Source organism: Scedosporium apiospermum (genome assembly GCF_000732125.1).
Source record: "Scedosporium apiospermum strain IHEM 14462 chromosome Unknown SEQ_SAPIO_0087, whole genome shotgun sequence".
NCBI lineage: Eukaryota > Fungi > Ascomycota > Sordariomycetes > Microascales > Microascaceae > Scedosporium > Scedosporium apiospermum.
Window position 1 is genome coordinate 361,547 of NW_015971788.1, and position 121,896 is coordinate 483,442.

At 52.1% G+C, this 121,896-nt stretch overlaps 27 protein-coding genes and 8 pseudogenes across 27 annotated transcripts; 16 read left to right on the forward strand and 19 right to left on the reverse strand.

Moving 5' to 3' along the window:
* Positions 1 to 4,656: 4,656 nt before the first annotated feature.
* Positions 4,657 to 6,837, reverse strand: SAPIO_CDS2817 (annotated as a pseudogene; the record flags this gene model as incomplete).
* Positions 6,838 to 9,586: 2,749 nt separating this feature from the next.
* SAPIO_CDS2818 (uncharacterized protein) lies at positions 9,587 to 12,037 on the forward strand (the record flags this gene model as incomplete). The annotated part of the gene is made up of 3 exons (XM_016785744.1): positions 9,587 to 11,068; positions 11,228 to 11,785; positions 11,903 to 12,037. 3 exons carry the CDS (start codon positions 9,587 to 9,589, stop codon positions 12,035 to 12,037), a joined length of 2,175 nt encoding a protein of 724 aa, XP_016644526.1.
* A 3,939-nt stretch (positions 12,038 to 15,976) lies between these two features.
* SAPIO_CDS2819 lies at positions 15,977 to 17,818 on the reverse strand (annotated as a pseudogene; the record flags this gene model as incomplete).
* A 1,366-nt stretch (positions 17,819 to 19,184) lies between these two features.
* SAPIO_CDS2820 (Uncharacterized protein) lies at positions 19,185 to 20,906 on the forward strand (the record flags this gene model as incomplete). Its single annotated transcript, XM_016785745.1, has 2 exons — positions 19,185 to 19,541; positions 19,623 to 20,906. 2 exons carry the CDS (start codon positions 19,185 to 19,187, stop codon positions 20,904 to 20,906), a joined length of 1,641 nt encoding a protein of 546 aa, XP_016644527.1.
* A 1,089-nt stretch (positions 20,907 to 21,995) lies between these two features.
* SAPIO_CDS2821 (Uncharacterized protein) lies at positions 21,996 to 23,650 on the reverse strand (the record flags this gene model as incomplete). Its single annotated transcript, XM_016785746.1, has 3 exons — positions 21,996 to 22,952; positions 23,081 to 23,467; positions 23,546 to 23,650. The coding sequence occupies 3 exons, from the start codon at positions 23,648 to 23,650 to the stop codon at positions 21,996 to 21,998; spliced, it is 1,449 nt and encodes a 482-aa protein (XP_016644528.1).
* Positions 23,651 to 24,378: 728 nt separating this feature from the next.
* Positions 24,379 to 25,833, forward strand: SAPIO_CDS2822 (annotated as a pseudogene; the record flags this gene model as incomplete).
* A 359-nt stretch (positions 25,834 to 26,192) lies between these two features.
* SAPIO_CDS2823 (Acetylxylan esterase A) lies at positions 26,193 to 27,274 on the reverse strand (the record flags this gene model as incomplete). Its single annotated transcript, XM_016785747.1, has 3 exons — positions 26,193 to 26,650; positions 26,737 to 27,044; positions 27,171 to 27,274. The coding sequence occupies 3 exons, from the start codon at positions 27,272 to 27,274 to the stop codon at positions 26,193 to 26,195; spliced, it is 870 nt and encodes a 289-aa protein (XP_016644529.1).
* Positions 27,275 to 28,709: 1,435 nt separating this feature from the next.
* Positions 28,710 to 30,902, reverse strand: SAPIO_CDS2824 (Sodium-transporting two-sector ATPase; the record flags this gene model as incomplete). Its single annotated transcript, XM_016785748.1, has 7 exons — positions 28,710 to 29,401; positions 29,581 to 30,135; positions 30,254 to 30,296; positions 30,365 to 30,450; positions 30,519 to 30,540; positions 30,662 to 30,797; positions 30,892 to 30,902. The coding sequence occupies 7 exons, from the start codon at positions 30,900 to 30,902 to the stop codon at positions 28,710 to 28,712; spliced, it is 1,545 nt and encodes a 514-aa protein (XP_016644530.1).
* Positions 30,903 to 31,531: 629 nt separating this feature from the next.
* Positions 31,532 to 34,176, reverse strand: SAPIO_CDS2825 (uncharacterized protein; the record flags this gene model as incomplete). The annotated part of the gene is made up of 8 exons (XM_016785749.1): positions 31,532 to 31,549; positions 31,632 to 32,262; positions 32,344 to 32,679; positions 32,748 to 33,439; positions 33,535 to 33,647; positions 33,728 to 33,827; positions 33,913 to 34,037; positions 34,125 to 34,176. The coding sequence occupies 8 exons, from the start codon at positions 34,174 to 34,176 to the stop codon at positions 31,532 to 31,534; spliced, it is 2,067 nt and encodes a 688-aa protein (XP_016644531.1).
* A 2,471-nt stretch (positions 34,177 to 36,647) lies between these two features.
* On the forward strand, positions 36,648 to 38,444 carry SAPIO_CDS2826 (uncharacterized protein; the record flags this gene model as incomplete). The annotated part of the gene is made up of 2 exons (XM_016785750.1): positions 36,648 to 37,261; positions 37,331 to 38,444. The coding sequence occupies 2 exons, from the start codon at positions 36,648 to 36,650 to the stop codon at positions 38,442 to 38,444; spliced, it is 1,728 nt and encodes a 575-aa protein (XP_016644532.1).
* Positions 38,445 to 38,969: 525 nt separating this feature from the next.
* Positions 38,970 to 39,904, reverse strand: SAPIO_CDS2827 (uncharacterized protein; the record flags this gene model as incomplete). Its single annotated transcript, XM_016785751.1, has 3 exons — positions 38,970 to 39,056; positions 39,168 to 39,361; positions 39,664 to 39,904. The coding sequence occupies 3 exons, from the start codon at positions 39,902 to 39,904 to the stop codon at positions 38,970 to 38,972; spliced, it is 522 nt and encodes a 173-aa protein (XP_016644533.1).
* A 1,463-nt stretch (positions 39,905 to 41,367) lies between these two features.
* Positions 41,368 to 48,103, forward strand: SAPIO_CDS2828 (uncharacterized protein; the record flags this gene model as incomplete). Its single annotated transcript, XM_016785752.1, has 2 exons — positions 41,368 to 46,807; positions 46,887 to 48,103. 2 exons carry the CDS (start codon positions 41,368 to 41,370, stop codon positions 48,101 to 48,103), a joined length of 6,657 nt encoding a protein of 2,218 aa, XP_016644534.1.
* A 709-nt stretch (positions 48,104 to 48,812) lies between these two features.
* On the forward strand, positions 48,813 to 51,992 carry SAPIO_CDS2829 (annotated as a pseudogene; the record flags this gene model as incomplete).
* A 364-nt stretch (positions 51,993 to 52,356) lies between these two features.
* SAPIO_CDS2830 (putative RNA polymerase II transcription factor B subunit 1) lies at positions 52,357 to 54,393 on the reverse strand (the record flags this gene model as incomplete). Its single annotated transcript, XM_016785753.1, has 2 exons — positions 52,357 to 54,164; positions 54,240 to 54,393. The coding sequence occupies 2 exons, from the start codon at positions 54,391 to 54,393 to the stop codon at positions 52,357 to 52,359; spliced, it is 1,962 nt and encodes a 653-aa protein (XP_016644535.1).
* Positions 54,394 to 56,829: 2,436 nt separating this feature from the next.
* Positions 56,830 to 58,030, forward strand: SAPIO_CDS2831 (uncharacterized protein; the record flags this gene model as incomplete). The annotated part of the gene is made up of 3 exons (XM_016785754.1): positions 56,830 to 56,866; positions 56,934 to 57,175; positions 57,245 to 58,030. The coding sequence occupies 3 exons, from the start codon at positions 56,830 to 56,832 to the stop codon at positions 58,028 to 58,030; spliced, it is 1,065 nt and encodes a 354-aa protein (XP_016644536.1).
* A 1,655-nt stretch (positions 58,031 to 59,685) lies between these two features.
* On the forward strand, positions 59,686 to 62,875 carry SAPIO_CDS2832 (2-oxoglutarate dehydrogenase, mitochondrial; the record flags this gene model as incomplete). The annotated part of the gene is made up of 2 exons (XM_016785755.1): positions 59,686 to 62,254; positions 62,331 to 62,875. The coding sequence occupies 2 exons, from the start codon at positions 59,686 to 59,688 to the stop codon at positions 62,873 to 62,875; spliced, it is 3,114 nt and encodes a 1,037-aa protein (XP_016644537.1).
* An 805-nt stretch (positions 62,876 to 63,680) lies between these two features.
* On the reverse strand, positions 63,681 to 64,970 carry SAPIO_CDS2833 (annotated as a pseudogene; the record flags this gene model as incomplete).
* Positions 64,971 to 65,435: 465 nt separating this feature from the next.
* SAPIO_CDS2834 (uncharacterized protein) lies at positions 65,436 to 67,628 on the reverse strand (the record flags this gene model as incomplete). The annotated part of the gene is made up of 5 exons (XM_016785756.1): positions 65,436 to 66,547; positions 66,814 to 66,887; positions 66,947 to 67,094; positions 67,162 to 67,383; positions 67,442 to 67,628. 5 exons carry the CDS (start codon positions 67,626 to 67,628, stop codon positions 65,436 to 65,438), a joined length of 1,743 nt encoding a protein of 580 aa, XP_016644538.1.
* A 1,466-nt stretch (positions 67,629 to 69,094) lies between these two features.
* On the forward strand, positions 69,095 to 71,155 carry SAPIO_CDS2835 (Uncharacterized protein; the record flags this gene model as incomplete). Its single annotated transcript, XM_016785757.1, has 2 exons — positions 69,095 to 69,911; positions 69,981 to 71,155. 2 exons carry the CDS (start codon positions 69,095 to 69,097, stop codon positions 71,153 to 71,155), a joined length of 1,992 nt encoding a protein of 663 aa, XP_016644539.1.
* Positions 71,156 to 71,572: 417 nt separating this feature from the next.
* On the reverse strand, positions 71,573 to 73,354 carry SAPIO_CDS2836 (uncharacterized protein; the record flags this gene model as incomplete). The annotated part of the gene is made up of 2 exons (XM_016785758.1): positions 71,573 to 73,040; positions 73,116 to 73,354. The coding sequence occupies 2 exons, from the start codon at positions 73,352 to 73,354 to the stop codon at positions 71,573 to 71,575; spliced, it is 1,707 nt and encodes a 568-aa protein (XP_016644540.1).
* A 1,553-nt stretch (positions 73,355 to 74,907) lies between these two features.
* Positions 74,908 to 77,855, reverse strand: SAPIO_CDS2837 (Pre-rRNA processing protein; the record flags this gene model as incomplete). Its single annotated transcript, XM_016785759.1, has 3 exons — positions 74,908 to 75,728; positions 75,886 to 76,848; positions 77,045 to 77,855. 3 exons carry the CDS (start codon positions 77,853 to 77,855, stop codon positions 74,908 to 74,910), a joined length of 2,595 nt encoding a protein of 864 aa, XP_016644541.1.
* Positions 77,856 to 79,492: 1,637 nt separating this feature from the next.
* SAPIO_CDS2838 (uncharacterized protein) lies at positions 79,493 to 81,530 on the reverse strand (the record flags this gene model as incomplete). Its single annotated transcript, XM_016785760.1, has 8 exons — positions 79,493 to 79,516; positions 79,584 to 79,809; positions 79,884 to 80,318; positions 80,378 to 80,586; positions 80,668 to 80,832; positions 80,885 to 80,937; positions 80,995 to 81,261; positions 81,332 to 81,530. 8 exons carry the CDS (start codon positions 81,528 to 81,530, stop codon positions 79,493 to 79,495), a joined length of 1,578 nt encoding a protein of 525 aa, XP_016644542.1.
* Positions 81,531 to 82,233: 703 nt separating this feature from the next.
* Positions 82,234 to 83,255, forward strand: SAPIO_CDS2839 (Acetolactate synthase small subunit, mitochondrial; the record flags this gene model as incomplete). Its single annotated transcript, XM_016785761.1, has 2 exons — positions 82,234 to 83,006; positions 83,075 to 83,255. The coding sequence occupies 2 exons, from the start codon at positions 82,234 to 82,236 to the stop codon at positions 83,253 to 83,255; spliced, it is 954 nt and encodes a 317-aa protein (XP_016644543.1).
* Positions 83,256 to 83,891: 636 nt separating this feature from the next.
* On the forward strand, positions 83,892 to 85,009 carry SAPIO_CDS2840 (Uncharacterized protein; the record flags this gene model as incomplete). The annotated part of the gene is made up of 2 exons (XM_016785762.1): positions 83,892 to 83,962; positions 84,052 to 85,009. The coding sequence occupies 2 exons, from the start codon at positions 83,892 to 83,894 to the stop codon at positions 85,007 to 85,009; spliced, it is 1,029 nt and encodes a 342-aa protein (XP_016644544.1).
* A 157-nt stretch (positions 85,010 to 85,166) lies between these two features.
* On the reverse strand, positions 85,167 to 86,994 carry SAPIO_CDS2841 (Uncharacterized protein; the record flags this gene model as incomplete). Its single annotated transcript, XM_016785763.1, has 4 exons — positions 85,167 to 85,174; positions 85,241 to 86,488; positions 86,541 to 86,838; positions 86,935 to 86,994. 4 exons carry the CDS (start codon positions 86,992 to 86,994, stop codon positions 85,167 to 85,169), a joined length of 1,614 nt encoding a protein of 537 aa, XP_016644545.1.
* A 3,637-nt stretch (positions 86,995 to 90,631) lies between these two features.
* Positions 90,632 to 92,086, forward strand: SAPIO_CDS2842 (annotated as a pseudogene; the record flags this gene model as incomplete).
* Positions 92,087 to 92,838: 752 nt separating this feature from the next.
* On the forward strand, positions 92,839 to 96,681 carry SAPIO_CDS2843 (annotated as a pseudogene; the record flags this gene model as incomplete).
* Positions 96,682 to 97,844: 1,163 nt separating this feature from the next.
* SAPIO_CDS2844 (uncharacterized protein) lies at positions 97,845 to 98,387 on the reverse strand (the record flags this gene model as incomplete). The annotated part of the gene is made up of 3 exons (XM_016785764.1): positions 97,845 to 98,114; positions 98,189 to 98,301; positions 98,378 to 98,387. The coding sequence occupies 3 exons, from the start codon at positions 98,385 to 98,387 to the stop codon at positions 97,845 to 97,847; spliced, it is 393 nt and encodes a 130-aa protein (XP_016644546.1).
* A 2,065-nt stretch (positions 98,388 to 100,452) lies between these two features.
* On the reverse strand, positions 100,453 to 101,508 carry SAPIO_CDS2845 (uncharacterized protein; the record flags this gene model as incomplete). Its single annotated transcript, XM_016785765.1, has 4 exons — positions 100,453 to 100,505; positions 100,574 to 101,021; positions 101,119 to 101,188; positions 101,279 to 101,508. 4 exons carry the CDS (start codon positions 101,506 to 101,508, stop codon positions 100,453 to 100,455), a joined length of 801 nt encoding a protein of 266 aa, XP_016644547.1.
* A 669-nt stretch (positions 101,509 to 102,177) lies between these two features.
* On the forward strand, positions 102,178 to 103,919 carry SAPIO_CDS2846 (uncharacterized protein; the record flags this gene model as incomplete). The annotated part of the gene is made up of 3 exons (XM_016785766.1): positions 102,178 to 102,206; positions 102,316 to 102,512; positions 102,595 to 103,919. 3 exons carry the CDS (start codon positions 102,178 to 102,180, stop codon positions 103,917 to 103,919), a joined length of 1,551 nt encoding a protein of 516 aa, XP_016644548.1.
* Positions 103,920 to 104,196: 277 nt separating this feature from the next.
* SAPIO_CDS2847 (Ornithine carbamoyltransferase, mitochondrial) lies at positions 104,197 to 105,453 on the reverse strand (the record flags this gene model as incomplete). Its single annotated transcript, XM_016785767.1, has 3 exons — positions 104,197 to 104,237; positions 104,302 to 104,983; positions 105,103 to 105,453. The coding sequence occupies 3 exons, from the start codon at positions 105,451 to 105,453 to the stop codon at positions 104,197 to 104,199; spliced, it is 1,074 nt and encodes a 357-aa protein (XP_016644549.1).
* A 1,703-nt stretch (positions 105,454 to 107,156) lies between these two features.
* SAPIO_CDS2848 (uncharacterized protein) lies at positions 107,157 to 108,040 on the forward strand (the record flags this gene model as incomplete). The annotated part of the gene is made up of 3 exons (XM_016785768.1): positions 107,157 to 107,336; positions 107,444 to 107,874; positions 107,953 to 108,040. The coding sequence occupies 3 exons, from the start codon at positions 107,157 to 107,159 to the stop codon at positions 108,038 to 108,040; spliced, it is 699 nt and encodes a 232-aa protein (XP_016644550.1).
* Positions 108,041 to 108,692: 652 nt separating this feature from the next.
* SAPIO_CDS2849 (uncharacterized protein) lies at positions 108,693 to 111,352 on the reverse strand (the record flags this gene model as incomplete). Its single annotated transcript, XM_016785769.1, has 4 exons — positions 108,693 to 108,996; positions 109,073 to 109,125; positions 109,188 to 111,184; positions 111,247 to 111,352. 4 exons carry the CDS (start codon positions 111,350 to 111,352, stop codon positions 108,693 to 108,695), a joined length of 2,460 nt encoding a protein of 819 aa, XP_016644551.1.
* A 6,313-nt stretch (positions 111,353 to 117,665) lies between these two features.
* On the forward strand, positions 117,666 to 119,168 carry SAPIO_CDS2850 (uncharacterized protein; the record flags this gene model as incomplete). The annotated part of the gene is made up of 3 exons (XM_016785770.1): positions 117,666 to 117,923; positions 118,337 to 118,405; positions 118,596 to 119,168. The coding sequence occupies 3 exons, from the start codon at positions 117,666 to 117,668 to the stop codon at positions 119,166 to 119,168; spliced, it is 900 nt and encodes a 299-aa protein (XP_016644552.1).
* A 616-nt stretch (positions 119,169 to 119,784) lies between these two features.
* Positions 119,785 to 121,662, reverse strand: SAPIO_CDS2851 (annotated as a pseudogene; the record flags this gene model as incomplete).
* Between the last annotated feature and the right edge of the window lie 234 nt (positions 121,663 to 121,896).

The window sequence follows — 121,896 nt, forward strand, 5'->3', positions numbered from 1 at the left end:
TCGTCTTTCTTTCTTTCACTCCAAGTCAGTAGAGTATGACTTAGCTGCCAGCCTCGGGTCTCGATACTATTAATCGAAGCGGTGCTGCGTCTCTTCTTGGATCAGTTTCTATTATCTTCCTCGAGGCATGTGTAGAACATCTTCCCGAGAGGCTGGAACTAGAGGTAGTCCTTCCAGGGCCGCTTTTTTTTTTCTTCTTCAATATGGCTTTCTTAATATTGAAGGGCAACTTCACCTTAAAGTTAGCATCAATATCTCAACTCATTTGTGGGTGGTGCGAGTGCCTGAATCACCTTGAAATTGTGCTGCTTCAGAAGGGCGGCAGTGCCATCCTATCAGCTATGTTTTTAAGTACCGAGAAAACACGTTGCTAGTAGAGAACAGCCTCGTAAGAATCGATCAACGTTGTTGATGCTACTCATGGATACATTTGATACATTTGACCCAGGTTTGCCAATCAACTAGGACAGGTGGACACATGTGGACACAGGTGTGCCCCACCCGCAACAACCCTAACCCGAAAAACCGGGCCGGACCATAAGGTCCGTGAGACATGTTCCCCGGCTCGCCTCCCGGAAGGTCCGGGATAACCTTCAATCCCCTTCATCCCAAAGCCGTCAAGTGGATGGAAAAGAATGAGAGACGGAAATATGAAGGATTCAATTTTGTCTTGCGGGGTTATTCTCAAAGTGTGCCAATAATCATGGCTTCCATGTATCAGGCAAAATAGCCAAAACTAAAAACAGAGGAAGAACATCCAGTTCATCTCATCAATCTGGGTGTGATATTTGGCCCGGCTAAGCATAATGAAAGCTTTCCCGTACCTCCGAATCGTTCTCGATGAGCCCTGAGAACTATAGAGGCGTTAATGAAGAAATGAGCTAGATGGGGCCGAGCATGTAAAATTCTACCTGTATTACATTACCACGTCACCTTGGGGAGGGCGTTTGAATCTGATGAAAGTAGACGCACCGCAAGGATTTAGAACGATGCTTTCCCTACTTTCATCTCAATGTTTTCAAAACCACCGATGGCCACCGCCGAGGGGGCGCTATGGCACTATTCCGTTCCCGCGACAAGTTTCTCTAGTTCTAAAGCAATATAGCAAAGAGTAAAAGAGGCTATATTAGCTAGCCTCGGTAGCTCTCACCGGTGAACGATGGCTATCGATCACTCCTCCTTGTTCCGGAATCGATGTGCTAGGGGACAGTGATATATGAGGACGGACCGAAGGATCTTGATGATTAAATACCTCGCTGGGCGTGTCTAGATGTACGTGTAATCACTGTATCACTGTCTCGTGTCGCTATTCAGGATAGAAGATGCCCATGAAGAGCCTTGAGTAATCTTGAACTTTCCTAAAGATATCCTTTGAGAAGTGGATAAAGGACTTCCTCGACGAGAATATCCCAAAGAGTGTACCAGCTCGAATCATGAATGCTACACGTACGTACACCATACGGAAAATGTCATTGCGTTATCCTGAGGCGAAATCGTTAAGGATGGTTCCTCGATCCCGCCATTTCCCTTAACATGTTCTTACTTGGCCTTTTCGAGCCCTTCAAGCGTCCATGTGCATTCCGGAGGAAGAGATGAGAATGGCTTAAGGTTAACCAGCTCGAACATACTTCTAGAAGTTTGGGACCGTATCGCCGAGTTTTGCTTGTCTGGCATTCAACATCTGATTAAGTGGAGCCGAATGATATGGTTGTCGGAGTCAGACCGCATTCGAAACTGGCGCGTTTTTTTCCCTTCTTATTTTCTCGGCACATTCGTTTCGTTATTTTATTAGCTTCAAGGTTTGAATATGGGAGCCTCCCATTCTCCTTGCTTAGGAAACGAGATGATGATGGCATACCTAATTTGCGAGAGCTAGGGGATACTTCCCAAGGCTGAGCTGCAGGTCGCATAAAAATTCGTGGTGATGAGATCTTGCATGGATGATTGTATACTCACTAATAATATTATGTCGCAGGCCGTCTCATAGAGCATCTTCACGTATCACTGATCGCAAGATTCAGTCCTCTCTCATCGAAGCATTTGGTATATTTGTGTCGTATATTCGGTTGGGCCATGGTTTGATCGGTTCATCGAGATTATCTAACGATCTCAAGGATAACGCATACAGGAAGGGACTCATCAATCTGAGAGCCCTGATCAATAGAAAAGCGGAGCTCGCTCTCCACAGCTTCGAATTGGACGATTCATGGGACTTTTAGGGACAGCTGGTGCAGTGGCTAGATAAGAGTGCTTACAGCCAAGTGATGCTGGTCGCGACACTTGGTCCTTGGAGCATCTTTTTGTTGTCATATAGCTCAGCAGTAAGTGAGTCAAACATGACAGGACTGGAATCTGTCAAGTGGCTTCTATTTATCGTGTTCGTGTCCTGCGAGCTGAAACTCGCTTACTCCCTGCCTCAGCCACGCTTCGATGAGGATAGGCTCCCGCGAGGGCGAGAATCATGGTGGAGACTGGAGTCCGGAGTCTATCCGAGATAATAAGGATTCGTTCCTGATCAAATATCAATCCGATCTCAGCGATTACTTGTAGATTCCAAGAAGAGGTTTCGAATGGTCGGCGCTTTCAATATCCAATATCCTCCCCCGTCTCTCCTGATGTATCGTGAGGAAACGGGGCCACCACTTCGATACTCTCCAGCCATCATTAGGGTCTAGTCCGAGCTGATACAAACCAAGCCGCATTCATCTACCAAGCCACACGTCGCAGCATTCACTCATCTCCATTCAAATAAATTCCATCGTGCCATGAATCTGTTCTGTTACTAGTTCGCCGCCTTCAACGCCTTGTCCTTTTCAAAAAAAGAAAGAATACAGATTTTGGGTGGCCGCACCACTCCTCCTGAAGGATTCAATGTTGCTGATAGAATTCTCCCAAGTCGACGTCTCTGGCATCCATATGGCGGTCTCTGTGTAAGTTTGTTTGCTTCTTTGTTTGGCCAGGCCAGTCAGGTTAATTGATCTTCATCTTGAAGAGTAACAAATCCTCCACCTCCAGGCTTACACGTCTGTCTCATTCCCGTCAATCATTTGATACGAACATTCCACTTCCTTGACGGTGAGCTGCTGAGCTGCCTTCAGAAATGAGTCTGCTTCAAAGTGCGCAGGGTAAAAAGGGGGTGCCTGCACACCTTCCGCCGTCGCCGTCAAGAACAGGAAGGAACTGTCCGACATCATGGATCATGGAATGTTCAAGGGGGGAGGTTAGATGAAAATTTCCAGTGGAAATAGAATGACCACCGCAGAACCCGAGATGCTCCCATGTAACACCCGAATCTCGAGTTCCAACGGCACCTGCATCCGTCCACGAAAGATACTCTGATAATACAGGTTTGAAATGGCCAATCGCGTCCACGTCCGATTTTTCTCTGGAGAGGTTCATGGAGACGCCACATTGCAATTTCGTACCCCAAGCTCAGGGAGGGATACATGTACCCGAATCCGTACACAAGAAGCACGCCGCCATCTCTGGAATGAATTTCATCATCTTTTTCTGGGCAGCGAAGCCTACCAGGGACTGTCACCGCCGACTCAGCCCTGAACACGAACTGCAACATTGACGTATAGTATCGCGTTCCCCAACCCGGGTCCAATGGGTCCAATGGTACATGTGTGAGGCATTCCAGCTGTACTTCGTGCCTCATTTTCGCGCCAATCCCTCGTCTTAGTGTCTCATAATCTCCCGAAAACAAAATTAATAGTATTTAAAATGGAGTTCGCCGTTGCGTGATACCAACTTCCGACATCCGCAACAAATTGCAAGGCCCCCAATCCAGTCTCGTGTTTCTCGCCCGCTTGAGAATCTGCAACGTCGCGAGACTCTCATTCCAGCTTTTCGGCCCCATTCTTATTTCTTAGCCCAGGGCCAGGAGCTCAAAACCCAGCAATCGCAGATCCGACAGCACTGAAATTATGCTGCACTTCTCAGTCTGTACTTCGGGACTTTGATGGTCTCGTACACTACTTGTACCGCAAATATGCATACATCCCGAAGTCCAGCCCAAAGCCGAGCGTTGGTTTGAGACGCTCACGTTCTTGCAGAATAAATTTCACACAACAGCTCGAAGAAGAAAATGGCAATAGCATTATAGGAAAGACAGATATCATGATAATTTCTCACCGGACGGCATACAGGACAAAACGGAAAGGCTCAGATTAAACGTTATTGTACTGAGGTACATGTACAATGATGCAAAGGTCTCGCGACCGATTCCGCCGCTGATTCTAAGATTGAAACAAAGGAAATCTGTACCATAATAGTCCACTGATTCCATTCCTGAATCCTTCCTATTAACGCAATGCAATTATCGAGGCAGTAATACCCTGGACTATCCTCCATGTATTTCGAACTTTTGAAACCCTGGACCTCGGAAAATCAAAATACCATGACGGTATGGAAGATACAACACCTGCGCCCTTTTTTTTTTCTTTTTCCTTTTTAATACCTAGAACGCGGAATGCCGCCGGCCTTTATAGCGAATATTTATCGTTTTCCTTAACATGAGTCTCTGCTTTGAAATTTGGTGATGTAAACGCCACCGGGGTATATGAGGAGGATGAAGAGAAATTGGAATGATCGGGACCGCAGAAGAGAGAAACCGCGCGGAGAGTGTTTTGGGGGGTTTCGAACGAGGCAGTGCTAGACAAAATCGGAGTCGCTCGACGATGAATCTTCACTACCGCCATCGACGAAATCATCCATGTCGTACTGCATCTCGGCGAGTTTATGGTTCTCAATCGTCAGCTCGACATATCGGCATAGTCCCTGGATGAAGTCGCCGCCGTCAACATCCGGAGACTGTTCGACCGGTGCATCCGACATTGGAACATCGCCATCATCATCGTCTTCCGAACTTGAGTCATCTTCAATATCGCTGGGGGGCTCGGCATAGTTCCGCTTAGTCCTCCACACACTAGACGTAGGCGAGGGGTAGGGATTGACATCTCGAGCAGAGATCCGACTACTTCGACGTCGCGAAATCCCAGATCCTGTGCCCTTATCCTCCTGAAGAGCAGTCTTATCCTCGGTGCGAGTGCTGGGTCTGCGAGGCGGCTGCAGCGAAATCAGCGGCTCTGGCGGCTTGCCTGCGGGCTGAAGAAACACGGCCTCGAGGCGTGCAAGCCACTCACTCCGCATCGTCGCCCGCTTTCGCCAGTCCAGATCAAGCATTGATTTTATGACCAGATATCGCAGATTTAGCAGATTCTTGGCGTCATTAATCAAAGACTGCAAAAACATGACGGCTGCATCATAAGTCCAGGGCCGTATGTGCAGGAGCTCAATATGGCGGATCGAGCGTGGCCAGCGGGGCACCTGGTCCTCCGAGAGCGCAAAGTCGAAAAATGGGTTCGAGCTGTTCGTCTCGGGGTCCTTGAAGTACCCCATGTTAACTTCGAGTTCTTCGAGATTGGGGCAAACATCACGAAGCATGGTCAAGAAGCTGAGGTCCAAGGATTGGTTGTTCCTTAGAGTCAGGCTTCGGAGATTCTTGCCGTGAGTGAGAAGAAACTCGGTGAGATGCGCGGCCTGGAGATTCCAGCAATGGATGATTTCCAAGTGCTTCAAACCGGGCGGCAGATACGAGAGAAACTCTCCATCAACGGCAAAGCATGCTTCGAGTACCAAGTGCTCAAGATTTTTCAAAGGTGTAATAACCTTTGCGCATTCTTGGGCAGACCTCGACCGGGGGTTAGGGCTAGCAAGTTCAAACCCGGTCAGCGGCATGTCATCTGCCGGGTTAGTATATCCTAGAGACGGAAAGTTGACCAAGTGTAGACTCTTCAGGTGTCGCAGCGGGCCTGTTGTGTGCAGTTGTATCAAGGAATCTGGCGTGAGGCTACCCAAGAGCCTCCAGGACCATTTCCAGGACAGCAGCTTGCTCGGTTTCTGAATCATTCCGGGTCGCGTGTCAACGCGGTTCTCCAAGAGATTCCAAAAATCTGGATAATTTCGCCTCGGCATTGACGTGAGGTCACGGTAGGGCGGCTCATCAAGCTCATGGTCGATTGAGAAGTGTCGCAGTCGAGGAAGGTAAATTAACAAGGTTTCAATCATGTAATTGGTGGGGATGAATCGCGGACCAAGATGGAGACTGTGAACCTTGCTGGGATAGTTGAACATGTTGCTGGGTCGGCATAAAGTGGCAACGAATTTCTGCAACTTCGCCTCGGTTGTTATTACCGGGTTGGAATATAGGACCGTGAGCGCCGGTTCGGCGAAGGCCTTGCAGACAGTGGCGGTTTCCAGAAGCCAGCTTCGATTCAGATACCCGGCTTCCGTAGCCGCGTAGCCTAGGACAGCTGCCCAGTGTGGCTGCATGGCTGGTACAATCCAGTTGGGAACAATTTCGTGCTCCTTTGGGACCTCATGGGCGGGCTTGTCAAGAAGGACAAGACTCACATTCCGCTGCGGCCTTTTCGGGGGATTTCGGCGTTTCGCTGTGCGGGTAGACCTACGCAGTCGTCGGCTAGAAGTGGGGTGTTTCGGAGCCGGGGCATTGAAATCGGAATCGGCAGAGTCGTCTCCGTCATCCGAAAGATCTGTGATGTCTGTGGTGTCTAGTGCCGAATCAATCACGTTGGTGGGGTTCTTGCCTCTTCTGGCCCCCGGCTTGCTGATGAGAAAGTGATCATATATCGTTCCAGTGGAACGATTAGAACGTCGACGCCCCATAGCTCCTGCGAGCACTGCTTTCTGGGCACGAGTTCGGGGCCGGCCACTAGTCGGGGAGTCTAACAGTCTCTGCTTCAAGTCACGGCGCGCGATATTACGAATGCGCGACGAGGAGCGAGTCGCCCCGCTTGATGGAGCGCGTGCCATTCTGACCTATCAAGACCAGTGTGCGCATGGGTGAGGCACGTCGTAAACGGGTACGCGCGATGTTGCACTGCAAGACTAGTTAGGACAAGTAGAAAGATGGGTAGGGATGAGTGGGTGGCGGCTGATTGTGGATAAGGATGGCCAGGGCTGACGCATCGTCCTGTACCGTACCTTCAGACTGGTCTTAAGGAACCGGATGGGGACCTCGAGATAAAGAACTGCAGCCTCGGGGGAGAAAATAAAACGAGACAGAAGAAAAGAAGAGAATCGAGTGCAGTCGAGCCGAGAAGGAAAAAAAAAAAAAAAGTTTAAACTAAAAGGGCGCGTGGGTGGATTGAAAAAGATAAAAGTCAAGGCGGTGTTGTGAATGGGATATAGAAGCGAAGCTCAAGGTGCCTTAACCGGGTCACAGCTGAGGACTTGAGGACTTGCACCAGGAACTCGGGTCAGACGAACTTGACTGGAGGAGCTTGACGTGAAGGATGTCGGAGGGAGCTGAGGGGCAACAAATTGCGGGATGGGGGACGAAGTGGGGGGTAGGTATGATGCCTGCTTACAGTTGTTTGCTCTTGCCACCAACCAAGTATCCTCGATTGTGTACTTCTAGCCACGTGACATAGGCGATTTGTCACCAGTCGGGGTACATTCGACATTTGGCAGGTGAGCATTCGATGCTTGGGACAATTTTGTAAGTACTCTAGTTTCATCGATCGCGGTATCAAATGACAATACAAGCAGGCGTACCTGCCTTCCGCTCTTGTCGCAGTTAAGTAGAATTACATGTGTAAACAAATCTGGAGGGTTCATTGATACTACGTCAGTAGACCAGACCAGACTCGAACACCCTTTCTTCTATTCGGGGAATCGGTTACTGCGGGACTGTGCCGTTTATTTCAGGCCGTCTCAAGCAGGTAAACTACAAGGCTGCCAAAATGCTAGCCCCATATTCATCAAGCGTTTTGAATAAGTTTGTTCAATGTCCTGAATTAGACAGATATCAACACGCACTAGAACAAGGAGCCCGGCGTGCATGCCTTTACCACGGTTATGACACTTAGTGCGAACAGGCTCCTCACCTAATATGAGCTCTTGATGTACGAAGTACTTTGCAGACACTTGATCAGCCACAATTCTATGTCGGCAAGGTTAACGCGTAGGATGGGCGTAACCCGACAGAGATTACTTCGGGTATTGTAGAACATTCTGCCTCCTGCCAGGATCCAAAGACTATCGGCGGCGACTACAATCGAAAGAAGGAATACAAAGATATTGCTCCCTTCATGTGGCCATGCCTCGCCAAGATATGCATTAATGCCAAATGAGATCGCCCGTTTAAAGCCATTCCCATACACTTCGTGCGACATTAGGAAGGTACATATATCCTTGTACCCCAGCAGGGTCTGGACCCACCCAGACTATCCTATTTGGGAAAGCCCACGGAGGTACGAAGGTACATGACGAAGTACAAGAATCTGGGCCAGTTCAGCGGCGCGTGCTCGTGCTTGCCAGAGAGAAGGAAGCAGCGGGTGGGTGGGCAGCAAAAACTGGTCTGGCCTCTTGTTGATTTTCGAGAATAGGAGCGACTTCATACGCGTTCTATCTCTCTATTCCTCAGATCAACCTCTTCCAGTTCCAACATCAGCCAACATCTCGCACAACGCCGCGTTCATCTCCGCGGCATATCAACTCAGTCTGCTGAGTCTATAGCCATCAGGAATGTCTGTTCTATGAAATTTTCGTGTTCAAATTATCCTCGCGGGCTTTGCCGTTTACAATTTGACACCTCCCATCCGTGTCGCGCGGCTTTAAGTTTCCGCCATACGCAATCTGCCTTGCGCCTCTCTCGTCCAGTCTCGCTCACACTCGACTGGCTCGCATTGTGAGAGGTTGCAATCTCTATTCTCTCGCTCCATCTCTCTCTCGCGCTCAACGCATATTCCATTCCATCCCATCCTCTTCACCCTCCCTTCGGTCCCCGACTCTGCGAAACTCTTGGAGGATCGAATTATCCAGCAACCACACACACATCTTGGCCATCTTCATCACCAGCTCAGACTCTCTTATTTTTCTTCTCTCTTTCACCTTCGTGCCCTGCAGCAACAGCGGCGAGACAACGACAACAGCAACAAAAACGTGGCTATTTGTTCATTTCCCCTCTCACATAAACTATTACCCCTTTTCTGCTCATGCGATTCATTCAGCTTCATCTTTAAATCCTTCTTTCACGTCTTTTGCCTTTTTTTTTTTTTTTCTCTCTTTTTTATTTCACACCCCTGACTCTCAGTCTCACATTTTCCTGGAACGGAGCCTCGCGAAAGAGAGAGCATTCAGCTATAGTTGCAGTTCTTCTTCTGCCCTTGTGCTGTCACCTTTACTTTCGCTGTTTTCAACTTCGACAATCTCGTGCTCTGTTTCGCCCCCTTATACTTGTCCGTGTCAGCAACTGGATCTACTACCCGCAACTACGGCGTGCGCGTTTATTTCAGCCGAGGAAATCTGGCAAGGCTAAAATCTCAATCTCTTCCACAACACTCCCTCTCTTCGGCCATCCCTCCCCATTCTCATCATCGCATTCCGCTCGACTCGGCCAATCTTTTCTCCCTGGTCCCCCAGACTATGCGTGTCATCAAATCCTATTTGGACTTCGCATCTCATCAAGACTCCCCCGTTTCACACCACGCCACACGTTAATTACCTAGTGTAATCAGTCTGGTGCTTTGTCTTGCGCCTCTCATGCGTCATCTCAAGGATGACATTGGCCAATATCCCCCGGCGCCAGCTGCCCTATCTGCAGCGGAATTGGAACCAAGGCGCCAACGACTGGTCGAGTCCTACCAAACTCAGCAATGGATATGATGGCCATAATGGAGCTGAGCCTGAGAATCGGCCCTCCAAGCGCCCAAGGCTTGCGGAAGATGCGACGCCCGAACTGACGGACACTCCATCGTTGGATGAGGTTCTATTGCCCAAGGTTCCCAGCTCGGCACCTAGGTTCTTACGAGTCGATGTTTTGAAAATTGTTCACAAGGACTTCGAGCGCCGGGTAAAACCTAGTGTCAGCCTTAGCAATCTAGACACGCCGCCGCAGCCCTTGTCCAATTTACTCACGATCAGGGCCTCCTGCAAGATCACCATCCTAGATAACTCGCCGTTGTGCAAGCATGCTCCGCCCGTTCTCTATTGTAATAGCCAGCCCTGCACGATCAAGACTTTCAAGAACCCCGTCGGGAGTTCTCCCATGGCCAGGGTGTACTTGGAACGGCCCTTCTTCGTCCCTGACACGATCCTCAAAATCGTCAAGGAGGATGGCTCATATGATTTGGCCGACAATTACCGACTAGACGTCGAGCTGAGTGCCGCCGATGGAAAGGAGTGGCCGCCACTGGATCTCACGATCCCCCCGGAACGTAACAGCCAGGGTGCGCGGAGATGGGTACTTCTTGCCTGTTTGGTTGACTTGTTCAAGAGATCACGCATGTCTGTGGATCTTTACATGCATCAGTATACACGGGAATGCATTCTCCGCACCAGCTATATCGTCGACATTGATGCACGCTGGTCAGTCGGTTGCGAGCGGCGACCCTCGACTCCTGAGAAGGGTGTTATGTCCTCCATCACTGTAAGCGTTGCTGACTCAAATAACGGCGTTGTCGCAAACGGGACAGACTTGAATGGCGTCCCGACCCCAGAAACTCTGGTGAACGGGGCCTCTAATGCGTCCGTCAACGGATACGCCGGGGAGGGCAGCGAAGAGCCCGAAGGAGACACAACGCCGAACCGAGCCCTACGTACCCGGGAGAATAAGGTCTACAACCTCAAGCTTCTTAGCGATAAAGCCCAAGGAAAAAGCAAGGACAAGGACCGGAGACGCCGAAAACGGGATGATGGTCAGGTCACATATCTCCTTGGTACTGATCAGGCCCCTCTTCAGGTTCCTCTGGACTCGTACGGCTGCCTCGCATGCGGAGTCACACATCAATCGCTTCAAATCTTGCAAATGCATCTCAGTTCGGCTCATCCCGGGTTCGTGTGCGATCTCCGATACTCAAAGGGTGCCTGCCAGTTCCGCGTAACGGATCGAAATGATTGGCTCGCGTCTGACTCCAAGGAGTTCCAGTTCACCAGCGCCACGAAGACTCTGGGCTTCGATACTGCACCGGAGGCCAAAGAAAGGCGGCAACCCGGCGCGCCTCAACCGGCCCCAAACGTTGCGCAAAGACCAACTCAACCCGTAAGTTACACGTCATTTAACCGTTTTCTACATTTTTATTCTGCCTCAATTTTTGGCGGGGACGGAGTGGAGAGGGGGCGTCGGGCAAGGCTTACCCAATGCTCGCCGAGCCTTGGGCCGCATCATGGATCAGCCTACTAAACTCAACCAAATTTACAGAAGCCAGTCGTGAAGAAGCCGAAGAAGAAGGTTCTAGTTCCTCAGACCAAGCAGCCCCTATATGACTCTGTCAGTAGAGCGCTTCTTGAACCTGGAACCGAACTTGTTCCGCCAAAAAGCGACGATAGATGGTGGATCCAGAAACATCGCGACGTTATTTCAGATTTTGTCGATATTGAGCTTCCTGAGAGGGAGTACATCCTCGCTTGGGATAAGTTTGTGCTCCCCAAGCGACTCTCTTCGGAAGGCTTTGTCCCTAAGATTCTACTGGAATTCTTGAGTGCGAAAGCCGCCTGGATCGTGTCCTCGGAGCAACGGGAAGAGGAGTTCTTTAAGCACTTGGCATATTTGCAACTCCGGGACGTTTTGGATCAAAAAACTCTTGACGCAGTAAATCTCATATTGGGTGACGCCCGAGCAGCGAAGGCGGCCAAGGACGCCGAAACGGAATCCCAGGACGACACATCTAGTGACACCTGGAAACGGGAGGAACCATCCTGTGTGATCTGTAAATTACCACCAGTCGGGGTTATTTGCACCCTCGTCTGCTCCAATGCTGTAAGTTTCCGCCCAACCCAGCCCAGCTGTTTTCGGAGCCACCATTCATTCTTTTCCACTGAGCTCAAACGTAATGTGATCATTATGGAGAAGATTCAATACTGAGAAGATATCTAGGATTGCGGCAAATATTTCCACCTTACCTGCATTCAGGATGCGATCAAGATGAAGCCCACAGAAGAAAAGTGGCTCTGCAACGACTGCGTTGACAATGCTCCGGAGACTAGAGATGTTCCAGCACAGGGTGCATAGAGTGCACGGTTGAGAATAGCTCGCCCTCCAAAAGGGCGATATTCGAGGTTCGGATGATACAACGCCGGCGAGACGTTTCATTAGATGTTCATTAGATCTGACTCTTCAACAACAGGATGGGGGAGCAGCGGCGGTGTAGGGCAAAGCCGCGCAAGCAAAACTAACAACAAGAAGGGTGCAAGAAGACCTTGCTTGATGGGTATATAATGCCAGGATTTTTTGTACACTACATCACCAACCTAATTATGGCATGGCACGGCGTTTTACTGCAGACGGGCTCACTTTCTTTTCTCTTCATGGCTTTCAGTCTCAAGAAGGTGGTGGCATCTCCGGTTTACGTTTACATACAAAGCTGAGCGGTATGGGAATCATCGAAGTCCATTGTATACACAGGACCCGGCAACAGCCTTGCGTTCGGGGAGTATATCTGGGGTTTTTTCTTTCACCTTTCTTACCTTTTTTTTTTTTTTTCTTTTTCTCTTCCTTTTGTTCCATTGACATTGTTTTTTCAGTCTCTTTTCCTTTGTACGATTCGACAAACATTTCAGTTCCTTGTTGGATGCGTTTACAATTGTAATGGCGATGAAGGTTGACGTTTTGAAATGCTCTGGGTGTCCTTTGAGCCTTGAGACTCGACTTCACGACGATTCAATTTTTAGAGAACAAAACACGTTGAAGGCCTTTTAATACTGTCAATCGGAATGCGAATCGATGAGTCCGAAACTCCCAATCCAGCCTGGTCTTTCTCCTGGCAATGCAATGTTGTACAATGTTGTACTTAGGAGAACATTGGATCAAGAGCGTTTTGAGGGTGACTGACTAATGAAATTCACTCGGTCCATCCTTGCCACATGTACAATTGTACTTCGGTTGGATGATGCACATGTGTGTGTTTGAAGAGTCTTTTGAGTTAACCCTCTTGTCTTTTGACTAGTTTAATCGGTTTCTGAACTCTCTAGTAACAGAACACGTTTGATAATATAGACGTAAAGAAACGAGGAATACACATAACCTCAATGTTCCCCGTCTATCACGCTCGACAGGCTTGAATGTTGTGTTCTTCATAAATCAGATAACACGCAAAAATTGTATAATCTTGTATTAAGATGTGATAAAAAGGCTGTGAAACGCGAAACAGACGTTCCACACATAGAGTTGAAGCGTCTATATGTAATCCTGTCAAGAATACGTTGAATAGCTCTTGTTCTTCAACTCGGGACTAAGCACGTACGCATTTTCACATGACGAGACTGAGAAGTTTATTCTTGCTTTATTACTATTTACAACTTGGACGTCTTGATAGCCGTTAAACATGTAACATGCGTGCAAAACCACGGAACACCGGGGAGTATGTGTCTAGCCTTATTACTAAAATACACGGATAACCCACCTTTTACTCATTTGATCTTGCAAACGTAGCCCGTGACTACCTAACTGTCCAGGGCGTGTATGCTCTCTACACAACGTGGGTTAAGTATTGTAAGGACAGCTGGGGCAGTGGCTATATAAGACTACTTCCAGTCAAGTGGCGCTGGTCGCGACACGTGGAGCATCTTTGTCGTCATATATCTCAGTTGTAAGTCAAACGTGACAAGTATATATGAGATCAATGCAGAATGATGATATAGAATGCCACTCGTTAGCAATATGTCTCCTCGTTGAGACCACCGGTCATCAGCGAGCCACACATATCCCCATAAATCAGGAACCTAAACACAAACAAGCCAGTGTTGAGAGAGGATTATCGTTTTCAGTTAAACGCCAAATCAAGGAAGTCCATCTTCATAGGTACGTTTTGATATGGCGGGCTACCTGCAATGCTTCACTTAGGCATTGTTGCCCCCGTCTTCTTCATATCTATGCTCGAGGGCTCAGATCGCCCGGAATGTAGCGTGTGAGAATCTTGCTTGCCGTCCTAGCCGCCGTATAGTCGAGAGACTCGATGCATACTGTACATATATAATTCTCAATCGAATTACAGCATCTTTACTCGGCTCGAGCTATTCTCTCCAATATCAGAGAGATAGGTAGGTTACGGGGTGGTTGTGTAGAAAATAACCATTGATATCACTTCCCCCAGCTGAGAATTGGAACGCCCATAGTTCGGCGGGCGGGGAGAAGTTTTTGATGGTTTTATTTTCACGAATATCATATCTCAATATCTATCCTCCGGCGCTATGCTTGCGGTAGGGTAGACCAAATGCATATCCTCACCACTCTCCGCTGGACCCCCCCGGGGTGTTTTGAAGATGTCGACACGCCTCCCCAAGCATGCCGCTACACGTCCGAGTGGTCAAGATGTATTATAGCATGGAAGCGAGAGATCGCCTCCCAGTCTAACATCTAGCCACGAGGGACAAAGTTTCCTTCCCATTACGTCTAACGTTCCGTACTCCTTTGGGACATAGAGCCCTAGGGACGGGGCAGAACTCATCCAAGCAGTGTCCTAGTGCAAGTATCAAGCCATTCCGGAGCACGCGTGTTCTCTATCTCTACATACATACGGTACCAAAGGAGACATGACCATACTGACGAAAATAGTGGTGGGGTTGGAAGAGATGGGACCAGGCATCTAGAATATGATGCGAGACTGCCTGCGCTATATAATATACGGGTGGGGTCTTTTTGGATATTTAAAATTTACCTCGACTCCTCTTTGGGTGTACTCCCAGGCATGGATACATTGAATGAGGTCAGTGGGTTGTCTCTAGGAGCTTATGCTTATATAATTAGTGAGTAGTATTCGAGAAGTTGAAAGTAAACCCCATATCTACGGGGCTGAAATAATGCCCAGTATATTGAGGCATCAGGTTGCCTGTCTTGGGCATGCGGTAAAAGCATGGGATCACGACTGTGGTGAGCCCTGAATGTATCCAGACGACGCCGAGCAAGACATGCCATCCTAATCTCAGGCGACTTGTGATGGCTTGAGTCCGAATGGTGAAAAGGGACAAAGAAAAAGAAAATCCTTCGGGTACTATGGGAGAGGGAATCAAACCGATACGCCAGAGATAGTCATTTCGATATGCTTAGTGGTCAAGTGGCTCGATGTCTCGCTGCTGAATTTCCGGTCATCCTGCCCAGTGATCGATTGATTCGGCCTTGCGTGCTTCAGGGCTAATATATAAATATAATACCGAAATAGTCTCTAACCTCATTCTATGGATGCTGTCCCGCCGCACCTATCCCATGAAATAAAACCATGACAATTCCCACATCTCACAGGGGACGAGCTGAGCCCTGCATAAGTATGCGTCGCGCTGTAGGATAATGAGATATTCTATCAATATTTTTAAGGATGTGTGTGTGTGTGTGTGTGTGCGTGTGTGTGTGTGTGTGTGTGTGCATGTGTGCGTGCGTGCGTGCGTGCGTGTGTGTAGTGGAACATCGGATCATGGCATGGTTGAGGTGGGCTGCCGTACTCTTCTGTCTCTTTGCCTCCATTCCATTTCTCCCCTTCAGTGCACACTTCATCAAGCAGCGTGAAATATAGAAAAGAGTCGAGATCATTTCTTATTTCTATATGAAAGAAAACAACCTATTCCGTCCGTGGTTGACGACGCGGTGGCCTGCCTTGACGCCACGTCCTAGATGATCCCAGAGTGTGGGTGGGAATGATGATGAATACATGGCTCGTAAGTAATTCATTCCAGATGAAAACTGTGGATGGAAAGAGTAAATCCCCAGCTTCGTCACACGGGCATCTAAGAAGCCAGAGGAGATTTAAAGAGTTCATGAGGGAAGGTCAAGCAATCTGTCTCTATGAATGCTGTGCTATAATAACGCCCACAGTCCCTAAAGTACAAATAAAGACAGCATGGAGAGATTGATGCTTCCATATTTTCACCCACACGCCTCAAGTTAACGTAACTCCCCTCATCACCAAGCCAATATGAAAATCCCATCCATCCAGGCGTGGCACACTGAGCTTCTCTCCTCTCAGAACTTATACTTGGTCTCTCTCTTCTTCTCATACCTCTTCTCATCCATCTTTTGCCTCTTCCTCGACTCCTGAGCAATCATATCCTGCAAGTCCTCTTCATAGGACCACTTAGCGCCAATGCCCTCTTCCTTCCTCCCTTCCTCGTACCGCCTCTTCACCTCGTCCTTACTAACACCGCCATGCTGAAGAAGCGCGTCGGGATCCAGTGCCACGTCAATGTCGCCAGGCTTCTTCCTCTTGCGCGTATCGTCTTCCTGTCCGAGCACGGGCATGTGGGCCCGCGCCGCGTTGAGGTCATACGTACGCTCGCTGCCGAAGAAGCCCTCGACGCCACGAGCCGCAGCTTCGGGGATGACGGTGTAGGCGGAGCGCGGGTGCGTCGATTCTTCCGTGTCGATGCCGCGGCGGGATTTGCGAAGATCGAGCTCTCCGGCGATGGAGGTCTCCACCCCGGTGGGTGGATATTCCGTCGGTACGGAGCTGACGAAGCCGCTGGGGGTTTCGAGACCGCTTGGCGTCTCGAGGCCGCCGCCGGGAAGCTCTTCTTCTTCGGATCCCTCCTCCTCGGACTCCTCCTCTGATTCTTCCTCTTCGGACTCTTCGCGTGGTTGAAGTTCGCCCCACAGCGTCCTGTCTATGGGTTCTTCGGCGGTGTATTGGGGCTGTGCCACTGCTTGCGAGGGTTGTACGCCGCCAGGGGCAGCAGCACCATTAGGAGCCGCAAGACCGAACACGTCGCCACCGAATAGAGGTCGGTTGAACTCGTCGACGGGAGGCTTGCCCCATCCACCGGGATGGAAGCCCCATGATCCGCCTGGCGGTGGCGGCGCGTTGAGCCCGGGAATCTTGAGGGTAGGATAGGATGGGGGAGGTCCGAATCGTTGTTGGTTAATTAGCCAGGGTGGCGGCGCGCCTGGAGGCATCCCCAACGCCTCCTTTGTCGCGTCGGTAAGCTCACCGGCCCTAAAGTTCTTATAATCTACCTCGCATTCCTTGCCTTCGTAATATACTTCGCCGAACCTCGTGAGCTCAGGCTTGGTCTGGAAGCGGAAGAAGGCATCGTATAGCTTTTGGTAATCGATATCGAGTTTTCCCATCTTAGGTTGCACCCGTTCTCGCTGCTTCTGCTTGAGGGTTTGTTGGTCTTGCTTCTCCAGCACCGCGTCTCGCATCTCGGTGATGCCGGTCTCGGAAATAAATTGTGGCAGCTTGAAGGGCGGCTTCTCAATACCGCGCTTTGATGAAAGGTATTCTCGTTTGAGGGACCAATGCGTCGGTACAGGCACGACGTTACGCTGGGCCTTGATCTGAACGAGCAAGCGGGGATCTGATGACGACGTATCGTGCCACTCGACGACTTCGGGATTCGGGACGAGGGCCTTGAGTTCCGCGATGGAAAGTTTGGTCAGTTGTTTCCTCTTCTTTTTAGAAAGCTTGGGCGCCGCCTCTTCGTCTTCGCTTGGTATTTCGTCGTCGTCGCCGAAGAACACTTCGCCCTTGTTTCCTGCATTCGCCTCCCTCGTAGCTTCATCTTCACCATCGGCCGTAGCGCCAAATTTCTTGAATATATCCTTGAAGTATGAGATGGACGGATCGTCTATCTCGTCGAGGCTGTCGGGCTCGGGCCCATCTACGACGGTTTGACTGGGCCTCTTGACCTCGACATCGGCGTCCGCCTTCTCTCCCTCCTTGATGGCCTTGGATATCGCGTCCTCGCCATCAGTCGGTATGGCAGGCTTGGTTTCATCGGGAATAGGCTTCTCATCGGCGGCTTTGGCTTTCTTCTGTTCCTTCTTCTTCGCTCGCCGCATCTGGTTCTTCGTCATTTTTTGGGCCATGGCGCCGATGTTGACGTCGGTGACGCGACGCTCTGGAGGTGAAGCTTGGGAGGGGCGGTGATCTGGAGGAGGGTGAAGGCGATAATGACGCGCCGCACAAATCGTTTGGGATCCGGTACTTTCGGTGGCATAACGCGCCTCGGCGGGAAAGGAAAAAGAAACGACGGAGGGGGCAAAAAGAAAGAGGAAAAGCGATCTATCAGTATCAGTCGAGTATCTAGCTGAGGAACTAAACGGCGCGGCTGACGGGTATTCCGATTAGCAAGACGGTTGGTTGGATTGTGTTGGTGATATCGTTGCTTAATTCGGAAGAAGAAGGCTTCTTCCTGGGAACAGTGTTCCCAAACTATCTACTGTTTCGGTAGAGGTTCGGTAGAATCAACCAGGGTCAACCAGCCAATCAGAGCTTGGTTCCCACAGATTGAATTACTTTTTGGTTGGAAATAGCTATTCGAACGGAGCTTGTCGACCTGAAATAAATCGGTCCTTTGCAATTCCAAAATCGCGGGTGCGGGTTTAGCCTTATCGCCTCCGACGCACGAGTTTCCAGCCTGCTCAGCAAATTTGAATGTACCGGGGACGGCGAATAGTTAATCCGCAAGAACTCCCAGTTGGTCTCTGTCATCCCACTTCTCACTCAGCCTTGGCTTCCGCTTCTGCATGTGTCATGCAACTGTACGTACCAAACTCAGCACCGTAGCACAGTGCCGGACTACGGGATGAGTGCTCCGGCGGCACAGTGCCAATCTCTCGACCCACCAATCTGCAGCGTGTCGCAGGCCAGGTTTCTTGTTGGTTGCGCTAAAAATATTGGAAAACCCCACTAATACGAGCCACCCCGGCCCACCCTTCCCACCTTCCCCCCCTGTAGCGTTGCGTGCTTGTGCCTGGGCGTGGTGTTTCGAAGAAGGAAAAGGAGATCGTCACTGTGCTAGCGGGGGGTACGAATCTCGAGGTACTTTACTCGCGTCCAATGTCCTCCCTTGGCCCACCATAAATGTTCAATGCTCACAGCGATCATCAACGTATGCCACATTTATCTATCTCCATTCCCTGATAACGGGCAATTTATCTCTCCTCTTCATCCGATGCGACTATAGACGCTGCAAGAAATAAGGCGATAAGACTGCGTACTATCGCCGTTCACTCGTTCTCTTTGCAGTTCTGCGATTCTTCCCCCAACTTCTTGCCTTCCGTACTATCACGCATTCGTTTCGCCAATTCTCTCTCTTCTTGTCTCAGGCCAATTGGCACCATGCAGCTATAACGAGACCGGCGACATTCCCCATCACTTAACCACCCACCCCCCGACAAAGACATTCCTCCCTCCCCGCTCGCTTGGCTAGTAATTGGAAAAGACGACAAGATGCCTCATTCGACTCTCGACGAAGACCGACAAGTGCCCCTTGGCCGCGTCAAGCAGCCATACAACGATGCAGCCCCTGTCCAAAACGGACTTGAAAAGTTCCCAGATATGGATGCCAGCGATAACTCTACCTTTGAGCCGCTTAACTCGAAGTGGAATCCGCGTCGCGACCCTACGTTTGCCAACGCACCGATGCTCCGCGGCTCTACTCCATCTCATCAAAGGACGAACGGCCACTCTCGTCAAAAGAGCTTGAGCGAGGCCATCCGGACTATTAGAACACGCGGCGGCAGTGTCAGCCAGAATGTCCACGAGATCACAGATGCGTTGAAAGCGCCGGTATCCCCCAAGCTCATTGTATGCGCTTCCCCAAAACAAACAACCGAATGGGCCCTGAGAGACTGCAGAGTGTAGACGCTAACTCCGATCGCGCGATAGTTCTTATGTATCCTCTGGTATACCTCGTCTGTCCTCACAAATACCTCCTCCAAGTCTATTCTCATGAGCTTCGACAAGCCCGCGACCCTAACCATCGTACAATTCGCCTTTGTCTCCTCATATTGCATGTTGTCCTCCGCCCTAGCGTCAACCTTTCCCAAGATAAGAACAGCGATCCCTGCGCTCAAGTATCCCATTCGCCCACCCTCGAGAGATGTTATTAAGACGACCTTGCCTTTGGCGCTCTTCCAGATTGGAGGCCATCTGTTAAGCTCGAACGCGACGTCAAAGATCCCCGTGTCCCTGGTCCATACCATTAAGGGCTTGTCGCCGCTCTTTACGGTCCTTGCCTACCGATTCATCTTCGACATTCGCTACCCGGTTGCCACCTATGTTTCTCTCGTCCCTCTGACTCTAGGTGTTATGCTTGCCTGCTCCGGAAACCGCACGTTCGGCGGCCAGCTCGTCGGCGTTCTCTACGCCCTCCTCGCCGCCCTCATTTTCGTTACCCAGAACATCTTCTCCAAGCGGCTGTTCAACGAAGCAGCCAAGGCTGAGGCCCAAGGGCTCGGTGTCAAGTCCCGCAAACTCGACAAGCTCAATCTCCTTTGCTACTCTTCGGGTCTCGCGTTTATTCTTACGTCACCCATCTGGTTCTGGACTGATGGGATTGTTCTCATCAAAGATTTCCTCCACGACGGCTCGATCGACTTGACTGAGAAGCCCCACAGTTTTGACCATGGCCGTTTATTCCTCGAATTCATCTTCAATGGAACGTTCCACTTTGGCCAGAACATCATTGCCTTCACCCTACTCTCCATGGTCTCCCCTGTGACCTACTCGGTTGCTAGCCTGCTCAAGCGCGTGTTTGTCATCACCGTAACTCTCCTATGGTTCCGAAATCCCACCACATGGATTCAAGGACTCGGTATTGCGCTTACCTTCCTCGGGCTCTACATGTATGACCGCTCGAGCGCTAGCAACAAGGCTGACCGCAAGGCACGAATGATGGCCGATTCTCCTAAGAACGGGCCTATACTGCCTTTGACTGATCGGAAGACTATGTCACCAATCAACGGCGGTCTGCGAGCCCCTTTCTACGGCAATGGCCATACTAACGGGAATCACCTCTACACAAATGGACATTCTAATGGTGACACCTCCAAGAAGTCCGACGATGGGCGAGGTTCTCGACCTAGGGGTCTGAGTAACACGCCGCTTCCTCCGAGGACGAAACAGGAAGATACGTGGCTGGCTGCTGACAGGGCTATTGGCGTTCAATGATTTGATTTCATTGCCGTTGTCATCTTCTATCATATTTTCTTTTCTTCTTCGTACACTTTTTTTGTTTCCCTCTTTTCGTTACGCGCAGAGATTTCTCTGATGTTCGGTTATCTGGGAATCGGGCTATAGGTCCATCTCTCTTTTCTTTTCGCTATCATTACTTTTTCTGCTTCTTTCACTCCTCTTTCCGCCTCTCCCCGGGCCGCTAGCCCCCTTTCAGCCGTGCCGTGCAGCGAGACCTGAGCTTGAGCACGCAGGAACCGATGGTTCAAAGCCACTTCCCACCCAATCCCCCGGAACCGTCCCAAGGGAGCTGGACACATCGGGCAACGGGGCCGGAGCCGGGACGGCGAGAAAAAGAAAGGAGAGAAGGAAAAAGCAAATGAAACCACACTAAAACTAAAGACAAAAGAGGGATTACATTGTATAGATATAGAGACGGTTATCATTATCATCATCAATCATGGCGGTTGGAACTCGGCGTTATAAAATCTTTTCTATCACATTTTTTTTTTTTTTTTTCGTTTCCTTTCTTCTTTATTCTGTTTTTGACAGAGGAATCGGCTGTTTTATACTCTTTGAATCTTGGGATTCCGAGTTTGCTTTGTTCGTCATTGTCGGAGGACCTCCGGAACCAGAGCTCTTGCGTTTTCATGTTTGGTTTGGTGGAATAGTTGTACGCGTTTGAAGTCAACGAACGAATATTTTGGGATTTGCTTTCTTTTCTTCAGCTGGGAAGATTGATGAGTGCTTTTTTTTTTTTCGAAATGGTGTTCATCAAGGCATTTATCATGTATGACTTGGCTAGGAAAAGCCAAGAGCAAGCTTCAAGCTTTCTTCTCAGCTCTGTGAATAGATGCTGGAATTCTTCGGGCTGATTGTGACCTGAAATAGAAGTGCTTTTTTTTGCCCCGTTGCTTCGGGTGTCGCTTGCTATCGTATATGTTTCCTTCGTGATGTTTGTGGTGTACGATGAATATCTCGCTGGCATCTAGGTGAGATGGTAGGATGGGTACAAATGATTACGCAGGTTATTACGTGGCACAACAGATACTTCATCCCGTCCGTCGAATGCAGTATCCCCTTCTTCTATTCCACAAGCCAATCCTCCACCTCAATACCCACACTCCTCCCCAAGGCCCTCACAGCTTCCCACGAAACGTTAATCCTCCACCTCGCCCCCCTATCCATCATATCCCCCCCAATACCAACCCTAATAAGCAACCTCAAACTCGCCAAGGTTGCAAGTGCAACGCCCACGTCCGCGTCAATAGGCAATGCAGAAGTCCCATCGGCCCCAACAGCGCCGCCCTCGCTAGCGGCCCACTCGGAGCTTAGAGCCACGAAGATGGCCATCATGCGCTCTACGACGAACGAGTGCGCGCCGAGGAGCTTCCGCGCAATCTTGCGGTGTCTTCCGCGTCCTGCGCCGGCCGAGCGGGGGCCGGTGGATGCGACACCACCTCTACGCCGGCGTTTTCCGTAGTTGTGGGTCGAGAACACAGTTATGTCGTGGCGGGCCGGGTTATGAGATGCGAGGTAGGCGGCGAGGAGAAGCAGACGGGCGACGGTGGGTAGTAAGGTAGCTAGGTCCGTAGAAGAGTCTCTTTCTTTGGATAGCGGTAGAGAAGGAGGCGCCGACTTAGAGGCGATGCTAGATACGATGCTCGGATTGAGCAGGGATTCGTCCTGGAAATGAACGCGCGAGGCGATGAGGAGCTTGGAGAACTCCTTGGGTGAGTGCGTCCCCGCTTGTACCGGGGCGATGAATCGCGGCCACAGAGCGTGGCAGCTGTGTCGGAAGGAAGGGAGGGTGCGGGAGGCAGCTTTCGTGAGGGAGTCATGGACGGCTCCGCAGAGGCGGCGCCAGAGTTCAGTGGTTTCTTGGGCGGTTGCGTTGGGGATCGGGGGAGGGGTTTCGAGGGAGAGGATTTTTACGAATTCATGTTTTTTGTAGTTGGGGAACTCGAGGAAAGATCCGATGACCGTGCGGAGGTAGGCAGGTGGGGGGGAGGTGACGATGAAAACGCATGTTAGACATGGTATCTAGACCACGGGAGCGTTGTGTTAGCAGCGCACGTCATGCAAAGGAGAAGAAAAAAAAAAAAAAAAAAAAAAAAAAAAAAAAAAAGAAAAAAAAAAAAAAAAAAAAAAAAAAAAAAAGAAGACCTCACTATCTCGCTCAATCTGGCCAGAGCAGGCAGTAGTGTAGGCGGTGCCTCCCTCTGGTCATCAATGCCGTCGAACACGAGCGCGAAACGCCATCTCTCCTCTCGGGGAGGGTCCTTGAGCATCTTCGACAGCTCAATGACGAGCTGCGAAAGATTTTCGCATCTCTTCGGTGTATCTGGCCAGTTTATCGCCTGCGCCACGGCGTCTACGGTAGTTTCGAAGAGGTGCCGTCCCGTTATGCATCGTGCAGATTTCACGACGGCGTAGTGGATCGTCGAGTCGTCGTGGTTGGTGTTGGAGAGTTTCTCGAGGAGGGATTCCGCTATGGCCGACTTTCCGGTCGCTTTTGTTCCGTATAACACTAAGTTCTTACACGGGGCGCAATTGGGCTGCGGAGGAAACTCTATCAGCTTGTGTTCGAAGGGGAGTGCGAAGGGCGTCCAAGGGGAGAAAGAGCTCTACCATACACTTAAAAGTGTGGTGAGGGCGCGGATTTGTGGCTCTCGACACGGGAAGTGGTTGGTGAGGGTAGATATCACCAGCTCCTCCGGTAATTCGAATATTGACGCCATTTCCGGAGGGATGGCTCTAGGGAATATAGCTTGAAATGGGTGTATTCAGACCTTATCGAGACCCTCGTCTTCGCGAATCTGACGCGCCGTCAAGTGACGATGAAGCTGAGGTTGCCATTGATTAGGTAATCTCACCTCCCGCAACGGTCAGAAGGTGCGATGCAGTTGTCCTCTGTCCCGCGCTATCTTGCCTGGCTCTGAAAATCGCCGAAAATCAATTTACCGACTCCGCCCGCCGCATCGGTCTCCGTCTAAACCGCCTCGTCCTCGGGCCCAGAGAAGATCGATTGAGGGGCTGCGTCAGCGTCAGAATGCCCTCGTATTGCGTCGTATTCAGTGAGCACCGTGTTGTCCCAGACCTTTGCCCACGCATCTGATGCCATTTGATGCCGGACCCATGTTTAAGCTTCAATCATGTCCCAGGAGCTAAATCTTGGTGTCTTGGCCGACTCTAGGAGCCCTAAAATATAATCCATCAAATCCTGAAGTAACCCGAACTCGATTCATTGCCCCAACTGATACCCTCGATCCGTTCCTGATATCTTCCGCGTATACCTCCATTTTCAGCGTGTTCCCCTCACCGGTTTTCCTTTTTTTTTTCCCCCCATCTTCGCATTCGCATTCGCAAGTTATGCGATCTCCCATTTCTCCTGCATGAGCGGTGCCACCAACACAAACAAAAGAACCCCGCCATCGTCTAACCGAAACCGAAAACAATAACTACAAATATGGACCCGAACGACATGATCTCCCCCGACGAGTCGAACGATAACCCCCAGATACCCAAACCATACCATTCCAAGCGACCTCATCGCAAGTCCCGGACGGGATGCAGGACCTGCAAGGCACGCAAGGTCAAATGCGATGAAGGCCGCCCCTCCTGCCGCAACTGCACCCTCCGTCGAACCATCTGTGTATACACCAAAGCTCCTCCCACGCCGCCCACCTCGTCTCCTTCTCAAACTTCTCCTACTCCGTCCGTCGCCGCGGGGACATCGCGAAGTGAATCTCCCACCACATTACCGCACGACAATGGCGTTCTTCCCTTGGCGCTATCCGTGCCGCAGAGTCCGCAGTTCCGGCCAAACGCATTCGATAATGAAGACATGAAGCTACTCTGGTGGTACTCGACTTTTGCCTTCTCGAGCTTCTCGATCGGTTCGCCCGGGCAACCTAGTTCAGTGAGCAGAATCCTGCAGGTCAATATACCGCAACTGGCACTCCAGAACCGCTTCCTCATGGATATCGTCCTGAGCCTGTCGGCGTGCCACATGCAGACGACCAACCAGGATATATCCCCGTCGAGAGCTGCTGCGTACCGCGCGAGAGCCTTGGAAGGATATCGACGTGCGGTTACGGAAATGAAGCCAGAGTCACGTCCGGGAATACTCGCAGGCTCCCTTCTCTTGACGGCCGTTGCGTCCCAATCGTTTCGGGAAGAGGATACGAAAGAGCTATACATACTCGACTGGATAACAGTATGGAGAGGAATTGGCATCTTTCTTCAGATGTCAGCCGGGGATAAATCCTCTCACGGCGGGGTGAGAGACGTGTTCTTCCGCCCAGTTTTAGACCTGGCGGTGGCAGCCAATTATATACCCCACGAGTTGACGGAGTTGATAGCCTCCATTCCCGAAGACGACGACGAGTATCCTCTCATCGAATATCACGAGCTCACACTCAAATTCCTCGGTGCCCTTTACGCCGAGCTACTGAACGGCCTAACGCCCATAACGATACTCCTGATCACAACATGGGTCACATACCTCCCACAGCCCACAGTCATCGCCATGAGGGCAAAGAAACCACGCGCACTAATCCTCCTCGCGCACTACCTCGCCTTCGTCAAGCTCCTCCGTATCTGGTGGTTAGAGGGCATCACGGACCGTGAGATCCCAGGGATTGTAAGGGCCGTGGGGCCCGAGTGGGCGGATGCCGAGGCACTCCGTGTTCCGCGTCTAGCTACGAAATTGACGGACAAGCTCGAGCTCGCTAGGTTGCTACTAAACGATCCCGAATGGGAGTTTCCGTCGGTATCGATGGAGGCTGTCCATCGAGATGGTGAGATTTTTGGATATCCGTCGTTGATGAGCATGAAGTCGCTCCCGCTTCCGCAGAGGCCGCGGGTCGCGTTGCCGGAGAATGACTGTGCCGATGAGTTTGCGGACTGCCCACCCTTGTGATGGATAGGCGTCTTTTGGTCTGATGTTCCTATATCGAAAGGGAGGGAAACGCAAAAGAGGTCCGGCAAGATGCTTAGGAAGGGTTCTGGGAGTCGTAATCAACGATGACATGGAGTCCTCGAGTTTAATATTGTTTCTTTGTCCAGGCCAAAGTGCCTCGGGGGGGGAGGGGGAGTTCTTTGCGTCACGGGTGCCAAAATAGTATTGTCGAAGATGGAAGACCAGCCCCAAGGCTTTGCTTGTATGTAATATATATTGGATACTACACGAACGAATACCCAGCTTGATATTTCACACTTACAACCACCTTCTCTCCCTCAGCACACACTCCTCATCATCGGGCCTACTCATACTGTTTCTTACAACCCAAACCACTCCTCACTGGCCGTCAAGTTCGACGGCACTGAATGCCCCACACCAACCGCCCAAATCCCCTGCACGCCCTCCCCAAAATTCTGCGTCACATAGTTCGCCTGCGGATAATTCTGAATCTCCTCTACAGGCTTCTCGGGCAGCCCGAAGACGTTGGTCCACTGCTTGATGGTCTCTTGGTAGTTGTTAGAGCTGAGGGTGGTGTCGACGCTGCCGTGCCAGATCTGCATGCGCGGGCGAGGGCCGTCGTAGTCCGGGTACATGGCGCGGACGACGTCGCCCCACTGCTCGGCGGAGGCGTGGGATTGGCCGCCGGAGCAGGTGTTGTTCCATTGGGCGACGCCGCCGGAGGCGGAGACGAAGCAGCCGGCTGGGACGCCGGAGTAGAGGGATACGGCTTTGATGATGTCTGGGTAGGTTGCGGCGAGGACGTTGGACATCATAGCTGGAAGGTGGGTTGGTTGTTAGGACTGTCTGAGGAAGAAAAAAAAGAGAGAGGGAGAGTGAGAGAAAGAAAAGAAGGGCTCTCACCTCCAGAGCTACCACCCGTAACGAAAACACGATCCTTGTCGATCTTGTACGTCTCGATAGCATGCTTGATCATGTTGCCGATGGCAGTGGAATCACCCCCGCCGTCGCGCACGAGAGATTGCCGGCTCGACACGTCCCAGCATTCGGTGGAGCTGCTGGGCCAGACGGTGATGTAGCCCTTACGGTCCGAGCCCTGGTGCCAGGGAATTTTGGCATTTTGGAAGTAGTTCTGGGCGGAGGATTGGCAGGAGTGGATGGCGACGACGAGGGGAGGGTTCTCGACGACGTTGTCCGGGACGTAGACCCACCTGTTCGACAACAAGCTTAGGTTAGCAATTGATACTAATCCAGTTTCGTAGGTTAAGTAGAATAGAGAAGAAGGATAGCGAGGTGAAACGAATCGCCGAGAGAGAAAAGGGCCATTCATCACTTACATAGTAGCCCGAGACTGAGGAGCAGCAGGATAAGTGACCTGCTGCAACTGGGCGGCCATGGCCACGGAGGCCAGAAGACCAGCAACAATAGTATGGAACAGCATTTGAAGCGGCCAAGGGTACTCGAATCCTCACAATAGTATAAGTGACGAAGCTGTTAAGCCCAGGAACGTGTGTGTATATGAGCACAGGATGCCAAGACGAAGGGCTCAAGCTCGCCTACTTATACGCCAACCCAAATATCTTCCCAATATATAAACCCTTCGCCAGCCCAAACTCCTTGTTTCCTCCGTCTCTCTCCCCTTTCATGTCGCCTCATATAGCTTTTCCGCTAAAGGTAAGATTGTTCTTCCCAAGGCTCACCCCCGCATATATCAACCCGAGACTCGGAGAATTCATCTATTCACAATATATCCAGCCATTGCCCCCTTCGGCATTCTACCGCCGCATGGAGAAAGACGTCCAGTTCCTCTCCGAACCCTAATAAGTTTATTCCACCTCTCACCGTCGCTCCCGCTCCCGCTTTGATCGTTTATTTTCACCTTGAGCCCTTTTTTACTCGTTTTCAGTCTCCCTTGCTCATAGGCTTAGAGGAGGGTTTTCTTCGGCAGCCCTATTGAACCAGGTTCGAGGAGAACTTTCACCCATCGGTAGGGCTAAGACTAATTTGCAGCCATTGAGGGTAATAGCAGTGACCAAGATGTGAACAGGAAGAAAATAGGAACAGACGGCCAAAAGGGTGTAAAACGTACAGGTTCCCGGCTAAGTCAATTACTCGTCAACAAAGTAATCAACGAGAGGGGAACACATCATATCGGGATCTTCTCTGCGTATATATGCGATCCAGTGAGGTGTTTAGGCGAGCTGGAAATTGGAATCACTAGATCGCCGGGACACTGCCGTTATATCCGAATAGGACATCGACGGGAAACTGCGAATGTGTATACGAGAATCCTCATTTCGAATAACAATGACCGGTGTTCAACCGGGCTACGATAGCGGAATTGGCGTAATGAGATGTTGTGTGCAGACTTGGCTCTCAAAGATGCCAAATCCCATCCATCAACAGTCGAAGGCTGGTCACCGATACTCACGGATAGAGAGTTCGGATGAGAGATCATAATCGAATAAGGGTCGACCTGGGAAAATCCCTAGACTTGTTATTTACTTTGACGCCATCTTTCACAACCCCAGGGGAAGAGGTATATAAAATGAAATGGGAGCATCACTCTCCACTCAGTTGAGCGACGTCATCACTTCGGTCACCAACTTACCGGAGAACTTGGCTACTACGAATCAGTCATGGAGAAGAAAAAAATTTACAGAGGAAATACGATGGAACAATTGTAGAGCAAATATTCATTGATATCTTTGGTACACAGCTCTCACAAATGAAAGGCTTGATTGAGCTTAGAACCCACACCCGGGAACCTCGGTCTTTAAATACTTCTATACACAGGTCCTTCGTAAAAAACAAACCCGACGTCCGTCCCCAGATGCGTCTTCCTTTTTCACCTATTTACCATCTCCCCGCACCCTTTAGTTCTTCTCCAGCTCCGCAAGAATCTTCGCGGCCTTCTCCTTGACGGACGCGAAGTCGCCAACCATGTAGAAGGCGTTCTCGGGAAGGGCGTCACCCTCACCGTTAAGGATGGCTTTGAAGGACGCGATGGTGTCCTTAAGGTCGACGAGCTTACCCTCGATACCAGTGAAGACCTCGGCGACAGTGAAGGGCTGGCTAAGGAAACGCTGGATCTTACGGGCACGCTCGACGGTGAGCTTGTCGGCTTCGGAAAGTTCGTCCATACCAAGAATGGCAATGATATCCTGGAGAGACTTGTACTCCTGGAGAATCTGCTGGACACGGGTGGCAATCTCGTAGTGCTCGTCACCGACGATACGGGGGTCGAGCATACGGGACTTGGAATCAAGAGGGTCGACGGCGGGGTAGATACCCAACTCGGAGATACCACGAGACAACACAGTGGTGGCGTCCAAGTGAGCGAAGGTAGTGGCGGGGGCGGGATCAGTCAAGTCGTCAGCGGGCACGTACACGGCCTGGACGGAGGTAATCGAACCCTTCTTGGTGGTGGTAATACGTTCCTGCATGGCACCCATGTCTACGGCGAGAGTGGGCTGGTAACCGACGGCAGAGGGAATACGACCGAGAAGGGCAGACACCTCGGAACCGGCCTGAGTGAATCGGAAAATGTTGTCAATGAAGAGAAGCACTATTGTCATTGTTGTTAGCATCGATACGCGTCAAACATCGGACATCCGCGGCTTCAAGTCGACGGCAGAAATTGCCGCAAACTTTGACCCCGGCCCTACAAACGGTGTCTCTACCAACGGAGGCGTGGATTTGTAGGGGGTTGGTGGCAAAGAAGATAATAAAAACGATATAACTTACCATCCTGACCCTCCTCATCACGGAAGTACTCGGCAACGGTAAGACCAGTAAGAGCGACACGGGCACGGGCACCAGGGGGCTCGTTCATCTGACCGAAGACAAGCGCGACCTTGGACTCGCCATCAAGCTGAATGACGGAGGTTTCCTGCATTTCGTGGTACAGATCGTTACCCTCACGGGTACGCTCACCGACACCAGTGAAGACAGAGTAACCACCGTGGGCCTTGGCAATGTTGTTGATAAGCTCCTGAATGAACACAGTCTTACCGACACCAGCACCACCGAAGAGACCAATCTTTCCACCACGAGCGTAGGGGGCGAGGAGATCGACGACCTTGATACCAGTGACGAGAATCTCGGCGGTGGTGGACTGGTCGGTGAACTCGGGAGCCTCGGCGTGAATGGGACGCCTCTTCTCAGACTTGATGGGGCCACGCTCGTCAATCGGGTCACCGGTGACGTTCATGATACGGCCAAGAGTGGCAGGGCCGACGGGAATGGTGATGGGAGCACCAGTGTCGAGAGCGCTGGCGCCTCGGACAAGACCCTCGGTACCTGAGACGGATCAGTTTATGTCGCGCGAATTTTTTTTCCCGATTCGCGATAGCGTATCCGAGATCCATCGTCATCTTTGAGATGAAAAAAATTAGGCTGAGGGATTAGAAGAACTTACCGTCCATGGCAATGCAGCGGACAACATTCTCGCCAAGATGTTGCTGTGGGAAAATTGTTAGTTGAATGAGTCCATTGAGCGAATTGGTAGTCGTGGCTGGTTGGCACGTACCGACACCTCAAGAACTAGCTTCTGGCCATTGTTGTCGGTCTCGAGGGCATTAAGAATGGGGGGGAGCTTGGCAGTGTCGAACTTGACTGTTCACAATCAATTAGATTCGCTTCTTTGATGGTTATTCAATTGAATTGGATGTTCTGAGACGAACCATCGACGACGGCACCGATGACCTGAAAGATTTGTTGTTGTCAGCAAATTTGTCCCGAGAGCCCGAGGTCGGGGTAACGGCAAAGGGAGCAACCAAAAAATGATGAGAAAAAGAGTCAGGAAAAAAGACGACGCGAAACTCACCTGGTGAATCTTGCCATTGCCAACGCTGGCAGTGCTGGCCCACCTGTTGGTAACAGGATATCGAAGATGTGATGGCCTGAGGGCGCTGCGAGGAGTGAGGGCAGGCCGAGCTGCGCGGGCAAAGGAGGAAAGGCCGCTGCAAAGACGACGGGAAAATTGCGAGTCAGCCTCAATTGGGTGCAATCGACACGTAGAAGCATCGAGAAATGCATCTAGATGTTGCTACTTACCTCTTGAACATCTTGACAGATGACCGAGAGCGATTGCGGATGGGAGCGGAGAGGTGAAGGTTTGATGTTGACGGAGGACTTGAGGGATTGAGCAGATTCTTTGCTTCAGATTTCACGGGCGCTTCAAGTTAGGAAGCTTTCCGACTTCATCACGTGATTGAATAGCCGAGATTTGCTAGCCGTTGCCTGTTTGGGTGGAAAGTTTTTTGCCGACTATTCGCCGGTCTCCGGGACATCCTTGGCTGTTGAGATACAGTGCTAATGCGAGGGATATACATACTGTTTTTATTTCAAAAGGGGGATCGACCAAAACCTGAGCCGAGCTTCAGTGAGACTCCATGGCTCTCTTGTTCAAACATAACGTTCAGCGACTTGTACTCCGTACTGAGATTAGCTTGTGCTCTCACACGGAGCTTGCGATGCGCTGTAACATAATTTTATTCCACTTGATTTTCAACCTTGATTTCCCTATGCTCTTGAACTTCCATGTATAATAAATAATAGCTTCACCTGAGCTAGCTACGTATATGAGCTTTTCTTCTTCTTTTTTGTCTTCCCGCTTCTTGAAAATTCCCTGCCTTCCGCCCCCTTTTAAACCCGGATCAGTGGAGCCAACCGAGGACTCGAGCCATGCCAAATCTTACTCAAGAGCCAGAACCTGAAGTGAAGGAAAAGTTAGCTCTCGTTTCTCAGGAAACCGTACGAAGCTCGGAAAGAAAGGAAAAACCGAATCTACTTACCAAAGCGGTCCGGCAAGGAACGTAGACGTGAGTCCAGTTCTTCCGGCCGTTCCACTCCATTGCCGTCGTGTGGTATCTAGTATTGCTGTCGATACGGTCATGTCCACCAACCTCCTTAGAATCGGTGTTGAGGACACATTTATACATGCCAGGCACGTCAACACCGACCCGGTAATCTGCGTAACTCTGGCTGGGGTGGAAGTTGAAGATGAAGAGGGCTCCGCCCCTCTCGAAGACAATGACCTTGTCGCCCTCGTGCTTGAGCGAGATGTACGCCTGAGGAGCATGTAGCCATCCATACTTGTCCTCCGTCAAGTTCATCAAACGATCAAACTGATTTAAGTACTGGTAGCGGAGTAGATGGTCCTCGGTGAGGTTGAGCTGCCGCCTGGCGTACCAGAATGAATTCTGGTTCCCCTCACGAGGGAAATCAAGCCACTCGGGATGACCAAACTCGTTCCCCTCAAAGTTCAAGTAGCCTTCGCCGCCAAGACCGTGCGTGAGAAGCCGGATCATCTTGTGAAGAGCCATTCCGCGGTCGATGACCGGGGTGAGTGGAGTCAAATTAGACATGTTCGTATATAATTCGGCATCGCAAAGGTGCATCATTATAGTCTTGTCCCCCACCAAGCTAGAATCAAAGTCAGTAACAACACTTCCGCCCAGACGGAAAGGCCTCAAATATGGGGAACTGTAAATCTCGATGACTTACGCTTGATCGTGGCTTTCGCAGTAGGCAATCGTCTTCTCTCCGTGACGTCGGTTCGTTAGTGTCCAGCAAATATTGGCCATGTCCCAGTCCTCATCTTTCTTTTCCTTGAGGATCTTGATCCACATATCCGGAATAGCCATGGCCAGTCTGTAATCGAACCCGACACCTCCGAGTTTGAGAGGTAGGCATAACGCAGGCATGCCGGATACGTCCTCGGCGACAGTAATGACTTCAGGGTATAGCTGGTGAAGCATCTCATTCGCCAACATCAAATACACAACACCTTCTTCGTCGACCTCTGCACCAAAGTATTCATGATATCCTCCGGAAAATCCACTGTAAAAAGGAGGGAAAGAAGTGAGCCGTGAGTTCTGATTCCGCTGAAAGGCACCTCAGAGACTTACGTTCCAATGCCGTGATGAATATAAAGCATGCTTGTTACACCATCAAAGCGGAAACCATCAAATTGGTACTCGTCCATCCAGAAGCGCAGGTTGCTCAGCAGGAAACGAAGTACTTCGTGGTGTCCGTAATTGAAAAGCCTGCTGTCCCACAAGTCATGACGGCCCTTTCCGCCCTCGTGGAAGTATTGATGATCAGATCCATCAAAGTGATTCAAGCCGTCAAGAACATTCTTGGAAGCGTGGCTGTGGACTATATCGAGGAGGACCACAAGCCCCAGGCTATGGGCTGTATCTACAAGCTCTTTAAGGTCCTCGGGAGGACCGTATCGACTGCTCGCCGCGAAAAAGTTGTTCACTTGGTAGCCGAAACTCGCGTAGTAAGCATGCTCCATGATTGCCATGAGTTGAATGGCATTGTATCCGAGATTTTTAATTCGCGGAAGCATGTTCTTGGTGAACTCCTTGTAAGTGGCTACGCGAAGCTCGGGTGACGAGATGCCGACGTGTGCTTCGTAGATCCGGAGACTCTCAGGCTGCTTCGGCCTCGTGTGCTTGAACTTATATCGCTCTGACTCGGGGGGATTCCAGAATCGAGCATCGTATGCAGGAGATACCGCCAATTCTTGAGTGACGTACTTGATCCAGGCCGGTAGTCGATCCGCGCGTTCGCCGTTGGGAAGGGTAAGAGAGATCTTGATATCATCACGTTAATTCAGTCCGAATGGATAAGAAAAGGACCCATCGCGGGCCTGTGAGCAATAGCAGTAACAAGAAATAAGATTCTTACTTTAATCTTGGAGTTATGGGGGATAGCAACCTTGCCATCCTTTGCTGGGACTGTGATCTCGAAAACACCAAACTCGTTCTTTTTCATGGGGTGAGTCCCCCGTTCCCAATTGTCTAGATATGTCGTTAATTCATGCCCATAGCCTTGCTGTGGCCAGGCCTTTATCACTGTAAGGTGTTGGTCGGGATCTTACTGAAATCGCCAATGAGGAAGGCTTCGGTCGCATTCGGCGCCCACTCCCGATAAACGACATTATTATTCTTGTCAACGTTGAGACCGAACTTCTCTGAGCCCTAGATTATTTTGAACAAGTGTTAGGGAGAACCCCCCCCCTCGACCTTCATTTTTTACGTTGAGATTAATCGCAATTGAACGAACCTTGGAGAATACGTCAAGACCACCCTCGGTCTTGTTTAAGCGGTCGATCCATTCGTGGGCTTTGGCATAGCGACGTTGCAATACTTGCTCAAATGGCGACAGCCAGGGGTCGAGCTTCACGACGCCTAGGATTGAAAGTTAGGGGATGGGCTGCAAGTTGCGACGGCTCCGTGATGCAAAAACCCGGCAATTAAGAATGCTCAGAAACCTACCGACGCTATCTTTCGGCGCACCGTTGGCAGGCTTCTCAACGAGGGAAGTCATGCTTGTTATCTTTTGGACTACTCCAAGGCGAACGATTGGGATGTAGAAGGCGTAAACGACGGAGATGGTGAGGGGTTCGTTCTGGTTTTTGGACTTCCGTGAGGAGGGATCAATCGATATCAGATCATGGGAAAAATGGGTCGGGGGTCCCGTATTAGTATCGCTTGCAGCAAGACGCAGAGCTGAGAGGAAGCTGGAGAAACAAGCTCCAAGCTCCCCTGACGATGAGACTGGGAGCTTCAGAGGCGGGGTGATAAGGGGCAGAACCACAAGACAAGTCTCAAATGGGACCAATTGAAGTCGAGAAAGTGGCGGATTGCCTCGTGCGACGGCTAAGACTTGGGTCAGGATTCTCGAAGACAAACAATGAACAATGAACAATGAAGGAGCTTGAGATGTTGAGAGGCAGAAGGAAGCAGTTGCTTTTTCAATCTGCAGATAAATGACGTCTACATGCGCGGGGCAACAAAACGTGCAACATGTGGTGGGCTTGACCAGGATATCGCAAGGGTCAGACAGGACAGGACAGGACAGTGATATCAACGTCAACAGGGGATATGCGATTGAGAGATCAATTATTCGACCCCGAATTAGTTTAAAATAAGAGAAAATGAAAAGAGAAATCGATTTGGCCGAGATAGTAGGTAGTACACTAAGAATCCGGACCGACATTGGCGTGCGTGTTTCTCGAAGTAAGTCTCGTCCCTCTCTGGTTGGCAGTCTAGATACATCATGTTTCCGAGAATTGTGCCACATGGGTGGTTCAAGCTCGTATCATTGATCCAGAGCTTTGTATGCCGGAAATCTCTGCATCAACAAATCAATCCTCAACAGCTTTGCCCACCAGGTTGTGCCACACATCTCACATATTCGCCACCACGCCTGTAATATCCAAACGGGCCGGGTACATAACATAATAGTACGACCTTGGGTGCATGGAATTGAATTAAGCTACAAAGTAGATCGATAGGCCTACTTCGTACCTCGCACACTCGAGAGCTATAAGCGCTCAAGGACCAAATCGGACAAGCTTTATCAGTTGCAGAAATAGTATGAAGTACTTCGCAGATCAAGGGCGAATCAAGGGGGTGGGGCAAGAAGAGCGCAATAATAGTTTAGATTTATGTTTGACAAGCTAACAATGAGCCAATTGGTATGGATACCAAGTCAGACCTCAAGGCACTGGAACTCGTGTGCAGTGTAGAATGGATCTCCTTCATAGATATGAATGCTTCGCCTGGCATTACGAAGTATGATTGCCGAGTATAAGTAAAACAGGACCAAAAAGCAGACAATCTCTTTGAGGCTTGCTCGAAAAGGCCTAGGTTTCGCCTATGATCCAAGAGCGTTGAATGAAGCCTGCTGTTAAAGAAATCGCCGATATCAAGCTTCGGGCAAGTCCAGAGGGCGGTACCGGAAAGCGCTTGACGGGGGATTGATCCATTGATCAATGATCAGATTTGTTGGGAGACTGGACGGCAGGGTATTCTCGGCTGCAGCGTTGACCGGATTCGGCTTTATCAGCGACTGATACCGAGTTCGTGCTTTCCAATTGTCGTTGTAGCCTGTCTACAGCCTGGCCTTAAAAACTGTTGCATGAACTATTCAAGTTGCCTTGGCCGGACTCTCTTTCCTGCTAGAAGATGCGCGGCGCTGTACGAAGTACTTCATACTGAGGTCTCAAAACACTGTCCTTCTCGGAGTCTTCCTGTCGTGTAGCTGCAGTAAGAATGAGTCATTCCCAGCACGATGTCGGAGTCGATCAACCTTGCCAAAGAACATTGGAGGCAACTGAGGGCTGTCATCTGCAGCTCGCCGACCGCCATGTTGGAGCGCAGACTTGGTTAACATGGTCAATTGATATTTCTCTGATCTGGGAATATCCGCCAAGGTAACAACAAGAGTGCTTCATCTGTGCATTTGATTGATAGGCTGACATGTACTCAATAATCGGCGTTGCATCATCCACTGTACTCTGCAGACAATGGAATTAATCTTTGGAAGCGCTTCGTCAACCGACCATCAATTGATGGATGTACCAATCAGTGTCAATCACAACAAGAAGGCAGACTCCAGCCACGCAGATCAGATGGCGCAAATGGAAGGTCCAATTGTCAACTCCACTCCCTGCAGTTCCGTTATCGCACCATTAGGAGCCTGACGCATCCACCACCAAGTTCTATGACACAGTGAAACGGGTTTAGCTGCAAACGCTATCTGGGGAAAGCATCATCTGAACCAGCAACTTGCTCATCCCACTACCGACACCTTGATGCCATCACACACCCCGCATCGCCACTTCTGCTCGGCTCGTCTCGTCTTGCAGTGAGGTGGTTTCGTTGATCTCGCTTTTTTTGGAATCTACCACATTCTTGGGGGATTCCAATGGACTCTCACCAGACTCGCCAATGAAATAATAAGCATCACAGCTTCCTTTTGCTTCATCGCTCCCCGCTCCACTCGCCACCGAAATGGCCCCGCTCACCAGACCGCTCGCCGCTTCTTCTCCCACCCTCTTCAAGACTCGTCCTCGAAATCGCTGCCTCTCCTTCTCCGCATGCCAGGCATCTCATCGTCGCAGCCAGGACTTCACGTCTGGCTTTACCTCTAGCTATGACCCAACCCAAGAGTCCGGCCGCGGGCCCATGTTCAACAAGAAGGTCAACTGCGGCGTGCCCGAGTTTTACCCGCGTGACCTCAAGAAGCGAGTCGACGACTTCGTAGTCGGCCAGCACCGCGCGAAGAAGACTATATGCTCGACTATATTCAACCACTACCAGGCTGTGAAACGCCGCGAGTGCCAAGAAATTGCCGATAGGAACTACCGCGAGAAGCTCCACAGGCAACGCGCGAAGGAGCAATCCGAGGAGTCGACGTATGATGCGATTTACCAAACATATCGCCATGAGTTCAATGATCCCCAGTCTGCCACGCAGTCACCACGCCAAAGCGTGGATAACAGCGTTTTGGAAAATCTCTTCGGCAACGAGGCCTTAGACACCAACATGCCGGAGCATGTCAAGATAGACAAGAGCAACCTCTTACTCCTGGGGCCGACTGGTGTCGGCAAGACGTATATATTAGAGTTAGTAGTGTCTTTCGGATCTTAGTTTCCTTCATCACTCGTCGTTTCTAACATGCGGAACCCCCTTAGGACATTGAGCAAGATGCTAAACGTACCGTTTACAATATCCGACTGCAATTCGTTTACTCAAGCTGGATACGTCGGACAAGACGTAGAGACTTGCATAGAGAGGTTGCTGATAGAGGCAAACTACGATGTTGACGTTACCCAACGAGGAATTGTCGTCTTGGACGAATTTGATAAGATTGCGAGGAAGGATATAGCGAATGGAAGAGATGTCGGTGGTGAAGGTGTCCAGCAGGCCCTCTTAAAGCTGGTCGAGGGTACTAAGGTCACCATCACTATTAAAGACGGCAAATTAACTCGCGCGACTCCTCCGCCCACCGCAAATTATAACAGCGCTGGTGCTGCAACACCCGGCCAGACGTCCCAGCCGCCTCATCCCCCGGCTGGTGGCCGATCGGAGCAGTTCATCATTGATACTAGTAACATTCTTTTTGTCTTCTGCGGAGCATTTGTTGGCCTCGACAAGATTATTCTCCGCAGAGTGTCCAAGCCCTCCATGGGCTTCGGCGCCCAACTGACCCCCCGGTACTCTCTATCGACGAGCCAGAACGTCCTGCCGCACAAGGCATACTCACACCTCCCCCACCAGAGCACGCCCGACGGCGTCCCATCCACCTTCACTCCCCTCGACCTAACCTCCCCCGCTGACCTCCAGGCCATGGGCTTCATCCCCGAGCTCATCGGCCGCCTCCACAACATCTGCGCCCTCAGCCCCCTCTCCCTCGACGATCTCTACCGAATCCTCACCGAACCGCGCAACAGCCTCGTCGCGCAATACACGGCCCTCTTCGAGACCTACCCCTCCAAGCTCTTCTTCACGCGCAAGGCCCTCTACGCCATCGCCGAGCGAGCCGCCAAGTCCGAGACCGGCGCTCGCGGCCTTAAGATGGAGATGGAGAGGGTTCTTGCCGAGCCCATCTTCGATGCCCCCATGCCTTACGTCCTCATCACCGAGGCGTGCGTGAGGGGAGATGGGAAGGCGGAGTATTGGGGTAAGGATGGGAAGTTTGAGGTTGAGAGGCGCATTCGGGAGGAGGATCTGGATGAAGGTTCTGAGGCGGGGGGGCATGTTTCTACGTTTGAGCAGTTTAGGGAAGCTGGGGAGAGTGGTGCTTGAATGGAAATTGTGTGGATATGAATATCATTCTTGTTCTGGGGGGGGGGGAGAGAATGCTAGAAGTTACATGATTATGTAGTATATGAATTGATGCCTGGTTTTGTTCTGTCCTGTGGTAATTCCGCTTTATGGGATTTTCTGGGTGAACCGTCTGAAGATGTACTTTCCATGTCAATTGGTCGACAGCTCATGAGAGCCCAATGACTTCGACGTGTCGTATCGTCCATTGGTTGTTGGCTAGGTTTGGCGTAGTACCGCGTGGGATATATTGTCGTGGGCTAATACAGCGAAGCACGTAGGTTACATTCCACATGAGTCAAGTGGGAACATTAGGACCGCTGCTACATCGACAATTGATGAAAAGGATAGTATCTTGGGTTGGTTTTTTTTACAAAATGGCAGTCCGGAGGTACCACCGAGCCCGCCAAATGCTCCTCTTATTCTATCGACAAAGGAAAAAGAAAAGCAGGAAACTAATACGCTTGATAGGTTTGTTGGTTGTTGGAGACCGGTTTTGTCACAAGTTTAAGCACCCTTGGGAGGGGACTGGATCATGCCCTTGCCCTTGTAGCCCTCAGAGGTGAAGCCGGTGATGGGGTCGGATTTTTGCTCCTAAAATTGGGGGGTTCATCACGTTAGCATATCGCGAAAATTTGGTAGAAGAGTTGGGACCGATATGTGGAACAGGAAGGCTCGGAGATTAACAGATGATCGGAGGCGTACCTTGAGGAGCTCGTTGGAGGCTTCTTGCCACTCCTTGGTCATAGACTCCGGAGGCTGGCCACCGAAGGCACGGATGGCGACGAAGATGGCGAGGCAGCCGGCGAGGATGAGGGTGGTGTGGAAGAAGAGGTTCTTGCCCTCACCGGGAGGGTCGAGGGCACGGGGGCCGTGGGGACCGAAAGCAATCCAGTAGGCTATACAGGTAGTCAAGTCAGTAAACGTCCTAACGACATGTCGTGATGCGGAGAGCAGAATTGATCCCATGTGGAATCACGCGGTTTCGAGACGAGGTCGGTGGTGACCGATGACAGCGAGTCAATTGAGGCCCCAATTCGTGTTTAACGGCCTCAATTGATGTTGACATGCTAGATTACCGAACCCAATGGCCCCTTGAACCGAATCGTGATGTTTTTCAGGGTCGTGTGTAGTCGTGGTGTGATGCGAGTTGATGGAATCCGAAATTTTGGAAAAACAGAGAAAGGGAAAAAAGACGCACCAGCCTTCTTCTCCTGGACCGACAGCTCCTTCCAAGAACCCTTCATCCTATCCCTCAAGGCCATCCAGAGCTCGGCCTGCTCCTGGAGAGGCATCGACTCCCACCTCTTCTCGATGTTGTTGAGCTGGGGGTTGGAGAGCGCACGGGTGGCGTTACCCCGAGTCGCGGCAGGGACCGAGGCGAACTGGCTGCGAACCAGCGCCTGGCGAACGACTTTCGTGGCAGAGTGTGTTCGAAGCATCGTGACAGCAAGGATTTGTCTAGTTCGGCTCGTTTCCTGTTCGACGAAAGAAAAAAGAAAGGAAGGGGAGAGCGGAGATTTTTTGGGGAGGGAGGGAGAGGAGTCCAATTGAGATGTAGCTGAGAATAGGTCGTCTCGGCTGTCTAGGTTAACGACGAGGTTTTTTCCGTGGAGCAGCTCCAAGTCATCGTATGATTTGTTTGTGTTCTGATTGGCGTCCTTCTGGCTGCCGAAAACTCCTCGGAGATGACCTAATGGTGTTCGGGGACCTCACGTGATTTGACTTGGTCCCGTCGCATTCCGGGTGCGCGTCCCAATTCAGGGCCGGATCTGCAGGCAAGTCGCTGGATCTGGAAGCCTCAGACCACCACCAACCTGCACGAACTGTGACACCTACTCCGTACAGAACGGTCTCGCTGCAAGCAGCATGATAGAGTATGGGAAGTGGATGCATCCATCCAATGATTCCAGCTTTATTTGCAGATTATGATTATACTACATTATACTACAAAAGACTTGTGACTTTCAATAGTGGAAGGATCCTCTTGTCTGATAGTGATAGTCGAGGACTCCTCTCAAGGGCACGCGATGCGATGAGATTAGTTTACTTATCGTTATTCATTAACTTTAGTTACTTCGCATGTAAAGTACAGTGAGGGTTCTAGTGATTTGATATATGATGCTCGGCACTTAGTGACGAATTGACCAAACAGATGAATCCTAGCCTCGCTCGGCATGCAATGGGCGTATCGCTGGGGTTATGCTAAAGGGTGGCTGACACCTGAGCTTGGAACACAACTATTTCGAGTCCTTCGAGGGTTCTTCTTTTGGTTGGGATTGTTCTTTCTTAAGGGTTTCCTCCTTCCGCCGAGCCGCGTTTTCAACCAAGAGCGGCTTGAAAGTGTAGTTGCCTATGTTGTGTCAGCAGACTCAAGTCGAGTACATAATTACAATGGGTCCCCGATTCTAACTGATTGCTACGCCTGCTGCGACTGTAAGAAGCAGTGGTATGTATCGCCCGATTTCCATGGTTTAACGAGGAATTTCAGATAAGCTCGGATAACGGCCAATGGTGTGAAAAGTTGATTGAAGAGTTCCAGCTCAGGCGGTCGGAAAATATTGGGTAGGAGTTTGCCGGAGATTTTAACAAACTATACTGAGTCCATAAAATGAGAGCGCTTCGTTGATTTTGATATTTCTGGTGTCTCAGAGATTGAGCTTTTCGAAGGTGGTACGTGAGTACGAAGTACTTCAAGGCTTCGGAAGGGGTCACGTGGAGGCGTGAACCACTTCAAATCCAGAACCCGCGACGCGTCTTCGCCCCGCGACGAACATGGTGGAAGGCCCGAAGATATTCCTCCTCGCCACAAATTTTCGGATTTAGCAACCCAGACAGGGGAGGGAACTTGAATGCAAGATGGAAGTCCGAAAAGCGAAAAACCTTCAATGATCATAAAGCTTCAATGGCCACCTGGAAGGAGAGGGGGATAGTACCAGACTCGGAGGACGAGTTTGGCTCCGACAGCGATGACGATGTCCTTCTCCCACCGCCCGTGCCCGTTCCACGAACCGTCCTTCAAGAGAAGTCCAGTAGCAATAGCCTGCCTCCAGATGCAAACTCGCCAGTTCCTGTCGAGACTAGCGACATATGGGATCTACCATTCTCATCTCAAAAAGAGAACCAGCCACCTCAATCTCAATTGGCACGACCGAAGACACCAACGGAGCCATATTTCCAGCTTGTTTCCTCGCCACTTTCCGAGCCACCATCGGATCTAGGGATTGACGCCGATGAGTCGCAATCACCCAAGAGGAGAGCACCGATTCAACCAAGAAATTATGCTCGGGTATTCTCACCGGACCCTCTTGCGTTCTCACCAGCGAATGTTACCGATATCCGACCCCCTTCATCGAAACCAACTCGTCAGCCACCGGAGAACGAGACGCCGAATGAAAGCAATACCAGCCATGGTGTAGTGGATCATGAAGTAGATGGCGCTGAAAATAATGATGAAAATGGAGAATCCAGTGCGCAAGCTGAGGATATATCTGATCTTAGCCAGATGGAAGAACCCCTCTCCGTTTCAAACACCGAGACTGGAATCGACTACCCTACCGAAGACCTCGAATCTAGTGAGCTACATATAGGGAGGCGAACCTTTCGGCCACGGAAGCCAATACAAAAGCACCCATATGCACTGGAAAACGCGCTGTACTCGAAAATCTTCAAGTCCCACGGCTTGAAGCCGGTGAGACTCCAGACGCAAGAAAGCAGCCAGCAGAGAAAGGGAACGGAGGACGACTCACAAGAAAAAGATTTCGAAGAGGACACTCAAGAAACTACTAATGAGAGCCTTGAAACCTCTGACGAGAGTCAGGAACGTCCTGCGATCGAGGAGGCGAACCTTCTAGATGATCTTGGTTCTTCATCGCCGATTACACCGACCACATCACTACCACGACACCAAGGCGGCCCTAGTAGCCAGCCGAGCGCTGATGGCACTGAGAATACCAGTGTTGATGGGGATGCTGATCTGGATGAGTTCCCGCCCCTGGAGGAACTTGTCAACGCCCCCCCGCAGCACTCCTCATCCACTCGATCGAAAAAGCGAAAGAGCCTGTCATATTCGTCAATTTCAGCGAAGCGGTCAAGGTTAAGCGCTAGGAATGAACGACCAGGAAATGAGCGAGACGACATATATGCCCTCACTCCGTCTCGCCCGTACTCAATTGAGCAGCGCCGTTCTCAAACAACCCTAATTCCAAAGTTGAAAATTCCGGACGACTTCTCTCTTTCTCCTCCCTCGCCGAAACATAACCAGCGCCCACAAGATACCCGACCCTCGCCGCCTCCTACCGAACCGCTCAGATTAGAAACGCCCAGAAATCGTCCAATCGACCTCACTGCCGAAACGGATGACGAATCTGCGGACGAGTCCTCTGATTCCTCCGCGTCAGGTAGTGAATCCGAGGTCATTCGTGAGGTCGGAAAACGACTCCGTGGTGTTCTTCCCCCTTCATATTTGCGACTGAACGAGACCAAGGAGGCTAAATATCAACGCTCGAACCAGCCTAACCGCCCAGCTATCACATCACCCGGAAAGCTACCTCGTCGGGGCGTTGCGCAGCGGAGGACGCCAGGCCCCGAGACTCCAATCACTCCGAGACCCATATTTGATGTATTTGATGATGATGACGAAGACAATGCTGTCCCTCTCGGCGCTGAGGAAAGCCCTATCCCCATGGTCCAAACTACCTTGGTTCTCGAGCCCGATGAAGGGGAGACAGACGACAATGACTTATCGGCTATGGAAGACAACCAAATCGATGTTATGCTTCCCGTGAGAAAGCGCTCGAGCGCGGTATTACCCAAAGCATACGGCACAAAGCCAGCCAAGCGTCCGAAGCTCAACATCTCCCGAACCACTCAGTCTAGAATCACCTCCCACTTCGGAGGATCCGATATGAAAGGGCCTAGTAAGGCTAACCCACCGAAATTAAAATCTCAACGACGCACACGCCGTGTGATGCCTACCTCGAGGCGGCATCCTCCCCAAAATCGCAACACGGGTCCCGCTCCAAAGTTGGGTATTCTGGATGTCATTGAGCCCGACGCACCTCGGTTTCTCAAGATTGCCGCGCGTACTGCCAGGCGAAGCGACAATCTAGGGAGATCCAGCCCTACCCGCAAGGTCTTACAAATGGCAACCCGTTGGGACCATCTCGATGTTAATAGCGTGATGCAAAAATGGCGAGGCGGCCACCTGAAGCCTCGCCCACTTACTAAAAACCACCCACAGCCGAGACCTAAACCCAATCCGCAGCTGAATATCTCACACCATGTACGACCAAGGCCAATGTTCCGAAACAAGAAACTTATTACACAACTTGATACCGACGGCAATTTCACATACACCCAATCTACTATAAATCCGACTTCGACAGCGCACAATGCTCCTCGCCCGGAAGGCCAGACAACGAGTGGTGCGTACCTGTCTTCGAGGCCATTATATCGGCCTGCCCAGCTTGAGACGACTGTCGAGCAGAACAAATACACTTTCCATGCTAAGAAGAAGGCATTGGACGACCTCTGGAGGAGGACCAGGGGCAATTCACCATCGGTTGGGCCATTCTCAATCACGGGGAGTATCCTGCAAGATGATGTTGGGCGGGTGCTCTCCACTGGCCCTGCAGAGACGACAGATGCCCCTGGTTCTGTAAGGTCAATAACTCCAACTTCTTCGACGTCTCGGGCGGGTAATCGCTCAAAGTTCCGAAAGCGGTTCATTCCCAAGGAGATCGATACCACCGCTCCCCAGTTCTCGTATGCGAATGAGCCTTCTCCGCAACCTCTCCTTGAGCTCTCCTCGAACCCCATAGATGGACTTGGAAACTCTGATAAGCTAAACGGCCTGGGTCCTTTCGGAACTCAATATACGCACCATTTCGAAATATTCCCCTTAGACAGCGATGTCTTCTTTCATGAGACCACCCTCATCGGCCAGGGGCGGATCGACAAAGCGACTGACGGCTATGATCAGGAGAGGCTCGAGCAAAACCGTGGACGTACTACCTTTGAATTGGACGGCAAGACTCTTCGCTGGGGTTCCTGGAATGAGCAGGTATCGTCTGAGGTGGGAATTCTCATGGATTGGATGGTGGATCATTTTCACACTCCTTCACAAGAGTTTGATTTGTCCCGGAATGCAACTGCTCTCCAGGCGGCGGATTTCATGTTAAACTACATTCAGGACTCTATGAGCTTGCCTGATCCTGCAGCGGAGCAGTCATTCGCCTATCGCATTCTCGAACTGCTCAAGGGATTTCAGGAGAGAATCGAGGCTGATAGACCGTATTCCAAACCTCAGTGTCGAACGGTTGTCCTGGATGTCCTTTCGAGGATGCTGACCTTAGCGTTCACCTGCACGCATATCTGCCGCAAGTCCCCATCGCTAATAGATACGCGCATTCCAATGGAGGATCTCCTAGTTCGGATATCAAAAACAACCGCCGGGGCGCTCCTCGACCAAGGAATAGACGCTGTGCTGAAGTTCTTGGAGGATTCTCGGCAGCAGTCATCTCGGCAGAGAGGCGTACGGCGGAGGGATGTTATCATACAAAGCTGGGTGGTTCTGATGAGAACTCTGGAAGTGGCGCGGATTCCCCGATCAGGCTTTTGGGACGTCCTTTATTCCGTCATGATCACGAATGATATTAATACCGAGACGGATTGTGGGAAGCTCGAGGCTCTTTGGAAAACTATGTTCTCCCTTCTCCCGTTGCGCGAATTCGACAGCCACGGAGCGATTGTGGTCGGCATTAGGAGGAAAGTCTCCATGGATGGGTGGGCTCTGCCACAAAGGTTGATTAAGAGAGTACTCGATCTGTACAAGCAGAATCGCCGACAGGCCGCGAGCTTCAACGACTACTGTCGTGCGCTCATCAGCCGGTGTCATTACCTCGCTCAAGAATGGGGCTGGTCTAGGTGTGGAGGCATTGTCGGAAGCATATTCGACTTTTTCGGCTCCCAGGATCTCTCTCACCTTCGAAACGAGGAGGCTTTCAAATCACCACGATTCCTTGATGAGCTAGCAGGCAACCCATCTCTTGCCATTGAGCGGGAGGACAGGTGTTTCCACATATTTCTCAAGTTTGTGGCCGTCGTCATCAAGCGGCTACGGGACCGTGGCGCCACGAATGAGATACGCAACTTGGTTGCCCGACTCATGCCAAACCATAGTCGAGTGTATCTCAAAGACCAGCCTCTCCACTCCCATGACTTGGCTTCTCTACGGAACCACCACGACCTTCTTTGCACACTATTCTGGCCCGCGCCCCCGCAGCTCCGCCCAGGCGCTCATATCTTGGAGACACTCATCAAGCCCGGCGATTCCCACAAAGATGCGTGCCTCGTGAATTTGAAGGCCTGGAACCAATTGGCCAGATATATTGTGGCAACTGAGGAAGATGCCGAAGTCTTCAAGGTCTTTCGCCGCTGGCAGTTCGGCATGTTCCAGCAACTCCTTGACCAATTCAAGATGGCAGAGTCTGATGCCCAGGAGCAATACCTTGCTCTCTCGAAGGATGATAGCCAAGCCATCACTCAAGCCCGCATCGAGTTAGTCGTGAGCATGAACCGAGCGGTTGCGAAGGAGATCATTCACGCTTGTCTAAAAGCTTCCTTAGACACGATGTCATACGCACGAAGCCTTAAGGCTGCGGCGTTTGCGCTCAACTCGCTTCAGTTGGAAGAGATTTTCAATCACTTCTCCCTTATGCCAGTCACCCTGGACTGGGCAATCCTGCGAAGGGCTTTGGAGACGGTATCCAGCTATCTGACCAAGGTCGATGCCCTTTGCAACATGTCAGATTGCAGCGCGGGAGTACCAGCCGGTTTCTCCCAGGCGATGACAGCTCTTCATCGTGAACTATCACCATCCTTTTTCTCCATGGCACGATGCGTTTTGGGATCTCACGAGATCCAGCCCAAGTCTACCGTCGCTAAGGTCGACAAAGATGTATGCATCGAGCTTGCCGTTGTCCTCTCTGCAAAGCTGCTTTCTGGCTTTGCTAGAGTAGGGCTTGTCGCCATCTCCCAAGCGTTTGGGCGTGGAAAGTGTAGCCTCTTCCAGGTGGATGCCCACAGACTGTCTCTTAGCCACCGGAGATATCTCCCCCTTTTCGTGGCTATTCTTCTCAAGCAAGGCCCGTCCGACGCCACAGGCCTCGGCTCGAGTTTGCTTAATCTTTGGTTGCTGGCTATCGTGAAGCCTCGACGCTTCCTCGCGTATGAAAATCAACTCGCCGAAGAACTAAAACGGCGACATGAGCCTTTTGTCCCTGAAGCCGTTGTGGGACTCTCGATTGATCCCGACTACGGCTCAAACCACGAGCTCTTTGCCTGTAAGCTGCCGGCCTCCCCGTGCCACACCATTCGTGCTTGAAGACTTCCGAAACAAAAGTTGCTAATTTGACTATCCAGATGCTGTTTCCTGGATGCGCCGAGCGTTGCGTCAAGCGCCCCCGTCTTCAACAAAAGCCCTTAGCGCGGAGTTTGCTGCTGCGTTGCGGACAGTTATGGATCAAATCAAGTTTGATCTTAAGGCCATCTCGATGGACGCTGCCGACCACCCTATCTACGTCGTCTTTATCCGGGACATCGTATCACTCATTCGGTCTCACTGCACTGGCATGTGCACCATTGACGAATTTTTCTACCAGATCAACAAGGAGTATTCGCCGTCCCTCCAGGACCCCCAGCTGCATGTTGCAGGGATCATCTCTTACGGACTCCGGCTTGGCGAAGGCGATGCGAGAGTTGTCCCGCAGCTTTTCTACTACTTATACAACAACTTCAAGGTTGCTCTGATAAACAACAAACTTGGAAACGAGGCTCGGATGTTGCGAAAGGGGATGAAGAACAATCAGATCCTCGGCTTTGTATTCAGCAAGATGTTGCCAGCAGTCGCCACAGCGGCCGTGCGTGTACGCGGAGCATTCACCGTCTTAGATGTGTACTGTGAGGGGATGGCGCAACTGTTTGCCCGGTATCCAGCAAGTCATGAGCTCCCAAAGGAAATGCTCCCTGATGCGATTCATCTGTTGAGAACTGTTGTACGGTGTCTCTACGAGCTTTCTCGAGGGGGCGAGAGTCTTATCTCTGCTGAGAAACTACATGTTGCATGCCGACTGTGCTCGATCGCAAACGTTCTTTGGCCTTCATTAGGGACTCTGTCCTACACGGACACACCATCGCCATCGCTAGATGAGCTCAAGATCCTCTATCGGCGGTTACACGGGTGGTTGGACGGCTCAATATCATACCTTGAGGACGTTCTGATCCTACGGGAGACGTCCCCACGAGCTACCGATCTTTTCGGCGGGTTGAGAGCCGTGGCAGAGTCCCTACCGCCCGCGGATTCCTCAGCGGCATCCTTTGTCGAGTCCATTGTCACCGATGTGCAGAGAAACTGGATTATTACGGAGGAGAACATCACAATTCAAGCGCCGGGAAGGGTTCCAGGTTCAACCTCGACCCAGTCCGGCCAGGGGACGAGGAAACCACTGTGGGATGTTTTCGAACTGACCGAGAGTCTAAAAAACGAGTTGGAATTTTGGAATATGATGCAGGAACGGACTTTTCCACTTGGGGACGAGTGTAGGAAGCAGGACAGAGGCACTGGCGGTTTGTTTTTCTAAAAATGGACCTTGTTTTGAGGCGTTTTGGAAGCATTACGGGCTTTTCATGATCCGAAGCCCCGGAGTTGAGAGAAGGTGTTTCTTGTAGGCATTTATCATGAGGACTCATAATGAATATCATTTTGTTTCATCTAAACAATAAAACATCAATCCATACTTTCATGATGAGTGTAAAAGAGCATTGTCCTGAATGACAGTTGATGATGTGCTGTTTGTTGAGGTTCCAAGATGCACGCTGGCTACTTGTAAAGCCGTACCGACTATGTGAGTCAACGAGCAAGAACCCAAAGCATTGTAGCTCAGGGGTAGAGCACTGGGCTCATAACCCAGGGGACCTAGGATCGAAACCTAGCAATGCTACGAGATTTTTTTTTCTCTTCTTTTTTTCCACATTCAACAACTGCCTCTTTTATTCTCTCTCCTTTCTTTCCCATTCTTCACCTCTTACTGTTTTCCAATTTCCTTCCGCCCTTTCCTTTTTTTCTTTCTTTTATTTTCTTTTCCCTATTTTCTTGCCTATCTAAAGTGAAGCTGCTATAAGTCTGGCCTCAGGCTTGTTGACAAGTGACGCTATTTACCCGATATTTAGCCCGGATAAGTCTCCTGCCCGGGGAAAAAAGTTCGGCCAGCAGACGTCAATTTCGCAGGGAAAGGCAACTTCTCCACGGTATTCCCTCAATTGCAGTTTTCTGCATGCCAGATCGTCCGAATGCATGCTACACGGTCACGCGCTCTCGGCGTCGGACCTAGCATCAGGCAGTCGCGCCGAGCGCTGTCCCGAATACCGCAACGAACGCGGCCCTTCCACTTTGCCGCGTGTCTCCGGACAGCCAACGATCGACCGGTCGGCGAAACACCAGCGCCGGAGCAGCCCAGTGACAATGCGTCGCGTGAGAATACGAAAGAAGATGTCGATAGTGGCACGACTAGCGATCTAGGGGCTTCCGCGCAGGCTTCTTCGAGACGACCGAGGGTTAGCCACCGCGCGGCGCTACGAGCGCGGCAGGCGAAGAAGCAACCCGCGGTAGAATTGCCCAACTTCAAGATACCGCAAGAATTTCTCGACGACAATTTGTACATACACGACCCAAAGGGCCGGAATCACCCCACGCTTTTCGATGCTGTAGCTCTGAAGGAGGTCGTGGATACTTGGACGCAGCTGCTGAAGAAGAGTGGAAGGACATCGAACTGGAAGTTTCACAAACTAGAGGAGGACCCCCGATACTTTATAGATCCGAAAGGAGAGTACCACGATGCTTTTGCGCTGGTGCTCCAGCACTCCGGGTGGAGTGCGGAGGATGTGAGGGAGACGATGAAGAACGGCTTAGAGGGGGCGGAGGAGCGGTCGAGTCTAATTACCTTGAGCGCCGCACTGGCGCTGCACGGGTGGATTATGGATAACCCGACAACCAAACCACCAGCGGATTTTGCGGCACTATTAGAACGAATTCGTGCATCGGCACCGGCTATCAAACCTGAAACCGGACTTGCTGAAGACCTGGAAGACACGGCTATCGGCTACCCAGACGCGGAACAACTTCTACCTGAACTTAAACAGAACCCTTTATTCTATAAAGACCTTATGCAAGCGGTTGGTGCAGACCTCGAAGCCCGACCGCCGAAACGTCTCTCCTCGAGCGATGTAAAACGGCCTATAAACGTCATGAGCATAGCCGGGTTCTCCGGAAAGCGCATATCTACTCTCTTAACAAGATACATCGCTTCTGCCACCGGCGCGGATCTGATCCGGGTCGGAGCCTTCGAGCTCTCGAGACTAGTGGGAGGTTATCTGGGGCAGGACTGGGCCTACTCCAAGGGTCCCATGTCCATGATGGCATTTCGAGTTGCCGAATTCAACGATGTTCTTGGAGAGCCCATCCAGTGGCCTGTCAAGCGAGATGAGGATGACTCAGATGCAGATGCCACTGTTGTCCACCTCGGTACCGATGAGTCTGACGGAGAGTACAAGGATCCCATGGATAGGGAACTCACCAAGATCCGCGATAACGCAAAGGACTACCTTCTCCCGTCGGTCGATAGGTGGGAGAACCTCAAGATCAACGGTGCCTTGGAAGGAATTATCCGTGCCGCCGAGGCTAAGTCTGCGGACCCTCGCAACCAGAAGCTCATCGTCCAGATTGATGACTTCGTCGAGCTCGGCATGACTCTCGAGGGTGCGCTTCTCATCGGAAGGCTACGGAATATCGTGGACAACATGTGGCTCGACGGAAAGAAGATCGCAATCGTCGGAACATCGTCGTCCATGGAACTTTCCGAGAAGTACCTGACCTCACTGCGAGAAATCGCGTTGGAGGACTGCGTGACCATCTGCAATGCATCCCGCGACGCCCTAGGGTTCAACTTGGATCTGTACGAACAGCTCGACTGCCTGACAATCAACATGGACAATGCTTTCCACATGTGGAGCACCATGGTTGGCCATTCGAAGTCCTCGCCGAGTTTCCTTGGCATGCGTCTCCACCTGCACTTCTACCACACCATGCTTCACTATCTCAGCACGACGGGTGTTGTGTCGGCCAAGACATTCGCTGTGGGCGGGGATGAATTCCTCACGTCCCATAACGAGGTCATGGAAAAGGTTCTGCGGAAGCTTCTGGAGATGTTTGCCGAGCCTCTGCGGACTTCCATTTTACCTGCGACCGAGCTGTACCACTGTGTCCGCCAGGTTCTGCACCAGAAGCCAAAGCCAACCGAGGTGTGGCAGGCTTTCAATATGGCTCAGTGGCAGAGGGATATGACCATCGCTAGCACCAATGAAGGTCTCCGGGCTCGGGCTTGGGAGCCTCCAATCAACTCGAGGTCTACACCCTCTTCCTCAGATGCGCCGGGCAGTTCGGATCAACCCCGCCGGGTAGCCGAGACACTCGGAATTACAAACGACTACGAGAAGAAGCTCCTTGCCGGTCTCATTGACAAGGACCAGATCAAAACTACATTTTCTGACGTCCACGCACCCGAAGAGACCATCCAGGCCCTCAAGCTCCTGACCTCTCTTTCCTTGAAGCGGCCAGAGGCCTTCACGTATGGTGTCCTCGCCCGCGACAGGATTCCTGGCTGTCTCCTCTACGGACCCCCCGGCACTGGAAAGACCCTCCTCGCCAAGGCCGTCGCCAAGGAGAGCGGGGCCAGCATGCTCGAGGTCAGCGCCGCCAGCATCAACGAGATGTGGGTCGGCCAAGGAGAAAAGAACGTCCAGGCCCTCTTCTCGCTCGCCAAGAAGCTCGAGCCCCTCGTCATCTTCATCGACGAGGCCGACGCCCTCCTCGCCAGCCGCGCCGACAACGACCGCCGCACCCACCGCGAGACCATCAACCAGTTCCTCCGCGAGTGGGACGGCATGAACGACACCAATGCCTTCATCATGGTCGCCACGAACCGGCCCTTCGACCTCGACGAGGCCGTCCTTCGCCGTCTGCCCCGGCGCATCCTCGTCGACCTCCCTCAACAGGAAGATCGCCTCGCTATCCTCAAGATCCTCCTCCGCGGGGAGCACCTCGAGCCCAGTGTTGATCTTGACGCCCTGTCGCGCCGCACCATCCTCTATTCTGGCTCCGACCTCAAGAATCTCTGCGTGGCGGCTGCCATGGCCGCCGTTCGCGAGGAGACCGAACTCGCTGATAAGCTCATCGCCGATGGGAGCGGCGCCCAACCCGTCTATCCTGAGAGGAGGACGCTGAGGGCTGATCACTTTGAGCACGCGCTCAAGGAGATTGGTGCGAGCATTAGCGATGACATGAAGACTATGCGCGAGATTAGGCGGTTTGATGAGACCTATGGAAAGCCGAACAAGAAGAAGAAGTCGGGTATGGGCTTCGGGGTGGCCAAGGATAAGGAGGTGGTGAAGGAGGCGAGGGTACGTGCTGCATAGAAGGTTATATGGGATATGTGTGAAAATTCGGAAAGAGGATGAGGGCTTGGTACATATGCAGGAATGTATCTCTTTCGAGGCGGAATATTTGTATTATTACGATGCATGCTGGCTCTTGGCTTATTTTGCGGTGAGCTGGCTGGTATTTTAAAAACGATAGACTGTAAGACTATGATAAATTTTTGATTGAAGGTCCTCTATAATAATCACCGTGAAATGTTCAGCAAATGGTCATCAGTAAGATGTGTAGAAATTGGTATTCAAGGTTGTCATCCTCCTCCGTCCAGACTTTTCTGACTCGGGCAAAATGGTCACTCTCGTCAACACCTCCGGTCTCTATCCCCAACCCATCATATGGCCTCCCCTATCCTTCTGTAGTAGGCCGAAGACCCTCGGCTTCCAACGCCTTCCTATACTCCTCCTGGGCCTTGGACAAGGCAAAGAGAGTCGACTCCATCAACGCAAGGACAGCCTGTTTTCCACCCCCAACAGAATCAGCCTTCCATCTAATCTTCTTCTTCGTCCGTTCATAATACTCCCTAATCTCCCTCTTCTTCTGCGCGATAATCTCATCGCGGTGTTTCTCTGCCTCCTCCGCCACAGCATTAATGCGTCCGACGCTACGCTGCAGAGCCTCGTTGAGGTACTGCAACTCGAGGGCGCGGTCCGGATCACCCGAGAGGAACGCAGCCCAGAACTGCCGCAAGAACTCCGTCGTCGTGCTATTCGTAATAGTGCACTGGTGCGCTATCGCCGGCGGCAACCCCATGGGCGAGTCCTCGGCCCAGTCACCGCCGTACTTCTCCGACCGATGACGGCGGATGCCCTGGAGGATGTCTTCCTGGGCAGCGGCGCGGGTGGCGCGAGACCCGACGCGGGGAGGGCGAGGAGGCGCGTCGTCCTCCATGTCGCTGTCGCTGTCGTCTTCGATGCCTGTTAGGGCGTGCAGGTCGATGCCGTTGGGGGAGCTGGTGTTGAGCTTCTCGACGTTGGCTTTGAAGAGCTGGAGGACTTCGTCGGGGTTCTGCTTTGCGAAGATTTCGGCGTTGGAGGATGAGATGTCTCCGGCGTTGGAGAAGAAGGCTTGCTCTTCGTTGATCTTGAGAGGGATTCTATTCGCCTTTTCCTCGTCTCTAAGATCGCGGAGGATGAGTTCGTTGAAGGTCTTCTCGTCTACGCCCTTTGGTGCATGAGGGTCACCGTCAGAGGGTGCCACGTTGGCCATGATCTTGGCGCTTATACTATTCAGGGTTTTTAGGATAGGCACGTCCTTTCGGGGACGCATCTCGACATCTTTTCTGTTTCCACTTTTAAGGCCACCTTCATTGGCCTCGTTCGCTTCGACGTTGATAATTTGAGGGATGGTCTCCGGTGTGATTTTGGAGTAGATGCCCAAAAGGTTCTCATTGGGATCATATCGATCAAAAATCGGGTCGTGGGCATCGCTCGGCCCAATTCGCTCGCCGCGTAATCTCTTTGACAGCTTGCTAAGGAAAAACCGAGACCAGAATTCAGGTTCGGATAGCTTTGGGACTTGTTCATTGTATATCCTCATGACAAGAGGGTGCTGCTTAAAGATGAGGCTAATCTGTTTCTCGGTGATGTTGAGTTTGAGATCGCCGTCGACGGTCTTGGGCTTGATTGTGGCTAGGACATTGTAGTCTGCCTTTTGTTGGTTCTTGTCTATTAAGAACGCTCGTAGAATGTGAAGTCTCGAAGACCAGAACTGCAAATTGAAGGCGCCCAGGGAGATGGAGTCGGGTTTCGTCGCCCTGGCCTCCATGTAGGTTTGGTTGAGGGTACTATCAGTTTTCAGATACTCCAGCTGCAAGGAGATGTCGTTGAGGAGCTGCGAATCATCGAACCACTTTGAGGTTGCAGGCGTAGCATTCACGGCCGCGGCAAACGTCATCGAACCGGATGCTCTACCAGCAGCCGAAGGGGTGGCAGACCCGTTCGCGGCCGCTGCCTGTGCGGGTTTTGGTAGATTGGGATTGGTGCTTTGGAGAGCGCCAATAACTTTTGAGAGCGCATCTCTCATAGAATCAGCCTCGGGCTTCGCAGACGCCGTGTTGAAGTGGAAGAGGTACGTGACCGGATCTCCGCCATCTGGGTTCTTCTCGAAGATCTTTAGCATCACCTTGGGCGAGCTATCAGGCGTCTTTTGCAGGTCTGGTCATGATAGAGTCAGCGCAAACGAGCGTCTCCTAACTTAGAAACGAGTTGTATGATGAGATCAAAGCCTACTTGTGATGTTCTCTATGGGAAGGGTGATGGTAGGCGGTCCGGTGCCCGGCGCTGGCGTCCAGAGAACAGTCTTCTGGTCCGGCGAGAGTGATAATATTCCATCCTTCTTCTTGAACGCAGCGCGTCCCGAAGGAGGCTGGCCAGGACTGGACATCGTGGTGGAGAAGACGCAAATGAAAATGGTTTAGTGATTGTTTGAGGGAAGTGTCTCGTTTATCGGAGGACAATGCGAAGGAGTTCGATCATTGAGGCTACGCCTTCGAGAGAGTATCCGTTTTTCATATACCCTAAGCGAAAATAAAAGAGAGTCTTTTTTTTATGGTGAACTGGTCACAGATACGTAGAGGGAGTGAATTCCTCAGCCATAGCTCATACGCCAACACTCCGTATGGCTTCCTTCACTTCCTTCACTTCCCGTCCAAAGAAACACTACTCTCTTTCGACCCTGCTTCCCATTTGTCTCCCAACTAACCAGACCGGGCGTGGTTGAGCAAATGGGCGCAGCAGAGGAGCTAGAAATGGGTCAAGTTCAGCGCTCGCGTTTCGATGCCGAGATTAAAAGCTGTCTTGAGAGCAGGAAGTACTTTTATCTAGCTGCCCTGGGGCCTCGGGATAGTCGGCAGCTGGGTCCAAATGTCTCAGAAGGAAGCCTCCGTAGATTAGAATTACCGGTCGAAGGTTCGTTCGCCTTTCAATAAGAAGACTTGAGGTAAAGCCGGTTTCAACAATGCTCTGTTTGGAGATGACAAGGGAGATGTGCAAACCTGCACCATCATGCCTGGTGGGGTTAGGATATTTGTTCACGTGACTTTGGTTGCGTCATGCCCACCAATCAGACGCCTCCAGGCTTGTGATCATTTATCTCTGCCAACCTCACCCCTCAAGTTTCATATTGTGGATGAAATGGCTCTATTCCCGCTTACCCTTTTGATGCTTACTCCGGGATCCCATCTCTCAGGGCTCTCGAAGCGGGAAGAAGAGGCCTAGTCTTACTTGCCATCAGATTGACTGAAGTGATTGATTTGTCAAGGCGGAGGCAGGGACACGCTGGTGACACGCACGGGCACACTAAATTGACTATCTGAAAACAGGAATTCGAATTCGGTCTGTCATCTCGGAGAGATCACCAATGATCGAGCTCGCAAACACGGAGCCAAGATCAACCAAGATAACTAAAAGAGAGAAAAAAACAATGAGCACAGATATACCACGGCTCCCTTACAGGTACCGGGCGCCATCAGACTCCTTTCTTTTCTCCGGTGAGTAAATATATATTATCACCTTCAAATCAATAAGGCATGATCGATCCTCCCGGCGGTGGCGGAGGAATCGGCGGGGCCCGGCGCCGTCTGCGGGGCGTGCGCAAGTAGGTCGTCTCTACACACCCAGCCCTTATCAGGTCGTCCCGCGTAACCGCAGCCTAGGGCTCGCTAGATAGGCGTACCGGGAAAGTCACCACTGGATCTGTGTGGCTATGTATTGGATAGGGAGAGACACAGGATTCGGGAGACTCATTATTATTCGAAGCACACCAGTGAAGTGAGTGAGCCCACCGGCGCGTTCCTAGATTAGAGATCAGGCGCGTCAAGCACTACTTCGCACTCTATTTCATGTTTGGGAGTAGCCTCAGATTCTATAAACACAACCACAACACGACCAAAACGCAGGCAAACCCACACTATAAATTCACGGCTTCAATTATCTAGAAAGATGGCTTGGGCTTGGTCGCATGGACTCGCGGTGACACATTTCCTCTTTTGGGATTCAAGTAATAGAATTACACCTGAAAGGGGATAAAAGGGAAGTGAGTCGGATTTGAAGTCGTATAAGGAGTGTGTCAGACTGTCAGCCCATCAGACCTCGGTGAGTGCCTCAGTGCGTCGTCGCAAATATTAATCAATTGTTTGCGCCTCTCCCCTTCATCAGTCAAAGCAGGCCAGGCCGGGCTGGCATCACGGTTTTTCCAGGACCCATTCATCTGCACCCGCCTTCACCCTTGACCAGTTGATCCCCAGACTCACCCCAAGGCCAAACTCTGACTTCGCTTTCGCGCTGTTGCCAAATTCGATTTGGACGACGACCCTGATACGCCAAACAACAGAAAGTGCCCCACATTCAAAGCTACCAAGCGCGGAAGCCGAACGGCTTTGAGCCTCCGGTCTTCCGGCCTTCAGGATCGGGCCAACCCCCCCTCTTAGGTTCAACGGGCGTCTCAGTCATTGTCACTTGCAACTACCCCAATATATTTGACGTCATACCCTAAACACAATCACGACATTGAACGATCCGAAACCTCGCATTTGAAACAAGTATTTTACAGTGCCTCATCAGTCACCTTGTTATTGGCGGAGTTGTCAACTCAGGACAAACCGATCTACGCTACACTCACATTGAGGGTGTCTCACTCGTGGCAACAGCTTCCTGAACAGTGGCCGTGGATCATCTCCCGCACTTCGACCCTTCTTCCACTCAACTTTTCCGCTCTACGATCAATATCCCAAGTCCATTTGCAGTGGGAAATTCACCACGTCTGTTATCATTACTGGCCATTTTCGCATCGCCTCTCACAAGATTTCATCATTCAGCCACAATGTCATCGACGCAATCAAACGGCTCGCCCGTCGTGGGTCCATCCGTGGATTCTACAGAGAGCACCAAGTTCCAGCAACTTTTCTATTGATATCCTCGATGAAGATCATCGCGAACTCTTTACGCGTGCTGTGACTAGGATCCTGTCCACTGACATTGCGGAGACTACCTACGCACAAATCATCGACGGGCTACCGCTCTTCGACGTTCTTCTGGACAGCAGAGATGGATTGTTTCCTAAAGGCCATCCTATCCGGAACCACACTCAGCTTTGCCCAGGCATACTCGACAAGACCCGAGAGTTTCGTGACAAGTTCCGCCCCCAAACACTACAATTCGACTCCAGAGTAAGAGCGACACATATTATAACTGTCCCCAAACCGTGATCCCCCACCACTAATTTCTGTGATGAGCAGCTTCTTTCTGCATACAAGGCCGCTGGCCCAGGCTCAAAAGCATTCAACACACGTCTGATTGAAATGACCGCCGTCGCTGTCCACGAAATCGCTGTACTCCTTTTTAACCGCAACACGAGCCTGCATAAGGATGACGGGATCACAGAGTGGACACCACCAAAGTCCGACACGTGGTTCTGGGAATGGAATCCAGACGGGCCCCTTCCCACCCTCTTCAAGCACCCGTGGTTCATAGACTTTGAACAATACCCTAATGGAGTCGCTGACATGGTCGGCTACTGGGCCGAGGCGCGTATCCTAGGTGGCGTAGTCCTGTTTGATCGGCGCACGCCAGACGACAAACCCGCATCCAGCCTTGACCTAGATGATGAGGAGCTCTCCTATCTCTTGCCACCCAAACTGGACCCGGATGCCATCTACTTCCACTCTGACCGAGAACACGTGACGTATAGGATCTATCAACTCCTGCCCGAACAAAAACAAGCTCTAGTTGACTTTCTTACCGCCGATCCTCGACCGTTGACTTGCCCTCTTCCAATCTTGGGAGATGACAACAATCTACCTCGCGTTGATCCAGAGGAGCCGCTTAAGGCGACTGGGATTTATCGGGACATTTGGGAACGTAAAGACCGCCCTTTCGAGCGGTCTGATGCCCGGTTGAGGGATGTGTGGGATACCAACGACTTCCCAACAAGAGATGACAAGGGGGCAGCAGCGAACCGCGCGATGGAGATGCGGTTCCAAGCTGAATACGGTGACGACTTCGATATCGATCCCGAACTCTAGAGGTACCGTGGATATGCAGGCACGTCCCTATTGTGTGGGGGAGATAAGGTCTTAAACCAAGCGTTGCGGGAACAGAGGTTAGGAGGGTCTTGGTACTCTTTCCATATTCTAACATCGCGTTTGTACGAAGTATGAAATAGCTACCAGCTACATTAGTATGATAGGCGTTATTCATCCATTTCTTCTACTTCGTAGCATCATCGGATCAACTTTAGCATCCGAGCCAGCTGCCGAATGTCCTCAAAATTGGACCCGCAGTAACCATGTCACATCACATCGAATTCATGCTAGTTTCGAATTCAAAGCTAAGAATGGTTAGGAAAATAATGCCTATGCATCCATACCCCAGGTCCAAGTCTCAATAAAATGACTGGTAGATGTGGGTATAAGCATGCGTGTATTCTCTTGTTGGGAAAGATGCTGAGTCTGGAATCAAAGTTCGTATGTTGTATGTTGATGCCCCCGGAGGACCGGGCCCAGGGTTAGTCTGAATATTCTCTCGTTTTCATTTTGCAGCTCTCGCTCTTCCTGCCGGTCGTCCGAGCACTTGGAGCTTGCAGTTGACGTACGAAGTACTTGATACTTTCCAGTGGGGCGTTTGGACCTACCGAAAATGGTATCCCCATCCAGCAACAGACAGCGCACATGCGTAATTATCTCATTGCTGACTTTGCTAGTCTCGAAGCTACTTTGATGGTCAGGCACCAGACACCGCGCACACACACCGATTGTTTCTGCAGACGCATGCCCTCGAGGATGAGTGCCTGCATATCCTATGTTGTACTGAGGTATTATGCCCACTTAATGGCTCAAACATGACATTGTTATTCGCTGCTGCACAACCTCAAGTCAAAAGAACCCCATTTCCGATGGAATACCAGCCACAGCGGAACCACCTGTGGCGGCCCTTCCGGAAATTTCTGTGGCGACGGCTATTCCTGACACGAGTTCCCTGCAAGCTCTTGCCGAGACTTCCTTGCAGCTTCCTTGATTGGACAGGCATTACATAATCCGGGCTCTCCTTGGCCCAACCGGGTTTTTGTGGGGCGCCAAGTCCACCTGACCTTCGGATTTCAGCCAGTCAGAGCTCCTCTCCAATCACAGCCGGGCCCGTTGCCGTTTCACTGACATTGCCGTCGTTACTCCGAGCATTCCTGCGAGTCCAGCTTTGTCAAGTTTTGGTGTGTAGTGTACGAATTGGAAGGTACTGAGGTAGTGTACACATTACATATCAATGCTTCATCGTCATTTTTTTTTTCACTCCAACTTCCCCTTTGCTTGAATCCGTTTTCGCTAAACACAGCTTGTGCCACATTTCAGGCTTTGCAATTGACCTTGCTTAAGCTTTTGCTTCCATGTACTAATCTGTGCGGCGTTGTCTTTTCTTCTTTTTCCTTTTTTCTTCCCCCAAAGACTTACTCCGCCGCTCATTCAGCTTCGATTTGCTTGGCCAGCCTGGTGCTTCCCGCTCGCCGAGTCCTCCCATTTTTCCGGTCGAGAGAAGCATTGCGACGAGAAGCTTGCCCCTACGAGACACACCGAAGTTGCCGTCAGCCGAAACTATCACGTTAGACTATATACGCGACTTTTTTTTCTGTTGCCGCAATCCCCTCATACATATCAATCGCAAGCTTAGAGCTCCAAAACCTCTCAGCATGCTGAGGAATATCGCCTGCAGGGCCGGAGGTCGCCTCCTGAGCCCATCGACTTCTTCGCCGGCATGGCGATCTGTTTCTACCCGCAGAGCCATGGCCGTGGCCAGCCAAAAAACAAGATACACCACGAGCGCGACTTCCGTTCCCCCGGACACAAGTGACAACTTCCTTTCGGGAAGCGCGGCGAGCTATATCGATGAGATGTATATGCAATGGAAAGAAGACCCTTCGAGCGTCCACGTGTCGTGGCAGGTCTACTTCCGAAACATGGAGAGCGGCGATATGCCCATCTCCCAGGCTTTCATCCCTCCGCCCAACCTGGTCCCCAGCGCTACTGGAGGTGTCCCCAGCTTGACCCCTGGTCAGGGCATGGGACACAGCGAGAACAGCGATCTTATGAAGCACCTCAAGGTCCAGCTTCTGTGTCGCGCGTACCAGGCTCGTGGTCACCACAAGGCTAACGTTGATCCTCTCGGTATTCGAAACTCTTCCAAGGGCTTTGGTAACGTCAGGCCCCGGGAACTGACCCTCGAGTTCTACAACTTCACCGAGAAGGACCTTGATGCCGAGTTCGAGCTTGGCCCTGGTATCTTGCCCCGCTTCAAGACCCCTGAACGCCAGAAGATGACTCTCCGCGAAATCATCTCCACCCTTGAGCACATCTACTCGGGATCCTTTGGTGTCGAGTTCATCCACATTCCCAACCGCACTCGCTGTGATTGGCTTCGGGAGCGCCTTGAGGTCCCCACGCCCTTCAAGTACTCCATCGACGAAAAGCGCCGCATTCTCGACCGCTTGATCTGGAGTTCTAGCTTCGAGGCGTTCCTTGCCAGCAAGTACCCCAACGATAAGCGATTCGGTCTCGAAGGTTGCGAAACCCTTGTTCCCGGTATGAAGGCCCTCATCGACCGTAGCGTTGACTATGGCGTCAAGGACATTGTCATTGGTATGCCCCATCGTGGTCGTCTCAACGTCCTGTCCAACGTCGTCCGAAAGCCCAACGAGTCCATCTTCAGCGAATTCGCCGGTACCCAGAGCCCCGACGAGGGATCTGGTGACGTCAAGTACCATCTTGGTATGAACTTCGAGCGCCCTACCCCCTCTGGCAAGCGTGTCCAGCTCTCTCTCGTCGCGAACCCGTCCCATTTGGAGGCCGAGGACCCTGTTGTCCTGGGTAAGACGCGTGCTATCCAGCACTATAACAACGACGAGAGCGACCACAAGACCGCCATGTCTGTCCTCCTTCACGGTGATGCTGCCTTTGCCGCCCAGGGTGTCGTCTACGAGTGTCTCGGATTCCACTCTCTTCCTGCCTTCTCCACTGGTGGTACCATCCACTTGGTTGTCAACAACCAGATTGGTTTCACCACCGATCCCCGCTTCGCCCGATCGACTGCCTACTGTACCGATATTGCCAAGGCCATCGACGCCCCCGTCTTCCACGTCAACGCCGATGATGTTGAGGCCGTCACCTTCGTTTGCCAGCTTGCCGCTGACTGGCGCGCCGAGTTCCAGCACGACGTCGTCATTGATCTCATCTGCTACCGAAAGCACGGACATAACGAGACGGATCAGCCCTCGTTCACCCAGCCCCTCATGTACAAGCGCATCAAGGACCACGAGCCCCAGATCGATATCTACGTCGACAAGCTCCTCCGTGAAGGCACCTTCACCAAGGAGGACATTGAGGAACACAAGAGCTGGGTCTGGCGCATGTTGCAGGACAGCTTCAACAGGTCCAAGGACTACCAGCCCACTTCCAAGGAGTGGACCACGTCGGCCTGGAACGGCTTCAAGTCCCCCAAGGAACTTGCTACTGAGATCTTGCCGCACAACCCTACCGCTGTTGACGAGCAGACATTGAAGCACATTGGTGATGTTATTGGCTCTTACCCCGAGGGCTTCACCGTACACAACAACTTGAAGCGAATTCTCAAGAACCGCTCTAAGTCGGTCCTCGACGGCGCTAAGAACATTGATTTCCCTACTGCTGAGGCCCTCGCTTTCGGTTCGTTGGTCACCGAGGGCAACCACGTGCGAGTTTCCGGCCAGGACGTTGAGCGTGGTACCTTCTCGCAACGTCATGCCGTCTTCCACGACCAGGAGACGGAGGACACCTACACTCCTCTCCAGCACCTCAGCAAGGACCAGGGCAAGTTCGTCATTTCCAACTCGTCTCTCAGCGAGTTCGGCGCTCTCGGTTTCGAGTACGGTTACTCTCTCCAGTCTCCCAACGCCCTCGTCATGTGGGAGGCCCAGTTCGGTGATTTCGCCAACAACGCCCAATGTATCATTGACCAGTTTGTCGCCTCTGGTGAGGTCAAGTGGATGCAGCGAACCGGTCTCGTCATGTCTCTGCCCCACGGCTACGACGGACAGGGTCCCGAGCACTCTTCTGGACGTCTCGAGCGATACCTTCAGCTCTCCAATGAGGATCCTCGCATCTTCCCCTCTGAGGACAAGCTCGCTCGTCAGCACCAGGACTGCAACATGCAGATTGTCTACATGACCGAACCTTCCAACTTGTTCCACGTTCTTCGCCGACAGATGTGCAGGCAGTTCCGAAAGCGTAAGTTTTACTTGATACTCGCAAACATGTTTCTTATTATCCTTCAAAACGATCCACTAACTCTGCGACTCTTTAGCTCTTGTCATCTTCTTCTCGAAGTCTCTCCTCCGTCACCCGCTTGCCCGCTCGTCTCTCGACGAGTTCACCGGTGACTCCAGCTTCCGCTGGATCATCGAGGACCCCGAGCACAAGACCGGTGTCATTAAGTCGCCCGAGGAGATCGACCGCGTCATCCTGTGCACTGGCCAGGTCTACACCGCCCTTCACAAGTACCGCCAGGATCACCAGATCGACAACGTCGCCTTCACGCGTATCGAGCAGCTCAACCCCTTCCCCTGGCAGCAGCTCAAGGAGAACCTCGACATGTACCCCAACGCCAAGACCATCGTCTGGGCCCAGGAGGAGCCCCTTAATGCCGGTGCTTGGAGCTTCACGCAGCCCCGTATCGAGACTCTCCTCAACCACACCAAATACCACGACAGGAAACACGTCATGTATGCTGGCCGCAACCCCAGCGCTTCCGTCGCCACTGGTATGAAGCACGTGCACACTGCTGAGGAGGCCGAGCTCTTGGAAATGGCCTTTACCGTCAAGCAGGACAAGCTCAAGGGTGAGGCTTAAACATAAGCAAACCCAAACGAAAAAAAAATCACAAACAAAAATTCTGAGGTGCGGGGAAGGATGGTGAGAGGCGAGATCTGTACAGTTTTCACACTTTTATTTTGGACCCCTTTTTTACACAATATGATCGCGGAAGAAGGGAGAAAAAGATGGGGGCTTTTATTCCTTTACCTAATCTCTTTTGATGTTTCTTTGCTCAGGTCGGCATGAGGAGGAAGACGACGAGAATAACCAAAACAACATGGGTTGAACAAATTCTTCCACAAGAATTCCGAAATACAAAAGCCCCGAGGCACCCATATAAGTGTAGGGGGAGGGGAGAGAAAAATAGCATTATTACTATTTTCCTGTTTCTTGCCTCCTAACGAGGACACAATCAATGGGGGACTTTGTTTGTCGTCCCTTTTAGTGTCCAACAAACACAAACAATCATTCAGTCGTTTCATTATTTTCTCCTCGTACGGGACGTCGAGAGATTTCTGAGCGACGACCTGTATAAAAAAAAAAAGGAGGGGAGCATGAGATGTTACAAAGGAAATGCCATGGTCATCATTATAGAGTCGGTAGTTTAACTTATGATTTTTTTTTTTTGCTTTTCTGGGATGAAAGATATGTGTTCTATTCAGTTCCAAGTCGATGTGAAATTTCCGAAGAACGCACTCGGACATGGTCGAAGAAGACGTCACTTCTTTTCCTTATTTTCTTTCTCTATGTCTATCGAGAAAACACATCGTACACCAGAAGCGCCACGAACAAACAACCGCACCATTAGAAACAAACCACATTAGTACAGAATATGAGGTTCCTAAGGCGATAGTGGCACCTGCCAAGTTCGTACAAGTCCGTCGTCACCCGTCGTGACGAGCATCTCCTCGCCAGGCTGCTTCTCAGAAGACGAATCGTATCTCGGACACCACGTAATATGGTTAACTTCGTAAGGGCCGTGGGCGCCATTATACGTGGCGAGGAGCTTCCACTTCTTAGAGCCGACGGGCTGGTCCTCACCCTTGAAAGACTCCGGGGTGATGGCGTTCTCGGGCGATTCGGCATCGTCTTCTTCGCGGTAGAGGGCGATGATGCCGTCACTGCCGGTGCTGGCGACGAGGCCGGTCTTGGGGCTCCATGCGACGGAGTAAATATCTCGCGTGTGAATTTTAGGGAGTATGGCCTCGCAGACCCAGTCCTCCCTGAGAGATCTCCGCATCGTGTTGGGAATGCCACCTAGCGTCGCCGTAGAGGACTCATCCCCATCCTCTTCATCAACCTTCAACTTCCACACCCTAACAGTCCCATCCGCAGAACAACTCAACAACCTCGGAAACGCCCCGTCCCCCCTCTCCCTCCCCTCCCAAGCAATCCCCCAAACCGTTCCCCCGTGCCCACTCAAAACCGCTACGCAAACCCACTCCCCATCCCCATCCTCCCTCCATATCCTCACGGTATCATCATAGCTCGCACTCGCCAAAACATCCGCCGAATACGTCCTCCGCGCATTCCTCCCGGGGACGTCAGGACACCACGCCACGGCTTTCACGTCCCCCTCGTGCTCGTTCAACACGGCGACGGTCTCCCACTCGTCGTCGTCCTCGGCGGCGCCTACGTCTTCCCAGATCCAGACGGACTTATCGCGCGAACAGGTGGCGAGGTGGGCGCCCGAGGGGGAAAATGCCACGCCTTTGATTTCGGAGTCGTGGCCTTCTAATACGAGCGTAAACTGCCAATCTGTTTCTTCTTCCTCTTCTTCTTCGTCGCCGGACGTAGTAGTCAAGTCTGTCGCATGATCACCCTCTTTATTCGCCGTGCTTTCCCATCGCCATAGACCCGCCGTCGAATCGAAGCTGCCGGAGACGAGGCACAGGCGCGAGGGCGGTAGGTTGGGCTTCCAGGCCGTGCAGCGGATGGAGCGCTCGTGGCCGTTCGTTACGGTGCTGTGCGGGGTGAGGGAGGTCAGAGAGAAGACGGTTACGGTGCGACCGTGGGAGGTTGCGAGGAGGGGGAGGGTCGGGTGCGGGGTGGAGGACCACGCGCGTTCGTAGAGGTCGGGTTTGAGGGGGGCGAGGGGGGTGATGGTGGCGGGTGGGGTGGGGGACGGCATTGCGCGGGGGTTCTCGCGTCGGTTCAATTCTTGTTCCTCGTTGAGAAGAGTAAGAGCACCGGCGGCTCAAACGGTCGTAGTTGGAAAGGGATTTGTGAGGGCGTGAGAACAGGACGGGGAGGATGTTCGCGATTGTGAGGGATGCTGGAGATGCTGGAGGGAGGCTTTTTAGTGGGGGCAATTGGAGAATGGGATGGAGGGGCTGATTGATAAGCGATAAGGAATTGCAGCATGAAAACGATGGCTGTGATTGTGACAGAAATTTGACCTGAATAGTGCCGACAACAAGTACACATATCAAACCGACCACACATATTATTAGTAACTAAACACATAAAATACATCTTGATACTCCTCTCTGTACCTACGGCTGGTCCAGTGGCATCTAGCACGATTGAAGCCTCGATGTTGGATAAGTTTCTCATACAGCAGATGGAACGAGTAAAGCTCATCAAAACTCAAACGTTACTCCCCTGGAACGTTCAAATTCCAGGCTGCTGGCACTGTTGCGGCAGTCTCGCACTCCGCCGGCGCAGAATATGTCCGATCAGGACTGCTCTCCCACTCGACTTGCCTCCCATCCTCGCCGACCCGGACGAACTTGTACTGGATACTCTGCCCAGCTAAGAGGACGATCGAAACACTCCAGACCGGGTCTTCCTCAGTATACCCCGTCGCGTCCAAATCAACCCCGAGGGTTGGATCCCAGCCGCCGAGGATATCATTATTGCCGACTATTCTGATAGTTTGACCCCACGATGTGGTGACACGGACTTCGAATTTAACTACGACATACCTCGTCCCTGGACAGGAACTCCCACTCTCGCTAGGGGACTGCAATGCCGTCGGTGCCGTTGCGTCGGCATCGCCATCTGGGAGGGGGAACAGCGAAGGAGTCGCAGCCTCATAATATCCGACGATAGACGTCGGTACACACCGATCTGGGACCGAGACGGCAGAGGGATTAAGCCAGGCCTGAGGAATCTGCCCATCTCTACGCGCAACCGCTGATAGGAATGCTCCGTAAGACCATGTAAGATCCCTAGCAGAAACAGGCGTTCCGTCGTCACGGCCGAACTGTTCGGCGATGGAACCATTGTGGTGAATATATCGCGCCACGATCTCAATGAATCCGTCCGCGTAGGTTGCAATGGAATGCGCAAGATCGCCAAATTCTGTGGAATCGTTTAGATATTTTCCCGGACTAAGGCCTGGGGTGAAATCCCGAAAGAAGGCCAAGTCAACATCTGTGATGTCGATATGCCCGTCTCGTTCCCACACGTAGAGAGCATCATACAGCTGTTCGGCAGCGGCGAGTGTGGCGAGATACCAAGGGTTCCCTCCGTAATAGACGTCTTCGGGATATCTCCCGATGGAGACGGCTTTTCCCAGTTCTATTCCCTTGTTGACTGAGTATTCGGTCCTAAACGAGTCCACGAGAATCTTGTGCGTGGCGAGGGCCTTGCTACTACATGGTTGAAATGTTCTGTCATCGCATCCGGCGGAGGGATCGAAGGAATGGATGGACGCTAGGATAGCGTTGACGTCTTTGCTGGAGCGACCGTCGCGAGAATTGACTTTGAGAGGCGTTCTGTGTTAGTAGAGGGGAACGTGAGGGGGCACAGGATAAACTCGTGGGCATATTCATACTATTAGAGAGAATGTATCCTTCTGTAGACGACCAATATTGCTGAAGGAAGCAAAGAATCTGTGGAGCAATAAGGTCGCAGTGTGGACATGAAAAGCCGAGTGCCTTGGCCAGAGTGCCTCCCTCGACAAGTGCTTGTCTATTTATTAGCGAGAACCCAACAGAACGGGGATATTGCGAATAAGCGATGCTTACCCCGGTACTGGCTTGCTGTGGTGAAGAATGAGCTCCCCTCGACCTCTTCCCAAAGGTCAAAGCCCGTGTTATTCCTACACATGTTGTTAGCCTCCGTGACCCTTCGCTGTTCAAGCCATGGCAGATTTCATACCAATACTGGACAACATAGCTCAGATCGTTTTGGATGACAGGCCAGACCTTGTCCAGAGCGAGAGAGGCATATCCATCTTCCAAGAGCCAGTTTGCATAAGTAATCGCCGCAATAGCCCTCAGTGCGGGACCATCACGCTGCGGACGACCTGAGACACACAACCGTATAAGCTACCCGATTTTACTTTTATCGGAAATTTGCAGAAGCTTTCATACCCCAGTTCTCGGTAAAGGCCGTCAGGTCAACATGGAACTTCGGCTCTGCAAGCCCAGACCCATCTCTAAGACTGCCCGACGGGTTCTCGACCTTCTGGAGGGAGGCTTGGGCGAGGATATAGTTATGAATCTCAGTTTGCAAGTCCGTGGTTGTATTCCTGGTGAAGATCTCCACTAGACCTTTGAATACGAGAGCCGAGTCTCGCGTCCATGTGTAGTAGTCTAACTCAATATTAAAACAAAGTCTACCTCCTAAACAAGGACACTAACAAAGACTTACAGTCCGGATCTACCTTGCTCGGAGATGCAAGAACAATACCCGCACCAACAGACTCATCATCAACGCATTCCGGACCGATATTGCACAGGATATTCTCGAGAGATATCGGACGTTCCCATGCAATAAAGGAATCGAGGGATCCGTTCCATGGCGCCGACACGGGACTTTGAACTTGCAGTGCGGTCATGATGTTGGGAACAAACAGCTGAGATGTCTGGGAGCAGAAAGATCCTCCAAGTAGGCAGAGGATGCTTTGATATATTGCAGATACGAAATCCATCCTAGGCAAACCTCCCCACAACGGGAAGTCGTCGTCGGCTGGCGTTGACTCGCTTATATGTAAGGAAGGTGCTCCCGGGGGCCGAGAGAGCACGACATCTGGCAATGAGCTCAACGGCAAGATATCCGGCGGTACTCCTGCAAAGTCAGGTCCTCACCATAGCGCGAAGTTAAGGCGGCCTACGACGCATCCAACCAAGATATGAGCAGGAGACATCATGAATTAAACGCTTCGGATCTAACACAGCCAAGGCTATTCAAGGTCTTTGGTTGGGCATTCCCGCCACACACCCCATGTGATCAAGTTGATGCGTTCCAATCCGGCATGGTCGCACGTGAACCACCGATTCGCTCAGGCACCCATCGCACTCGTCGTACCCGGGACCGGATGGAATGTCGCAACGATCCCTGATGGATGTCGCCGTGGTGTCGGCCGGGATTTAGATTACAGGAGGCGGCACTATTTGATGGACTGCTCAAACAAGTCGTGTCTCTCGCGTCTGGTTGGCTACACCTCGCGGCTTGGTATTTGTGGCACTACGTATCCATGTTCGGGCCTTCTCTTATTAAGTGACGGACAGCCTACCTGGTTGTACACCGAGGGGAGGGCAGGCAAAGAGAATGGACAAACAAACAAGTACGGGAAGAATCAGGACGCAAGTGTTTTGCTAGGTTCTCCCCTCCACAAGACGTATCCCCCGACCGCTTCCGAGTAGTCCGTTTCGAGACTGGCATGCGCCGAAAACAGTCCAAGGATCTACAAACATGCACACATATAGACAAAAACGAAAGGCGAAGAAATGTGGCAGGATGGTTTTCCCCTACCTCACGGATCAATGATCTCGGAAAAGAGGGTTGGAATATAGCTGCCCCAAACAATAAAGTTGGTCGGTCTGGGATCTGTCGATCGGATGATTGGCACCATGGGGACTAGTGGTGGCTCCTTAGGAACGATCGAGCCTCCCCAGCGATCAACAGCTGAACACGCGAACGTGCAGGAGGAAAGCTGGGAACAGATCCGTGATTGTATTGAAAGAAGAAGAAAAAAGTGAGGAAAATGTGAGGGCGAATTTTTTTGGGTGATATAGGGAGGAAAATATTGCTGACATAATAAATGCTTATATAATCTACAGTCTTCTAATTGCTTGTCGACTTTATATTACCAGCGTCACGTCCATTCAAACTGTTGCGATGAACTCTCCCAAACAGGCAGCGCTTGCCATCTCACAAAACCGACTGCTCGTCTTCCCACCAACGAATTACTCTCCTCACGGGCATTACGACGACCTTACAAGCTGGCGCCAGGATAAAAACATTATAAAACTCGTCGCATCGAATTCTTTACCCCTCTACCCGCATCAAAATCCGCCCACCATGGACGCCGCCACCCTCGAAGAGACGAACAAGCTGCGCATCTCGCTGGGTATGAAACCCCTGCCCGTGCCAGGCGCAGCTGCATCAGGATCCGAAGACGAAGGCAGCGGCCATGACGAGCCGGCAGATTACCTCGAGGCTCGGACGGCCGAGGCCTACGACAACTTCCAGAAGCTGCGTGACGAAGAAGAGGCGAAGCGGAAACGTGACGAGAGGGCCGCGGCCATCAAGAAGGCGCGCGAAAAGGCCCAGCGACATGCCGTGATGGAGGGAAAAGGTCTAGGCGAGCTCGGGGCCGGGGAGGAGGAGCTCGATGCCAAGGCGTGGTTGATGGGCCAGAAGAAGAGGCAAAAGAAGATCGCCAAGTTACGGAGGTTGGAGGAAGAGCAAGCTGCGGCCGAAGCGCAGGCGGCGGCGGCTGTTCAGTATACTTCGAGAGATCTCGCCGGGGTAAAGGTCGCGCATGATGTTTCGCAGTTCGTGGACGGCGATGAACAGATCCTTACTCTCAAGGACGCGACGATAGACCAATATGAAGAGGAGGGGGATGAGCTTGAGAACCTGGGTCTCAGAGAGCAGGAGAAGCTCAAGAAGAATCTCGACCTGAAGAAGAAGAAGGCTGATTATAACCCACTTGATATGGACAACATGGATGTTCAGAATGTGCTGTCCAAGTACGACGAGGAGATTTATGGCGAAAAGAGAAAACGCTTCACTCTTGATACTAGCGGCGCCGTTTCCGACTTGGCCGACATCCTTGATACCGCACCCAGCAAGTCAAGCAGAGGCCAGACCGTGAACATAGATATCATCGATGGTATGTCTAGCAGCCTTCAGTCTCGAGATGATGGTTCCTTTACATTTGCTAACGGCTTTGCCTCTCCAGAAAACGCCCGGCCGTCGTCCGACTATCTCGATATATCAGAGATCAAGGTGAAGAAGCCAAAGAAGAAGAAGACAAAGTCGACGAGACAAAAACCCGTAGACGCCGATGACTTTCTCCTACCCGAACCCACACCCGAAGATGACCAAAAAATGGATATCGATACTAGCGTGAAAGAGAATGCTAGGAAGCGAAAGAGCGAGGATGTCAATTTCGTCGACGATGATGACCTTCAGCTCGCCCTTTCCATGCAGAGGAGAAATGCCCTGAAAAAGAGGAAGAAGATGCGGCCCGAGGATATCGTCAAGGAATTAAAAGAGGCCGATGACTCGGAAGAAGCCGTGCCGGAAGACGATGGCGGGCTAGTGATCGGCGAGGTATCAGAGTTTGTTGCTGGTATCAAGAAGCCAGATGAAGAAGACGAGAAACCAAGAAGGCACAGGCAGTCCGCTGAGCCGTCAGCATCCGCGCCAAAAGCTGTGTCGCCTTCGCCCGACGACAACGAGGACGTTCCCATGAATGGCTACCTTCCTACCCAAGATGAGCATGACTTGCGTGAGCAGGCATCAAAGGAGAACGACGAAAAGCTATCTGGCGATGAGGATATCATGGAGGAGAAGACCATCTCCGGAGGACTAGGCGCCACGCTATCACTCCTACGCGAGCGAGGCATCCTCAAAGAATCCGACGGCGCAGAGCGCCACGAAACATTTTTGAAGAAGCAAGAATTCCTAGCCAAGAAGCGCCGCATGGAGCTCGAGATCGAGGAAGCCGCGAAGCACCAGCGCGAACGCGATCGACAAAGTGGCCGCCTCGAAAGGATGGGCCAGCGCGAGCAGCAAGAATTCGCCCGACAGCAAAACACCCAACGAGACCTCCAGGCGTCCCGAAAGATGGCCGAACTCTTTAACGCCGAGTTCAAGCCGACGTTCGAGATCAAGTACACGGACGACATGGGCCGGCGGCTCGACCAGAAGGACGCCTTCAAGCACCTCAGCCACCAGTTCCACGGCAAGGGCAGCGGCAAGGGCAAGACCGACAAGAAGCTCAAGAAGATTGCTGACGAGCAGAGGCGCGAGGCGCAGAGCGTGCTGGACGCTAGTCAGAATGTGGGTATGAGCTCGGTTACGGCGCAGCAGTTGAAGAAGCGGAGGGAGGCTGGTGTGCGGCTCGCGTAAGTTCTGTGAGACATAGAAGATAACGAACAGAGGATATAGTTGGGGTGTTTTTTTGTACAGGGTTGTCGATCGGCATAGGTACCACTTTTCTCCTTTTTCACGCGATGGGTTGTGGCATACACAGGTTTATTATAACAAAAGGTGCATTTCTACCAGCTTCTTTCTTCTCCTTTCCCAAGAGTGATTGATTTCTTTGCTGACATATGTCAAGAGGGTCTCTAGATCTTGAGGAGGTAAGTGTGTCCCATTCCCTTGCACGAAGCAGAACCTGTCCGCTCCTCTGTCTCTATGTGCTATGCAAGCGGGCTACCTGGCCGCCTCCGCAGTGTGTCGAACTTGCCTATGAAGAGGAGGTTGTTGGGCTGCCTCAGAAACAGGGTGTGTAAAAACTGCTGCTCCACTTGGAGGAGCGGCCCATTATGTCCAGTGTCCAGTCCATCTTCCATCCCAATCCCCGTTCCTATTCCCGTACGGTCCGTACCTGGTCGCAGCCCGCCTGTTCGGCGATAACGGCCCCACCTGAGCTCCAGCGTCATCGTCAACTTCGGTAGCCACTTCTACCTCTGGAAGATTAGCGTACAAAGCGCTAGACAGGACTGGAGAATACGGCCTCGCCATTTCCCCGAACTCTTGCACGAGTTCTTCCCCTTCTCGTTCCATCTGGGTGATTAATTCTTCTAGCGCTGCTGAGTTGGCTGTCTCTGATAGAGCTCGGTGGGGTCTGGGTGTTGTGTTATTGTAATGGGGGCTGTTGTTTCCGTCTGGGTTGAGATGCGGGTTTGGTGCGGAGTGCTCGGGGTAGTAGTCTTGGTAGTCGTAGATCGTGTTGGTGGATAGCCTGGAAAGGTTCGATCCTGAGGGCCTGTTGGCAACTTCGTCGAGGCGATCCGATGCTCGATGCAGCCTCTGTGTATATTGCGCACCCCTCTCCGTCGCGTGAGACGATGATCTGGGATCACTAGAAGACCTGGCCAAGGGTCTTCGTCGCTGGTTATTGACGCAAGCTCCTGCCGTCTGGTTGAGTTGACTGGACACGAGGTCGCCGCGTTGCGTATACGTCCCGCTGTTCTTGGACTGATCAGAAGTCGTGGCTGTAGAGTCGCTAGAGAGACTTGATGATCCGAGGGGATTGAAAAAATCAACCGATTGTTGCACATGTTGCCTCGAGGCCACGCTTGCACCCCGCGTATACTGTGCGTCCTGCGCTTGCAGGCGATTCGAGAGGAGCGGCCGAGCGTAGTTTAGAGCTGCGTCCCGCCTTGGCACGGTCAGACTCCTGAAAAGTCCCGTAGGGAAACCGTTCGGGGTTATGCGCGGACCCCTCCTCGACACTCGGAGTTTTCTCTCTTCGGCACTTGTTAGACTCGAGTCGCCATTTCTCGATACCTGCTGTGGTGCCGACGTCAGAATTGAGAGATCCGGTCTCAAATTAAATAGGCCCCTTACACGACGTATCACCGGGCTCGGCGCCTGCGTACCCCCACCAGTTCGTCGAGCAAACGGAGAAGAACTGTCCGAGGAAGGGCTCTGACCAGGTCCCTTTGTCGAAGCCGGCGAGTCCAAGATCTCGCCCCGTGAGCTACGAACCTTGGCGGCTTGTGGCATCTCACTATAAGTAACAAGCCGAGCGGAGCGCCTAGCGCCTACGTCCTTTATGACAATAGGCTGCTGCTCGACGGTGGCTGGGACCAAGGGGATGCCTGAGCGGAAGGATTCGACTCTGTATATCTTCCCGGTGCGGACCATTCTACCTATAGGTTGAGATTTGGGTATCTGTATGAGGGGGCCGGCTTCGTTTTGGGGGGCTCGGAGATCTACTTCTCGTCTTTGGAAGATGGGGAGTTGTTTGGAGGTGGACTGGAGTTGGTATCTGTGAGTTTCGTTCCTGTTGCATGCGCAGGGCTAGTTAGTTGGGTGAAAGGGGTCATCATCAGGGCGGCGGTTTCCACGGGTACAGTACCTTGTTGAACTAGTTTCTGGCTCGTCGGCCTCGTGTTCCGGGTGGCGGACGGAGCTGTCGCGCGTTAGGATTTGGATGTATTTCTCTGCGGCTCTCTCTTGGAAGCATCGATCGGTTTGTTCTTCGAACATGCTCTTGGGATTCTCGTCTGGCTCGGAGAGAAAGGGGAAGGGGAGGGGGAGTGGAGGAAGGAGTTTGTTGAGGTCTGGGGGTGGGATTGGGGTTCCTATTGAACCCATATTTGCCTGGTCTGAATGCAGTATTGTGCGTTAGCAGAGAGGAGGAGTATGAGGAATGCTCACCTTTTCGTGTACGGCCTGTCTTGAGTTCAGTGGAGTAAGGTCTAGATGAGGTTGCTTATTGATGGTTTCTTGAGGGATTAGAGACGGGAGTGTCGCGAAGATGGCTTGGAGTCTTATACTAGAATAGGACAACGGATGCCTCGCTCTCGAACACTTTCTTGAGCTCATTAACAATAGCAACAAAGAAAAGAAAAGATAAAACACCACCATTATTCGGCTCGCGGCCTCCTTCTTTATACTATACAGTTTCCCACCTCGTCTTTGTAGTCTCCCTTTGTAGACACTCTCCAAGAAAGACAACCCAAGGCAGCCGGTTCATCCAGCCTCATGAAAGAGATTAAACACATGTAGGGAACCTTCCTCTCCTCGCCCATTCCATTCCCACCAGCCTCCAACAAAACGAACACAGTCTCATTGTGCTCCCTTCCCTTCAATCCCATCCCAAACCCCCCATTCTCACCGCCTCCTAAAGGAAAACCGCCTCAAGCATCCGTCTTAAACTTCGCCCCTTTCAATCCGTGGACGACTCTCCCCTCCCCTTCCCTCCCCGCCGTTAAATACCACGTCATGAAAAAGACCAACACCATCACCGCTATCCACGTAACGATGAGCCGGCGAGACTTGCGCGTCCGGACACCGTAGCCGTAGATTTGCGGCGCCATTTTCTCTTTCTCTCGAGTTTGTTTTCCTTTTTTTCTCCTTCTTGTTCTCGGAAGGTGCTGTACTTGAAAAGGAGGGATTTCTTTGCTGACTGTGAGGGAATTGTGTGGTCTGAGAAAAGTCTCTTTGTTTGCCGTCTTCGATTTCCCAGAGCTTCCGAAGCTTATGACGTTGTGAGTCCGGGTGTGGGATTGCCAAGAGCTGGAACCGAGTGGATTCAAAGTGGATAGTGGCGGCTCCCGGGATGCTATAGCCCCGATCGAGAATAAAAATACCGATACGTTAAGAAGAAGGATGTACGTTGTGAAGTCTCCACGATCTGGAAAAAGGAGTTAAGAATGATAGACGCGTGATATATACAAAGTCCAAATCAAGTTGCGGACTTAAACCATCGCCAAAAGTCACTTATACCTTGAAATGCTTATATAATCACACGATATAATTCTCATTCAATTTCTTGCTCTATTCGAGTCTAATAACGCCTGTTCCTATCAAAGTCTCCCAGGGGAAAAAACAAAGACAGAAAATATAATATAAACGAAAAAGAAAAAGACATCTGTTCTGTTTCCTCGCAGCTGTAGTGACTGCATGTGTTCTCTGAACGTCAAAGACAATCAGTCTAGTATCTCCGTGTAATACTCCAAGGCCAAGTGGCATAACCCCGACTCCGACGCTGTAATCGTATAGTGATCTAATCACGAAATTCATAGAGTATAAAAAAAAAGCCCAAAAGGAGACAAAGGGGAAAGAGCCTAGAAAAAAAAAAAAAAAAAGGAAAAAGGGGGATGATGGTACTCTCAAAAAGAATGAATGCATAGAACAAACGGCGCTCAAGGACGAATCTTTGAGCCGATGCTCTTGCCAATGTACCACACCGTCTCTCTATACTGACCCAATCTGATAGTCACATCCGCTTTGGCATCAAGTTTCAACGTACCGCCGAGAGCCCTTCGAACGGCATCGTACCCAATCGAGTCTGCCGACCACCGCACTGGTAGCCGCGGCGTCTTCGTAGCGCCGGGAGGCACGGCAAAGGAATCGCCGTACTCGATATGGCCGACGGGCTCAGTGTGGTTGTAGTAGGCAGTTGCGTTGACCCATTCGAGCAGCAAGGTGTTATACTCGAAAGGCGAGACGAGCGTAAACGTCGCCGTAGATGAAAACACATGGAAAGTAGCGTCCCGAATAAACTTATTCTTGTCTTCCGGGTCGTCGGATGGAAGATTGAGCTTTGGCGCCGATACCTCGATGTCGAGTTTCGAAAGTGCTTTGCCAATCAAAGGCGCCGAGGGAATGCTGCCGCCGTGGGTTTTGGCGGCGATTGTGATGTTCTCTCCCGAAAGATATCCTGAAATCAAATCCACACCGATCTTCCTTCCCTTCGCACCGCCCCGTGCTGGTTCCCACACTGCAGACACGAGTCGGTTCTCGTTCTTGCCTGGAACAATCCGCGCATTTCGAATAGTGGCATCCCCGATGACGGACCCATTCTTAATCACGTTGACAGTAAAGAAAGGTATGTAGGCAGAGTACGGTGTCGGGTTCGTCACATTGACGTATGCTTCAATGTGAATCGCATCCTCCGTCGTCTTCAGCACCCTGACTTTGTCCACACTCGGATGTAGCTTGGTCAGCGAGCCCTTTGGCAAATCTAAAAACACCCTCAAGCGTCAGTATCATAGTTCTCCTTCTAATTCAACCTCGTGTGTCGAGAAAGGGCGGAGGAAAGTGCTAAGAGATACCTCAGCGTCCAAGGCACCCACGAGGTTTCGGGGCTTATCAAGAGGGTCAGTGGAACATGGACGGACGTTTTACTGGGATATTCCCTTCGGTGGGAACTTTATTGAGCACGAGCTCGCCGAGCGCCGTTTCCACCTTGATATCCACGAGGGCCTTAATATCGAGGAGGACATCCTTGTCGCCGAAGATCAAGGCTTGCAGAACCTGTGTGAATACGTCCGAGTCCGTGATATTGAGAGGCACGTCCTCTACACGGGAGTTGATGATCAGCGAAGCCTCGCCACTAGCAGGGTCGTCGGATCTTGTCGAGTTCGCGTGTTGCCAGTCCTTGATTCGAAGCTTTCCGAACGGCCGCTTTTTGTAGAAAACATCGGCTGTGGCCTTGATATTCGTAACGTTGAGCTCCAGGTTCAGTTCCTTGGGCAGCGCAGCAACAGCGCGAATTGTCCCTGAGACGGTCGGGTCCGCGTCCTCGGAATCCGGGTCAGCCAGTGGATCTGGAAGTTGAAAATCGACATCGGTCAACGAGAATTCCTTGATGAGGTCGTCGAAAGACCTGCCGGGGAACGGTACCGGGATGGCAAGACTCGAGAGAAGCTCCCCAATCCACTCGGGAGTGTCCGAGTTGGGGAGTTTTCTGCCCCTGACAACCACGTTGGCCGGCTTTCCATTGAGGTAACGGTGGATGAAATCATCTAGCGGAGAGGAGCCGGATCCAGGGCATTCACGAATAAGAGACTCTGGAAGTTCTTCGATCGCGCCATGAACATCAATGGCAACTTCTGAGTTGGCACGGATGGGCAGAGGTTCCGTAACGGCCAGGGCAACTGGAATGAGGGGGTCTGCGGCGGCGCAATTGGGCACGAGCACCTCAAAACCGAGCTCGGGTACATCGAGCTCTACTGGGTACTTGTTGTACGACAAAATGGTGACATTGGCACCGACGGCCCTCTTATCGGGCGCGGATCCAGGAATATCGCTGAAGGTGAGTCGAGAGATATTATACGGTGGCAATTCAGGCATTTTGTTCGCTGGAGGAAAGCATTAGCACATGAACGCGACTCGAGTAATTGTTGCAAAATATAGCAAGTGCGCAAGTGAGGGAGCATTATAAGTTAAATAAGAGGAGGAAGGGCCGAGCCGACTTTGACCAGCATAGTCAGACGGATCAGAAGAATACTTTCTCCCCAAAATACAACGACGCAAAGGAACGATAGAGAGATTGACCTTCAACAATAAACGACTCAACAACAGAGTGCGTGCCGAGAGGGAGCACTCCAGTTCTGAGCGAGACATCAGCCTTCCCCAAGAGTCTGACTCTATCCAGCTTTCCTTCCAACCACTGATTGGCGACCGATCGAATGCCATCCGCATCGCCGGGAGCCAGCTCGGCAATGATATCGATCGACGTGCTATGTCCGTCGGTGACACTAATAGTCATGGGCGGTAGGATAGCAGTTCCCAGCAAGATGTTGTCGTACTCGGGAAGATAAACGCCCACCAGCGTTTTCTCGGTTCCGAGGGAGCCGACCAGCCAGGTGGCGACGCGGCCGATACGCCGAGGCCCGTCTTGTCGTACCCTCGATCCATCGAGACGGAAATTCGCCTGCACCCTCGCTCGCACTCCGGTCGCCGTGATAGACTCAAGTGATAGGTTCGTCGGTTCCAGTACAGCAGCCTGCTTTGCATATTCTTCGACCGCGGCGGGAACGAAGAAGGCTACTAGCATTATGGAGATGGTGATGGATATTAATATTACGCCGGCGACAATGGACGGCCATCCGGCTGATGAGTAGCTCTTTAGCGAGTGTGAGGATGAAGGTCGGTCGTCCGCACTGCGCGGTGACGTAGCTTCAGGTTGGGCATCGTTATCTTCGGCGTCGTGCTCCTCGCCATCGTATCGAGTTATGGAGGCCGACCCGGACAGCAAGGGAGTTACTTCAGAGGAGTCGTCTTGAAGGTCCGCTTTTGTCGCCTTGGCCTTTCCTTTCCTCGACGACGCCCGCGTGGAGACGGACGACTCTTCGTCACTCGACATTGTCGACGTCGGGGCCGGGGCGAATAGTAAACTCGAGTTTTAGGGTGCGTGCAGCGGTGTGATATGACAGAGACCTTCGGTAGGATTTTACAGGTTGTTCTAGAGTAAAGACAACCTTGGTGAATAATTGAAAGGTCGTCGGGAAGTGTAAATGGATAAGAGAATGGATAAGAGGGCGGGATGGAGTGGCGGCGGGCGGTATTGAACTATGGGTCCCCATCGATCCGCTACTTTGGGCTTGGGCACTCTTAGCGCACTGTCGCTCTGGCGTGCCTGCTGAGCTGGATTACGAAGATCACGTGGAGACGATGGTCAAGCGGAAATCCATCACATGATTGGTCGGGCTCCCCGCCTCCCTTCTTATCTAAGTTAACCTTTGTGTCGGTACCTGGTGCCTTGGGAGGAAGGAGTGCTCGAGGCTTGGCGAATTCGGCTAGCATCGTGATGTCACCTGCAAAGTTTGTTTGAGGAGATCGGATTATTAATTTTTGGATTACTTGGGATTAACAATCGAATGGAATCTCAAGATGTGTCATATTTCCGGAAACATTAGGAAAGTAACTTGACCGAATCTCAACCTAATCGCTATGCTCTTTGCACTTTGTAAGCTAAAGGATTGGTCCTGATTCGCTCTCTCACTAGAGGCCAAAGGTAACAGTATCAATTGATATCTTGTGGCTTGGGTAGAGCAACAATAGATTGGCGCCTAATACGGAAGGATGTCAAGTGTTGCACTTTTTAGTCTCTTCCGTGGATCCCGAGCCTATTCTAGACATGCTGACGGTAAACAGCAGAGGGTGGGTAAGAGCAGATCCTGTTAGCTAGCTCCGGCGACAATCAGGAGACTCGTCTGCGCTCATGAATAACAAGAGCTCGGAGCTCAGCAGGCTCTCGTAATCTAGCCAGTTCGTCCAGAGCTCGGTTAGCATTAGCATCAATAGCGAGACACAGTGAGAGCGCTCTTCTGTGAAGCGCCGTCGGCTCTACAATGGATAGGTAAATGCTAGTTTAGCTGTCGAAGCGTCAGGATAGCACGGTCAGTCGTTAGCTACGCCAAGGCGGGGAAACACGGTCGCGAACGGCTCAGAAAGCCCCTGCTTTGTGTCAGAGATAGAGGTCACAGCCTCAAACTACTAATCGTATACAAGTTTGGACGTTGACAACAACCGGAAGGACAACGGTAGGTGGGCAAGGACGTCGTACCAGCATCAGTTACCTCGGTATAGATATCACCATTGCTGTGCGCAAGACTTTTGACGGCAGCAATGGCGAGCGAGAAGTGGACTCGGGGGTGCTAACCCGGCATGTCGACGCCTGAATCCGATTCAGCAATTCTTACACAGCCAAGTCTGAGCCAAACCTTTCTAACCGACTCCAAGCTTCCCTTGGAGCGGTGTTCATGAGCCTCGTAGAGGCTGAGCATGTAGCTCGCTTGGAAATTTCTAAAAGGGGTATTTTTAGAGTCCCTGGAGACCTTTCTTTTCAGTCATTTTGCATCACTTATACTACCTGCGCACGAGACGGTCCGCTTTCCTATCCGTTTGAGAACGCATGTTAGACTAACTTGAGACCATGCTGAGTTGGGTCAGTCGCGCCAATAAAGTTCATAACGTTTCCCAATTCTACAATACTACCTGTTAAAGACCCGGCGGCGGAGGAACCTGTGAACGCGGTTAGCAAGAGCATCTTCAAAGATCGGCAACATAAGCGGCTGGGGTGGTGACATACTGAGCCGTAGCCACCGGAAACGCCTGGAAGGGAAGGTCCGGACCCTGGAGGTGGCGGAGGAGGAGCCGCAGTGCTCGGAGGAGGAGGGGGTGGTGGTGAATCCGCTGGGGGAGGAGGAGGGGCTGCAGAAGTGGGCGGCGCGGGACCTGAAGGAGGTGCAGGCGATCCCTGTTGGGCTGCTTGCGCCTGGGCGGCGGCGTAGTACTGTTGATAGTATTGGACATAGCTAAAACGAAGCGAGTAAAAAAATGTTAGTGCTCGGCCGTAGAAGGCTGTGAGAGAGTATCATGTAAAACATACGCAGCGTAACCACCGTAAGCGGCATAGGGGTCTTGTCCACCGTAGTATTGCGCATATTGGGCAGCATAGTCCGCCGCGGAGGCAGAGGTAGTGGCGGTGGGCGCACTCGAGGTGGTAGGTGTATTTGGACTAGCCGATCGGGGTTCATTGCTGTAGCTGTTCCTGCCGTAGCCATGGTAAGAATCGCCGCCACGCGAGGGGTGGCCTCCATGACCACCATGACCACCATGGTCACCGTAGCTTCCACGATCACCATAGCCTCCGCGATCGCCGTAGGTTCTACGCTCACCGTAGCCTCCACGGTGGTCACCGCCACCACCGCCACCATAACTCCTCGGAGGCCTACTCTTGAACTCCTCGTACTGCTGCTTGACATTGTCAATCAAATCTTCGCATAGTTCCTTAGCCTTCTGAACCATTTCTATCTCACGACCACTAAAGAAAGCCTGTTAGCAAAGGGGTTTGGGAAGAAATGAAAGGGAGGGTAAACGTACGTCACATGAAGGAACATATCCTCGTCGCTTTCACGGTTAGTCGCTTGTTCGAGGAATCCAGAGCCACGGCCTTTGATCTGCACACGGCAGCCAGTCTCGTGTTGAATGTGCTTCACATAAGCACCTCCCTGGCCAACAACCTGGGCGCGAAGGTTGAACCCAGGCAAGGGTTCTAGGTTGATGGGAATCTTCTCCTCGGGCCATTTACGCTGCAGCAAGTTAGTCGGTATGCGGAAAAAAGGGGGGGGGGGGGGGGGGGGGGGGGGGGGGGTCGCGGCCCATTTGCATACTCTTCCGTATTCGTCCCGCTCGACAGTATCTTGTTCACGTCGGCGCAAGCGACGTTCGTCAACCAAGTTTGGAAGCTCTTGTTTCATTAGATCTTCGATGATTGCAACGGCCTTCTCGAGTCCCTCTTTGGAAGTGCTTGTCACGTGCAAATAAAGCGGAGGATTCTAAACGGCGAGTCAGTTGACTGATTTGTTTGTACATGTCGGGGAGCCATACGGTTGGGGTGGCCATGCTCTTATCAGGTAGGTATTTCCCACGAGTGGTAACGTCTTGAATCGTGTTAGCTTGATGCGATAGACAATTAAGAGAGGAGGTTGCTTCCATACCAGCACCAGTTTGAGCTTTGATGTCGTTGAGGGTCGCACTTCTCGTGATGACATATTTGTTTCGCAAATCGTTGATCTCGATATCCTTGATGTAGTCGCCATCAGAGACATACATATCTCCACCAATAACACCGCCTTCTTTGGTCTTTCCGAGGGGAGGCGCGGGAGTCGAGTCGGAGTCGGATGGAGACTTGATGGAGGGGACATCCGCGTGATGGATGCCTTTCTTAGCCTGGAGTTGAGCATTAATCTTGGCAGCAGCGGCAGCTATTTTGGGAAGTTAGGATCTTGACCAGCAGAAGCTCATTTCGGGAGGAGCAGAGGTGGGATTTCTTACCAGCAGCAGCGGCAGGATCTACACCGGGTCTTTTCGTGTCACCATCAGGACGAGAAATTGGGCTTCGCTCGCGGGGCGCATCGGAGCGCTTAGAAGGAGGCGATCGAGATCGACGGTCAAACCGAGATGGGCGCCTAGGTTCGGGCTCGGTTTGGTCGAAGCGCGACCGCTTCATGGTTCGTCGCTCTGCATCATCCATGCCGAGAGATGATGTGGTGTTCGACGAGGAGCTCGGATCTGAGAGAATTCAGATAAAAACTGCGAAAAGTTGAGAAAAATGGAGAAATTAGGCTCTTTTCACGAGATTAGCCTCATGGAAAAGGCGATTTGTTTGAAGCTTGATGAATGCAGGTTGCGGGCGTGAGTCCGACGTAGGGGGAGAAATCCTTAAGGCTGATGAAGAATGCTCAAGGCAGGCCAGGCATACATTGATGGGCCGAGATAATTTATTGATTTGAACGGAGATTATTACGAGGTACAAGTCTACTTCTTGCTTGGGGAATGCACACTGTACAATTGAAAGCTCCTGGCTATTCTTCGGCTGAATCTGCTGTCTGGCATCCCGAAGGCCCGGATCTTGACTGGTCTGGTGACCACGCGAGACCGACTCTGGTTAAGCTCCAAACTCACGTCCGAGGAACAATGTTAGTGGACCACTGAACACTACATAACTCCATACGCCGATAGAGAGCGAGGGTCTTGCATTCCCCGGCAAAATTTCCCCAACACTGCACCCAAACAAAACGGTGAGTCAGTGTTGCTCTCTCACCTCTTCCATCCCTTTCCCGGTAGCCATTGGGTCTTGCAAACCACTGGCAAATTATCCACCGTTGGCTGCGAGACTCTACATTTTCTGATCGGACGAAGAACTTCCTACTGGTTCTTGTCCTCCGGTCAGCAAAATGGCGTCTCGCCGCCTGTTATCGATGCCGCTGTTGCGGACAGCGACCAAGGCCCCCGTGACCGTCTCCGCGACTCAGCTTCGCAATGGCTCATCTTCCTCTTCGACTTCCGCCCTCGCCTACAAGGCCCTCCGCCTTCGCTCCGGCCCCCTCCCCGTTGCCGAATCGCCCACCTGGACTGCCCAGGCGGCCGTCTCTAACATTCTCTACGAGACGCCTCTGCCGTCGACGGCTCCTCCTAAGCGCCACATCCTCAATTGTCTCGTAGCGAACGAACCCGGTGTCCTTTCTCGCATATCCGGTATTCTTGCTGCTCGTGGCTTCAACATCGACTCCCTCGTCGTCTGCAGCACCGAGGTCGACGACCTGTCCCGTATGACCATCGTCCTGCGAGGCCATGACGCTGTCATTGAGCAAGCTAGGAGGCAGCTCGAGGACTTGGTCCCTGTGTGGGCTGTGCTCGACTACACCAACACGGCTTTGGTGCAGAGGGAGCTTCTCCTAGCCAAGGTGAACATACTCGGACCCGAGTACTTCGAGGAGCTGCTCGCCCATCACCGCGAAATTTCGGCTGCCGAACCTGCTTCTGAGGAAGCCCATACCTCAATTGAGCAGTCTATCAACCAGGCTGCCAAGGATTTCCACCCCAGCAGGCTCGCCATGAGCGAAGCTCTCCGCCACAAGCACGAGCATCTCAAGTCGATCACCTACTTCACTCACCAATTCGGAGGCAAGGTCCTCGACATCAGCACCAACAGCTGCATCGTCGAAGTGTGAGTCATCTCCGCGCCATCCACCATATCCATGTAATCCTGAAAAATACTAACTGATAACAACGTAGTTCCGCCAAGCCCGACCGTATCGACTCCTTCCTGAAGCTTATCACCCCCTTCGGTCTCTTGGAATCGGCCCGCACCGGCCTCATGGCGCTGCCCAGGTCTCCTCTCCTCGACCCCAAGGATGACGCTATACAGAAGGATACGGATGAGATTGTCGACGCTAGCCAGCTCCCCCCTGGTTAAATGTATTTTTTTTTTTTTTAATGTTGAAATTTTTCTAGCCCAGTTTCAAGTCATCCTATGTCAACGTGGATTCGGACGGCCTCTGGTTCCTAGAGGAGTTTGTTAGTTAGGATATCCTAGGCGTTTTTAGGATCAACTACTGTATTTGTTGACGTGTTGGCCTCTCTGCTTCTCGCCGTTTTGTGAATGTCTCCTTCATCGGCACCCCAAAGAGAGTCTTAGATGGTGGCGTTAAATTTGTGGGAGTTGGTTTTTCATGTTGACCAGTCCCCCCGATGTCGGCGTCGGCAGGAGTACGTCCCTTCTTGCTCGAGACCATCCGACACTATCTAGATATATCATTTACCTATACGCGAATCGACGTGGATTGCGTATTAGAGCTCTTGACGTCTATTAGACCGATGCACTATTGATTCAAATGATTGATGGCAGTTTTGTCCACTTTGATGCTGAACATTTTGGTGGGGTTGAGCTGAGATTTTGCCCGATTGATCCAATGCAACGGCCTGTGGAGCCCCGCATTGAACTTCCAACAGCTCCCCTCTATTTCTGCAGGAGCTCTAAACTCCCCGTCACGGATCATCAGCTTCGCCGCCCAAACGACAACGAGCGTCAACTCGCTACACATTGATCAAAATGAGCCACCAACGGTACCCTTCCCACGACCCGATAAAAGAACCACACGCAATATCCTTAAAGGTTCTAAGGTAAAGCCCCCTGCCCAACAAGCAGGCCATGCGAAACGAACAGTAGCTCCTAGGCAGAATCTCAGAAGAAACGTACTAACACAATCAAGGCTCTCGCGACCCTCCCTCGTCGTCCAATACCCCGTTCAACCACCGACAGCAACAACCCCCACAACTACAACAATCCAACCCCCCTCCTCCGAAGCCTCCCTAGCCTACACGCGCTCCGACACAAACCCCGACCCCTTCATCCTCTCCCCAGCCGTCAGCCTCCCACTCTCCTTCGGCTCCGCCTTCGTGGGCGAAACCTTCAGCTGCACCCTCTGCGCCAACAATGACCTCGACGCACCCGAAGCCGGCGCCGGCGCCCCTCTACAAAAACACATCCGCGACGTCCGCATCGAAGCCGAGATGAAAACTCCCGGCGCCTCCTCCACGGTGACTAAGTTGAACCTCCTCCCCGCCGACGACGGCGCAGTGGGCTCATCGTCGGGCGTAGACCTCGAGCCGGGCGAGACGCTGCAGAAGATTGTGTCGTTTGATTTGAGAGAGGAGGGAAATCATGTACTTGCCGTTACGGTGAGTTACTACGAGGCGACGGAGTTGAGCGGGCGGACAAGGACGTTTAGGAAGTTGTATCAGTTCATATGCAAATCTTCGATGATTGTGAGAACGAAAGCGGGACCGTTGAGAAGAGTAGGCGGTCAAGGGGAGGAAGGCAAAGGCGGTGGGCCCAGAAGTCGGAGGTGGGTGCTTGAGGCGCAGTTGGAGAATTGCAGCGAGGACGTGATCCAGTTGGAGAACGTGCTGCTGGATCTAAGGGATGGGCTAGAGTATAGCGATTGTAATTGGGAGATGGGAGGGGTGCCGAGGCCGGTTTTACATCCAAGTGAGGTGGAGCAGATTTGTTTTGTTGTGAGGGAGAAGGAGGGTGCCAGCGTGGCGGATGAGGCTGATGGGAGGACGGTGTTTGGGACGCTGAGTATTGGATGGAGAGGGGAGATGGGAAATAGAGGGTTCTTGAAGACGGGGCAGCTTGGATCGCGGAGCTTGAGGCAGTCGAGGTAGGCGGTGAGTTTAAGTTGGGGTTAGGAGATGGTGGAACGGTGCCTGATTATTTTAATGTCCTGATGAAAAGGTCAATGATATACTGTAGATCGTACGCAACGTTGAGATATCATGTATCAACATTATTCTATTATTCTATTGTAAACGAGGATCCATGCTAGTCCCCTAGTTCGTGATATCTTAGATGTGCAGCAACTGCAAAATGTGGGATCTTATATCCACATTGAGGACATATCTCATAGCCGCTAAAATCATCGCCCACGGCCTCCCAATCCTCCTCCATCTCATCATAATCGTCGCTAGTAGGGGGTGGTTTCCCCTGCACTTCTTTCGGCGACGATTGGATCCTGAAGGGCCGTAATACTTCATCTTGCGTCTTGAACATAACCGAGATATCCCTCCCTATCCCGGCACCGTCATCGCTACCGGTCAAGACCATATTGGCCGCACAGATGTTCAAAAGCATAATTTCCCACCTATGGTCCCTTCCAGTTGGGAACTTCTTGAGCAATGGCAGGACAGCCTCGGAGACGAGGCGGCGGGTCAACTCGTCCAGGTCTTCCTTTATCCCGAAAGCGAATGCCGGCAGCGGTCCAGAGCGGGAGATGCGCGAGAAATAGGACTGGTCGGCCGTTATCGGAGCATTTATCGAGAGTCGTAACGTCCTCGGGCGGGCAATCCATCTCCGTGTTGATAGTCTATGGGGATTAGTATCGTCGGCCATGAGATCTACCCGCATCCGGCGGAGTAGAGATTTGGAAATCTTGTGGAGCTCTTTGGTGATGGTGTCTAGGTTATCAAGGGGTTGTCTGTAGGTGTCTTCGATGCTAATCTGTGTTGGAATGTCGCTTGCGCTCTTCACTTCGGTGTCATCCACGCCGTGGAGCAGGCCCCACACTCTATCCCCGGTTCCCCTTTCGGCTCCAGGGCCTCCAAGTATGCTTTCAAGCAGAGCCGGTGACATCCCCGGATAAAAGCGGACTTCGCCGGCCGTCAAGGGACAGTCGTGCGACATGGGCTCGGGAGGAGGTAAATCTGGTCTTAGCTTCATAACGAGAGCTCTTGCGGCCTTGAAGCCGATATAAGGTACCTGGCGGAGAACGTGACGGTCTACGAAAGCGGTGACGTCTTCTTCTCTGAGAGCAAGGAGAGTAGTTTGGTTTCTGGGTTTGTTCCTGTTCCCCGCCATCTTACTAAGGACCTTGTTCGTGGAGATGCCGCAAGTAGACGTGAAGCCAAAGTCGTTCTCCAGCTTCATCCTGAGGTAATATGCCAGATGAGAACCGAGTAAGAGTCTCACACTGAGGGGATCGCTCATGTCTATGGGGTCATCCGTGAAGCGCTCAACGCAGCCCGCGAACCTGGTTAGGTCACATATGAAGCCCTTTTCGGGATCATTCTTGGAAAGGAAGAAAAAGGTTGACGAAAGCGATGCGCGGTTTAGACAAAACATGTTGTAGTCGATAATGTCCGTCACATCTATGAGGGTGTAAGTGACGGTTGTTTCATCCAAGGAAATGAGGCAACTCACCCATAAAGACCTCGTCGAGACCAAGCTTCTCCACCTTTCCATTCCAAGAGTGAGATCTAAGCATGGCATATAGCTTCTTGCTCACATCCCGAAACGGGGTCAAGTCCTCGCCATCGATGATGACGATATCAGGACACACCTTCTTGGCGGCGGAGATTTGAGAAAGCTTGGCAACTCCACGGCCTCGTGCGACGTAGTTGCATGTCGCCAAGATGCCCTTTTGCTTGACGCCGATTGGCAAGGTCTTAAGGGCTGGATTCTGGTTCTCGAAGACGGATGCGTAGAAGCAGTCGTAGTCCTAGGCAGGCAGCCAGAGGGCGTGAATCAGTTTGAGAAATTCCGGGGACTCAGTCGATTATCTAGCGGATGACGTCTTTATTAGGGTTCATCTTACAAATTGGAGGATAATTCGATCATTCTTCCTTTTCGGCGGCTTTGGCGGCTGCGGATCCATGCCGTCATGGTCTGGAAGTTCTGCGTGTTATGTGTCTAGATTCACGTATGACAGAACCAGCTGAGGTGTCGATGGGTTTAGGCGAGAGCTGCGCAAGAACAGCGACTGTCAACCAATCCAGTGATTGAAAGTAATGCTTCATCGCCAAGCCAGGTCGTAGTCGAGGTGGCATTCAGCGCTAGCGTAGCACTCGGCGCAGGAGCTAGCCCCTGTATTAGTCTTGTCCTTGATAGGCGTTAGCGGTTGCAATTGATCAAATTGATGCTACAGTAGCTCATCCATCACTAAAACTAGCCCCCAATGAACCAATTCGTCGATTGATTTCCAACCGCAACTACTATACCTAAGGATCCTAAGTCCCAGGAAAATCTAGTGACATTGTGCACAAGCATGGCGAGTTGATAGAAGATAATTTGGGCATTTTAGAGCCGATCTTGTCGCGCTGCAGAAGAGAAGCGGAGGTGCCGAGAAATAGAGATTCTGGATGGGAACATCATCAACAAAGTTTTGATGAGCCCCTCCCCACCGGTTCCCTCTCACTGAACTTTATTTGCGTGAAAAATAACTTGGAAAAAAAAAAGATGTGTTTCCTTGTGTAAAATAACCATTTGCCAACGTCTTGGTCCGGAAGGTACTGATCAATTCTAGAGACCGACCCTAATTATTATTGCGGCATCACAACCAAACATCGCAGCTGAGCACCCCAGCAGCCTGGCCATCCTCCCCCTGGCATAGCCGTGAGCCGAGTTCCCGATCTACCGATACTTCAAATTGCAAAGATACGTATACTCTGGGATGGGGGCCTAGTGAATCTTAGAGAATGCTGGCTGCAGGATAAGAGCCTCCACGTCAAAATGATATGTGATTAGATTGAAGATGGGCTCCCTCTCTCCTTCGACACCCTTATTACTCAACAAGCACCAGACAAACTGACGGAATATCTCTCAGGACTATCGCCAAGGAGAACTAGTCCGGAGATACCCCTCGCTAAACTTCTCCCATAGAGCAAAGAGGCACAAAAGCCAAGTCCGATGGTGGACGCCGCCTGGCTAACATTTCGAGCATTCGGTGGGCGGGAGAGAAGAGGGACTTGCGAGGAAAGCCTAGCCTACCCTTTGAGGTTAGTCCCTCTTGTGTTACGCTTCTCTGAAGTGTGGGGCGTTGCAAATTATAATGCATTCGGGATTTCCGAGGAGGATGGCTGGACGAGGGAATATCGTCAACGAAGGCTACAGTAGTAGAGGCAGACCAAGTCCTCCAGCTGAGAGGATACGAGGAGTGAGAGACGAGAGCGAGAGTGCCGCATCCTCAATGCTTACAGACTAGACTGTATTCGAACTGCCGTCACGAAGACGAAAGTGTTGGGGATAGAGAGGAGGCGGTCAAGCGATAATGGGGGATCAAAACTTGTGTGGCCCAGTGTTGCGGGTGCAGGTTCTGGAGTAGGGCTGGTCCCATACATGTCGATGCCAACACGTGAAAGAAATGAACCGGGATCCTCTGTAATATCCCCTGTCCATGGATTTTGTGGAAATCGGTCTTGATTCCTACCTGTTATCAGTTAATCCCTCTTCACTCCTCACCTGTATCTTGGGGAGATTGCAGTTGGAACTTTCGGGCTGGGAATCTCACGAGCCGCCTCCAGGCAGTAAAGCCTGGTCCAGATTGGGGTTGGCGGGGAATCACTAATTCGGGGCAGCAAGCGAACCCAGTTGGATCGGCCCAACCGAGGTCTGTTTCCCCCGTTCTTTTCTTCTTTTCTTTTCTTTTTGCCCTTTTTCTATTTATTTATTTTCTGGCTCTTTTGTATTCATGGAGGTGGGGTTCTTTGATACTGGTATAAGAGAGCAGGCTTGTTCCCGTCAAATGTTCGCGAAGACAAGCAGCATTGTGGTGATCCGGTAAGACTTTGCATGTAATATGAGGAAGACCAAGTTGCCCAAGCATCAAAAAGACCAAGAAGTAGGAACGCATGAAGCCATTCAACGAAGTTCGCTGGTTGGTCCGGGGCTGTTGTATCTGCAGTATTTCAAGTATTTCAACAACTTGCTCCGGCGACCGAATCTAACCAGAACGCAGCCGCCATTGGCAATAACAGAGCCGCCATTGACGCCAGGGGTTCGTTCTTGTCTGTGAATCTGTGATGAGCCTCCGTCAGATTGGGACAGGACACAGACTTGGCCTTGGCAATATTGGCAATAATTGCCAGCCTCTTTCGGGGAATGGGCCTCGACAATCAGTCACCGGGGTTTTGGTTTCCGAGTCCCGATTGATGGGGAGGCCGATGGAAGGATGGATCCCTCCCTCTCATCACCCATCACCCATCCCATGTCCTTTCTCCTCCTCATCGAAAGGCGGGGTTGTTCTGGCTTGCTGTAGGCAATAGCCGCCAAAACCAGTCAACACACCCAAACAGCCGCCCGCCTCGAACCATCATTGGCGACGATCCATGCCACTTCCGGCCAAGACCGGATCTGGTTGGCGCTTGCGACCATCACCCTGCATGCCGCTATCGCTGGTCCCCTGCACGATCCTCACCAACCATAGGCCAGGGATGGCAGCTCGCTGAGGTTTTCCGATGTGCTCTTTTTCTCTCGGTTGTGACCCTGACCACTGGTGATATTCGAGCAGGCGCCCATCACACATCACTCATCACTCCATGGCCCAGGCCCGAGGTTCGTTTTGCTGTCCCAGTCTCTCTCTCCCTCGAGACCCTGGACCCCCTTGGGGGAATGAAAATATGTGGAGCCTGTGAGATCCTTCGGTCGCGTCTAGGAAGCACGAATTAAGGCCTTGGGACGCTGGGGTGCCAGTGCGCCACCCTCATTTTCTCGTCACATTGCAGGTCTCTGATGAGGGAACATGGAATGAAAGATCAAGTCCGAGTCACTTTCTCCCGGCAATTTCACTTAATTATCTTCTTTGTTTTGTTCCTTTAACTATGGAACGAAGCGGCAGAGTAGGCGAGCACATCAATTGCGAAATAAAGAGTATAAACAAGAAATACATTAGATGATTCGAGTGAGAATATTCCCACCACGACATGCAGCATGCAGCATGGTACATATCACCCACCCTTCCCTCGATACGATACTCGGATCCTTCACACCCCGCGGGCGTCAATCAAGTGCTTTCTGTTTTTTTCCCAAGCCCGCAGAGTGTGTGAATGTGTGACAGACCCATGGTCGTGAGGGGTCGACTGTTAGTCTGTTTTTCTTCTCTTGTTTCTTAAATAGACGCCGAGTCCCCCTTCCACCTCGTCTGTCTTCTCCGCCCCCAACTCTTGATCGTGAGTTGCTATTATTATTGTTTTAGGGTTTGATCTTAGGATCCGGGTCTGTTGATCAGCCTATCCTTTTTTATTTTTATCGGATTGTCATACCGTGGCTTCGACGTTGCCAGCTGTTGGCTTTAGCTTCTTCCACTTTGACCCAACAGCACTGCTCAGCCTCCGCTTCCTTCGATCGCCCTGCCCGCCTCTTTGTTTGTTAACGAGCCATCACTTTCGTCTTATTTTAATACGAGGCGTCATAAGGGCTTTTCGTCACCCCAGTTCCGATCAAACCATTACTGGCACTTTCCAACTTGCACGTCTAAAAGTCTGGCCAATTTGATACCCAAGCCCCTCTTCGCCGTGATGGCTTCTCAACCAAGTAAGCCCAGGAGGCCAGCCCTCCAGATCAACACTACTCAAGTTCCTCATTCCAAAATATCTTCCTCGAGGAAAATTGTCATGGTCAATCCAAAGGACCCGACCGCTTTCAATACGCTCTCCAATGTCTACGCCACCGTCATCGACCGCAAGACTCCCGTACAAGCGGAACCTCTTACCGCCATCAAGACTCGGCGACCCCTTCAGATCCAAACGGTGGGACTCAAACCTACCGAAGACACCAAACGGACAGTCACGCCTTATATCCCCCATGGACCGACATACCCCGAGACGCCTCTCACGGCCCACCCAAAGTCTCCCATGAACAACCCCGAGTTCGTCTTTCCCAGCACAATGACCAGCACTCCTCCTCTTTCTGCCGGCCCGGTCGACCCCAACACTCCATGCTTTTCTTTTGCGCCTTCCGATATGACTAGGAAGCTCAGTGTTAGCAACAACGAGGTCACAACGCCATGCCTAACGGCAGTGCCCACAACCCCACGTCAGGGGAGAAGCGGCCCTATCTACAAAGCCCACCCGCCACCTTACACACACCCGCGATCTCTCCACAGCATCCTCCGCAACTCTCCTCTTCCTCCCTCCAGTGCTCGCGTGCCTCCCTCGCCGCGAAGACAATCTCTACGTCTACAAGAGAGGGCGGCAAAGCGTGTCGGCTACAATAGCCCCCTCGAACAAACAATCGTTAATAGCAAGTACATCTTCTCGCACGTCGACCTCCTTTCCGAGGATGCGTCGCCCTCACCCATGTCCCCAGACCCCATCCCTCAAGTCTTGCCCACAGTCGAGGTTGAAATACCCTCCGCTGTTGGCGGCGAGACGAGGGATGGCGGCATGACTCCGGGTCCCTTGGAAGACATGAGACGCAAGATGGCTGGACTCGGAACCTCCTCGCCCCTCACGGCCTCGGCAGGTATCCGCAAGCGAAAGAGGAAGGGAAAGAGGCGCCATTGGACTTGGACCATCAATCAAGACGACGACCCCGATGAAGAAGTCGGTGGCGCCATCGCGGCGCTTCGCGCTGCCGAAGCGGCCGCAAAGGCGAAGAATGCAACCCCTACGACGCCACTGAGATCCGTTGCTTCGGCGACTCACTCTTCGGTCTACCCTCAGCCGACCATTTACGTCTCCGACTCAACGCCGAGCCTCTGTAGCCAGGAGGACTCTGGGCCGGAGCGCGAGGACATCGAAATGTCGGATTCGAGTAGCTTCCTATCGGCGAACAGCAGCCGGTCCGTGACTCCTCATGAGATGGAGCTGGATGAGCTTACGCCCTTGGTGCAGAGTAGCCAGTCGGGCTTTTCGGTGACGAGGGCGACGAGGGCGGCGAGTCTTGCGCGGAGTGAAGCGAGTGAAGCGGATGAGGACCGGAGCGGTGAGAGGAAAGACACACCTATACCTCCGGATCTTGTGACATCTTAAGATACGGTGTCCCTCTTTTCGGGGTATGGACGTCTCCTTTTGCCCTATATTTTTTTTCTTTTCTTTGCTATATGTTCTCGGTGCACTGTTTTAGTTTATCATCTCGGCTTCATTTTGCTTGATCTGTATTATATATTGATGTATTCAGCGCAATTTTCTTGCATTTAGAGATGGAGTCTTCACGAAGTCATGAATTTGGGAACTTGGGGATCAAGCTTAGGATGGGTTGGATTTTCTGCGATTGGTTTGGGGGGAGGAGTAAATAGGGCTTCGACATAGTTGAGCACAGACTGAAGAGCATATTCACATAAACTCTTGAAATAACATCAACATAAATAAGCATCGAATTGACCAATGTCGCAATTGTCGGGATGTTTAATCGATCTCAATGTTACACTGAGTTGAGATCATTTCTGAACCCTCGATTTGATCCATGATGAATGAGCCTGACACTTGGACTGGCTTCAAGTCAAACTGGTTTCCCCCACACTAGCTTATCGATAAGGGACCCTAGAGACCCTGGCGGCCAAAGCCAAATGCCATCAGCTGCTATATTGCCGTTGACACTTGCTTCACAGTTTTTTGACCGACAAAAAAAAGTGGGAAACCGGCAGGGAAAAAAAAAAAATTAAGGAAAAAAAATATTTTGTAGCCCACCGCCTTCAGCAGAGGGGCCGGAAGTTGAGAGAAAGCCTCCAACAACACCCCAACTTTAAGACCGTAGAAGCGCACAAACGCAGGCCAATTCCAAGATGGCCAGCCCGACGCTTCAAGAGAAGCTTGACAAGATCAAGTCCCCCGGTCTTCAAAGTCAGCAAAAGGTAAAGGATTTACCCACTTACACCCAAAGTCCGCTATGGTCATTGGAGCTAACTGGGCTGCAGAACTCTTTGATCCTCGAAGCTGTCGAGGCGACGTTAAAAGAGCAAAAGACACCCCAGACGGCCACAAGCTACTTCGCCGCCCTCCTGGCTCTCCTAAACCAACCGAGCAATGCCAACAATACCGAGATCCTCACTTCCGTAGTCTACCTCCTCGACGTCGTTACGCCCTTCGCCCCGCAGCCCCTCCTCAGGGCCAAATTCACCCAGATCCTCACCGTTCTCGCCCCCTTACTACAGCGCAAAGATGCCGAAGCCATCCTCCTCCGGTCGTCCATCGGCTGTCTCGAGTCGCTCCTGCTCGCCCAGGACTCGTCTGCGTGGGAGCTTTCCGTGTCCCAGATCGGGCCTCGAATGGCCGTCTTCGACCTTCTGAACCTCTCGCTGAACCCGAAGCCCAAGGTCCGCAAGAGAGCGTTAGATGCGTTGAAGCACGTCCTTAAGACACCGCCTCCCAGCCCTTCGCTCGACCACCCCGCCTCCGATATGTGCGCGCACAGCGCCATGAAACACCTAGAAAACCTCGCCGAGGCCGCCGCCCGACAGAGGAAACACAAAAACTCTACCGATCAGGACCCGGCTCTCGTACATGCCCTGCAACTGATCAAGGCCATCGCGAGCTCGAGTGGTGGCTGGCCGAGCAAGCAGATCGAGCCGCTCTGCGAGCTTCTGCTGCGCATCGCCAAGTCTGGAAATGAACATATGACTATGGCTACCTTTGATATATTCGAGATGATCTTCTCCGGCATGGCCGATGAGGTATCTTCTTCCAAGCTCCCGCGCTTGATGGAGATTATTTCCGAGCTGCAACCTGCGCCGAACGATACTCAACTCGTACCCCCGTGGTTGGCTATCTTGTCGAGGGGTTACGACGTATCTGCCCAGGTTGAACCAGACGAGACGTTCCAAAAGCTCCCTGATCTCTTCATAATGGTGTCCAAGTTCCTCGAGACTCCCTCCCAAAATATCCGCATTTCTGCCTCGGAGTGCCTAGTGTCTTTCATGGCAACTTGCGTTCCTAGGCAAGTTATCCTCGAGCCCTCTATCTACGACCAGAAAATCCTCGAGAAGATTGCCAGGCAAGCGGAATCGCTTTTGAGCGTTCAGTACCAAGCCGCGTGGTTGGAGACTTTTAGCGTCCTCGGCGCCATGTACGACTCGCTGCGGTGGGCGGCGTACCCCATCATGCTGAACATCACGAGGCTTATCGGCGAGATCAGGGGCAACGACTCCTTCCACAAGAAGAAGCAGGCCGATGAGGTCATCGGAAAGGCTGTCCGATCCATGGGCCCCGAGGCCGTGCTCTCCGTCCTTCCCCTAAACCTCACTAAGCCCGTTAAGGGCCAGCCCGGACGTGCTTGGATGATGCCCATCCTCCGTGACTACGTGAGCAACACGAACTTGGCGCACTTTAAGTCTGAGATGGTGCCGCTAAGTCAAGCCATGTTCCAGCGGGTTCTCGACCACGGCCAGGCCGAGAAGACGATGGAGGTTAAGATCTTCGAGACTTTGGTCAATCAGGTTTGGTCCATCCTTCCGGGGTACTGCGACCTTCCTCTAGATTTGACGGAGGCGTTTGACCAGGGCTTCGCTGAGATCCTGGCGAATATTCTATATCAGCAGGTTGACTTGAGGTTAGATGTCTGCAGGGCGCTGAGGATGCTCGTGGACTCGAACCAAGCAATCGCTTCTATCGAGGAGGAAGAGGACGACTTGATTCTCCAGAGCCGCGTTACAAGAGCTCAAGCGAAGGCGAACCTCGAGTACCTGGGCACTTTCGCCGCCAATATGTTGGCTGTTCTATTCAACGTCTACACACAAACTCTACCTCAATCTCGCGGCCCTATCCTACAAACGATCAACGCGTTCCTCAGCATAACCCCAAACAGCGAACTCATGGAAACTTTCGACCGTGTTTCCAAGCTCCTCGCCGCCGAGCTCCAGCAAGAGCCTCCCAAGGAGAAGCCCAAGGGCCAGAAGCAGGAGGACAAGATGCCCTCTACGAGCAACACTCTAATGGACCTCGTCATCACCATGTCACCTTACCTCCCCCGAGAGAGCTACGGCGCGCTCTTCGAGATCGCCGCCGTCGTCATCGCCAGGGAGGCCGAGCCCCAACTGCAAAAGAAGGCCTACAAGCTCATCCCGCGCCTTGCCGAGTCCGAGATCGGCAAGCTCGCCCTCCAAGAACGCAACGGCGAGCTCCAGGCCCTCCTAATCGCCAACTCCGAAAAAGTCTCTGCCCCCGCTAGGCGGGAAAGGCTCGCCGCTATCTCTGCCCTGATCCCCTTCATCCCCAGCACATCCCTCCACTTCATCCCCCAGATCCTGAGCGAGGTCGTCATTTGCTGCAAGGAGAACAACGAACGCGCGCGGGAAACCGCCTACAGCCTTCTGGTCCAGATGGGCAACCAGCTCGAGACCTACAAGGGCGCCGTCGTGGACAATAGCAAGGTGTCTCACATGCCTAATGACGCACCACCCGTGACCGCCAGTATCGAGGAGTACTTCACCATGGTGAGCGCCGGTCTCGCGGGCAGCACGCCGCACATGATCTCGGCGTCTATCACGGCGCTGAGCCGTATCCTCTACGAGTTCCACGAGCAGCTGAGCACCCAGACGCTCACGGACCTCGTTGAGACGATGGACCTGTTCCTTACGTCCAATAATCGCGAGATCGTCAAGAGCGTGCTGGGGTTCATCAAGATCTGCGTGCTCCGCCTGCCGCAGGACCTCATGCTCGCGCGCATGCCCACGCTGGTGCCCAACCTGATCGTCTGGAGCCACGAGCACAAGGGTCACTTTAAGGCCAAGGTCAAGCACATCGTCGAGCGCATGATGCGCCGCTTCGGCTATGGCGTCGTGCACGATAACTGCCCTGAGTCGGACAGGAAGCTCGTCGTTAACATCCGCAAGACTAAGGAGCGGACTAAGCGCAAGAAGGATAGTGCGCGTGAGGGCGGCGCTGAGGGTGAGGAGGGTGAGAGCGGTGAGGAGGAAGAGCAGCAGGATAGGAAATTCGATAATGAGTACGATGAGGCGCTTTACAGCTCCGACTCATCGGACGGATCAGATGCCGAGGGTGACGAAGGTGCGAACCGCAACCGAAACAAGGCGCCTAGGAGTAAGAGAGAAAAGGGAGGTCGGGCCTACATTATCGAAGACGAGGACGAACCCCTCGATCTCCTCGACAAGCGCGCCCTCGCCAACATCTCCACGACGAAGCCCGTTCGCATGCGCCAACCCACCAAGTCGAAGGCCAAGTTCGATCTCGACGGCAAGCTCATCCTCGGACGGGACGACGAAGGGGGAGACGCCATGGACGTTGACGACGCATCGGGCGCCGGCGGAGAGTCCGGTGTTGGCGCGTACGTCGCCGCGCTCAAGGGGAAAGATGCCGCACGAAGGATGCGCGGCGGCAAGCTCAAGTTTTCGAATAAGCGCAGCGGAGGGGGTGACGATGACGATGACGATGAGGAGATGGATCGGGACGATGCTATGGCTGTGAAGGAGAGGCTGAATAAGTCGCCGAGGGGCGGCAGGGGTAGGGGTCGACTGTTTAATGGTGGACGCGGACGGGGTGGACATGGGCATGGCCGGGGAGGGATGAGTGGGAAGGGAGGCATCGCTGCTGGACGGAGGGGATTGGGTGTTGAGAAGAGGCGTGGAGGGTTTAATGGGGGAGGAGTTGGGAAGCCTAGGGGGAGGAGGTGAAGCATATGAAGTAGATTGAGATGATTTCATGGGATAGGTTTGTCGTTTTCTTCAAGTTTTTGCTTGGGTTTAGAACTGCAGTTTGTAGGCCATGTGGTCTGGTTTAAAAAGTCATTATACCTCGTCCATCATTAGGAATGATAAAAGCGGTTATAGATCTTATTATTTAAATTGCCAAGATCCACGTTTGAAACAGAAAAAAGAAACAATGTTAGAAGAAAGTCTTGTTCTCTTAGGGAAGGTTGGTTGTAGTCAAGTTCTACATCGCCCGAGAACGCTCCCATGACTTAAATCTACAAGAGTTATAGCATTTTTCATGTATCTCACCATCAAAATTCCATCCTCATCGAAACAACCTCGGTGAACATCTTCGGGCAAGAAAGCAAAAGTCCAGCAGGGTCCGGAAAAGCCGGTGTCAACCCACTGTACCAAGTATTTACTCTTCGCCAGTCGTATACCTCGGGATCCATCGATCTAAGTGGATGACGAGGAGATATCCTGGCGGGGGGGTTTCGGGAACTATTTTTCTTTTCCCATCTTTACCTTTGCGGGGGGTTTGTGCGTCTTTTCTACGTCTTGCTGTTGAGCAATGACTGCACGATGTGGATGTTCTGCTGTAGGGTTAGTGAAAACCTGGCTTTTGGGGAAATGCCAGCCTACGAAGGCCAGAGAATCGGCTTCGGGAGGACCTCCCATGGAGCACTTCACAAAGACGAGGCGATGTGAAATGGCCATTGAGAATATCTCATCTCTTTCAATTCTCTGAAAACAAAAGTCTAGCTTGGCCTCGAGGGAGAGACGTAAAAAAATGAGAGCTCCCGTCTCGAGGCCAAGGCCTATATGCTGATGCCATGTCATGCCGGGTCGAAAACGCTTGAACGCCAAGAGGTATCGTCGGGAACGAAGAAAAAGACCAGACCACATAAAAAAAGAACCCCTCCCGACGAACCTTGTCCCTCCCTTCTCTTTTTTTTCCATACCAAACTCCGATTTTTGGTATCTTCACTTCGTCCCCTCCCCTCCTCGTCAAGTCATCGCTTCCTTGAGGGGGAAATCATGATATGAACCAGAATTCAAGTTTGCGAAAGAGATGCCGTCAATTCATTCCATGGGCCAATGGTTTTTTTGTTTTTGTTGTTTCCTTTTGTGAAAGGGAGCAGGATTTACTCGTCCTTGGTGCGCGTCTCCCGACCGCGCTTGATGTTCTCAAGGATGGCCTCACGGTCCTTGTCGATCTTGAGCTTGGTGATGACGACGCTGCTGGGGTGGATGCCGACGGGGACGCTCTGGCCGGTGGCCTTGTCACGGGTGACGCGGTCGACGTGGATCACGTACTTGAGGCGGTACACGGAGGTGACCTTGCCCTCGCGACCCTTGAACGAACCACGGACAATGGTGACCTCGTCGTCCTTCCTGATGGGGATGGAGCGGACCTGCACAAGCTCAGTTAGCGCATCGACTGGGGAAAATGCCTTGTAGTAGGCAAGGATCGAGGGATATCTCTTACGTTGTGCTTCTCACGGAGCTCCTTGCTGAGGGGAGCGCTCATGATGACACGACGAACGCTGGAGGGGGCATCGAAGTGAGCCTTGCGCGACTTGCGCCTGGAGTTGTGGGAAGCTGGAAATCATTTCCATCAGTATTTGGAACTTTCAACGCGATCGATTGTGAGGCTCTTTCAGAATTTGCTACTCACCGTTCTTCATTTTGTCGGCTGGTGATCTAGAGTTGTGGTGGTTAGTAGACTCGGGATGGGGTTGAACGGAGGAAATTTCTGGGAGGGATATTCTTCTGTGGGTTTTAAAAACAAAGTGATAATTGCGCTGGTGGCCCTGAGCACGTGACTAATTTTTGGATGACCCAGAAGGAGCTGACATAAAAGCTTGGGTGGGGCCGATGTCAATGCCCGGTTACAACGAAATCGCTTTATCGAGGCATCTCACCTTCGGTGGACAGGTCCTCATCCCCAAACTCGTTCACTCGAAAACGGGCGCCTTTCCTTCCTTCAAAGGACGAAGAAGATAAAAAGAAAACCCCTGATGTCTTAGTTCCGTTTCTCCAAAGCTCCATGGACCGGTAAATATACTGCGGCACTCAGGTCAACGGGCCATCAAGCCTCGAGATGGTGTCCAACGCCTCGCCTGCGTAAACATCACTTTGTTTAAACCTTCCTCCAGGTACAGTGTCAAAAAAAAATATCAAATGTAAGCGGCATTCTTCAGCTTTCGAATTAAAACTATTACACAACAGAAACCCGAAATCCTATTAACTCACCGCTCAGAAACGTCAACGGCGCCGAGACCAAGCTGAACCCGCACCGCTGCGGCATTGCCTGAACCTTCTCGATAATTCGCCATACGAACCTCAACCGCCAGATGGAGAGGGAAATCCAGCCGACTCGGGTAGTGGTCAACGCGTCAAACAAAGGCCAACACTGGGCGAAGGCATGGGACTCTCCGGAGGAGGTGATCAACATTGCGCTTGGACTGATAAAGGAGTCCAACCTGATTTCGCTCGACGATGAACCTCTAGAACCCCGATTTCTCGTGAAGGAGAGATGGAATGCACGAACGTTTATTGTATTCGACATATTTCACGACCTTTACGACCCCGACACAGCACACATAGACCAGAAAGATCTTCCTGTCATTCTAGTCTACCTCAGCGAGAAGAAGAGCGTGAACCTGGCAGTGGGAGGGATGGGCAAAGTAATCAACGACAAAATCCGAGAAATCCACAACGATACTGGGCTAGGAAGCCGACCACCTTTCACCGTCGATCACATCGATGGAAAGGTGCCGCGCTATTACAACCCGCGAATCCCCCGACGATGAACAGGCGTGTTGCGGATAACTGGCAATCTCAATCTCAAGTCTATAACATGTTTCATCCTATATCCCTTTCTTGCTCTATTGGACTGCCTCTTCGAATAATGAGAGCGACGGCTACTGGTCTCAAGGCGTGGGCAGGTAACAGTTGGAGCATGTGCCATAAGTGATAGCCACAGTTGAGCCAGCAGAGTATATCCTATGGCCACCCGTTGTACATGGAGAACAAGTTTCCTTGATCACACCGTTGCACTTCGTGCATAGGACTCGGTCCCAATGGCACATGGCGATTCAATAGAATTTTCTACGTGATTGTCAGTATTTATCCATAAGTTCGAAAATTGTTTGGAGCAATCTTGCTAGTTAAGATGTAAGAACTCACTGTCTTGGGAGACTTCGAAACTCGGGCGTCTGGTATAATGTTGCTGGAGAATCATCACAAGCTTGGGAGTATCCTACATAAGAACCAGGCCCCTTATATTTGTAAGGAAGCTTAGCCCATCTGCCAGCCTCATGCTGGGTGTTGAGTAGCGATATTTCGTTTTCATGGGCCGGCAGTTAGGCAGCAGCACACAAGAGATGAAGTTGGTGAAGTCGTACCTCTTTAGATCTATTACTTCAGTACTGAGGTATGTAATAAACTATTACACTCTAATGAAGTCAATTTGTTAACCAGCGGTTATTACTTGCATTGTATAAGTTAAATCAATTTCAATGGCTGAGGGTAGAATTCAAGAATGGTCAAGGTCTACGACATGTCTTCCAAGAACGCCAATCAGTTCGTGATTTTGGCATAACGTTGTCAATACAGAGGATAATTTGCAAAATCCAGTTTTCGTCTATAATGCCTTTTCCTTCTAGTATATAAGGGGAGTGATTATCCAGTTATTCATACAGTTGAGCATCTATATACAATACATACCCACCCTTGGACGGGCTTCTTTTACTCCGGACTTGGTGGCGCCACAAACTTGCCATTGTTGTCATATCGCGCCTCTGCATTTGACAGTTAGAAAAAAGACACTCGAGAAGGTGTCAGGAGATGGAGGAGGGGGAGATCTTACTGAAGAAAGTATAGTTCAAGGTAACAGTCTTAACATTCCTCATGTTGAAATCATTCAACAAATCCGGATCGAGATAGAAAAACACAGGCATATCCACCGTCTCGCCCGCATTCAGCCTCTGCTCCTCGAAGCAGAAGCACTGAATCTTGCTAAAGTACGGCGCCACCTGCGCGGGGGTGACGCTGTACGTCGCGACGCCGATGATGTCCTGGTCGCTCGTGTTCGTCGCCGTGTAAAAGGCCAGCGCGGTCTCGCCGGGGAGCACGCGCACCTCCTTCTGCTGCGGGGTGAACTTCCACGGTAGGACGTCGGAGACGGAGGAGGCGAAGGTTACGCGTATTCGGGGGGCGTCAGTGACGGGCTTGAGGCGGCTGGCGAGCTCTTCGGCGTCTTCCGGGCCGGAGTGGGCGCGGACGGGTTGGCCACCCCATCCGGTCGTTTGGCATATCTGTGGCGGAGGGAATTGTTAGGCTTCGCAAGGAGTAAAACGAGCCGATCAAGCGGTTTCCCAAAGAGGACAAAAATAATATAAATTAAGAACCCACCATCTTATACAAAGGCACCGAGCCGTAGGAGAGCGCGACCGTCGCCAGGATGACACTAAGCGTATAATAACTGCACGATACGCCCAAGATCAGCGAACTTCTCGGCACTGGTCCCGAACTCATTCCTCCACAAATGCGAGGCTCCAAAAAACAAACGTACCTAGTCGTTCGGTTCTTCTGCTTATAATGTTCGCGCACTTGTGCTATTGTCTCCTCGGCCGTGGGCCTATGGGGTGTCGTCTTGGGCGGTGGTGTAGTGCTCGAGGCATGGCGACGGAAGCCGGACTGGGCCCATTGTCGGGATTGTTGGCGGGCATTCTGGCGAGCGAAGCAGGCGAGGGCCCGCTGCGACTGCTGCAGGCGCCAGGAGAGGCTCCGGAAGCTATTCATCGTTCATGGCGGTGCTCGCAGTGGCGTGCGGGTTTGGAAGAGAGGACGTTGGAAATGATCATACGGTTTTCAAGGTTCTCTGGAGAAGACTTCACTAATACGATGACTAAGTCGGGGACCTGAAGTGGTTTTCCACAGGGGCCTATCAACGCCACGGGGAGTTTCTGGGCCGAGTAGGGTGATAAACTAGAATTTCGGGGCCTGCAATTCGTGTGGTCCACCCCACCATAACCGTTCAACTCCATCTCCTCTGTCACGGTACCTGTGCTCTGTGATCAATTGAGTTGAGGTTTCCGAAGCTCGCCGCGTCTAGCTCCTCGTGTAAGCGCAACGAGCAACATCATCAAAGCCAAGGTCTGGGTAAAGAATTGATTTCAATCTCTCGGCTATACATGAGCCACCATCTCCAATGCATTCCCGTCATATCCAGAGACAGTCGCTTCTTGAATTATGCAGCCTAATTATAGAGGTCCGAGCTGGCTGTCTGGGAGATCACATGAGCCGCTTCACCAGAGTCCCGGTTTCAAGAGGATCGCCGGACAAGCTCACTTGCATCGAACTTGAATTGCTCACGTAGTCTTGTTGAGAATTCACTTTGCTATACCGGTATCATAGCTTGGTTTCTTTCCCAGTGGCTTAACTATCAAATTTTCTGTTTCTGTACGCTCAATGCCTCCTCTGTCCCCTCGATCTCAGCCGTAAGTCCTCTCTCAATGGCTGAAGTGCCCCACCAAAATCCAACTCGAGAGCGAGACTCTGTCATGGCGCAAGTGCCAACCTCAACAATTCACTAACCCTCACTTACAGTAAGAAAATCGCCGTCGTCGGCAGCGGCTGCGCCGGCCTCGCAGCCGTCTGGGCTTTAAAGAAGACTCATCACGATGTCTTCCTCTACGAATCCGCCGACCGGCTCGGCGGGCACACCAACACCGTCGAGTGGAAAGCGGGGAAGTATACCACGACGGTCGACACGGGCTTCATCGTGTTGAACGCGGCCACCTACCGTGAGAATTCTTCTCTTTATTTTATTTTCACCGGTATATGTAGGAAACTAGAGCCATTGACACTTGTATGAATTCAAAACAGCCAACTTTATCAACTTTCTCAAGTCCGTCAATGTGCCCATTGATCCCACAGACATGACCTTCAGCGTCTCGCGTGACCGCGGACTCTTCGAATGGGCAGGAACAAGCCTCGACTCAATCTTCTGTCAAAGGCGGAATCTCTTCTCGCCTCGGTTCTGGCGCATGGTATTCGACATCATTCGCTTCAACCAATTTGCCCTAGACCTCCTCATCGAGGATCACGAGAGGAGTACGCCGAGCGACGAGCCGCTCGTGAACGGCTACCACCCTCTCAACGCCACCATTGGCGAGTATCTAGAGCGAGAGGGCTACTCTGATGCCTTCAGAGACGACTACCTCATCCCCATGACGGCTGCCGTGTGGAGCACTAGCCCGGACAAGTGCAGTCTCGAGTTCCCCGCCATCACCCTTGTCCGCTTCCTCTGGAACCACCATCTCCTCTCGACGATATCCTCGCGGCCGCAGTGGCTCACCTTGAGGAGCTGCGGCCAGAGCTATATCGATGCCATCATGCAGGGCTTCCCACGTAGCCGACTCTTCCTCAACACGACGGTCGAGTCTCTCGCCAACGACCCCGACGGTAAGGTAAGGTTAAAGCTCTCTAATGGATCATCATCCCCCGTATACGACCACGTCATCCTAGCCACCCACGGTGATCAAGCCTGGTCCATCATCCAGAACTCCGCCACCAAGGACGAGAAATCCATCATGTCCGTGTTCAAGACGTCCCTCAACAAGGCCGTCCTCCACTCCGACCTCTCCCTCCTGCCGCAGAGTCGGAAAGCCTGGTCTTGCTGGAACTACATCACCAAGTCTAGCCCGACAGGGAAGGCTAACATCGACACCGTCTGCCTCACTTACAATATGAATCTCCTCCAACATATCCCCCGCGACACGTTCGGTGACGTCCTCGTCACTCTTAACCCTCTGCATAAACCACACCCCAGCAAGACCCAGGGCGAGTATCTCTACACACATCCGCTCTATACCCCCGAGGCCGTCCGTGCTCAGGAACGCCTCCACAGGATCCAAGAGCGCAGGGGCATTAGCTATGTCGGCGCCTGGACAAAGTATGGCTTCCATGAGGACGGGTTTAGCAGCGGGCTTGCGGCCGCAGAGAGACTCGGTGCCAAGTTGCCGTTTGAGTTTAGGGACTCGACGTATAGTCGTGGGCGGAAGCCAGAAATCGGTCTGCGAGATTGGATACTGAGACTATTTCTCATTCTCATACAGCTCTTTATCGTAGAGACTGTTGAGCGCGTGTTTGGGTCGAGGAAGGCAAGGACAAGGCAGCAGGCGCCGATGTCAAAGAGGAAGTATACGTAGATGCAGAGTCCGTGAGGGGAGCTGTCGTGTTATCTCAACTTTAGTAGGAGGGGCCTGTCTTCATTAGCATATTCGCATACATTGCCAGCTTTGAACACAAAATTATATCAATTTTTTTTTTCCTCTGAAGACACAGAGTTTTTTTCTGTTTTCAGTTAATTGGATATTTGAATTATGTCAATTGTTGATACAACCCATATCGGGAACTTTTGCTATTTCTGTTTTTCAGTCTCAAGCATCTTTGCATACGGAAACAATACCATAGTGGTCGAGTAATTTAGATCTTGCCCTTGTTGACAACAAAACCTTCGAGAGCAGCTACGAGAAAAGTTAGCGAAAACTAAAAGAGAATGACAAAAATTCAGAAAATCAGTTCACTTACAAACAGCAGCCCACAGCCTGTTCTCCGCCTCGGGGAAGACAAGACTCCTGGGTCCGTAGAATACCTCGTCATCAACCTCCTCAGCATGTCGAGGCAGGCAATGCATAAACTTCCAGCCCTCCTTGGCACCGCCCCTCTTCGCGAGCTCATTCGTAATCTGGTAGCCAGCAAACGCTTGCAGGCGTTTCTTGGCCTCGGCCTCCTGGCCCATGGAGACCCACGTGTCAGTCACGAGGATGTCAGCGTCCTTGACGGCCTCCTCGGGCACTGTAGTCTCAATGAGCCTTCCGGGGGTGGCAGAGCTCTTTGCGGCAGAGTTGATGAGATCCTTCATTCCCTGGGGAATGCCATAGCCGGAGGGCGACGCGGAAGCAATCGTAGCACCTAACTTAACCGCCGAAAGAGCGAGGTCGAAGAGTACATTGTTAGAGTCACCGATCCAGGCGATCTTGAGACCAGAGAGGCCGAGGTCGGAAGGATTTGATGAGGGGAAGTTTTCGTGGATGGTGAGGAAGTCAGCGATGGATTGGAGGGGGTGGAAGTCATCAGAGAGGGCATTGATGACAGGGACGGAAGAGTGCTGAGCGAGGGTGGTGACGTCTGAGTGCGGGCCGACTCGGGCAACCATGCAGGACGTCATTGAGGAGATGACGACGGATGTGTCATAGAGAGACTCATTCACCTATACACCTGGTTAGTATAAGGGAAACATACGAAAATAAAAATGAAAATTTGAAACGAGAACGAGAACGCTCCGTAAAGCGGTCATGACAGTTGAGCGGTAGGAGAAGTGAGACCAACACCGAGCTGAATATCATCCTTGCCCAAGAACATCGCGTGTCCACCCAGAAGCGTGACCGCCGCCTCGGTCGATACCCTAGTCCTGGTACTCCTCTTGCTAAACATCATCGCAACAGCTGTACCCATGAGCCCTTTCCTGAGCTCCTCGAGATGCTTCGCATCACGGCCCTTCACGAGGGTCTTGTGAGATGCGGCATTGCGGACCAAGTTAGTGAACTCGACCGGTGTGAGATCAGCTATCGTCATGAGATGACGAGGGGGGATCTGAGAGGTGGCATTGGTGTAGGAGCGAGTCTGCGTCCTGAGGCCGGTAAGGGCCTTTTTGGCGAGGCGATTTGCTTGGTTTCGCATGATGGTGGCTCACGTTGGCTCTCTCCGATTTTTTGGGTGATGGGGAGAATTGGGGATTTTGAAGCTATAGATAAGCTCTTTTTGTTGGGAAGCTTCGTTTAATTTACGTTGAAGAGAGTCTGGAAGGATAATTCTGGGTATAATTGGATGATTTTGCGTCGGCAGCAAGCTCAATGGCAAGAAGATGGAGAGTGTGCTGGTGAGGGAGGAATTTGAAGATGCAAGTGTGTAAGTTGAGTTGGATGGGGGAAAAGCTCGAGTGTCACAGACCTCCAAAAAGTTGACTCAAAGAACCAAGGCTCAAGGCCTGGAGAGATTTTGATGGGGCACGGCAGGTACGAAGTACAGCAGGTACAACCGGGCGTGGCTCCGACAGGCCGTTTACAAGCTGATAGGCTGGCACCAGGCGAAGGTGCATGTACAATCATGTACGAAGTACGAAGTACAATGCACGTCGCCGAATCACTTCACCGCAATTCTCATCAGGATCAACGCAATGCCTGGCACTGCTAAGAAGAGAGTCGCTGGATCAGCCCTGTTGGCACTCACACCGCCTGGCCTGGCTGGGGAACTGCACACTAATCACCCGCCAGTAACCGCCAGTGCACGCTGTGCGCTCCATCATCTCAAGCATCAGCGTCTTGGTCAGTCTTGTCTACGAATTGATCCAATGATTTCTTGAGAATGTCGAGTCTCCCACGCGGACCGAGTCGGTTTATACGAGTCCATGCCATGAATAGAGTTCCGGGGCAACAACCGACCAAATGCTGCTACACTCATGCGCCTTTAGTTCGGTGCTCGACTCAAGGTTGCGGGCTATTAACACCAATTTCTGCGAGACTATTCGCATAATCGAGCCAACGCACAAAACACTTGTTGGAAGGAAACCCAAGAATCTTTCTCCGACTACCCTGAGAGTCCAGATACTGAGGGTTCATCCATCCTCAGATCCAGAGCCTACTCTCCCCTTCTACATCTATATTATGCATCGCCAATTCGGATTTTGAAATGGTATGTCGGACACTCAACGGGACTGGTAACCTGTAAAACAAAAGAAGCACCAATTCTTAGAAGCGCCGCTGGAATGGTTTCTCTGCCCGGATAAAACAACTCTACCCCAACCGAGACCGAAGAAAAAGTTTTTCCTTGCGGAAAACTTAGACTCTTCGGCCCCTGGAGTTGAGCCAATAATCTTCGCACCGGGGGATTCAACTTTCTATGGAGAGGAAAGAAAGAAACAGACCAAACCAGCATCGAGTGTGAAAATCTTTATACCCACGAGATGTTTTTTCGATTCCACGTGATCTTCACTCCAGATCCGCTTCTGCAGCCCGGAGATAAGCCACGCACGTGATGCAAATCAAACTGCGTTGTTCCAGACACTCAAAGCTTCACTAGTGTCAGATTCCGGACTGATGATGTAAGTCGACTTATCGATACGTAGCGTCGTTGAACGCCGTTGGAGTCGGACAATCAACCAACCACTGCCTCGTTCTATTCGTCTGCCTATAACCATCCCCGACCACCTGTAATCCTCTCATCCAACGATCCCTCTCGAATCCAAAACCACCAACGCAGTTTCCCCGGCGGATATCTCGATTGAGCGCTCGATCGCAAAGCGCTTCGCTTTCCCCCAAAGGTCTCGCGCCATCACCGTCCGCAAACAGCCATCTATCCACCCACTCCCCCTTCCCAGACGAACAATGGCGAACCCTCTCGACACCGATGCGGGCTCCGAGCTCTTCGCCTCCTACGAGGCCGAGTTCAAGCTCGTCCAAGCCGATCTAGACCAGAAACTAGACCAAGTCCCCGAACTCACCGGCGAACCCCGCAAGGCAGCCATTTCCCAAGCAGAGCGCGCTCTCGAGGAAGCTGACGAACTCGTACGTCCCCTCTCTTTATATCCTCCCCCCCCCCAATCCCCTTCAAGATTGCTCCCCGGTATCGTCCAACGAATTACGCAAACTAACACACAGATCCCCCAAACCAGCTCGCCCAAATGCGCCTCGAAAAACAAAACATCCCCTCTTCCCAACGCCCCAAAATAAACTCCCGCCTGCGCACCCACGAATCCGCCGTCTCCGCCGCAAAATCCAAACTCGCCTCCCTAGCCTCCGACCGCGCCTCCCTCTTCGGCGCCCGCTACCGCGACGACCCCGAGAACCCTTCCTCCTCCGCCAACGCCGACATCCAGCTCGCCCAGCGCCAGCAGCTCCTCTCGGGCACCGAGCGCCTCGATCGCTCTACCCAGCGCCTCAAGGCCTCTCAGGCCCTCGCTAACGAGACGGAGGCTATCGGCGCGGCGGCCCTGGCGGATCTGCATCAGCAGAGGGAGACCATTCTGCATACCCAGGGCGTGCTGGGGCAGAGCGAGGGTTATGTCGATAGGAGCGTTAAGACGCTGAGGGGCATGGCCCGTAGGTCTGTTCCCTTTGCTTGATGGATGTTGGTAAAACTGGGGCAAGTCGCAGCTAACCTTTTGTTTCTTCGTTTCTGTAGGATGGCTACCAACCGGGTAATCACCATCGCCATCATCACCGTGCTTGTCCTCCTCATCATGGCCGTCATTTTCAGCAAGTTCAGGTGATTCCACCACGTCGCTTTTTTCAACCATTGCTAGAATCCTCGTTCTTCTATCAGTCGTGGAATGTGCTATCACATAAAGTCACTACACACCCACCCGTTCAATTTATGCATACGTCGTTCGTTGGGCTATTCTTATTTTGTCTTTGCTTTGAACAAGACACCACGGAGTTATCAGGGTTTTTCGGTCTGTAGAGTAATAATACCAATCATCTTCATCTTACCATCCCATGTCCCTCATCACTCCAACACAATCTTGGTGTCTCGGTGTCTATTCATCTAGGTTGTCGTGGCTCCTCGCCTTGGGCATCGAACATGGACTTTCTCAAAACACTATTCTCTCTATTGGTTGGGATCTAATCTCTACTCCTGTGAGTAATCTTCCATAAACCTGATGGTTAATCCGGAATTATACAGAGAGTATGTTATTAGCTCTCCCCGAGCCTCGCCATGACCCTGAATAACTGTTCCGATACCTTATTCTTCCCTCACAGTTCCACGTGCTCTCTAACTGATATACTTCCTTCCCACACAACCTCCAAACATGCATGCCCCCTATGACAATAACAACCCTAAGTATGCTGAGAAATCTCTGTAGCTGACTCTCTCTGCACATATCTCGCAAACAAGATGTAGCAGTGGTTAGCCGCCATTGCTCATATTCGCAAGTGGCGCACCGGCTCTCCCAATGTGTCATCGACGGGTGGCCGATTCTCACCCCGCTTGTCTGCCAATGAACCCGTGGCTCCGGTTTTATCTTCATGCTCGCTGCCCTTGGATGTGGACCCCCTGGAAGACGCCGTGTTGGCAATCGTAGGCGTCAAGGAAGCCGCAGCGTGTCCTCCGTATTGAGGGAGAAGACCGTGAGCCGTAGTCGACGTGATTTCTCCGGGCAGCGCATTGCTGCTGGGACTTCCTTTCTTCAGCATGCTTTGCAACAGGTCATTTCCTTTCCGGCCGCTGTTGGTTCCGAATTAGCCTCTCTATCACATCGAGAGGGAAAAAAAAAAACACCATCCGTGAGAAAAATTCCTACCTCGAAGGCTCCTCCTGACGGCGAACTCGAACGATCTTCGGTTGCTCGAAACCCTGCGAAATACTGTTAGCAATTCCATGCGCTACCTCACAGGTATTAATTGATTGTCTCTCACATTGCTTCCATCCTTTTTTTTCTTGGAATGTCCGTTTACCAAATCTTCAGATTCGGAGCAGCTCGTGGCGATGGTGGGTCCTTCGGTCTTCCGAGAATCTGTTGACGAGAAAGGATCGGTGGCGGTCTGGGATGAATCGATGGTTCCCAGGGCTCCCAACACAACATCTTCTCGCACCTTCGATGGGGACGGAGGGTAGAAGTCTTTGCCGTCGAATTTTGGCAAGCCCTTCATTGCTGAACGGGGAGCCTGGCCCCAGTATAAATGCCGAGCTCTGATCTCCTCGGCCGTAAGCTCACGAGGATATATGAAATTTCCATGTGCGGCATCCTTCGAATTGGAACCCGGAGGAAGACTGCCAACCAGATACGGGCGTTGCTGGGAAGACTGTTGAATGGACAATTTTGGGTTGTTGGTTGCTCCGACGAAACCATTCTGATGGGCATTCGCCTTGCCACGGACAGGAGTGCCATGCTCCTTCGTCGTCAAGTTTATTGCCATTTCGCGGAAGCTATTACCTCCCAAAGACATGAGCCTCTTTCGAGCTGCCTCCCTAGACTCCTTGTAACCATCCTCGGAGCTTGATCCTAGCCCGTGGTTCGAAGGTTGCACCGAAGGCTGGAAAGGGGTTGCAGCAGCAGCCGTCATTGGCAAACCAGAAAACTGCCTAGACTGGTCGCTATCCGAACTCACGGATCTTTGGAAGGTGTTGTTGTCGCCAGAAAATATTCCCCGTACCGCCTTGCTAGGCTTTCCAGTAACTTGGCTCGGAACGCCGTTCTCTTTGATCGTTGAGCTGCCCCCAGTTGTGGCCTGTAGGCCTACTGAGCCAAAGGGTATACCGTTGAGTCTCGGCTCTTGCTTCTCCAGTTTAGGATAATGCAATTCTTCGAACTCCAGCTGCCTTGGTAGAGCATCCTCCAAGGCCTTGATGGAGTGACGGATTTCCCTGGCAAGGCCCTCCATATGCTTTACGTCGATCTGGTGGACATTGTACTGAAGTTGATCCTCCACTCGCTTCAGATTCTGTTTAAGAGACTCGATGTGAGACCTTGTGATCTGGCTCGGACGGATTGATGAAATAGGAGGCGTCGTCGGTGCTCCAAGCGGTGTAGGACGGTGGATCCCCGCATTCTGGGTTCCTTGCGCATCAAAGTTGGGATATGGTGCGCTCCCGGCTGGCATTTGGGCGTGTATCTGTGCCTGGCCCAATATAGAGCCAGCGTATTGCCCTCCCATATATCCAGGTGATGCCATAAGGGGATGGAGTGCGTACGGATACGGCGAGGTACCAAGCGGGAGCATCCACTGGCCATTAAGGAAACATGGCCGAGAGGCATCGAACTGACCTGTGGGCGGCATTCTAACACCTCCTGCCCCATCTAAACCCTGGCCATGGGAGGCCACCTGGGGGGTGACCGGGTCGACTTGCCCATATCCGTTTCGACCAACCGCTTGAGGGATTGCGAGGCCGCTGGCAAAGTTAAATCCCATAGGGATATGAGGAAATGGGAACTGTTGCGGGCCGAATAGGCCCGCAGGATAGCCCGGCCAAGGCGCAGGATACCCGATAGGCAACGGAACAGAAGCTCCTGCAGGTGCCTGCTCCTGAGCCGGCTGGGTTTCCACGTGGTTGTTCGGTTGCTGTTCAGCGGGGCTCTCATTCTTCTGGTTTGGGGATTGAGCCCCCCTAGTGTTGGGGACAATCCTTCCACCAGCAGTAACCCGCACATGAGTGGGCGAAACAACAGCTTTATAGAACCTCTGGAAACCCTCATCCTTTTGGGCCCCAAGGCCGGTAGGCGCTGGAATAGGTTGCGTTGCGGCGGCTTCGGGGCCGGTTCTTCCGCGGTAATGCCATTCACTAGCTTCTGGGAGGGTCACGACAACATCCCTAGAATCGCTTGATGAGGTTTTCTGCGTGAGTGTCCGACGACGCTCTCGGCCCCTCTCACCGTGACCGGACTTCTTGTTCGCATTTGAAACGGAAATCTCTCCTAAAGACGTAGTCAGAGTCGGGTGGTTCTCAATGTTCTCCACAATATGGAGGATGACTTACCTGCGCCTGCTTTGTCACAGATCCTCTTCATTTCGGCTGGAGTTACGGTGACAACACCGTCAGTCCTCAACCGAAGGAGGTCTTTGATAGTGTAAGATTTAGGCATGGCCATCCAATCTTCCCCAGTCGCTCTCGATCAGGCGACAGCTAGGAAAATGGGTCCAGTACAAAACAAAACCCTATTTCACGGACAGGCTCCTCGGCGCTGCTGTAGTTTTTGGGAGACAAGGGCTTCGGGACCACAATAGGCGAACAGGATTTCAGAAATCGACGGAATCTAGAGGCCGGGAGTATAAAGAGTTAGTTAACGCCATCCATAGCCCGTTTGATGAGATGTCATGAGTGATGTCAACGAATGAATACCTTGGGCCAGCAAGAGGATATATTGAGGGGGCTACACTGGGAGCTTGCGGCGAGATCGCACACCTTTTGCACAAAGACCTACTACCTCTTACTCCTCGCAGTGTGTAATGCTGGCCCAGGTTGGTTGTAGATGTGTAGCGCAATTGCAAGGGTGGACGAGATGCGAGATACGCAGAGGACTCAGGGTTGGATGTTTGGAAACTCGCCAACAAGTGATCACGCGAGATAGATACTCATATAGGCCTCACCCTGTGGAGGCTTTTGGTTGGAACCGCGACGTAGGAGCAGAATTAACAGGCTCCCGCGAGTCTGAGATGGCAAAAACGGGGGAATCAAAACAGAGTCCCTAGAAGATGTGGAACGGGATCAGGGAAGGAGACGAAGGTGCAGCGGTGTCTTGTGTTGGAACGTGAAGTGGACGCGAGAGTATCGAGGGAGATGTTGTGGGTGAGGTTCGGGGAGCAGGACCGACGTGAACATCATTCTAGAAGGGAATCGGCAAAGGTACCCATTCGAGATCGTGCCTGCCCTTAGAGAGAGGTTGGAGGAAACCGTATTTGATTACGAAGAGATGGAAAGAGGTACCTTCGGTTCCTATCCCTGGCGGGGAAAGTCCGGATGGGCCATCACACTTTCCACAGGTCAAGGATGCAACTGCCATTGACGCTTCCACGGCAGGAGACATCGATCTATGGAAGGAAGCGCTAAGGTATCTTTTCAAGTACACTCCTGCGTGAGTCCTGCCCTGCGTGGGTCCTGCCTGCTCCTTCTTGTTACTCATGTTAATAGTTTCCTGTACATTCTTAGTCGATTCTTTTCTCTTTCCTCAGACCGGTGCAGTCATTGCATCAGCAACGTTTCTGGCTTCCGCTCGGTGAGGATGCTCCTCTGCTCCTCTGCTCAAGAAGACAATGGAAGAAGCCGAGGGCACTGATCTCTTTCTCTCACTCTGTGCCTTGTCTGGCCGTCAGTTACCATCAAGTCCGCCACGTCTTTCCCGCCATCGACTGCCCCGATTCTGCCTTTCTTATACCCGTGGTCTTCTGCATCAGTCATGTAGAGATCCAGCATCTCCGGTTCCCATTCCATCCACCGAGATCGGTTCTACTGTTTTGTGGAAGGATCTAGGAGAGAGAATTGTGCAAGTGCGTTTCCGGATGGAATAGACGTATACATGGGCCTTGACACGCCTACACGGATTTTGCTCAGGCTTCCATCCTTCAGTCGCCACATTGTCAACTAGGTCGGTTCTGGATGTTGCGAAACTGATCATCGATGTATTCCAGATATATCCTCACCGAGTATGTCCTAAAAGTAACTACCCAAGTGCACATCAAGCGGAAGGTCTCATATCGAAGAAACGCAAGGAAGCCAGCCAGCGATATGCCAAGATAACTCCGACCTCTACGGTCTTAATCCACTGACAACTCTTGAGATACCAGCCATGACCAGAAACATTCGGCTCAAAATCCAACTCTCGGTTTTTCATAAGCGATGTGATTTGTTGCCCGATAACCGCATATACCCTCGCAATTTCCACCGAACATGACCGTCACCATAAGGGATATATCCTCCCTTCGTTGTATTCCCTGTCAGAGCATTCGCACCGATTCGGAAAACAAAAGCCAAAAAGGCATTGTGGTTTGACTCTCGGTCTCGTTAAGAGGAGCTATCCGGAGGCTCTGGTGGTTCTGGATTTGGAGGGTCGGGCTGAGGATGAGGCCGAGGGCTGTTCTTATCTTCGCTCGATAACAAGAGCGTTCTTGATGCTTCGACCCGATGCTGCATGGCGAAGCTTCCGGGTCGGTAAACGAATCAAATTAAAGACTTCTAAGAGGTTTTTAGGAATGGTGGGTGAGCTTGATATGACTTGAAAAAAGAAGACGGATTTTGAACTGGAGTCTGCGAGCGCGAGGATCACTTCGAGGATGTGGGCGAGAGATCGAGAGATATGACGACACGCATTCTGAAGAGGGCATACGCCTGGCTTAAAAGGATTCATCTCGATACACCCATATCTATTAACCCCCACCACCCTCGGTATCCCAAGATTGAGCCGCAAGGGTTGGTGCTCGCAGCCCTGCAATGCGTGGTGTCATCTACAAAGACTCCTGTGGTTCGTTCATGTTGCTTGGCGAAATGCTGAATTCACTCTAATCAGTGTGATAGGATATATGGCAAGCTTCTCCATCCTCGATACTACAGAATCGGCACCGGTCTTATGACTGGAGAGTCATTCCGTCGGGGTCGGAAAGCCTTCGTGTAACTCTGTATCAGATGACAGGCTCCGGAAACAGAGCCCAACGCACCATTATGATACCCCAGCTCACCATTAAAAAAGCTCACTCCGCGAAGAACATTGCGAAGAATACTCGCAGACCCTGATGGCAGAAGGATGGTTTGGATGGTGCATCCGGGGAATATACGTCATCGCCATCCTTCCACTCCAGACGGTAGTCAGAAATCTTTCGAGTGGCAATAATTAAAGGCTTACACCCCACCAGGTAAATCACCGAGACGCGTTCGTGGGAGCTGCCCCGGGGTTGGGTGGATGGGCGTGGGCGACACATGCATGCTGGTGATATGTTGCAGCCTGTCTCACACCATGCATGTCGAGGGCCTTTGCACGACCGCCGCTCGGCCCCACTTACGGTGACACGACCAAGCCAAGGATGGGCCAGATTATTACAAGGGGCTTCATGATGGCCAGTATTGAGTGTTCCCCGCCAAAGAACACGCCCGTCACAGAATTCTCTCGTCCTTCCATAAGAGCTGCTATTAACTGGCGTCCCTGACCATTACAATGCCACCAGCAAACGAAACTAATGCGCGCTCATGAGCTTCGTTTCGACATAGACAAAACCGGTCGAGCCTAAACATCTCATTCGGACATAATCCTACATGGATTTTTGTTCAAAACCACTGGCCGGCATGTAGGCAGCAGGGGAACACCGCAAGAAATCCTTCCAGCACCCGCTCGAATCCAACCTATTGGCATGCACGCTTGTATCACTTTCTGACGGGCGAGCATTTCTATATATTGGGCTGCACTGTTTTGTCCTGGTGACAAGTCGTAGGGGGCCAAGAGTCGTGCTGAGCCACAAACGCTGCCCACCCTGACCATTGTGGAAAGTTCTTTCCGGATATGACCATGACCTACCGACTAGCACGCTCGATGCATCCACGACTACGTGGCCTAGACTACGGGATCTAGGCTTACTATCTCGCCCGGACCAATATAAGGGGTCGGATTTGTGGTGGGTGGCTCTCCAGCATTTTTTCGGGGTCAAAAGCCGAAGCGCCGTTCGCGCACGGCGCGTCTATCCGGCTATTCCAACCCTGCGGAGCAACCCTTCGGCCCTCGGAGACAACGTAGGTGCTTCGTATTAGGCATAGATTAGTTCCAGGTCGTATTTATCGGCTCGTCGCCTGCGACGAGAAACACGACAAGGACTCTCACGATCAATCTCACGCAGCGCTCCCATTACGAATTCCTTCACAGCTTCTTTCCCAGAGTCGAAACTCTCAGAGGTGAGCTATATCCCGAGGGATAAGTGCTCGAGTCTAGATCCCCTCACAAGATCAATCAATGTGGAAGGAATATAATCCTGTTTCGTTGGGCCAGGTGACCACCCCGCTGGCGGGTTATCACTGTTTGGGTTTTCAGACAGCCAGGTATAACATCTCATCTTATAGGCCTGAGGGACGGCATTGCATGTCTGAGCGATGCTGTATCCGGAACAGTGACCTGCGCTCGCATGGGCTGGTTCTCAGATGACCAGTGGACCAGACTTTGCCGCTGGTCGAGGCAATTTTCTCTCCGATGAGAGATGACGGGGGTAAGTTCTGAGCAGGTTGTTGGCTGTTAGAGAGTCTTGATATGGGATCCCAATGTGCAGCTTCTCAGCCAAGACGGAAACCAAAGAATTCCGTAGGATATCGCCGACGGCCATGTTAAAGGACATCTCTTCAGGCCTCGATTAGGAAGGCTACGCAAAGAGTGATGGAGAGAAGGATGCCAGGTCGTCGACCCAGAAAGGAGTTCGGTTGAGATGGAGAGACGCATGCCCCATAAGCCTTCATCCCTGAATTTAAGACCAACCACTTTCCAGGAAATGGCGTGAGATCACCCGAGGCCACGATTCAACCGTGATTTCCGTTGCGTGGACCGTGTAGCGGATGCGTAGGGCAAGGGTTGTGGACATTGAGCGCACCAACGAGGGTTGGCAATTCGAGAGTTGGGCCGATTGGAAAGAAGTTACCCGAAATCTCCTCGGCTGCGAACGAACATCGAAAACCATGCCAAGCGACTCTGCTCGAGATGTCATGATCGAAAACTCTCTCAAGCGGTCCGTCCCGCCACCTTCCGGGGGAAAAGAGTAGAGGCGATCACAAGCTTTCAAACTCGTCGGGACCAAGGTGCATAGCCACGGGCGCGAACGGACGCTGGGGCTAAGGATTAGTAGTTGTTGGCTCTCACCATTGACACAATGCCACGAAGCATTGGATGGAAACTGGATCACCACGCCTCCGAAGTGCCTTGACCCTTAACCTGTTTGAAGTTTTCACGCCCGCCTGGTCATGGATTGAAGGAGGCGTCTCCTAACGGAAGTTGCTGTCGCACTCGACAAACGTCTTCAGCAGGCTTTTTGAAAGGGCAAATTCCACAGCCTGCTTACCTCGGACACCTTCAAACGAGTAAATGAAGTTGACCAACCAACACGAGCTGAAGTACCAGAAGCCGAATAATAATGGTCGGCGAAATTTCCCCGGAGTTATCGGCTCCTTTGCACCTATAAATATCTCGCTTACCTCTTCACCCCGCGCAGAGGAGGCATGGAGTCTGCATGAATTACGCTTGATCTGGGGAAGAGGTGCAGGTAATAGGAGCTGATCGACCCCGCGGTGGCATGGTGGCTGGAGCTACCCCGGAGCAAATGATGCGCATGGTGCAAAGCAGAGCTGTCCAACATCTAGCAGAAAAAGAAACATTCAGGCAGCCCCGAGTTTTGCCAGCCTGGCAACACGTCGCTCCGCCTCCACCGCCGCCTTGCAGGAACAGGTTCTCCGGGGATGTCCGGCGAAAACAGGCGCGACGCCCGGTGGCGAGAGGGGTCTGGAACGACGCTGCTCCGCACCCCGCCGAGTACTGCGCTTCTTCGGGCGCGGCCTGATTCGCCAGATTAAAGCCATTTCCCCGAGGTTTTACGTACTTTTCAGGGGACCAGATGCAAAGCTCAGACTCTGTCGTGCCTTAGTGTTATGTTTCGCATGCGAACCACGAACCATGAGAAAGCACGACTTTATGGGCCATTCACAAGCTTGTCGCAGAGTCGCTCGTTACGCACTAACAAGAGGATTTTATTCCACCCCAGGCTAGTGGGACCAATCGACGAAAGAGCCGAGGATGGAAAGGCGTGGGATTGCAGTTCACCCCGCGTTGCGCCGCATAACGCTTGACAGGTTTGACTCTCTTTCCAATGCCAGCGAAGATGGGCTACGTCACTAGTAAATGAGAAACAGGCGATTCTAAGGTGCTCTGGGGAAAAGGAAGGGACCACATTGACGTGCATCAGAAGCCGCAATTCTGGGTTACCTCGGGAGGGGCTTGCTCTTTAGCGAGCACGAGCAGACGAAAAAGAGTTGGAGCTGCGCTACGCTCAACGCTCGTTGGCTCTCTCGGGCTCTTAATTGACGCGTGGGGTTTCCCGAGGCGAACACCGGTCTTGATGAGGAGAAACACGAAGGGTCTCCAACAAACGTGGAGCTGCAGCATTAGCATTTGATTTTGACTGACCTGGGGCTCGCCAGAGATTTTACCTGCAAGAAGCTAGTCGATTATTTTTTTTTATTTTACCGCGATCCCGCACTTCTGTCCCTTCTCCTCTTTCTCTTGAATCTCTCACCATTCCCCAAGTTGTCTGCTTTTCCTCGATTGTGTTCAGCCCTGTATCATTGCAACCCTTTTTGCATTCCCCCTCTCCTCTCTCGATTCAGTTAACCCCAATCCTCCTCTTCCGAAATCCTTGCGCCATACGCTCGAAAAAGTAGCAAAGATGGCCCCTCTTACACCTCATTGGGTCCAGCCGTCCCACCCAGATCGGCTAGAGGTCATTGTCAACGAAGCTGCCTTCACCTCGAAGAGCATTTCGAAAATCTCGCTGCCTCCCTTCGCTACATTTGCGAAGTTGTCCTTCCCTCCGTGCACCGTCTCTGAGAATGTGACGTACGCCACGGTACAGATGGGCAAGGATAAGCACTTGAACTTGAACAGTGACCTCCTCTACATTAACCACTCGTGCGAACCTTCGCTGGTCAGTTGTCCCTTTTCCTGGTCTCTCCCTCTGTCCTCGGTGTGCTTGGATCCTCGCGCTTGCAGATAAGCAAGGCAGCCTTACGCATGCTGTCGTCTCTCTTTTTTCTACCACTTCCCCCCTCCCACACCCACCCAACCACGCACGTCTTACCCTCCCATTTCCCGGATTGGGAACCCGTTTTCCTCTCATTCGATGCTATGGTGGTGTTATTGAGCTAGCTACCCTGGCTTGTGTCGCACTCTTCACACCCTCTTCTACCACCCTTGTAACTGCGCCCATGTGAGCCAGGTGAGCTCCTGGAAATGTGATATCAACCTGCTTTGCTTCTCTCTGTGGACAATGTGGGACAAAGGAGTTGTAGCTCGTCATCACTATCACCCAACTACGTCACTAACTTGACCCTCGTGCAGATGTTCGATACTTCGAGCTTCAATGTCATCGTCGGACCCAGAGGCCTGGAGCCAGGCGACGAGCTTTCCGTGTGTTCTCCCCCATCATCTCGCCCTCCTTGAGACCCTTCTGGACAGTACCCTCCAGCACACCAACGCCTTCCTCCATTCTCCCCACCCCCACCCCCAATTGTGTCCAATATGCTCCTCCATTTCTTCAAGAAGGAATCCTTATTAATGCACGGTCCGACATATGGTCACCTCCCGCCCACGGGAACAGTTCTTCTATCCTTCCACAGAATGGTTCATGGCCCAACCCTTCGACTGCCTATGCGGTCAACCCACCTGCCGCGGCCGCATCTCGGGCGCTCGTGACATGACCTCCGAGCAGCTCAAGGGCATCTGGCTCAACGCGCACATCCGCGAACTCCTCGAAGAGCGCGACGCCGCCGCCTCTTCTACCTCTACCTCTTCTCCTTCGCCCTCATCCGCTCAGACCACCAACGGTGCCGCCGCCGTCACTAACGGCAAGACCGACAACAACGGCGTCGTCAAGAAGAACGGCACCGCCGCCCCTGAGAACGGGGTCGTTGATCAGACGGCCGACGCGCTGAGAGACGCGCTCAAGCACGCCGAGCAGGTCGTCGAGGCCGCCAAGACCGCCCTCGCCACCTACCTCGAGTCTCGCACCGGCTCCTCCTCCTACGGAGTCGCCGTCCTTTCCTCTGTCGAGGCCGCTAACGGCAGCGATGTCGCCAACGGCGAGCCCAACAGCAAGGCTGGGGTCCAGAGACGGGGAGTGACGTCACGAGAATTGTCCGGGGAGATGGGTGGAGATACGCCTATCGAGTAAAGGAGTGGAAGTTGGAAGTTTTAACCCCCCTTCCCCCTTTGATTTTTTGAAATCCGGTGCTGTCTGTCATCGAAACAGATTGAAAAGAAGTAAACAAAAGAAAAGAAAAGACGCATGCAATGTTATATAGCCCGGATGGCTCTTGGTCCGTTCCAGTTGATTCAACATCCGGCTGGCCGACAGGGCGCTGAGTTAGTTTGGTTTAAGTATGAAAAGAACATCTCGTTCACCAAAACTTCCCCTCTTTTGTTCCGAGATCTTGGCATTGTGATGCGAAAGGCCCCAAGCGTAAGCGACATAGGCAAAAAGGCCTTTTAGATTCAAGCCATCAATGAATTGACGCTGTAGACGAGAAGAAACCCAAAAACAAAAGTAAAAGGAAAGAGAAAAGCTGCTCTGAACGCCCCAGCTCCATGTCTTTCTTCCCGGTTAGATTATACATCTCCAACCTATTCCCTTTCAGTTATATCCCCCAAATCTGAAAACCCAACAAAAAAGGAAACAACCCGTCTCGTCCGATCATACACTCTCGCTCTCGTACAAGGACAACACTTTCATTCCACCCTTTTTCCGGAACAAGAAAAAAAGACCAGCGTGCTTCCGCTCTCCTCTCCTTCTAACGCCGTACCCTATCAAGCTGATCCTCCAACTTGTCGATCCACCGATCAAATGTATGCCGACCGCCCTCGGACCCAGCACCCTGACCATACTTGGCCTCCTCCTTCTCCCACGCCAACCTCTCAACGGCCTGCCTCGCCAAAAACGCCCTCGCAAACTTCCACGCCTCGGTATCACCCAAATTCCACGCCTCAATAGCGTCCCGCACGCGCATCTTCTCCTTGGCGGAGCTAACGCCCACAGCCATGGCCTTCATGAGAAGGTCTCGCTCGCGCTCCCTCTCGGCCGAGGACGCGGCGACGGGTTCACCGTCGTCGCCAGACGCATTCTCGGTGCTGGGGGCAGGTGGGATATCTTTGTTCTCGGGGAGCGTGAAGCCAAAGTGCCACTCGAGATCGGTGGGCGGTTTCTTCTCGGCCGTGAACCAGATGGAGCGGCCCGTGTGTTCTGGTCCCGCGATAGCTTCCTTCAGACGCATGATGCGTGCTCCGGCGCCGAAGTCCTTGGGGAGGATATCGAGGGTCGCTTCGGTGAGCCAGGGGTCGCGCATCATGTCGCGGCGGATCCAATCGACGTCGATGTCCTCCCTCAGGTTATCGAGCGTGGCGAGCGTGTACGGGTGCGGCACGGTACCGATGGTGAAGATCGTTGAGGCGTTGTTGTAGTGCTCGGGCGTCGTGACCTTGGCGTTCCTCTCGCCCTTGCAGGGTGTGCAATCGGGGTAGGTCGGTGGGCAGGACTCGGCGACGGGCGTATCGGGACAAGCGGCGAGGAGGTGTGCGAGCTCCCACGCGTCCTCGACGGCGAGCGTCGTGTGTCGGGGTATGGGTTTAAGCACGGCGATGCCGTCGGAGAAGACATTCTGCCACATGACGTGGGAGTGGGCGTTGATGAGCTTCCTGAGTCCCTGGAGGCCCTTGACCGGCTCGTTCTTGATGACCTCGGCGAGTTTGGGGTATGATTTTTCGAGGACGGTGGTGGAGTAGGAGGCGAGCGATCGCGGCTCGGTATCGATGGTGATGGAGCCTTGAGGAGCTGCCAAAACCAGCTCCTTGACCTCCTTGAGCTTGGCCGCGTCGCTTTCCATGAAGGTCTTGACGAATTCGGACACCTGCTCCCTTGACCCGGCGAACAGCGCATTATCAAGCTTAGCCCACATGGTTAGAGACGGATACTCGCCGCGACGAAGATAGGTAATCAACGGGTCATGGTAAGCACCCATTGGCACGAGGGTATATTCCGCTATTAAGCCTCCTCCCATGTTTTCCCAAGCAAACCACCTCATGACCTCGTTCTTCATGGCGGCGTCGAGCTCGATGTGCCGCAGCGTTTCGTAGAGCGGGTTGTTCATAGCCTCGGCGGCGGTCAAAATGATGGGCTTGAAACCCTTCGCCCACCACGCCATCCTCCACATCAGCAACAGCTCGCTCTCAGCATCCTTGGTCGCCGAGTCCTTCTTGGCGTCGACATCATAGTAGCAATAAATAGCAGGCCTCTCAGCCAAGGGCGGCAGCAAAGACCTATCCTCATCAAGCGTCAAGGACGACGAGAAGGGAACGAGCCACTTCCAATCAGCCCACCACGACGACTCCTCGAACGTGTCATTCTTCTGCCTCGGCGGCGCGTGGGGCGGCTGGCGGAAAGGGTTGAACACGCTATTCGACAGCGGGTTCTTGAGGTCCTTAAATTTGGGTAGGGACACGGGGAATTTGTGGGAGGTGTATTGGGAGAGGCTCGGGCCCGCGGGGATGTTGCCGGCGAGGGCGAAGAGGATGGTGACAGCGACGATGAAGAGGAGACCGCCGACTAGGCGGAGGAGACGGCGGTTGGCGAGGCGCGGGATTGGGCGGCCGAAGAGGCCGAGGATCCGCGGCATTGTCGGCAGTAGATCTGTACTCTTCTGGGGGGGATGTTAACGAGGGTTGGAGGAGAGAGGTCTTCGATTTGATCGTTTCGGCGTGCGGCTGCCAGGCCCCCTGGATTCAATCAAGGAAGTGGAAACGTGAGTGTCGGAGCCCCGATCAATTGAAGTGAAACACAGTCATATGAACTCGACCAACTAGCTCACACAGCGGGTACGAGCTTCGTTCGAGAGTGGAATACGCCCTGA